The sequence below is a fragment of the Miniopterus schreibersii genome (genome assembly GCF_964146895.1).
Source record: "Miniopterus schreibersii genome assembly, chromosome: 18".
Taxonomy (NCBI): Eukaryota; Metazoa; Chordata; class Mammalia; order Chiroptera; family Miniopteridae; genus Miniopterus; species Miniopterus schreibersii.
The window spans coordinates 25,823,189-25,937,883 of record NC_138121.1 but is presented as its reverse complement, the minus strand read 5'-3'; the positions used below and the strand labels follow the sequence as shown (position 1 = coordinate 25,937,883).

At 43.7% G+C, this 114,695-nt stretch overlaps 2 protein-coding genes and 1 pseudogene across 3 annotated transcripts; 1 reads left to right on the top strand and 2 right to left on the bottom strand.

The window, feature by feature from the left end:
• Positions 1-3,943: 3,943 nt before the first annotated feature.
• On the bottom strand, positions 3,944-65,306 carry USP10 (ubiquitin specific peptidase 10). The gene is made up of 14 exons (XM_081117844.1): positions 65,176-65,306; positions 42,087-42,155; positions 34,136-34,196; positions 29,093-30,130; positions 19,981-20,072; positions 19,341-19,450; positions 18,870-18,925; positions 18,538-18,641; positions 17,498-17,597; positions 16,366-16,543; positions 13,547-13,712; positions 10,248-10,392; positions 8,389-8,454; positions 3,944-4,965 (listed from the first exon to the last, which is right to left on the bottom strand). The coding sequence occupies exons 1-14, from the start codon at positions 65,194-65,196 to the stop codon at positions 4,778-4,780; spliced, it is 2,394 nt and encodes a 797-aa protein (XP_080973970.1). The 5' UTR covers positions 65,197-65,306; the 3' UTR covers positions 3,944-4,777.
• On the top strand, positions 43,626-43,996 carry LOC308547965 (large ribosomal subunit protein eL31 pseudogene; annotated as a pseudogene). The gene has a single exon. The product of its transcript is annotated as a large ribosomal subunit protein eL31 pseudogene (transcript).
• A 14,139-nt stretch (positions 65,307-79,445) lies between the features above and the next one.
• On the bottom strand, positions 79,446-94,657 carry KLHL36 (kelch like family member 36). Its single transcript, XM_081120138.1, has 5 exons — positions 94,348-94,657; positions 92,263-92,341; positions 87,267-88,340; positions 85,601-85,758; positions 79,446-84,796 (listed from the first exon to the last, which is right to left on the bottom strand). The coding sequence occupies exons 2-5, from the start codon at positions 92,323-92,325 to the stop codon at positions 84,241-84,243; spliced, it is 1,851 nt and encodes a 616-aa protein (XP_080976264.1). The 5' UTR covers positions 92,326-92,341; positions 94,348-94,657; the 3' UTR covers positions 79,446-84,240.
• Positions 94,658-114,695: the final 20,038 nt, after the last annotated feature.

Here is a 114,695-nt window from a genome sequence, read left to right as displayed (position 1 = left end):
TGGAGCAGCAATAAATAAGTGGTTGCCTGTGCAAAGACAGACACACTTATCAACAGCGCCAAGAGTCCAGAGCTGGGCCCCCCTGATGAAATGGAATGAATGAGAATGAAGAGTCACTTCTCAGATCAGGAAGTAAACCCACATCTTACACAAGACATTTCCAATCATTTTTTAAAAACATAGCCATGATTTTTTTTTTTTCTTAAATCACACAGAGAATCGCAAGATACTCAGAAAGCGTGTGAAGAGCTTTGCTTTCTTTGAAGGACAGGTGGGAAGCCCAAGGTCAGGTTCACCAAACCCAACAACCCCTTGATCCTAGGGCCACCAACACTTTGAAAACCATGCAGATGACCGACAACATAAAACCTACAATCCAGATGGGTTTAGCTGTTAAATAAACACCAAAACATGCCTATTTTAAAAGAAGACAAAATGGAAACTTAAGGTTGAGGTTTATCCGGTCCCCAAATACACAAAAAGTCTACCCAGGAGCTCTTCAGATGCACACACACACACACACACACCTTTTATAGGTTTGACCAGGTAGAATAAATGAAGCTACCTTAGCATTTCACTTGATAGAAAACAAACCGTACTTTCCCAATAAATGATACATAAGACTAAGAGCAAACACTCAAGTAGGAGTCTATTACAGAATGGAGTTTATAAAAAATAAAAATATCTTAAGATGATATCAGTGTGAAATCCGAGTCAAAACAAAATACTTCACTCATAGACAGCAGCCAGGACTGGGTCATTTCCTTTAATGCAAATACGGTGATTTAAAAGCTTACTTCCAGTCGTTTCCGAGGAAAGAGCACTTGACAAAATGCTGAGCAAATCTGTACTTAGCAAATGATCCCTGATTATGATCAGTGTACAGTGGGAGACACGACCAAATGTGAGAAACGAAATGCAAGTACTACTAAAAAAGAAACTTACAATTTAAATCCCATTAAAGGAACCCACACTTGCTAACTAAAACAACATGTCCTTTCTTGTGGAGGGAAAGCAGTGAGGAAAGATCAGAAAAGGGGACCAAGCATTTGTTCACTGGTTCATTTGTCCATTCCTTAAAAGAACAAACATTATCACAAGGTGAAGCCAGGCTATGAAGTGAATTTCATTTTTTGAGCAAATAAATTTTTCTCCAAAAGATAGATGGGAATGGTCAGACCAGAAGATGAACAACACTTAAAAAAAAAAGTCCTTGATGATCTGCTTGACTGGATTTAAAGGAAAAGCACAACATCGCATGTGGAGTTGGCTGCTAATGTATGGCCTTGCCAGACAGGAACTATTTTTAAACCACTCAGATTTTGTCTAATGTGTTGTAAGTCCACTGACCCTCACTGGTACAGTCAACTAGGTCGTTTTCTTTGTTGAGCGAGAGAAGTGTTAGAAAAGCCTCGGGTCTTCTGTGTCCCCTGATGGATGTAGCCATACTGGAACAACCAGTGATCACTGATTCATGCAAGTTAGCAGACAGCTGCTGCTACAATAACCAAACTCACTGGTTTATTCAGTTAGTTCAAAGCAACTGACTTTGACCTCAATCTGTTTTCTAAGCAGTTGGCCTGGTCAAGTACAAGCAGCCTATGAGAGCCTAGGAAATTTCCACTAAGGAAAAGACATAAAATGGTGCACTTGCTAATTACCAAGTTCCATACATTAGATCACGACCAAATTCCATACATTAGATCCATACACTGAGAAACAAAAGCACAATGCTGCTCTGAGCCACTCGAGCAGCTGAACTACAGTTATTCAAATAGGGCAATGAAATGACTGCCATTTTAAATTCTGAATGGAACCCCGATGGCTCATGTACTTTCTTGGGTATTGGGCAAACAATATACCGACCAGATAAACCTCATTACACTCTCCCCTGTAAGAAAATTTCCCAGTCTTATAATAATTGACAAAAACATATATTTTTTTTAAATCTTCCTATAATATACTTCTGACAATAACTCAGCATTCATATTAGTCTAAGAGCCATCTATTGGCATATCAAATGCTAATGAAGGAAAATCACTATATTTATATCCCCAACCAAGGTTAAAGGGCAAAATTCTAATTATAAACGACATAAAGTCAGAGAAATAGGGTTTTTTTTTACACACAAAAAAACCACTGCAGCACAAACTACTACACATTGAGTTCAAAATCTCAAGAACGGATAACATGGATAAGCCCACAGTTCATGTGTTCATGTGGGACCCCAGAAAATGCTGGATTTACTAGGATGATCTGATTCCCTGCCCAACTATTCACTCCAGGGACCAGATGCAGACAATTCTTAATTCCAAGATGGCATCTCCTTGCTATATATCTTGTCCCTTCCTGAGTTATGCTCTTCTGTCTGCAGCTGGGTATGCTGATTGGCTTAAGCAAAACTGGGAAGCTGTATCTGTCTAAACAAATTGGAGTTGTGAGGTGGTATGGGGTTTTAGAGGCTCTCTCTCCAACAAAGCCAGCTTTCACCTCTCAAACCCACCACTCACACGCAGGGTAACAGTGGAGCCCTTTGCTGGTCACCACATGGCTGAGTTTAAAAGTCCAGGTGTACCACCGGGGATCAGTATCACTACATGCTACTACATCACTACATGTTGACCAAGACACTTGAATGTCCCACTGGACTTAGTTCATTTCTACCACTTTTGAAAGAGACTTGAGATCTTTCAAAGGAAGTTTCTCAATATCTCAGTCTTTTCCAACATATTTTGGCCTTGACAAAATATACACCTTGGCAATTTAAAAATTATGTAGACACCCCTGAATATGTTTGAGGGAAAAGTTCTCATCTAAATACATAGGATGTGTTTTAAGATTTGGAAGCAGGTTGGTGTACCAACAGCAGCATTCTTTGTCTGGCCTCTTGTTCAATCCCTATGAAAGGCATTCCGATCAGAGGGCCTTGTTCCTGAGAGGGGTCAATCTGACTCACAGGGGACACTCTAATAACTTTAAATAATAAACAGCCCCTTTGTCGTGCTGGGTGAGAATGACCAGCACCAGTGATGGAGGCTGAGTGCATGCTCAGGACAGATAAGCCATTCCCAAAGGAGGAGACATTATCTGGCTCACAGTATGACAACCCTGAACTCAACGAAGTGCTTCACACGGGATTTTATTTCATCTTCAGTGGGTTTACTGCTGATGTGGGTGGCTTTCCCCAGAGTGAATTTGGCTTCCAAACACCATGTCTTCCATAAGAACTGTACGTCATTTTAATGAGAAGCTAATTGTGATGTGACTTGTAAGTCGGCCAAGTGAATCAGTGAACAGGGTTACAAAAGGGTGAGCTGGCTATGTGGCCAGTGGTAGAACTGTTCATTTAAAAGTAAGCTCTGAACATGCGAGGGGCCCCGGCGATGGCTGGGAACACCAGATGGCACGAGGAAGAGCTCGGGAAACAGGCTCAGACCATGTACAACCACTTCCTCTGGAGATTCAAGAATGTTCCTATGAACTGTTTGCATGGTACCGAAAGCTGGGACACCAGTGGCACAAGAGCTACTGGGGGTGGCCCGACCCGAGTTATCTGCCGTCTCTCTTCTCCACCTCTTCTGTCTAGGAAGGCTTCCTTTCCACAACCCAGGGGTGGCGTCTGGTGCTGCTAAGATGCCCAAATGGCACACAATTAGAAGATGCTAAGCCACCATCTAAACCCACCACTTTGGTCATGCTGAAAATGCTGGGGGGGGGCGGGGGGGGCGCAGTAGAAACAATGGAGGGAGACTTCACCTCCCCTCTCCTGTTATTTGAAGCCTCAAATAAACCCATTTACCCAAATCACTAGTTATAACTATAGAAATATGAAACATGTAAACCTGAGTCTCAGTTCAGATTCACAAACACATCAGGCTGATCAAAGAGCCTGAATCCCAGTCACTGGAAAAGGTACTCAGTCAAAGGAACACCAAGCACAATGTTAAACCAACCTTGTGATTTTTATTCATGGGCGACAACTTTATATCCTAGGTATCACTAAACTGTGTACAATTAGAGACGCAGCATTATAGAAGAGCAGGCAGCAGAATTAAAAAGAGCAGACTTAAGATCAATCTTCATTATTTTGCCCATATTTCATTGTGTGTACACAGAAGCATGAATGCAACTTGAAATCTTTTAATGGCAATAAAGTTACAATCACCCATCTATGTGACTAAGACCTTAACTCCAAGTATTTGATCTGTAATGTGTACGTAAGCAGTTTCTCATCGCACAATTATTAAAATGTATTTTTTTTCCTATTAGGAACCAGCAACTTATTTTTTGTGTTTATTTTTCTTTGAAGAACTATTTCTTCTCTGATAACTGGCTCATTTTTATCGTTTATCAAAAACTAAAGGGTGGGGGAGGAAAGTGTGATGGATTAAAAAATTCATTTTTTAAGGAAAGATAAAGTTCATTTTCACAAATTTACAAGTGTTGTTGCTGGTGCAGAATTAATTCTAGTAAGCAATCAGACTGGGACTCAAAATGCAAGTTCTCCTTCTTACTCAGGAATCAGCATTATTTCAGAATTATGGATTTTTTGGTGTATTTTCTTAAATCAAGCGACAGTCTTTTTCAACCAAATGATTTTGATTTGGAAGTTAGAAGACAACGTAAACTATGTTGCACACAAACCCCAGGCATCTCCTTTTCATTCTAGCCCATTTTTGCAAAGGGAGAAAGAGGTTCTCTCTAAAGAGCCACTAAAGAGAGGAGGGAAGTCAGTGAGAGTTGGTGTTCTACAAGCAGGTGTTGGGCGTACAGGCGGTTACAGCAGGTCCACTCGGCGGTAATAGAGGAGGTAGGCTGTGCGGTCTGCAGTGGGCTTCACCACCTGGTACTGGTTAATCACCTTGACCATCTGGTCATCGATGCGCAGCCAGCCGTTCAGACCAATCTGGAAGACGTCTGTAGTGTAATGACCACCTGTCGCACTGCTGCCATGATGGTAGACCACTGGAAGAGAGGGCCCGGTAGGGGACCCAGTGAGACAAGCACTGCACACCAACAGCTTAAAAGCACCCACCTGACTACCTCCAAAAATCTTTCTTGTGAAACACCATACCAAAATAGGTGGGAGAGAGAAATGGAATTACACAAAGCAACTTATTCAAACACAAAAACCTTAAACAATTTACAATAAAAAGTTATACATCTACATCTTAATAACATATTTTAAATGTTCAATACATCACAAACAATAAGACAAATGTTGATTAAATAGGGTTGTTCCCTTTGTCAGCCCTTTAGGCAAGGGTTATCAACCATTAAATACTTAATACTTTAGAGAGTACACTGAAAATCAGAACATGAAAGATACCCCTAACAGAGCCAACAGCAGTATAAACTAATCAACATCTGAAAATACACCCAGAGACCCACCAATGTTCACGCCTTTGATCTAGCCAAGTCCACTTCGAGATTGTTCCAAAGAGATTATCTGAATCTTAGACAAAGATTTTGTAACAGTGAAAAAGTAGAAAAACCTAACTACCCACTAGAAGGGATGATTAGTGAATTATATTACAATAAGATGCCTTTTTGTAGAATTGTGATGTAAGAATATGCTATATCACACGAAAAATGAGAATCTTAAGCTTTCTGTGAATTGTCTTCTAAATGACTCACAGCACCCGCCTCAGGAGAGACGCTGGGGCTGTTAGCCAGGCTGGCTGAGTGTGTAGCTGGCACTAGTCATTATTTTTTTGTTCTATTAAAAAAGTTTCCAACTTTTCTACAACAATGTTTTAACAGAAAACAACACACCTGTCATTTACTTTTTAAAAATTCTATAATTCAATGAAAAAGCCTTAGTCAAAGGCCTAAAACAAATATAACTATTGAAAGATGCAATGAATATATTGAAGACAGTGAAAGGATGCATCCCTCCCCTTCTATGAAGAGGAGGGGCTGAGGGGTGGCCCAGCCAACAGCAGACATGAGCCTGGGTGAGGGAAACCATCTCTAGTGAAATTCTGGAGAAGCGAGGTATGCTGTGCACTACCAGCAGCTGCATAAAAGACAGTAACTTGGAGAGGCATAATGCTTAGACAATGGGCAATTTCAGCAATAAATGAGCCCGGATGTCACTAGGATCTAGCAATAGCTGTCACTTCTAGGAAGGTCCAAATCTACTTCAGGGAAGTGACCTCGGCTGGTTAGGGGATGGTGCTCATGGCTTCTGTCACTGAACAGATTCCTGGGCTCTGCACGAAGAAGCTCTATGCTGAGGGCTCAGAGGACACTATGGTCCTAGCCCTGGCAGCCACATAATAAATATAACTGCTCACATGGGACAGCAAAACTGTAGGACAATCAGGTGGGAAACCAACGACAGGACCATCACAAGGTCACAGCTTAGTCACGCACTGCAGGTTATAGCGACTGAGAGGCTGCCACAGGGTAGGGAAGATACTTTGACCCCAAATCTACTTTGGGGTGCTCGCCCTGGATTTTCACCTCCAAGACCTAACTGACTTGGGTAAGAGCTTATCTAAAGTGACCAAGTCAGCAGGATTTAAAGGACCTGCGGGTTTAACTAATTTATAACTCACTTCCACTCTAAAAGAGAACAGCACTCTACATGTATTTAGGTTTCTTAAGCAGCACCCCTGGTAACTAATGTGGAAATATGTCACAGACAACTGGCAAGCCCACCTGATAGGAACAAAACTGAGAATGAGAGCATTTTTACTCAGTGACTTTATTTCTGATATCAGAAGACTCAAGATGAGGATGTGATTCCGGCCATGGCAGGGGGGTGGAGCATGCACTATCACTGGGGCCCCTTGACCGAGAGACAGGAATTCCTAAACCTGGGCCTTGATCATCAGCCGTCCCGTGCAAGGGCCCCAAAGGGACAGAGCTGCAGGGAGATGGTAAAGAAATACTTCATCACCCACTAGGACCTCAGTGCCAAACTCCAGGGAGACAGGCTGGGCCCTGGGGACTCCTCTGGTCACGGAGGAGGCTGCAGAGGCTGAGTGCCAACTGAGGCCTCAGGGCCTCTATCCCAAGGCAGGGCAGGTGCCTACTGCCACCTTGTCTGGGTCCCAGCAGGCTGGGGAGGAGCATGATCAGCTGCCTTGGGGAAGAAAAGAAAGTCAAAAGGAAGAGTGCCTGGTGGGGAGAAAGAGCCGGTTGGGCAAACACCTGCTAAAGGCAGAGACCTCACCAATGAGACAGGACCAACCCAACGTCCTAAAACCCTGGGAGTGGGCTGCTGGCAGAGGAGACTGAAGCCCTTCTCTGCAGGTCACAATGGTGAATGATCCTCTTGGGTAACAGTTTCATTTTATTCTTTTATAAAATGAGGATACTACCACTTACCTGTCAGGACAGTTGTAAAGAATGAGAGACATAAGTAGTATCTAATGGAAAGGTTAATACACATGTAAGAATGAGGCAGTGTCATTTTAAATTACAAACAGGCTCACCAAAGGCAACACAAAAGGAGGGATGACAGAGAAGCTAGAAAACTCTAATAAAAAGAGCCAGAAAGACAAACACAATTGTTGCAAACGACAACTATCAAAAGAGATATAACGCCTCCAAGGAGTAAGAGACTCAGGCTATAAAAGAAAAAGAATGGAAGGCCTAGAAGATAAGCTGGCATCGCAAGAAGCTCCAGGCCCCCAGTTCTGGGACAGGGCTGTGCCAGCACCTCCCTACCTAACCCCTGAGGGGCATTCCTGTGACTGACTGAAGGCCGTGTGAGCTCGAGCCACCTGACAGCGCTATGCAGAAGACAGTATGGTGGAACGCCAGTGCGGGACTCCTAGCCTCGCTGGGTGACTGCATGGCACAGCCACTCTAAGCACCATGTACCACAACTGCAGCAAGAAAAGGTCACATTCTCAAAGCACCAGCCTGGCAGCCTAGACCTACTCCTGTCTCAGAGAAAGAAATGATCACGTCAAACAAGGTCTTATGTTGGGCTCAGCTTAGAGCCAAGAGGGTATTCTTTCAAATTCCAGGCACCAAATTTCAGGTAAAACACATACTTTCAAATGATCTCCTGACTTAAAAAGTCCATAATGCCCAGCTGGTGTGACTCAGTGGTTGAGCATCGACCTATGATTCAGGAGATCAAGGTTCAATCCCTGGTCAGGGCACATGCCCAGGCTGTGGGCTTTCTCCCCAGTGGGAGGCGCGCAGGAGGCAGCCGATCAATGACTCTCATCATTGATGTTTCTATCTCTCTCCATCTCTCTCCTTTCCTCCCTCTAAAAATCAATTAAAAAAACAAAAAAGTCCACAGTGATGATACCAATAGTGACATATACTCTCTATGTTAAATGGTATTATGGCAAGATTGTGCCTGGGTAGAAACCCTTTTATCATTGCATTAATAGGGAAATAGTGTACAAACTTACTTACCTGCAAATAGTCTATAGGTTCTGTGGCATTTAAAATTCTTATTTTTAACTCCTGGAGACAGCAGTTCTGAAAAACAAAATATCAACAGCTCCAATCTATAAATGCACTTACAGAAAGGCTCAGCATAACAGAAGCAAAAGGATAACAACAGTCTCCAGTCACGTAAACCACCTGGTGGGCCAGGGAAACAAAACTCCATCCCTTTATTTGCATACAAAATGACCCATGACGAAAATTAGCTGTGCAGTGCAGTAAAAGACATAACCAGCAACCAATCCATTAAAGAAATATGAGCAACATACTGTATCTATTAAGCTCATGCTAGAAACCCCTTAAAAGTAAATGTTCTTAAAAATGGGGGAAAAGCTACCCACCTAAAGGTGAAACAAAACAAAACAGTCCTGGAATGGGAGTCAGACCACAAAGCTTCAATTATGCAGCAGTGAAATGATTTCCCACAGAGGTACTAGCTACCAGCAGATGCAGGCAAGAGCCCTCCTGTCCTTAATGAACATGGTTTCCTTTTGCAGAAGTGCCACTCAGATGCCAGGATGCGTTCACCTGGAGACTACTGGTTCCTTCTCCACTCCTCACCTCTGTCATTTCTCCTTCTAGAAAGCATCTGAGGTGGCAGCCGATATAAAAACATGTGTAACAAGAAAAGCTATGCAAATGAAATCAGTGTAGGAAACCACACAAGTCAGTCCATCTGATGGTTAATTTGGGGGTGAGGGAAGATGCAAGAGTAGGTCAAAGGACGCCTGTTGGACTGTTCGTGTGCTGTTACCTGAAAGCCATGCAAAATGGGATGGATAACCCAGTATGTGATTCTCAGCTGGTGTTTCTTCCCTGTTCTAGCCCTCAGATGGGATCACAAAAACATGCTGCCCATGAATGAAGTAGCTAACTGTGAGGAATGAAGGACCATAAACTGGCACAGAGTCCAACCTATCAGCCGCAGGTGGTAAAATCCTGAGAATGGGGCTGTAGAGCCAGAGTCTGACTCTTAAGCAGAAGGAAATGAAACATCCCTGGGGTGTAGGAGAAACCAATCATAAACATAAGGCAGCCACCCACCAGCTCCTCAGTCACAAAAGGCAAGGAGTGTGAGTGTCGAACTGTGGGGAGGAAAGGAGGGAGGGAAGAGGAAGGTGGGAGGGACCCAGGGGCTTTACAAGACCCAGAGACGCCATCCCACGGCCTCTTTCCTGTTTTCCAGACACCTTGATATTTTGAGAACCACCTCTAACTTGTTATGCTCCCAATCAAGCTTCAGTATCACACAATACATTTTCCACAAATTCTGAAGCTTTCTTTGAAAGCTTCCTTCAAGTTGTACTTATAGCAAGACAACTTGAACTTGGTGCTTTCACCAGAACGAGCCGCTGCTGAGCCCAGGTTACCTGATGGAGACTTGTCACTGACACACAAACCTAACACCCATGTTACTGCAACAAGGTCAGAGAACCCCCCAATGGCCTATGGGAAACATTCCCCCAATTCACTAGAAGTCCATTTAACCAGGCTGGTGCACACAACTGTTAATATGTAGTATAAGAAAAATTACTTTGTACCACTAATCTGTAAATTGTTTATAGAAAAATGATACTTGTTTTGATGGGGAAAAAACCTATTTTTCTAATCTAGTAAAATTATACGGTTTATTTTTGCCTTTATTTTTATAAAGTCATTTAATCAGAAGTTTAATACAAAGGTCTATTAGAAGTCAAGAAATTTAAAACAAAAAGTCACGAAAAAACTCCTTCATCTTGACATTCTACAGAAATGCTAATGAGTCAAGCTCATTGGTTTCCAGGTGTACTGTCACCGTAAACGCTTTTGCCTTACATATTTCTTACCTTTACTAATTTCCAAGTCCACAGGATATTCAATATTTTTGATAAGCTTCTGACATCCGCCAGTCTTCTCGTAAACAAATCGTTTCAGGTGCAGCACGAGGACAGGAGGAAGCTTCTCCAGAGTCACCCTTCGACTGATCTCGACCTGGGACACAAAGCACACCAGGCGCAGTGGCGTCTGACTTCAGGCAGCAGAGGCTATGCCATCTTCCACTCAGAGACCGCTGAGAACTGATACCTTAAAGTACATGGCGGTGCTGCTCAACCTCTCCGGAGTTGTGAGATCTTTTCAACACCTTATAAAGCTACTGACACTCTTCTTAGACAAATGCATATATCTCTGTAAACCCAACTGCAGAGGATCCCTTGAGTCCCTGAGCCCATCTATAAGAACCACTGCTCTGTGGCACCAATGACAAAGTGGCAATAACTATCTAAGAGTTAACTTAGTAGTAGTACCTTGTGTTGTGTATTTGTTAGCTTGTTTTTTAACAACTCTCACAGTACTGATAAACTGAGGCTGATGTGTTTCCAGAATTAGATGCTTTAAATAATCCTAAACTACGTATTCTAACCATTAATTTAATATGCCCTTTCACAGGTCTAATGAATACTTTTTATTAAAATGCAAATTCATAAAAATAATACTTAATTCCTTTATTGTTCTCTGTACTTACAAATTCTTTGATGCTTCCTGTCTTTACATGGAGAATACTTTGGGTAGAAATATTTGTCAAAGTAATAGTCTAAAAGATAGCAGGATATATACAATGCTGAGAAAGTTTTCAGAGAACTATATATGTATCTGGCTAAAGGTACCTGAAGGGCCAGACTTTTGGGAAGCAAGCTCAATGGTTATCACTTCTTGGGTTTATTAAATACATTTATAAACCCCTCCATGCTTGTCTGCCCACCTAGACTAAGATCCTAGGTGTGAAAACCATCCTAAAACCCTCGGTATGCCCATCGTGTCTTTGTATTCTAGTGTCTCTGTATCTAACGAGAATCTGTGAATGAATGAAAAGTGTGACTACAGCTCAGCAGTTAAAACCAGGGATGATGACTTTGGTTTCCTCACTTGTGAATCAAGAGAGTTGGACTGAAGTATCTCTAGGATGCTTCCCAGTGTAGTGACCTATGATTCTGACCTCAAACCTCAAGCAGTTCACCAGGTGGCTAATCTGAAATTCTTTTTTTTTTTAAATATATCTTTATTGATTTCAGAGAGAGGAAAGGAGAGGGAGAGAGAGAGAGACAGAAACATCAATGATGAGAGAGTCATTGATAGAGCCCGCAACCCGGGCATGTGCCCTGACCAGGAATCGAACCTGATTGCCTGGATCCTAGGTCGACGCTCAACCGCTGAGCCACACCCGGCCAGGCAGAAATTCTTAAATGTGTTTTAGGTGTCCAGACAAATTGAGGCACACTTTCATATCACTCAACAAAAGCAGACCTTTTCTATATAGCAAATATTTTGTACAACCATGTTTTCCCATGGACCACCATTCTCTGATCCCACAGAAAAAAAAGACGTTTGACCGAAAAATGTAATAAATTAAACTTAGTATTTTAAAAAGTAAATTTAAAAAACCACACTCTAGAAAATGTGTTATTTGCTCTTTACAGATATCACAAACTGTCCAAAATGTTCCTTCCTCAAATCTCTGCTTTTCTGAGTGTTCTCACTCTTATCTGACAACCACACACCATACCCATGGAGCTAGAACAGTTAGAATTGTTCTTTTTCATCTTCAAGGCTCTGCCAAAACGCCATTCTTTCTTGAATCCTTCCTCTAAACCTGCTGCCTAGAATAAATCATCTTTCCTTACCACTCTCTGAAAACAGGCCAACAATTACCTCTATCTCAATCCGCACCTCCCACTCCATCCCCTCCACAACTCCAAGATGATGAGATGATGACAGACACATCACAAAGGGGCTTTCCCAGTAGCCCAGGGAAAGCCTCGGCAGCTGGACAAGTAGGCAGACCCACAAAGCTGGCTCAAAAAAGAGAGCAGGAAGAGTGTCCCGGTGGCCAGGACAGTGAGTCCACCTCTGGAGTCAGAGCTGCCACAGAATGAGCTGTGGACAGTCCCCACACCAAGTTCAAACCCTGCCACAGAAACCAACCTCCCTGAAACAAGTATCCACTATCTTTCTCTTCCATTAAATCCTACCACTGGAATCTTCTTAAGTTTATTCACAAAGCCAACTGCCAAGATTCTGTCACTGGCTCCTACCATTTTTATCTTTTAAACAAAACTGCCCATGAGAAGTGATCAGAAAATATGGTGGAAGATTAGGCATAATTTCTGCAAATCCCCCAAGAGGCTGGTTTGACCAATCCAAAGGAGGAGACCCCAGATGAAATGGAGACCCCAGAGGAACAAGCCCTACTTTTGTTTTTCACTCAAGGCATGAGTCACAAGGCAAGGATATGGCCCCCTCAGCCGGGCAAGGAGCTGACAGGTTTTCTACGCTGGGACGTCATTCATCACCTTGCAGCCATTACACACTATTATTTAAATCAAGCGTCATAGGGATACTATACACTGTTCAAAAAAGCACTGCCCATAACTAGCCTGCATTCATCTCCCAACACGTTTATGAATTCACTGCCACAATCTAGGATATATAATGGAGAAGAGAGTCTCAACTGTAGGGTTGGCAACAGGCATAAACTGGCACATCAGGACAGCCAGGAACTAATAGGTTCTCAAAGAGCAGAATCTTACCCATCTCTCCAGACTGAGCTGACAAGTACACCACATTAGCTATAATCTGCTTCTCGACTCCTGAAGACTGAAAGACTTTTATCTTTTCCAGATCAAATCAAAGAGCAACAGGCACTAGAACAATTACTTCCTATATTTCAATGCCCTTAAAGATATACAATCAAATGCAGAACAGATGTGCTATGAATCTTTTATGTCCTGACTAATCTCATGAAATTGTGCTATGATATCAGGAATGTAAACAAGCTATTCAGCCTCTGATAGGGATGTACTGATTTTGTGGTATGGTGATTAGATTGCCAGAAAATTCAATATAGCTCGGGATAAATAATCTGCAAGACCATTACCTTGTGCTACATGATTCAGAGCTAAAGGAGACTGTTAGGATCATCTGTTTCAACCATTTCACCTGAAAATGTAGAAATTTTCAGTGCAAAAAAGTTAAGCAACTGATTTAAGAGGCAGAACTCAAATCCACTTGCCCTCATTCCTAATTCAGTATTCTTTCCACCACACTAGAGTGCCTCAGTAGAAAGGTTCAAGATCAACTGTGAATATACCTCTTGTTTGGTTTTTGTGGTATAACCTTGGACAGATTCTCTTGCCACCAAGCTTTCCAATGCATCCTGGACGGTACGTATCTTGTCAGACTGGATATCCAACTGCAACGTGAAAAATGGCTGCAAAGTGGCAGATTCTTTTGAACTCTGCTGGTAAACCACAGACCTAAGAATTGAAAACAAAAACAAAAAGTTTAAGAGACCACTCCTTCCTATTTTCTCTCAAGATTATCCAACAAGAGAAGAGGAATAAACACTGAACATAAGATTATTCAATATCACTTTCAGAAGACCAGAGAGAACAGAAAAGCCAAAAATATACTGAATTTAAAAATAATTCTATTGAATGCGACCTCCTAAGGATTTCTAGCAACTAAAACCAGCAGCTGATAATTTCCCAGTTCAAGTGCTCTGAAGAAAACATATTCCACCTTCAAATTCCTTCACCTCCACTCCACATTTTATTTAATGCACCAGTTAATAAATGTGACAATCTAGCCATGGTCCCAAAATGCTGACACATTTCATTTTCTCAAAGTATCACAGCCTGCTCTAATAAAAGAGAGGAAACCTCAAGGTAAACAGAATATTTTTAATGGCATTTTCCCCCTATAAAAATGACTTACAAAGAAGAGGAGCAGGGTGCGTATAATAAAAAACAAGTTAACATTCCAGGAAACAGGGCTACCTCCCTCGAGAAGAAGGCTGCCAATTCAATCTTGTTTTCTTAGCTGGTTTCTCATTTCATTTTTCTTCTTCTAAGTTTTTCTGAGTAAAAATTGTGTGTTCGGCCCATCTGTCACTTAGCCTCGGCAAGGAAACATTCCAAGAGTTCAACAAGGGATTCTATTTCTGCAGCCTGAGTGACCTAGTTTATAAACGGAATAAAACGGGTGTGGCTAGATATTCAGACTTCTTAAAGCAGATGCACGAAGAGCGAGCTAAAAGCTTTTCTGCTTAGGGTTTAACTTTCACGTGCTGCTTTCCCAGCACAGTCCAAGGAAGTATCTCTGTGCTCCGTTTGAGTGTGAAGACGTGAGCGTGACTACCACTCCCAGTTCCGAGGAGGAACAGTGGGAGAGCTGCTAACTGAAGTTGGTGAAGAAATCAAGCAGCGGCCCTCTTGGTCCAAAGGGCCTGGGTTTTATCACAAGCGTCCCAGGGGAAAAGGTGGGGAAGGGTTCTGGTCCTTCTGCAAAAACTGAAAAGCTACCAGAAGTGGGTGAATTTTAGAACAACTTTCAACTGGTCTGAATAAGGAATCATACTTAACGATGGCCGCTATGCAAAGAAGAGACATTCCCAAATTATAACAAACAATTCCTTATCTTTCCTTCACCGTTTTTCAAAAAGACTTATCACCAACCAATTTTAACACAAAGAGCCCACAGAGGCTGAGGCAAGGGACCATGGCAGAGCCATTCAAGCCAAGCTAGAAATGTCCCAAAGTGGATTCTGGTTTTTCCCAATGGTCATTCTCAGACAAATTTGGGACCTTTGGGTATGATGGCCCCCAGTGGCATTGTAATTCTGATACTGTTCCTGGGCAAAATACAGTGCTCTCTTTACATCTATTTGTTCTGTTTCCTCATCACCCCTCTCTCCCATCCCTACGTGAGCACCCCAAGAATGCTAACATCAGGCTGCTGGCCTAATAAAGAGCTCAGGGCACATTCGGCCTCCTCTCACTGCTGTTTACAAACCTGGATCCTTGCTTCCCTCTCCCAACATAGCCCAGCCCAAGAAGCCATATCTGGCAAAAACAAGTTACAGCAGCAGTGATCGGAGGCTGGGCATACCCCAGAGCACACCCTACCACAGGCTGACACAGAGAGGCTCCAGAATAGAAAGAGGCCCTGGAGTAACTTGCAGCGAAGGGCACAGAAACGACTTGTTCAAGGTCTCATGGCAGCACGACTAGCTTCTAAATCCAGCCCTATAGCATCACTGACTAGCTTGTGAGGAGTCAATGCAGATTTTCATCAGCCGGTTGAAAGGTATTCAAGCTAAGTTGTTTTAGAGCAGGGAGAGACTGAACTAACCCTCAGTGCCTTGAAAGGGTGTTATTTCTTGTGGATAAACAGCAGTTGGGACAATGAAAGGCTAAGAGTCTCACTAAACCACCACCCTGGTAGGTTCTGCTGAGAGGTCTTCAAGGAGGAAATGTGCTATAATGAGGTCCTTTCAGACTGGTGAGTAAATCTCCCTGTAGACGGTATGAGTCTTACTGAATTCCACATCACGGTAGTGCTGAATGGCTCTAATGTAAATAAATAAAAACCTTTTAGGAGGACTTGGTGAGTGCATGAAAAGCAGCTGGTTTAAGGAAACTGGGGCAGAGGAGGTGCCAGGTACTCCAGCCTAGGTCACATGTCCTCCCCATGTAGCAGTACCTCTCCATCATTCCCTTAATTTTCTAACTCCCTTGGTCCCAGTGCCTAAAATTCCTCCAATGAGATACATAATTTCTTCTCTTAACAAAACATGTATTTCCAGGAACTTGTCTTTTCCTTCCTACCTAGCTGTGAAGAGCTGGGCTGAGTGAATGTAGATGACGATGCAGGGGAGTGAGGAGCGCATGGGGGCACACAGGCCCCTGGGGTCCAGCGCCCTCTGCAGAAAGGCCATGATGGGTAGTGTGAAAGCAGTGGGGGCTGGCAAGAGAAGTATCAGAAGCCCAAGGGAAGAGAGGGCACAGAAGTGTAGAGGTAAACCATCGAGTCAAAATTTCTTAGGACAAGTCTTATACCTTCCGCCTTTAGCAAAACCTCAAAATCCTGAAAAAGGCAAAGACTAAATTATTCCAGAAAAGCATGAACCTGATGTGTCCACCAAAAATGCCAGTGATGGGGGTCTGCACGAAGTCTGCCTGGCGAGTGACTGACGTCTTATTTCTGGGGCCCACTTGCTCCCATTCGTCCTCACTTCCTTCGCCTGGTTCTTCCTGCTCTTCCTCATTCACTGAGTGGCTTTTGGGTCCATTGGAAATAGGAAGTTCTGAAAAGTAAACAGTGCTTAGGCTACTATTCACAATAAGAACAGCAAACAAATTAAAATAAAAGAAAGTTCTACATGCATCACCTACACAGCTTTGTCAACAAAATCAGGTGTGTTCTACATCAAGAACAAACACAACGTGCGTGACTCCTGGGCCCCTGCTCGCAAGAATTGCTATAGAAGACACTCTTGGGACAATCGGAGAAACCTGAGGACGGACTGGAACGCAGGTATTGCTGCACATTACAGCCAGTTCTCTTCACTTGATGAGGATGCTGGTCTGTAGAACACTCTCGTCCTCAGGAGTGTATGCTTTAGCACTTAGGGGTGACTAAACCTCTGTCTGCAACTTAATTTTGAATCAGTCCAGAAAAATGCATGTGGACATTCTGTACGTGTGCAGAGACAATGACAACACATAGCCATCGAAGAGCCCAGTGTCACACAGGTATCCACCAAACTATTTTCTTAGCTTTTCTGTTTGATCATTTTCCTAATTACAAGTTGAAGAAAAAGCCCGGCTAGTGTGGCTCAATGGATGACAGTTGACCCATGCACCAAGAGGTCGCCAGTTCGACTCCCAGGCAGGGCACATGCCAGGGTTGCAGGCTCAATCCCAGACAGGGGGCATGCAAGAGGCAGCCGATCGATGTTACTGTTTCTCCCTCAAGATATTTCTATCTCTCTCTCTTCTTCTCTCTCTAAAAATAAAAAAATAAGTATTTTTTTAAAAGTTGAAGGGAAAAAAAGCAGAGGTTCTGGATAAATTCTGATTTATCCAAATGTCACACGCTCAATGATATTTAGGTAATGTAAAAATAACTACAGTTATCCTAATGAGTAAATAAGTGATTTTGAGGGCAAATGAGGGGGGGGAAAGCATAGAACATTTATTTTAAAATAATTCTTAAGAAAATGTTCTAACATTTTTGTAGCAAATATATCATAACCTACTTTCATTATTTGGTGAGAGAAGTTTCTTTAGGTTCAACATTTCCTCATGAAGTCCATTTAGAATGAAGCCTAAGTATTCCTCAGCATCTTCTTGTCGACCCTGAAAAGGTCAAATACGATCACATTAATTTTAGCCAATCACTACCTAAGACCTGCCAGGAATGTAACACCTGCATATTCAAACTATGCCTACTCTTAAATTTTCAACACACTTTCATGTAAAGTATTTCCCCCAAAACATGTGAGTTTTTCTTTGGACAGCTGAGATGGGGGAAGCGTAGGATGGAGGAAAGGGGAGACAGATTAAACACTTATCTCTAAGTGACAGAACTAATGGGGATTTTTTTTATTGTGCTTTTCTGCATTTCTGGAATTTTCTATAATAAATATACCTTTATAAGAAAAAGGTTATTTAAATGCTGCTGTTTTGTTAAATGAACTAGAAGAACAAGAACTAGTTGTCCAGGGCTACCTCCCTGCACAAGCCCAAGAATCTCCTCAACATTGGGAGTTGTGAAATGAGCAGCTCCAAATGTCTCCTCTGGGTCAAGGACCTGAGGAGCTGCTAAAGCACGTGAGTACAAAGAAAACGGAAACTTCTGAATGCTGCCACTATTCCAGGCCCACAGCCCACTTGACCTGAACGGCAGGGCAGTGCAGGGGTGGAGGAGCTGACGCTAAAGCTGTGCTCGGCCATTTATTAGCTGTGTGACCTTGAGCAATGACTTCACTTTCCTCAAATGTAACAAGGAGAGAATAATGGTACTTTACTCACAGGGTTAAGTTAATATATGAAAGAACTTACAACTGTACTTGGTGCACAGTAAGTGATACGTGAGTTGGCTCTGATTATGATAATTATCACCATCCACTTTAAATTTATCCAAGCAATTGACTCTATAACAAGTCTAAATCTACTAAACACACCCACCAATCACAGCACTTAAAGCAGAGGGCAAGCACTGAATAAGCAACAGTTAAGGCACAAAATGGAGTAAAAGGCAACACTATATACTGGCTACATTAGAGAAGTCCCAGACCTTTTCAGACAGGCTCGACTTAATGACTGTCAGAAGTCTATAAATATATGTGGGTTCAAAGGCAGCTCCGGGGCGGATATCCCTCACGATTTTATCCCCAAGAGCTGCAACAGAAGCAGAACATCAATTTTCATAACAAAAAGTCTTAAAATGAAGAAAAGCAAAATCATCAAAACTCCCTCCCATGTCCACTCAATGTTGAAAATAGCACAGGTATAGTAACCTATATTTAAAGACATTCTCTTTCCAACAAGACTGAATTGATCAAATTCAGTCATCTGACTTCACAACTCCCAATATGCAATGACATCAGAAGAGCTCATTTTACTCACCTTGTCTGGGTTTTGGAGGTACTGGCATATTAGTAAACTCATTCATTAGCCGAACACTAAACATGGGGGAAAAGATATTTAGTAGTACATTATTTTACAAGAAATGCTTTTAACTAAAAGCCTTAATGGCTAAGTAGAATTAATTAGTATGAAGACAGCAAATTTTAGGCAACCAATGCTATAATAGCTAGTGAATTCTTAAATCTTTTCTATACAAGTTTTTGGTACATATTAAGCAATAAACTGGTAAACACTAAAATTTATTTCACTGAATCTAAAGAAAACAGATAAACAATGCTCCAATTCCATTTCTGGTTAATTTCCACATAAAATCATGAATACTAAATTTAAAAAAATAGAATTATAGGATTCATTTGCAAGAAATCAAGAACTCTGCTAAACTATTTGAATTCTAATTATCAGAGGGGGGAAAACCCACTGCCTCAACACATTTTTAAGCACCTTACTTACAAGCTGTCTATCATGGGTGTTGACGTACAGGGTCTTTGCACTTTTGAATACAGAGGAATGAACTTCATCAGGTGATACATCGGAGGGCAAGCAACCAGTGCCTGCAGTGTCTAAATATTGGGAGTAAGGAAGTGTAAAGGAAATGAAACAGACATACCAAATTTCCAAAAGGCACATCAAGTTTTAGGACATATAAAACTAAATAAGCCAAGGATGCTGAACAACTTAGATATGTAAACAAAAAAGGGAATAAACCAAGTCATAGTGAGATTAACTGCCTAACTGCCACTTAGGGGTTTACTCCGCAATCAGCAGTTTATATACAAGAACTTGATTCAACCAAGAAAAATCAATGAAAACAAAATTTCCAGTTGTAAGTGGTCACCCTGCCCTATGACTTGGAACCACTCTACTGAGAATAAAACTTGCCTAATTCTGTCTTTACCAGGTCAACAAATCTTTTTGCGGGGATGAGGAAAAACACTGTTTATAAGCAAGGGAGGTAGACTAAGTAAGGAACAAAGTTTCTGGATTCAAATTTTGGGTAGATGCCCCATGGAAGCTGAACTAAGTCAAATGCATTCGAGGAAGAGAAAACTGTAGTAAAGCCGGCCTTGGGGACAGCATCTGAGAAGGATACAGCATTAATGTAGCACCAGTTTCCTTTATTGATCAGTCCACGGGGTTGCAACGATACTGGTTTATGTATTAAGGTTACATTCTCCAGTAATTCTGAAAGAGTCAAGCAGTATATTTAAGGAGTTAATGACATCTAGTGAATAACACTATAATAAATTCTTATGCTCTACTCTGGAAGAGTATTCAAATAAACAATAAAGCTCACATCCAAAGAAAAGGTATATGGTATTAAAGGTTCATTCCATTCAACATTATGTACATTATTTAATGATTAAAATTTTTTAAAATTATTTTCCCCCAAACACCAACATTTATCTTCTTGTGGGAATATAACTACAGAGCATGAGAACTATTTTTATAAGCAACAAATGTCAGCATCAGAATGGACTTTCTAATACAGGCTTTCCCCCTAAGGACTGACAGCTAGGCATGCCTCGCTAACAGGGTGGTCCCTGATACCCTGGCTATAAGGGTATTTCCGCGCAGAGCCTAAGTCTCATTCATGTCTGAATCCCCAGCAACTACTCTGGAACACCACACATCACAGTGGGTGCTTGACTAGTGTTCAGTGAGTGACAATACTCCTTTTCTGGGGACCACTATCTTCTAACTAAACTGTATTTTTCATTAGAAGTTGAGTTTGGGGACTCTTTTGTACACTGGAATTCCCTTACTCCACTTAGAAATAAGCTTCCTATCCTCAGATTTCACCCTTGGACATCACTCTTCTTCATAGTCTTAAGATAGCTATAAATGCCATCCTTACAGAATGCTTTGATTTAAAAAATTAAATGTTTTAAATAATTTTTTTCAGAAATGCCGTTAATCAAACTTGTAACAGTGACAGCTACAATTTATGGACACCTTCTACACTTAGCAAGTGCTTTACAACTTACATACGTTAACTGGCTATACTTAATCCTTAGTAATCCAGGAGTACCACCACTATCTCTTTTCACTAATAAGGAAACTGAGGCTCAGAAAAGTTAACTAGTTGCCGGTGATGGCACAGAAGCAAGGGAACACAGTCAGCACCTGAAATGCACGGTCTGTGTGTGGCAGACCACACAGTCCCCCTTTACTTTTAAATTGTGCACTAGGAAAGAAGTACTAGGTGAGCAGACATCTGATGGTAGCATCCATCCAAGGCATCGCTCAAACAAAAGAAGCCTTTTCTAACTCACAGTTGGACTGGCAGGTCCCAGAATTAATTTACAAAATTCTACTGTCAACACACACACTCCCTCCTTCCAGTGAGAGTAAATGACCTCTTTCCTCTAACTGAGGAAGCACAGGGAATACTTTCCCCATTTATAAAAGTAAAATATTACAAGCTCAAGAGAACCCAATGGAATCTGTTCAATTAGACTAAGCTTATAAAACTCCTCTCACCTCTCTTACTACAGGGAACAGTGCTGGGCCTTCGATGAGTAACACATCAGTTACAGAACTGAACCACAAGCCTCCATGTGATAACACCCAGCACAGACAGTACTGGTCATGTGGCAGACACTGGGCTAGGAGCTTTATCTGTATTACTCATAATCATCCTAACAAGCCTATCAAACAAACACCAGTACCATTCCCATTTTACATGTGAGAAAACTGAAGTCCAGAGGGGTTAGGTAATTGGTGTAGGTCACATAAATGAGCTGACATGTGAACCTGGGTTTACCTGACTTCAGAGGCTAGGTTCTTTCTCCTCAGAAGACAACGGGTTCCACTTTAAAATCTTTTACTCTAAGATTTCAGATACTAACATTTCTCCACAGGTTTAAGATCATCTACTTACAACAGATTTTTACATGTCTTTGAGTCATATTATCACAACAGTCCATAATTTCCAATATGTGCCATGGAATGGCAATTATTTGATATAAACACTACAAAAAACCCTGCATTTTCAAATAAGCATCAATCTCAAACACCCAGCATGAGACCTGTAAATTTTTGCCATAGTATTTTTATATCTAGAACCAATTAATATTAAGTTTTCACAAAACTGTAAGACTCAGAATCAACTGCCTTCCTATCCCCAGGAACTCTATTAAATGACATGCTGCCATTTGCAGAGCCCTGTCCAGGCACCAGCTCCTGGAGGCATGGAGATGACTGCGAGGGGGCTCTGCTGCAAGAGGGCTTGCAGACAGTGAAGAAGGGACATCACAGGGCAGAGAAGCTGAAAAGGGGTCAGTGGAAGAGATGCTCAGCCCAATCCAAGGACTGGAGAAACCCTGAGGCAGCCAGAGGCCGATGACAACAAATGGCATTGATACCAGAAGAACGTCTCCAGCTGGGGTAGTGGTGCCTTCTACCCACAGAAATACAACAGGATGAGTGGGTTACTTTTTGTTTTGTGCTGTGATGAGATAATGAGTTTACTGTTTAGAGGCGCTGATAAGAGGTACCCAGATGACACCAGTAAATAGTATACTCATACTCACAGACCAGCAAGTAACATATCTATACTTAACATACACAGAGGCGCCTGCAGCTCGGGCTGGAAGTGTGTATCCTGACAACACATACAGCAAGAAAAGCACTGGGTCAGAAATGAAACCTTAAGCAGCACCATGTCTACGTGACACGTGAGAAGAACCTGTAACAGTGATCTAGGACGGGGGGTTTGAATTAATAGTGGGGGCAGAAGCAGGTTCAGGGTCTCAAGGGCATAGGAAGCAAAGTCTTCTAGGGTGGGGTTTGGGGTGAAGGTCCAAGGGGGAGGTGGGGAAGGGGCTTGTTGACATTAATTCCTGTTCAATACAGACACTGGAAGAATATGGAAAGAAAATGGCCGGGGACAGGCATACAAGATCTATCTGAAACTTCCCTTCCATGTCAACTGTTTTAATAGATTAATAAAAATTTTTAAAAAGATGGCATGTTTATAGGTCAAAAATACTTTAAATTCATATCTTGTTAAACAAAAAAAATCATTTACAAGGCTAACTCCACTCTCAAAAGGGAAGCATCAAGAACTAACTGCCCTAAGCTCCACTGAAAAATGCAGCTCCTCTCATGCTCTTAACTAAGCTGCACGCCCAGAATACTCTGCACACCTGGACGATGAAACAGTCAAACCCCATGGAATCAAGAGAATAGATACAACTTAAAATTGACTATTAGCTGACTTCTTTCCAACACCCAGCTGGGGAACAGCATGTGTTGGTTGGACAGAAACCCTTAGTTTCTACATCAACCCTTCCCTTGAATCGATGCCAGCTTCTGGCCATTACTGTTGGTTTGCATATTTTAAGGAGCGGGCAGGTAAAAAACCAGTTTCACTGTTGATCTTCCACAATATGAAGTTCAAGTCTCTTAGCATCACCTAGTGGTTTGTTCAATAATTGTACGTAACAGAACATTCCAAGTAGACACATATCTACAAAATTAAAAGGCAAAAACTCTGAAACATAATGCAGAACCAAAGGATTCATTAGTTAATGCACAAAACTAGCTTCTTTTCAAGCCTTTAACATTCTTTGAAAGAGCTTTTGGTACAATATTCATAAATGTAGATTAATAAGTCTTCAGAGACTTAGGAAATAGACACTGAAGAATCTAGAGTTCCTTAATGATTATGCTGTAATTCTAGAAAATTTTTCTCTACTGTGGCAAGTCTTCCGTAAGCTAAAAATACAGAATCATTCTGTTATTACTATCTCCCAAAGATCCTAAACACTACTCTGAAAGTTAAGACTAATGACTGTAACCAGTCTTCCCTGAAGGCATGTAAGAGTTGCACACTGTATCTCCATAGCAACAGACACCATCACTGGCTACCTTGTATTAGGGGTATATAGCTCCTTCCCTAGATAGGAAGCTTCTTATAGACAACACCTTCACACTGCTAACTACTCGGCTGAGTCTTCCCCATCCAGATAACAGGGCTTCATGGCCTGTCCTTAGCCTGATGGTGCCATCCCTATTAGTTACATCAAGTCTCCTCCTCGCCTCCTTTCTCCACAACCCTCTGCAAATGATTCCTTCTACTGATAAGAGCTGCCATCTATTCCCTTCCTGTCTTATTCATTAGACAACCCTCAAGGCAAGGCCAATCGTTACTCACTGACCTAGGGAGTGAATGGCATACTCTAAGTACATATTAGACAGTGACATGGGATGAATTAAACATCTGGAGACCAAAGTTGTTGATTATGGTAAATGACTGCATTACAATTTGACAGAAATGACCCAGGGAACTTAAAGGTCATTCTATCACTTGGTTCAGAAAGCCTCCAGGAGCACCCCTGGAAAAGCAGACAAGGGCAAGAGTCCAGGAAGACAAATCAGACATTTGGGTTCACGCCCTGGCTCTGCCACTTCATCCATTTTACACTCTGGAGCAGATGACTTCACTCCTTCCTCACCTGTAACAGAGACTACACCACAATCAGCTATGGGCAGGCTACTGTGTGATAATATAAAACACGTATAGAACACACCTAGCAGGGTTGTCAGCTCATTACAGACACTCCATAATCCTTATTAGAAAATAAAAGAGCTAATATTAATTTATGGATGAGTTTTAGAGAACCAACAATTTTCAGTACTCCAAGAAGAAATGTTAGCTTAAATTCCTTAAAATTAAGTTTTGTCAATATATATTAATAAAGTTCCATTTTAAAAGGGTTGAAAGATTGTAAAAAATTAAGATTAATGACCTAGGATTTTCTCTTAAAACCAAATATCCAAACAATTTAAAAATTCATTTTTGTAACATTGAGCCTTCCCCCCACCCAAACAATTTCAATAGCCCCAAACTGAGCCAGACACTAACTTCTGATGAAGTTCGTTGGTGCGCTTCTCCTCTTCTCCCTCCTAGTGAAATAGTACAGACGCAAAGACCACTCTAATTCCTGTAGTCACCCGTCACTATTATTGAATCCTGTTAAAATGAATGAATCCTATTGCTATAATTCAAGTCAATTATTCGTGACTTGCAGACAAACCAGCATGAAGACTGCTTTTAATTTTTTCACATAACTCTTGGCTCTATTTAAGTTCCTTTTAAAACAGTATCACCATTTCTATTACTATTTTATTCCTAGCCCAAAGTACAATAAGCAATATAATTATAAAAATGAAAAGAATCAAAACCAGAAAAGACAGTCATAAAGGAGAGAAAGCAGGGTTATTTCCTGAGGTTGAAACTGTAAATCTGACATGTGGTCCCAAGTCAGACCTGTTGGTAAGCTTTTTTTCCTTCTTTTAGGGCAAATAATCACAAGTGTACTATAATAACAAACTTTCTCCTCTTTTTCAATTCACCATTGTTGGTGTAACTTTACTACTCAGATCCATTCAGAGATGGCTTCCCTAATCCACCTTTCTCACAGGAGTTGGTGAGTCTCCCTAAAACAATGTTATTGGAATGGTACAAAATGCCAGAGTGGCTCCACATCACATAAATGAGAAACTGAAACTGATGCCTTCACTTTTGTAATAGCTCAAGCACTAAATGGCTGAATTAATGAAATCAACTTTATGAAACTGACATACAGAAAAATTGAGTGATTAATATTCTTTCTTGTATTTTAAGACATAAATAGTAGCTCACATGTTGCAATATACCAAATGAAATGATTTATAAACTCAGTGGCAATACTACCTGTATAAACTTTTAAGCCAACATAAGCTATGATTATTACTATACACATTTTACACATCAAATTTTGTTTCCCTAAAATTAGGATTTAGAGGTTATACTACCATTTAAAATCCATGAAAACACAAGGTGCAGAACTTTCACTGATTCAATAACTGGCCCATAACTGACATTTTGATATGCTGACTTGCTTTTCTATCACCTTCCTAATTGTCCAGAACATTCTCCAAGTGTTTTTGTTTTTCTCATTATATCACTTCGGAAGAAGATATGTTATCTTGGTTACCTCCTCATGTGGAGGACAGCAAAGTGACCCAAATGTACCACTATCCATTGATTACAGATCAGCTTATGTTTTATCAAGCAGAGGGATCTCAGTTTAGGTCTATAAAATAGAGACATATCATAAATATCAGTGAGGACATATGCATATCGAATCAGATATGGATTGAACTCTCAATCCACAAGGGTGGACTCCTGTCAACAGGTGCTATACCTCTTTTTAGCTTAGGGAGTGCTACATTATCGCTACTTTGGAGAACTTGAAGAGAAAATGCAAAATATTTGAGAAATCATTTTCCCAGGAAGAGGGAGGAGTATAAATATGATCTATAAACCACCAAAGCAAAGATCAGTAATAGGATAAATTTTTGGTTATGGACACAGAAATTCATTTTCCCAAGCAGATCCAACTTGTAATGATTTTGTTGCTCTCTCCATTACTGTGTTTCAGTTGCAGTGTTCTTCCCTTCCATCTCCTTCTTAAATAGGGTTTATATTTAAGTAACAGCCAATGGAACAAAATGATAACAAACAACCTACACTATGATGATGGCCCTGCCACCAAGACATTGAGAGCAGAACCCATTAATATAATGGATAAACAGTTTACGAGTAATCAAGAGGTGGTTGTATTTCACTTCGAAATGCCTTAAAGTAAGTGATTTTTGTATTTTTTTTAAAGTTCATCTGTCATCCTAATTAGTATTTCACTTGTGGTTATACAAAAATTAGCTGGCACTTTAAGCAGAGGCTTAATGACAGGGCTGAAGATCCAGAAATGTTAACATCCAAAATAAATGAACCTGAGATCCAAAACTGGCTGTAGATATTGACATTATTCTACAAATTCAAAAAACAGTTGACAATGTCTGAACTGCTCCCTTCTCCTTTTTCCCAAAAGCTAGTAAGTATAATGATAAACACAAAAATTACTCTCTCAGTAGAACCAGTAAGATGCTAAAATAGGGTAAATGCTATGATAACCAAAATCAACAGATCTTTTAATGGAGCTAGAATTTCAGTTAAGTGCTGCTTAAAATAAGTGAGCCTACGCTTAAAAGCATGTCCACTGACGGATAGTTCACGGTAGTGGATGTGACATAACAAATTAAATATATTTTTAAAATCATTTTTATAAAGTAAATCTCTAAGTAGGAGAATATGACAAAGGGGGAAAAAATTCCAAACAATAACTAGAATCTTCTGCCTTATCTTACAGAAACTAATATTGAAAACTGTCAGCAACCACATTCTATATTTCTAAGGTTCAATAAACAGGCTAAAAAAAATAAAGTATTTTAAAAGAAACCAAACTTTTGCTCAGATAATTAATTCATCTTTGTAACTGGCCTAATCAAAATAGGATTAAGAAAATAAACGTGGGAGCGGATGGGGGAATACAGTACATCAATTCAAAAATAATTACTTGGATTGTAGCAATGCTCTCCGCTAATACAAGTCACTAAGAACTCCTACATTCACAGTATTTTACAAAGCAGGTTAACATTAGATTTAGCAGGTTAATTAGACTTTAACATACAAAGAACAAAGCAAACTATGTATCAAACCACATTTAAGTCATATGACTAGAATGTTTTAAAACATTTAAAATGAAGCTTTTCTTTCTTATTGTAAATACTTAGAAAATTTCTTAGGATTGGGAGGTTCTCCTTTGTGAAGTAATTTTTAGGAACAAAAGTATAATTACCATGCCTTCAAGATTTTCAACTTAGAATGCACATTTTTAAAAGCATCCCACCATGCATTTCTCATTGTATGTTAAAATAACCTTTTAACTAAATGATCTATACAGAGACTTATACTGTCTTATCCTGACTGTAACAGCATTCCCTTGTAATGAACACATTCTAAAAGCTCTAATAAAAAAAATCACTCGATTGTTAAAAATAGGTATGAAGTCCAAAATGATGACTGGCTTATCAATTATCTTCTCTTTTTTTTTAATCTTCACCTGAGGATAGTTTTTCCATTGCTTTTCAGAGAGAGTGAAGGGGGGAGGGGGGAGAGAAATAGAAACATCGATGAGAGAGAGACACAACGATTGGCTGCCTCTTGATCATGTGCCAACCAGGGCTGGGCATTGGGCCTGCAACCAAGGTAAGTGCCCTTGGCCGCAACTGAACCCAGGGCCCTTCAGTCCACAGGCTGACGCTCTAACCATTGAACTAAACCGGCTAGGGCAATTATCTTCTCATTTTAAGAGAACTGCAGACACCAAGAGTATTCAAAATAATGTATTTTGTATAAATAAAATGCTCACTTAAAAAAAAAAAAAAAGTATTGCTTGCTATCATCTTACTGCCATCAAAAGACTGTTTTATATTTGATGGAATTCTGACCACTCACAAAAGGGTATACGTTTTACAGCTTGCTACTGCATTCCTCCTCCTCCTGGCAGTGCTGTCAGGTGCTTCAAAATGTACAATTAGAAAATATCACAGAAAACCTAAATAAGCTTATTTTATCTTGGCTAATGAGGTAAGAATCTGAAGAGTAGGCTACTAAACATGGTATGAAACATATATGCTCCTCTATATTTCTGACTTTATACTTTAACTTAAAAAACTGTAAAGTATGCAGCTTTATATTTTTATTGTGAATTGGTTCTACTTTTGAGCCATAGCACTTCAAAATAAAGCCTTAACTTTGAGTCAAACTGTTAATTTTTCTTTTCGTGTCAAGAGCTGACTTTGATGTGCTAAAACTAAGTGAAACCCATTTACTCAATCCAATAGGCATTAAAACGAAAAACCTCAAGTGCTTTTTTATATTTTAAAAAATACAGAAACAGTGCAAAGTGAGTCCAAATCAGGAATTATACCAAAGATGTACAATAGTTGTAACAGACAGCACAAGTCACAATGGAACAGAAGTACTGGATCAAAAGGCAAGAAATGGAAATGTCATTTGTCAACAGAAAAGGGCTGGTAAGAGACACAGACTTAGAGACAGAGGTTTTTCACTTAGCATAAAGGTATGACAACCCCCTCCCATGTTGCTTATATATTATTTTCCTTTTAGGTAACATGCAAGGCACAGGCATTCTTCAGAAATTCCTATTAACACATGGGTAACCTACTATTGCTCTGGGTAACCATCTATCACCACAGCTTATAAGCCCAGACTGTCTCAAACTTCTCACTCAACAGGTGATGAGATCTGCTCCCCTCTTCACTTTCGACCAGTATCTTTTGAACTATACCTGCGATCTTTATGGCTACAGGATCCTCTGAAACTGGAACAAGCCCTTCCTTGACTTCAGCCTGCTTTTCAGAGATCAGGGGAGATGTGGCAGGAGGGGAATACTTAGTTTCCACAGAAGCCACGGGCAAGGAGGAAGAGGGCTTAGAATCGTGAAAAAGACTGGCCCATGACTTAGGCTGACTGATGGGAGTGGTGCCCACCACAGAGGCCGGGGCATCTCCAGGAGGGGAAGTGCTCTCAGCCTTAGCTGGGTCCGAGTCCATGCTTTCCACAGTGTGCAACTCCACCCCGTTGGCAGCTGAGACCTCACCCAAGGATTCAAGTATTTGTCCATTAGCAACTCCAAGGTTTTCAGTAGTATCAGTCCCAATGTAAGAGTGAGCCACAGCTGTCCTCAACAGGCTGTCCCTGCCAGCCTCTGCAGGAAGGCAGGACTGTTCAAAGTCAGGCCCCTGGCAGCCCTCAGGTTGCCCTGCAGTCCTAGCATTGCTGTCCAGGGCTCTGGGGAAAGAACCACCAGGCGCAGCGTCACTAACGAAGTCCGTGGAGTCCTGAGGGCTACTACAAGTCCTGGGTGTCCCCAACAAGGGCATGTTGCCCATCAACTCTACATCCTCTGTGCCTATGCTGTTCAGGACTGCTGGATTGGCATGGCCATTGACCAGCGCTTCCGAAATACTACCCTCGCTGCCATCTTTCAAGTAACTGTAATATCCAGGTGGACGTTTTTTCTTCTTTTTACGCTCCCTTTGTCCAAGACCACCAGAGGCGCCATCATTTTCCAAAACTTCCACATCCGCATTGGAACTGCCATCCAGATCAAGGGCAGAGCCTGAGTACTGGCAGTCAATGGAGCTGTAGTTTGCTTCTTTATCTATGTCATCGGGGGTCTTTTTGGAAGTTGTGCAACTAAGAATAAATTCAGGGGCCTGAGGATTCAATGTGCTTGAAATACTGTAGTTGGGAGTTCTCTGCAAAGTGTCATTGGGTTCAATTACTTCATTAACACCAAACTCGATTCTCTGATATTCTTGTCCTATTTAGAAAGAAAACAGCCAGTAAACATCCCATTAGTTAAGAATACAGCTATACAAACTATAAAAGTATCAATAATTATTTTCTCTTTGAAAACTGAAACGCTATAGTCTTCTTCTAATTAACAAAGCTGACATTTTATTTCTCTGAATAATTAATTGGCTAAAATAACAACTATAAAATTATATTTAATTTGGGGATATGAAAAACAGCCTGCATGTACCTTCTACTTTTAGCGTCGCTAATGGAGACTTTCAGAAGGTAGAAATTAAAATAAAATTATAATATAAAGCAAATAATATTCTGCCTATCTAAAAACACCCCTCAATGAAATCTGACTTTACTAGTTTTCTTTATGCCTGAGAGCAACATATAAGCTTTTTAGACAATTAAAAGAAAATCACGCCCAGCCAGAATGGCTCAGATGGTTGAGTGTCGTTCTGTGCACAGAAAGGTTGCAAGTTCGATTCCCAGTCAGGGCACATACCTGGGTTGCAGGTTTGATCCCTGGGAAAGGTAACTGAGATGTTTCTCTTCCACATCGAAGGTGGCTTCACAACATCCCCCCCCATAAAGTCTAAGCATGCCCTCAGGTGAGGATTAAAAAAAATAAGTAAATAAAAGAAAATCATGACGACAAACTTAGAGACTTAAAATAATTGCTATAAATATATGGCTTCTACAGTTAGTATAATTTAGTAATTCAAAAAGTATAAACTACACCAAGAATTAAACCTCTATATAAAAGTATACTTCAGAAGCACTTTTTCAAATTATCCATCTCCTGATCTCCTCCACTGACAACCTTAACTGAAGTCTGAAAATAGCCTTGCATGAATGCACATTAATTTTCTATTAAATAAATTCATACTGGATTAGCTCCATCAGTGGTGAAGGTACCTCCAAAAATACCAAAAGATAAAGTCAGGCCATGAACTTTTAATAATCTCTTTGGAAGCCTTCAATACTTCCTTCCAGTTAACAACAATCTAGATATTCTAAGATATGTTTTTCATAGATCATACCTCTGAAATTAAGGTTGAGTTTCAGAATCAACTGTGTCTTTCAACAGACACCAAGCATCAATGTCAGCTTATAATTGATAAAATAAAGTTATAAATAAATTTTGAAGTTAAGAACACATGCCTTATAATTCATTTTTAGTGTATAACTGAAGACTTCTCCAAGTCTAGCATAAGAGGCCAATTTTTTTTCAAGGTATGTATTTCAAGGAAAAAAAATAATACCAAAAGAATTGTGTTCCATTACAGAGAATTAAATATATTTTACCTTGGAAGTCTTTTTATAGAAGGAAAAAGCCCCAAAGAGAAAGCTGTGTGCAAGTTAGTGAGGGGCAAGGGCCTATTCTGCTAATTCTTCATTTGTTTTAATAAAACACCCCTTCCTTGGGATTGGGAGGGGGGAGAACTGCACAACAACAAAAAGTTCCTGAAAAAAATTACACTTACAGCAAGTTTACATATAAAGCCACTAATATGACAATTTGAATCCTTTGGCCCCTGAGCACTGATTTTTTTGCTACCTTATTTTGAAAAGAATCACCAAAGAGCAGTTAATTTCTCTATTATACCTAAAAGTGAACTGCCCCTTTGCTTATAGGCATCACCTATTCTATGATGTTCAGATGGGACAATGATGCTACATGGACTAAAACTGACGTATGTAAAGAAGTGAAGAACACTCCCCTCATGGAGACTACACCTTTTGCAGACTGTGGTGTATATTGTGTCATGCATCTTGTACAAGATTTTGAGGATTTCCAATACACACGGTGCCTTCCAAATCTCAGTTCTTAATCTCATCACACCATAAAACATTCTAGAAAGTGATGTGACATTAATGGAACCATTACAATATGCTATGGCTATTATCAAAATATTTACCCAGTGTAGCATTTGATCATATCACTAAGAGGCAGATTCCTACCCAGGACAGTTCTTTCTTTTCTTTTTTTCCGATATGGAATTTCACAGGTGTAGAGAATTTAGAATATGACATAAAGGGCATATTCCTTCTTTTGTTAAATTTTTAATCCTCACCTGAGAATGTTTTAAAAATTGATTTTAGAGAGGAAGGGGGGGAACTGAGAAACACTGATTGGCTGCCTCCTGTACACACCCAATCCGGGATGGAACCCACAACCTAGGTATGTGCCCGGATCAGAAACTGAACTTGCAACCTTTTGGTGGGACGATGCTCCAACCAACTGAGCCACCCAGCCAGGGCAACAGTCCCTTTTCTTACTCAGGAACACTCAACATGGACACACATGTACACTGCACTGCAAGGCAGAGAGGTCAGCTTTACAAAGCCCAATTTGTCAGGCTGGAGGACTGGTGAAGTCCTGCAAACTCATTCTTTGAACAACCCAATCAATATAATGGGTACATGGGAACTCAATGCTCAGGTCAGGTAGGCCGTGGGTTTGTTGGAAGAAAGCAAGCCAATTCAAATATGACAATTACATCCTCACACAGTGTTTCTCAAAGTCTGCTCACTGCAGCACTCGTAGCGAAGTCTCCCATCTCTAGCCTATGCCACTGGGAAGATGGTGGGGCCACTAACTGAACTAGAAAGATAGGTGTAATATGAAAGGAAAAATAATGAAACATTTTAAAACACTGCGTAAACATCTGCAGTATGCTCACTATGTGCAAAGTACACAGACACAGAGAAATCTGACACAGATAAAAATGCTGCTCCAAAGGCTGGGCAGCAGGGCAAAGGCCTTTGAGTCCCTCCAGCTTCATTTATTTTATTCTCAACCTAAACCATCATTAGAACTGCTCTTTCCCTTATGATTTTCTATATCACGGTTTCTTATAAAACTGATAATTTTAGATATACTCACTTTCTGATTTTACTATAAAGAGTTTAGATAGTCTTTTCAAGGTTTATATTTAAACCTAAATTATAATTAAAACCCCTTTCACAGATCTGACCATGTTAACAAAACATGGAACCAAATCTCTGGCTCTCAAAGAAAAGGTCTAGCTTTCAGTTTCTCCAAGGCCAGCCAGGGCCTTTGACGTAACCCAAACTGAAAAATGGTCTAAACAAATTTGACCTGTACAGTGGCAGCCTGCTATTATTAACTAAAGGACCCTACTGTTATTTAAACACTGGGCACTTAATACAAAATCACTGCATCTCAACAAGTACCATCTCTAGGAATCAGCTCATTGTCTGCGACAGAGACCAAAAACAAGTAACAAACCAGGAGGCAAAGAGCCCTAGCCAGTTTGACTCAGTCGTTATAACATCAGCCCACGAACTAAATGGTCTCAGGTTTGATTCCCAGTCAAGGGCACGTACCTTGGTTACAGGTTTGATCCCCAGTCCCGGTCAGGGCACGTGCAGAAGGCAACCAATCAATGTGTATTTCTCACATTGATGTTTCTCTCTCTGTCTCTCCCCCTCCCACTCCCTCTTAAAAAAAAAAAAAAAAAATCAATGGAAAAATATCCTTGGGTAAGAATTAACAAAACAAAAGAAGTTACCTGAATTCCCAAAAGCATTCATGACAGATGGGGTCATAAATGTAAAACTGCAGGAACAAGAGATTCAAGCTGCCTCTGGGCGGTGCTAAGAACACACACTCAAGAGATTCACCAGCTTGGGCCCAGCAGCCTCTGTACCCAGACTGAAAGCCCGCTTCAGAACTCTGACAGAAAGGACTGGCTATGATGAACATACCTGTGCCAACGGGAACTGCTGAGGAAAAAATGGAACTGAACAACTAACTACTTCCTCAACTAAACCCTGAATGTCTGACACTATGAAGCAGAGTCAACTCTTTAATTCATTAGTCAAAGTGGTTCAGTGATTAAATCTACTACAGTTTACAGCCAAAACATCAAGCTGTAAGGAAATGTTTATTTAAAAAGTATGAATAAACAGGAAAACACTGTTTGCAGGTACCCTGCCCACCCAGCACATATGGCCAGAATCTACATCAGGGAAATAAAGGAGAGAACAAGCTTACCATCATGTAGATCATCGGCAGCCTGTGTGCCACACAGAACCGTTCCATTGTATGGAGGAAGCTGCATGGGGAATCAAAAACATTTTAAGTCAACAAAATGTTAAAACCCAACATGTGCTACTTCATTAAAGCAACACTTCATTAAAACTCTTTATCCATGTAACTTCTTCTCATGACATTGTTACCAACATAACACACATGGAGAGACAATAAAATTAAATCATCTTCATTTAAGAAAAAAATACCATAGGAATGCTTTTAATTATTTATTGTTATTAAGCAGGTCCAAAAATGAGGCAAAAAAATAAACTCCAAATGGCAAGTCAGCTGCAATAAAATGCTTATGATATATCCTTTCGTATCACAAGATGATAGTGACTGCCCATGAACACCACAGCCACCTGTCTTTGTTCACTGGTAAAGAAGGCTCTTAGTGACCATCTGCACTTCCTGTTCACTATCACTACATGTCAGCACGGCCAGGCCCATGGGCAGAGAGGGGAGAGAGCCCATTGGGAAAGAAAAGTCTGGGAATCGTGGCTCCCTTTTTAATACAGTGCTTTAAATAACCAAATTAACAGCCTGAAATCACATTCGTTGTTTGGAAGAGATCAAACAAACTGGCAAGTGTCTGACCTCTTTGTAAAAAGCAGAAAGGTATTATAAATACATCAGATTTTTCTGCTTCCTACCTATTCCATGATATCTAGGAGCTGGAAATGTTCTAAACGGGTATGTCTGAGATAAGGAAGTTTAGATGGGAAGGGAAGTAGACAAATAATTGTTACCTGAAGGGAGACCAAAAGAACACAAAACACAGGGTTTTTTTCAAACTCTGCTCACTGCAGCATTGGCCCCATGCCTGCGTGGGGTCCTGGAGGCACCCAGGTGATTCCTATGCCCATTACTGTTGAGAACTATTGCTTATGTGGCTTCCTCAGCTGATTTCTCCAGCTAACTCTTAGCAAGTCAATTCAATAATCAGATAAAAGCTTATCACTCCAAGTAACCAAGTAAGTTCTCTCCCCAGAGAATTAATGACAAATAAGAAGCTAAGAAAATGTGCTATTCAAAAGCAACTGACCGCTTTCAGGATTTGATAACTGCACATATTTCCGCCATGCGGGGGCACCCTACTATTCTTCACACTGACACAAAAGGAGAAAGTATTCTGTATTCAGAGAAGCACTACACTGGCTCTGCACCTTAAGTGCAAAGACCATTCATTCCACACACCATTCAAACACTTGCACCATGTGCTCCAGCATTTACCGCTCGCGCAAACATAGGGAGCAGAAAGGTGCATTTGAGAAAGGCACAAATCGGGGTCATGTTCCTCTGCAGTCACAAAAGAAGTTGAGCAGATTCCCATACACAGAATGCTTTCTCTTTTCCTATCAACAATACTGGGGTGCCCCCTGGTGACAGAAATTTATACAATTTTAAGTCACTAAAAGTTTTTCTTTTTCTTTTTTAGTCTCCCCATATTTTAAAATCTCATTCAGTGGCAGAAGCAGGATCCCGAAAGACACCACCCAGCAGACCCCAGAGCAATACTGCCATTTTCTATTAGTGTGTTTAAAACACTTATTTTGATATATATATACTTACCTGGTTAGAGTGTAACTGTGGGAATTACTGAATGCTGGAGTTAGTTCTGGCCCAGAAGAAGTGTGTGAGTGTGTGTGTGTTTCTTTTTTTACTCGAGAGGCACCTGGTACCTTTAATTCAACAAAACCTCCATCACTCATAAGCCCTTCAGTCTGTGGTAACTGGGTATAATAAATACACAGCAGAATAAATTGTAATTAAAGTTCCCTCTTTATACGACTACTTATAAGAGCACAAAATATAAAAACCAATGCAAGAGCATAAAATCTTTCACACAAAGGTAAACTGAGCAATGTAAAAAAAACAAAATCTAGTTACATTAGATACAGTCAAATCATCTTAGTCTGAAATAGTGCTAACAGTCTTGTGAAGACAAAACTTGGGACCTTTGGTAAGGTAATGTTTTAAAATCTTTTTGGTGCTCCCACCATTTGTTCTGCTAAAAGATCCTCACAAACCCTAAATATCTCCTCTGGAATCTCATTAAGACACCAAACCACTGAGAATAACTGTCTTAATTCTATCACACACACACACCACACACACATGGCATGTGCACCTGCAGCCTGCACTATCCTACCCTGAGCTTGTTATTCAGTAGCTGGTTGAGGTCTATGTGTTGCCTTCAATGATGAGAGTCTGGAAAGTTTCAAGAACAACTAGCATTCTCTCCCTATTTTGAACACCAATAACATGATTATGACTGGGGTTCAAAACATAGTTTTTCATAAGCTGACTGTATTTTTTTCAGTTGGAGAAATTCATTTTTAAGTTACCCTGGCTCCTAAAATGGAGCACAGCTTTAGAAAAGATATCAGTTACCTTTAAAAGTTTATATAGCCATGCCTCATTTTACTGCACTTCATTTTACATATGCTCTTCGCAGATATTGCAAAGAAAACACCTCAACATCAAGACAAGACCCTCCACCAGCAAAAAGATTATTACCCGCTGAAGTCTCTCAAATAATGGTTAGCAGTTTTTAGCAATAAAGTATTTTTAATTAAGGTATGTACTTTGTTTTTTTAGACAATATTACCACACACTTAACAGACTAGTGTAAACTTTTATATGCACTGGGAAACCAAAAAATTTGTGTGACTCACTTTTTACTATAATATTCACTTTGTTGCAATAGTCTGAAAGGGAACCTGCAATATCTCCAAGGTATGTCTTTAACATCACTCAGCTGAATTGTTTCTTCTGATTCTGTTAAACTACTGACCACCCTATTTTGCCAGAGGCAAGCTCTCAAACAAGAAAATACAGAGAGACAAAAAACTCTCAGCTAAGAGGAATGATGCTTTTGTGGAAAGAATGTTTTTATACTTGAACATTTATAGTTTTATAAATTGTTTATTTTTTATAAAATTGTTTTTATAGTCTACATTTCTCAAATTTGGTTTTTCACTTCTTGGCCCCAAGTAAAGGGGGAAAAAATGCTTCATCAAGGTCCTAATAGCCAAAAAAGTGTATGAGGAATAATTGGTCTGGATTCTAATTTATGCCACATGGTAGGAACAATGGAGGTAAGAGGTACAATTACTTTACCTACAAGATAAAAGGCCAAACAAACGATTATGCAAAAGTGAGATAGCATCACTCACACACCCACTGATCCAACCACACATCACCACATTCAACAGTCAATGTCCTATATTATTATATTACTATAATCCAAACCCCCGAATTGTAATAATTATATATGGAGGACAATAACTTGGCTCATTCAGGTTAATTAGCCTGTATTTCCCTTTTGTGGGTTACTGGGCCACATGTGATTTTGATAGACAACACTTGTCATACCCTACCCTCATATTCAATAAATGCTCAAAAGAAAAACCCCAAACAGGCCCAGACACACTAAGATTTCTGACTATAATTCATTTTGATGAGACACAGCCATTACTTCTGCAAATAAAAAGTCTGACAGTCCTTGCCAGTGTGGCTCAGTTGGCTGGGCACAGTACTGTGCACCAGGTTGCTAGTTTGATTCCCGGTCAAGGGCACATGCCCTGGTTGTGGGCTAAATACCTGGTAGGGGGTATGCAGGAGGCAGTCCTGCATTGATGTCCTGAATTGATGTTTCACTAACACATCGATGTTTCTCTCCCCCCCCATCCCTTCTCTAAAAATCAATAAACTATTTAAAAAAAAAGTCTGACATACCTTTACCATCAGAATCTTCATATCTACCAACATTTGTTACACACTAGGTATTACACCATATATTAATGACTTCCCAACTTTTCTGTGACGTAAATAAGCATTCTCCATTTTCAAATTTTTTTTTAAAAGGAACAATGAGCCCTGCCGGGTGTGGCTCAGTGGTTGAGCGTCGACCTGGGATCCAGACGATCGGGGTTCCATCCCCAGTCAGGGACATGCAGGAGGCAGCCAATCATTGATGCTTCTATCTCTTTCTCTCCCTCCCCTTTCCTCTCTCTGAAATCAATATATATTTTTTTTTTAAAAAAAGAGAAAAAGAAAAAAAGGAACAATGAGATGGAGGAAATTGCCCAAGACCACAGAGTCTGGTTGTGGGGGAAAGTGAGAAAGGAACTTAGCTCTTCAGACTTGAAGTATGCTACATTTTCCACTTTCATATCACCAGGAAAACCCAAGTTTTTATTCTGACACTAACTTGCAAACAGGCGCTCACAAACCTCACACATATGCACACACTTGAGAAAAGCTTTCATGAAGTACAGAAGTTGGACTTTATCATTTTTTAAAAATTTAATTGCAAAGAGCATTTTTAGATTGTGGTGTTCTGGCAAGTACCACCATATTTTACTGTGATTCAGACAGAAATTATTTAAAAGTTGAATTGCTGGCAGAGTATATAGAATAGAACCTCAATTAATACTAACGCTTGGGGAATATGGGATCCGATTATGTTTTTCCTAATGAACTCTTATCAGAAAACACATATTCAACCCTTAAATGCTACAGAATTCTAAAATGCATAGATACATTGTATTGCTTTAGGAAATATAACATAGAATTTAGCTTTCACTATATCGTGGCTCATATCCTTAGGTTCCTTAAAATCTTAACTGTCAACATCAATGACTACAAGAGATGGAGACAGCACTGAACTATATTGACTCATTTTCTAAAATGAAACCTGATATTTTATTTTCTTTCTTTTTTCTAAATTAAAAAGAATATGACTAACAAATCTTTCTTACATCTCTAAGCTTAAATAATGCTTTCAGTATGTTATCATTTAATCATACCTCCATAACTCTAAAAAAATTAAGGGCTCTAAAAGGCTAGTTAGGTTTCATTAAAAGTTATCAAAGGGGCCCTGGCCCAGTGTGGCTTAGTGGTTGGAGAGTCGGCCTGTGAATGGAAGGGTCTCAGGTTCGATTTCCAGTCAAGGGTATGTGCCTGGGTTGCAGGTTCCATCCCTGGCTCTTGTGGGAGGCAACCAATCGACGTGTCCCTCTCACATCGATGTTTCTTTCTTTCTCTTTCTCTCTCTCTCCCCCCATCTCCACCCCCTTCTCTTCCACTCTTCCTAAAAATCAATGGAAAAAATATCCTAGGGTGAGGATTAACAACAACAAAAGTTAAATAAGATTTTACTTGATATGCTGTATACTTACTTCTCCCTCAGTTTTCCTTTTCAATGCAATTTCAAAGGTTTTTATATTTAAAATATAAATCTGAAAAAAATGTTCCAGGTAAGTTTTTATTAAACTAAAACAAAAACCATTAATCACATAAAGAGTGAACATAAAAGGAGACCTGAATGGAGAAATATGCCACAATCATGTTTAGGAAAATTATCATAAAGATGTTAATTCTCCTACAAATTAATCCACAATTTTAATGCAATTCTAATTGAAATTTCAATAGGATTTTTCATGGAACTTTTGAGATGCTGATCATAAATCCCTAAGGAAGAGCTAACAATGAAGGAGAGCCAAAATAACTTGTAAGAAGGTGTGCGAGACCAATGATAAAGTTGCAGCAATTAAAACATATGATATTGATACGGAAATAAAGCAAAAGGCCCACAGAACAGGGGACCCAGAATCAACCAAGCATATATGGAGACGCGACCTGACACAGCAGTATCACACTTAAGGGCCAAGCTCTCAGTAATGGTGCTGGGACCACTTCTACTGCCATAGGGTTATTAGATCCCACCCCCACACACATACAAAAATCAATTCAATTTCAGTTGTATTACATACTAAAGTAAAAACAAAAACCTAAGGCTTTTAGAAGAAAACAAATGTCTTTATTACCTTAGGGAAGAAAAAATTTTCTTAAAGGTGTTTTTTAAAAACCAAACAGTCAATATATTTGACATTAAAGTGAAAAGGGTGTTTCCATTACCCAGCAAAAAAAAAAGTGCATCACATACGAAGTTTAAAAGCCCTCATGCTAGGAAGAGATACCTGTAATATGCAAAACCAAAGATTATTAATCCTGAAAGTCAGTAAGAAAAGACAAATCATTTGATAAAAAATATGGACAATGGATAGAGGTCGGGAAATTCACAGAAGTGGCAATATATATCGCCAACAGGCATGAAAATAATGAAAAAGTGCTCAACGGTTTGCAATCTGGGAAATGCAAATTAAAACTGACAATCTACTTATAACCCATTAACAAAAATTTTAAGTATGCCTATACTGAAAATTAGGCAAGATTTTGTTTTTTTTAATTTTCTTCTTTTTTAATCCTCACCCGAGGATATTTTTTTTAATTTTTTTAAATATATCTTTATTGATTTCAGAAAGAGGAAGGGAGAGGGAGAGGGAGAGATAGAAACATCAATGATGAGAGAGTCATTGATCGAGCCCTCAACCTGGGCATGTGCCCTGACCGGGAATTGAACTCTGATCGCCTGGATCCTAGGTGGACGATCAACCGCTGAGCCACGCCTGGCCGGGCAGTATTTTTTCTATTGTTCTTCGGAGGGGTGGGGGGGGTGAGAGAGACATATCAACTGATTGGGGGATCGAGGCTGCAACAGAGCCTACAACCAAGGTAAGTACCATTGGCAGAAATTGAACCTGGGACCCTTCAATCGGAGGGCCAGTGTTCTAACCACTGAGCCAAACCGGCTAGGGCAAGATTTTGTTTGTTTGTTTTTAAATGTCATAGGAGTCTCAAGCACTGCTGATGTTAAAACCAGTTAGCGCCCGGCTGGACGTGGCTCAGCGGTTGAGCGTGGACCTAGGATCCAGGCAATTGGGATTCGATTCCCGGTCAGGGCACATGCCCGGGTGGGTTGTGGGCTGAATCCCCAGTCAGGGGGGTACAGGAGGCAGCCGATCAATGACTCATCATTGATGTTTCTGTCTCCCTCTCTCCTTCTCCTTTCCTCTCTCTGAAATCAATAAAGATATATTTTTTTAAACAAAACACAACACTTAGAGAGCAGATAAGCATTCTCTAGTAAAACTAAAGGTGTTTATCCCTTGCATAACCCAGCAGTTTCATTCCTAGAATATATACCCTGGAGAAACCCAGATGAGCATGAGAAGACATGACATATATGTTTATTGCAACATTTTTGTAATAGTAAAAGAACTAAAGACTAAAATGGTCCTCAACAGGAAAAAGGGTAAACTGTGGTGTGTTTAATCAATGGTATTCAGCAATTAAAATCAAAGAACAAGAACAAAATATATCAGCATAGATAAACCTAAAGAACATTAGCTTAAAATAAACTATAAAATGATCAATATAGTATGAAATGTTTATGTGTCATTTCACATAAAATGATACAATGTACTATGTGTTAATATACACATGTAGTAAATGGTAAAAACCACAGTCATAAAACAATACTTACCAATTTCAGCAGAACTGTTATTTCTGGGAAAGGGGGAATGAGATGAAAGAGGGGTATAATGGAAGTTGCAACTGTATCTGTAATGTTTTGCTATTTATAAATATAGTTAAATGTTAGTATTAGTCAAATCTGGTTGGTGGGTTCAGGCATTTACCATATCAGTTTCTGCACTTTTCTGTACATTGGAATTCCTTATGAAAAAGCATAAATTAAAAAATCAAAACTAGCCCAGCCTGACGTGGCTCAGTGGTTGAGCATCGACCTAGGATCCAGGCGATCAGGGTTCGATTCCCGGTCAGGGCACATGCCCGGGTTGTGGGCTCGATCAATGACTCTCTCATCATTGATGTTTCTATCTCTCTCTCTCTCTCTCCCTCTCCTTTACTCTCTCTGAAATCAATAAAGATATCTTTTAAATAAATAAATAAATAATATTTTTTAAAAATAAAAAATCAAAACTAAAGCATAACCATTAACTATATCCACACATATACTCAATAAAACAAAGTTCTGTCTTACCTCAACTGAAGAGCGAGGAGTCACAAAGAACTGATTGAATTCATCAGGGCTAAAATCTCCAAAAATATACTGGAAAAAAAGAGAGAATCTTTGATCACATAAACTATACAAATTATATAGTTTCAGAAAAAAACACTATATATTAAAACAATCCTATGAAATATTTGAGCTAGAATCCCCAAGGTCCTTTCTCAATTAAACAAATCAAAGGTCTGTAAAGTGAGATTTCTAGGTGTCATATTTTCCCAATTACAAACAAGAAAATACTACTTAGCCTTTTCTACAAAACTGTCCAAGAACACTGAAATTGTTAAGCTTATTTTGAAACGGTCAATTTTGTACACCAAACTCATAAGCAGAGTCTTGTTTGCAGGAGAATTTTTTGATTCACAAACATTTCCAGTTGTTCCATTTACCTTTCTGCTGACTCATGTCACTACTTCCATTTCAGTTTTCTCTGCCATACATACTAAAGAAAAGCAGAAAATGTGGTTCAAACAGGAAGAGAGGAAAATCCAAACAAAAAAAAAGGGTAATACTAATGATCTTAATGAATTATCTTTAAAAATATGTATGTAATTTTTATCTTAAAACTGCACTGAGCCCTGGCTGGTATTGCTCAGTGGTTAGAGCGTAGGCCTGAGCACCGAAGGGTCACAGGTTCTATTTCCAGTCAAGGGCATATACCTGGGTTGCAGGTTCAACCCTGGCTTGGTCAGGGTGAGTTCCGGAGAAAAGCAATCGATATGTCTCTCTCACATAGATGCCCAACCCCTTTCTCCTTTTTCCTCCCTCCCCTCCACTCTCTCTAAAAATCAATGGAAAAAATATACTCAGGTGAGGATTAACAACAACAACAAAAGTGCACTGAAACCTGATGCACAAACATATTATTTGATAGACACAAACCTAGTTGTGAACTCCCACTGCACAGAATTCTGAATGTGAATTTCTGGAAAAACAAATGGTTAAACTGCATGGAAGCAAGTTTAACAAGTGCCTGGCAATTCTTATTCTCCCTGGAGCTTCAAGAAATAAGTCACTGACAAAAATCAATGTGACTAGATTTTTACAAAGAACAATCACTCACTAATCATTCATTCATTTAATTGATAACTATTTAGCACCTACTGAGTGCTATGTACCATGATCGGTACTGGGAATAAAAATGGTAAAACAGAATTGTGGTTCCTCTGCTATAATGGAGCTGACAGTCTAGTAACTTGCAGGGAAATTTACAAGCATGTGATTCAAAAATAACCAGTAACCAAATATTATGTGGACGGATGTTTACCCATTACTACTGTAAATGTGAATAAATAACAACTAACTCCCACAGCCAGTTGATAAGAATGCATTGATATTCTGGGGGAAACATTTCCGGATGGCTCTTTTGCAGTAGCTACTGAAATTGTAAATATATATTAAAAAACAAAAACGTCTTGATATAATTTACATTTACATGCAAAAGTCCACAAAGAAACTGTGCACTGGAAGTGATGCTGTGAAGCTTTTCCTTTCCAACCGAGGCCCAGCAGGATGGCTCCCACAAAGAGTGTCAAGAAGAAGGGCCGTTCTGCCATCAACGAGATAGTGACCAGAGAACATATCATCAACATTCACAAGTGCACCCAGGAAGTGAGTTTCAAGATGCATGACCCTTGGGCACTCAAACAGATCCAGAAGTTTGCCGTGTGAGAAATAGGAGCTCCAATGTGGGCATTGACACCGGGCTTAACAAAGCTGTCTAGGCCAAAGGAATAAGGAATGTCCCATACCATACCCAGGTGTGGCTGTCCAAAAAATGTAAATATAATGAAAATCCACCAAACAAGCTCTATACATTGGTTACCTACGTACCTGTCACCACTTTCAAAAATCTACAAACAGTTAATGTAGATGAGAGCTAACTGCTGATTGTCAAAAAGTCATATAACTGCCACACACACAAAAAAAAGTAATGGTGAAAATAAGCAGAGTCCCACAACAATTTAGAAATAATCTCCTGAAATACTTTCACTATGAGCTCTGAGAGCTCTGACATCTTCACCATTGGTGGAAAACTTATGTTACTTTCACTCAGGCACAATACCAAACAATGGAAGGGAAAGGTATGTTCGTGTGAAAACAAAGCAGTAGAAAGGTGGAGGTGAAATGTATATAAAGAAATGACACTGTTGACTTGACATTCCTTTTTTTTTAAAAAATATATCTTTATTGATTTCAAAGAGAGGAAAGGAGAAGGAGAGAGAGAGAAACATCAGTGATGAGAGTCATTGATCGGCTGCCTCCTGCACAACCTCCGACTGGGGATCGATCCCGCAACCTGGGCATGTGCTCTGGCTGGGAATCGAACCCCGATCGCCTGGATCCTAGGTCAACGGTCAACCACTGAGCCACTCCTGGCCAGGCTGACTGACATTCCTTTATGGTCCTACTGCAATCAGAGATCTTTAAGTCTAAATATAAACCTCAAAATTGACTCACGAGAAAATGAAAACACAAGCCACAGACTGGGAAAAAATATTCCTGACAATACCAAATGCTGATAAGGATGTGGAGCAACTGGAACTCTCTTAATGGCTGATACAGATGCAGAATGGTACAGTCGATTTGGAAAAGAGTTTGTCAGTTTCTTATAAAGTTACTTACTGTATGACCTCAGCACTCCTAGGATCTTACCCAAGAGAAATGAAGACCTAAGTCCACAAAACAAAACAAAACTGTATACTGATTACAGCAGCTCTATTCATAATCTCCAAAAACTGGAAACAACCCAAATGTCCATCAAAAGGTAGATGTGGTACACCTCTGCAATGAAATACTACTCAATGACTCAAAAGCTCATACTAAGTGAAAGAAGCCACACTTAAAAGGCTACATGTTGTATGACTGCACTTATATAACATTCTAGAGCAATAGAAAACAAACCAATGGTTGTCAAGGTCTGGGGAAGGACTGATTACAGAGAGGCACTAGGGAACTTTTTGGTTGATGAAAACATTCATCACAGGGGAAGCCTGTTGGAGAAAGTGACCTTAATTGCCAAGGAAACGCACACCTGGGTATTAAAATACTGATTTCAGTCCTCATATAGGAATAGACACCAGCCCAGCTGGTGTGGCTCAGTGGTCCAGTATCGACCCAGGAACCTGGAGGTCATGGTTCGATTCCCAGTCAGGGCATGTGCCCGAGTCATGGACTCCCTCCCCAGTGGTGGGCGTGCAGGAGGCAGCTGACTGATGATTCTCTCTCATCAATGATGTTTCTAGCTCTCTCCCTCTCCCTTCCTCTCTCTGAAATCAATAAAAACATATTATAAAAAAAGAAAAAATAGACACCAGAGACAAGTGAAGGAAAAATCAACAGCAATAGAGAATTAGTATTAAAAATGAAGGGGGTGGAGGGATGAGTAAATACAGCAACACAAGAAACAGAAGAGAACTTTTAAAAATTCTCATTTGTATCCTTAAAGAGATCCTGGCAGATAAAATAAGCACAGACTACCATGAGAAAGGACCTATTAGAAAATAAGAAGTGTTCACGGTAGTCAGAAAATTATCAAGTTTAAATTACTAAATTTAAAAACTCAACTAAGAATTACTAAACTAGAATCACACTGTTTTATTTAACATAAAGAGTAGAAATAGTCTGGTAAAAGATCTCCAGTTTATCTTCTCTCATGAATAAGAAACATGTGTACTTTAATTCAGGATGTGGGAAAGACATATAAGGGTGATAACCAAAATGTTCTACAAGATAGTAGGGTTATTTTCTTTAGGTAAATTTTCTTCCTGGAAAGACTGAAAATTAAACAAAAATGAAATGTTCATTTAAATCGTACTTCTAAGCACACTTTCTCATTCGAGTTCATATCCAGTCTAAAGTCTTTTAAAGAGATCTTAAAATTAAGAGAACTAAAATGCCAAACAGCTTTATACAATGTTGCCAGGAAAAAGGGAGAAGAGGAGGAAACAGCCTCCGGCACTAGCTGGCTGGGGGCAGCCTCACAGCCAACAGTCAGGATACTTAGAAAGGTTCCAGGGAAACTCCTTTCCTATTTTCAATTATACTATTTTTATTTGGTTCATTTTTAAAATATTATTTGAAAAAGTTTGCTACAGATTTTAAATGTACCTTTATTACAACTTCATGTCAATTAATTTCTCCACAGATACACAACTTCAATCTGATTAAAAATTCACTGGGGGAAAATGAGGACGCACTTTGTGTATGAGTAAGGAGAAACTTCCAAGATACTCTTAAATAAAGAAAACATTTTTGGGGTAAAAAAGAAAGGAAAATAGAAATAGCTATTTGTGTTTGCATGAAGAGATACTGGAAAGGGAACCACGAAGGGAATGTAACTGCTACCTATGCAGAGCTGCGGGGAAACCGAGCGAAGGCAATGAGGCAGGGAGGGAGAGTTCTTAGTGTGTATCGTCCAGAGTTTTTAGTTCTGAATCATATAAATACCTTATCTATTCAAAAAGTTAATTGTAAAAAGTCAATGTAAACAACAGAAATCATTGTACAACTATTCAAATATACCCATTTTGCAGAGAAGTTGTAAGTTTGCACCTGTGTTAACTTCAAAAGCTTCACTGACAAAAGATTAGGACTTGATGAAAAAATTTAATCCAAAGACACCATAAGCAACTGTTATCAACTAAGCAATGCTAAAATATCATTTAACACTTGACAAATGGCTAACCAGAGCCATTTTAAACTCCAAAGTAATTCCCTTTAACACTGGCTCACATATATCACAAAATAATTCCACCAAAATATACATGAATCACATCCTCTTGCCACATTCAGATTTCTTTTCAATCCCTAAAATGCGTTTCTGAAAGTGAGCAGTTCTTATCCTGCACCAATATAAAAGAGTCATTTCAATGTTATGATGAGACAACAGAGGGGATTGCTAAGAAGCTGGTACCAACAATTATTAGCATCTCTGTAAGGTGCTCACCACCCTGAGGAGTTTTGGTTAGAATTTCTATTTCCTGTAGAACGAGTTTATCCATATGTCCACTGAAGAAACTGGAGGGAGGGGTGTACTTGTAGTATTTTTATTTTTTGCAACTTTTGTATATTTGAAATTATTTCCAAATAATGAGGTTTTTGTTTAAAGCTAAAGCTGGTAACAGTTGAGGAAAACCTTTCTCTTTCTATGTAAGCATGAAACATTCTTCTTCCTCTAGAGCAGGGGTGGGGAACCTTTTTTATGACAAGGGCCATTTGGATATTTATAACATCATTTGAGGGCCATACGAAATTATCAACTTAAAAATTAGCCTGCTATATTTGGTCAAACATTTAATTAACTCACCCCTAATGTGATGACTAGAACTGCTTCTCTTTGATGAGGCGTTGGCGAGCATTCCCTACCCCTGCTCTGGAGAATTAATATATTTTAAAGTTGATTTTAGGGGAAAAATATTGTTTGGGTTAAAAATTTAAAGATAAAAATTATTCTGTGCCTGATTTCATAGGATTTGTAATCAGTGGGGAAGAAAATGCCACTGACCACATGAATTAGTGTGTCCTGTAAGAGCTGAGTGAGATAAAGCACAGGACAATTAAGTTTGCACAGGAGACTAACCAGTAGGAACAAGTAAGTGCATTTCCAAGCCCGGCGCACGGTGCAGCACATACAGATGCTCAATAAATGGGTACTGTGAGGATAAGACAAAGAAGTGCCTGACGCTCTGTCAGCCACACCACATTACTGAAATGTTCATGTTGTTGTGAATAACTCTACTCTTCTAGTAGCTCTATCGAATACCAAATACAGTAAATAAGGAAAACTGGAAACTGCCCTAGGTTTTAAGCAACCTCCACCAGTGGTAGATGAGTAATGGAGCCAAGAAAGCTACATCAAGTGCTCCTTTCCCAGCTGCTATGACACCCACAGGGAAGGCCTGCAGTCAGGGGGACACACCACAAGGCCTTCCAGCCTCTCCATTCCCCTTAAGGAAGTGAGCCTGGGAGGCAGAGCGGCTCTTCACCACTACCAGGAAAAAAGCTCAGTTACCCCTCATTTCCAACTGACCCCAGCTCAGGCTTTCAGAACTCCCGCTGTTCTCGTGTCTGATTATTTTCTAATCCTTTCTAGGGAGAACATGAAAAATATATGTACAAGAAATACTTCAGGAAAAAGGGGGCATGCCCACAACCTAGTAAGGATGGAAACAAGACACCTCACTGAAGCACAGCCCCTGGGAGTAGCTGAGCTGGGTTTCATCTTCTGGAGGAGATGGGAGGTCAACTTGTTAGAGGGCCTAGGTCTGTAAGCCCTGGGGAAAGGGCTGGACAAAGCTGGAAATACCAGTTTTGTGCTAAAGGAAAAGCAAAGATTTTCAGCCCAAGGAAGGTGAGGAGAAGGAGAGATGTTTCCCATTTCCCGGCATGTTCTCCACAGATCTAAGGGCCACAGGAAACACCACTTTCTGCAAAGCAGCAATGGAGGACAACCACTACAGCATGGCACCAGGGGGCGCTGGAGTACAGCATGCTGAGCCTTCAGTCAAGCTTCCAAAACTTCATCTCCAGAAGCATGAATTCATTTGTAGGGTGCCACCAAACCAATTGTTCTCTGCCTTCAAAAGGACTCATGGAAATAGATCAGCCTCTAAGGTAAAAAATAAGATACAAAGGCAGTGATCAATACACATGTGCTACATGTGCATTGTACTTCACGGGTTCCAAGGCAGCCGGACAACTACGACCCCACATTCAGGAACAATTCCCATGTACAGACCCAAAGTCAAGCCTCACAGGGTGAAATGACAGAATCAAGTCACAGTTAAAAAGAAACTGAGGAAAAATACAGTCTTCTCCTCCCTGGTTTCCTGACCCAAGGAAACTGAATTTTGGGTATGAGAAACGTTAAGGACTAAAAAACTGTTTTGAGTAATAAAAGCCTAATTTCATCTCTAAAACGAGGGGATGCTGGACTAGACAACATCCTAAGTTCTCACCAGTTCCAGGATCTCCTGGATCTAAACAAAGACTAAGAAACATGGGTTTGGAAATACTCTCCGACTAATACAGGTTACCACATGGACAGACCCTAAAAACATAATGCTGAGTGAAAGACGACAGACTCAAAGGGCTGCATGTTGTAGGATTCCATTCATATGAAACGTCCAGAAGAGGCAAAACTCTAGAGACAGAAAGTAGATTGTGGCTGCCAGGTGCTGGGGGGAGGGGAGAAACAGAGGAGGAGGTTCCACTAATAGGTATGGGGTTTTTGGAGTGAAATGTTCCAAAACAGACTGTGATGATAGTTGCACAACTCTGTGAATACACTACAGTAAAAACCACTGAAACGTACACTCATTTAAATGGATGAATTCTATGGTATGTGAATTATATCTCAATAAAATAAATGAAGTAAAAATATCAGGTCCGTACTTGCATAAAAATAAACATTTTAATTTCTTTACTAAAGTTTATTGATCACAATCCAGTACTTTATGGATGCTAACTGATATCTATGGAACAGTCACAGGGTGCTTTCAATTTTGGAAAGCGGTGTGGGTGATTTTGAGGACATCTGGAGATGACACTGTTTAAACAGTCAAAGCACAGCAGGAATTTCGTTGATTTAACAAGGTGTAGTTGGTACTATCCACAGCGACTGTGCTAGATTATGAGAATAAACTTTGAATTAGACAAACACAGGTTCAGGACATGGTGGCATTTAGTTTTGTAACAGTGCAAGTGGATTGCAAGTTGCAATGAGTGTTACAAATGGGGGGGGGAGAGAGATGAAAGAGAGAGACAGAGAAAGGCTTGTTCCTCAACTGTCTGGGTTGTAGCAGAATCAGCTTTACTTTCTTGGGACAGAAGGGTCCTGAAAAATGAATAAACTATGTAACAAACCACACCCACAGACAGCATCCCTTCTCCTTAGGATTCAACTGTCAAAGTACTGCAATTTAGTGTCTAGTTTCATACGGTTTGTGTATTTTATTCTGACTATTAGAGTCCTATCAAAAGATATCCTCTGACCTTTCAAAGCAGGATTTTCAATAGGTTGGCTTTATATACTTTAAGTACTTTCAAGGAGATTCTGAACTAAAACTTGTTTCAATGGACTGCATCTCCAAATTGGAAAATATGATTCATTTAATAGAAAGTCACTTTTACCAACTTTCCAGTCCCATGTCTACATTAGTTACATTACACAATGGCAGTTAAATTTTAACTTTGCTCTAAACTAGTACTAAACAGCAAGATTAATAGAGACAATCCTCATTATTCAATAACTTGCTATATGGAATTTTTATCACATGGAACAGCTGATAAATTAGGGAATGAATTCAGTGAATGTTATCTGGTATAGCCCTACTAGAAGTTCAAGATTCCACCTATTTTCACATCCATTACAAACACCGGGGAGGGGAGGGGAGGGGAGGGGAGGGGAGGGGAGGGGAGGGGAGGGGAGGGGAGGGGAGGGGAGGGGAGGGGAGGGGAGGGGAGGGGAGGGGAGGGGAGGGGAGGGGAGGGGAGGGGAGGGGAGGGGAGGGGAGGGGAGGGGAGGGGAGACTGTCAACACAAAAGAAACTGAAACAGTAGCTGACCCTTGAACAACACAGGTTTAAGTTGCACAGGTCTACTTACATTGATTTTTTATTTTCAATAAATACCTGTACTGTTTTTGATCTGTGGTTGGAAGTCCTCAGATGCAGAGGGCTGGCTGATGCTGAGAGACAACTTAAATTTTGGGGAGTCAAAAGTTAAATGCAAATTTTTGACTGTGGGAGTCAGGGTCTCTGACATCTGAGTTGTTCAAGGCTCATCAACCATAGTTCTATCTTTGCTGGGGCTGGGGATGAATGAGAGGACAGGTTGCAAGGGAGTCAGGGAAAACTTTGGAGAACTTTTGGGAGCAATGCAAATGGTAAAAATGGTTATCTTGACTGTGGAGGTAATTACACAAATACATATATTTGTTAAGATTCATCAAATGATATACTTTAAATGGGTGAAATTCATTGCACATATACTATTAGGCCTCTAAAAAAGGAACCAAGTTAAATTCATCTTTGTATCCCTAGCAGTTAATGCACTACTTGGCATATAGTATGTGCTTAAAATAGCTTTGTTGAACAAATAAATTCAGGAAAGAGAAAAGGGAAAAGCCACAAGTTCTAGGGATAAGGAATAATAACCTCTGCATACTCACAACAATAGCTCAAACACCAGTCATAAGTGGGCTGACAAAATTTTAACTTGACTGCTCGGACTGGTTTTTATTGTTTCTATCACCAGACGGTCCAACCAGGAGCACAATTTTCATTTTTAAATATAATCTTTAAATATAATTAAGATATAATATCTAATTTTTATTTTAAACATCATCAAAGCTTTAAAGAAAACTTTAAAAGAATACCCATTGTGACCTAGAGAAAAAGCATTCATAATTACCACGTGGTGTTCCAAACTAAAAAAAAAAAAAAAAATCAACTTTCAAAATTTGAAATCTAGAAGGGAAAAAAGGGGCAAAACAGACCATAGATGTGATCAGAAAGTATCAGGGCAGGTTAACTTTTTTAAAAATATATCTTTATTGATTTCAGAGAGAGGAAGGGAGAGGGAGAGAGATAGAAACATGAATGATGAGAGAGTCATTGATCGGCTGCCTCCTGCACGCCCCCTGCTGGGGATCGAGCCCACAACCCGGGCATGTGCCCTGACCGGGAATCGAACCAAGATCTCCTGGATCCTACCTAGGTCAATGCTCAACCGCTGAGCCACGCCTGGCCAGGTGAAGTCAACTTTTTAAAAATCCATTTTTATTCCCCATCACACTATCTTTGACCACCAAGGATAGTGTCACCTGTGCCCAATGTGAAGAGGGCATTCTCCTAGTCTTTCCTGTCTCCCCCTTTTTTGTTTAAATGTTTAAAAAACACACACACATTTCAGTCAATCTATTTGCAGTCAGATTCACTTTTTTGTCATAAACATGGACTCATTCCTGTGGACAAAAAATTATTTCCCTTTAAATTGACGCACAATAAAGGAAGGCTGACAATACCAAGTATTGATGAGGATGTGGAAGAAAGGGAACTCTAATGCACTGCTGGTACAGATGTAAAACAATACAGCTGACTTGGAAAAGCCTGGCAATTTCTTGTAAAATAAAACATACACTTACCATATGACCCAACAAGTCCACTTCTAGGTATCTTACCCACAAGAAATGAAAATATATGTCCACACAAAGATTTGTACATGAATGTGGTCAACAATTTCATTCACAGTAGTCAAATACTGGAACAACAAATGTCCATCAAGAGGTGAAGAGATAAACAAATTGTGATATACCCGTATAAAGGAATACTACTTGGCACTGAAAAGGAAGGAACTCTTACACACAACAAGGATCTCAAAAATATGATGCAGACAATAAGGAGTCAGATAGAAGAGTACACTCTGTATATTTCCACATAAACAAAATTCTAGAAAAGAGAAACTTAGCCTATAGTGGCAAAAAGCAGATCAGTAATTGCTTAGGTATAGGTGGGGATTCATGGCAAACGGGCATGAGGGAACTTTTTGGGCAACTGAAACATTCTATATCTTGAATGTAGTGGTAGTTACCCTGGTGTACACATTTGTCAAAACTCATCTGCAAACTTAAAATGAGTATACTTATTGTTAATTAAAGTATACCACAATACAGATGGTTTTTAATTCATGCACAAATTAATTAACCGATGCACGTCTACAAATGAGGATGAAGCTGTACTATAAAAATAGCTCTTGGAGCCAGGCCAGCGCAGTTGAGCGTCGACCTAGGATCCAGGTGGTCAAGGTTCAATTCTCGGTGGGGGAACATGACCGGGTTGCGGGCTCAATCCCTAATGGGGGGCGTGCAGGAGGCCCTTGATCAATGATCCTCTCTCATTATTGACATTTCTATCTCTCTCTCCCTTCCTCTCTGAAATCAATAAAAACATTAAAAAAAATAGCTCTTGAAGACCAAGGACCACAGTATTAATCTTTCATTTACATAAGTAGAATTCTTAAGAACTCTGCATGTGTAAACATCCACATTTTGGGGTTCCTTTGTTGTTGTTTTTTAAGATTTCATATTCTGCCCTGGAGGGTGTGTTCAGTGCTTAGAGCATCGGCCTGCACACTAAAGGGTTGCCACGTTCAATTCCCGGTGAAGGGCATGAACGTGGGTTGTAGGTTCGCTCCCTGTCCCCGGTGGGGCGCATGGGGGGAGGCAGCCAGCTGATGTGATTCTCTCTCAGGTCCACGTTTCTTTCCCTCCCTCCCTCCCTCCCTCCCTCCCACACTCTCTGAAATAGAAAAGATATCCTCATGAAACAAACAAAAAAGATTTCATGTTCCTTAGTCCAAACACTCTTACTAATGGTATACAACAAACACCACCTATACTACTGTGCATGATACTTGTATTTTGCTCCATGTTATCACTGTAAGGGGGCCTACCCTTATTCAAGCCTCTGTGCCACCATCACTCAGTTACCACTCAGATTGTTGGTGTCTGGCTCAGCCTTTATAACTAACTGCCTGAATCCCCGACCACCTACTCAAACCCCACACTACACACATAGACAACTACTGCTGACAACACTGAATCAAAACTCTAGCGTTTCATTAAACAGAGTGCTACACGGGCAAAAACTTGTAAGTGCATCTGCTCTACAGGATTTCTCACTTAATGAAATATGCTGGAACCCAACCAACAAAAGCTTGGCTACTAAAGCCACCTGCCAGAAAGGAAAGGGCATCACTAAATCAGAGCTTCCTACATAAATTATTTTCTTCTAATTTGCTGGCCATTGCCAATGGTCTCTTCAAATACCTTGGAAAATCTAGAGGTACTAGAAGTATTTATGTTAGCTGGTACATACACCCCTCTCTCCTTCCAATTTTAAGAAGGAAGTATAGAATGTTCCCCTTAGTGAGTTGCTTTGTTTGTTCATGAAAACCGAAGTTACTTAGAAGAATTGGTAGAAGCAATAAAAGCTGCAGAATTACTATCTGCCTAAAATAAAGAATGCAAAAGGGGTGCTGATAGCTAAGGATCTGCCACGTCATACTGAGGAAGCAGTGTTTTAAAGATTTTTTTGTTGATTTTTTACAGAGAGGAGAAGATAAAGAGACAGAGAGCCAAACATCGATTAGCTGCTTCCTGCATGCCCCCTTATCGATTCCTGTGCCCTGACCAGGAATCGAACCTGCAACCTTTTGGTGCACAGGACAACACCCAACCAACTGAGCCACACTGGCCAGGGCAGGAAGCAGTGTTTAAATTAACACTAATTACTTTTCTATATTACTTGGCAAAATATCTCCTGCTGTGCCTCAAAAATAATTAATGAACTAAAGATACTTATCTTTCAGTTTACTGTTGTGCTTTAATTCTAAGAATCAACTCTCAATCAGAAACTAAAAAAATGGATCCATACACCTGAAACTAATACAAAATAATATTGAATGTAACACATATGCAGTCCTGAACATACTGAATGACAACCAGGTGTTCTCTATTTCTTTCAACTGGTCCCTCTGTCAATTAACTTATCCATTCGACACACATTTAAGACAAGGTGCTGTGTTAGGCAGTGGGGGTGCTGGAGGAGAACCAGACCACATAATATTAAAAACAAAACAAAAACACCTTCCTGAGCCACTCAGATCACTCCCAGAGCCCCTGAACTCCTACTTCAGGGCACCAGCCAGAGCTCTAGGTAGGCAACCAACCATCTGTATGGTGTTACCCTTCACAAAGCAGGGCCATGTCTTCCTTCCACTACTCTGGGCACAGGGCCCATACAGGCCCAGCAAGTTGCAGGCCTCTTCAAATGGCCAACAAACCACAGGAGAAAAGATGGAGCACGGCCCTCAAAGCTCACCATGCACACCACATACATGGGATTTCTTTCATTTTTCATAGAGAAGTGATGAACTAATTAACAGAGCTAACTCAAATCTATCACCCAAGAAGAAATCGATGGCAAAGAAAACAAAATGACAATCAACTTTACTTTCTGTCCACCTTAAAAAAACAAAAAAACTCATTTGTTCAACATGTACCTTGGGGTGAGAGGCAAACTCTTTCCAAACCCAGCCCTGATAACTCTGTGCCCAGGTCTAGTCATTGCTAGAATACTGCTACAGTATCACTGCGTGTTAAATTCAAGTTACAGCCAGCTAAGCTTCCAGCCAAAACTGAAGAGCAAGCTTTTAAGATTTTTTTTTTAAAGCTATCTCATGTCTTTCTCACTAAATAGAACTCTAGTCACAGATGAAAAAGAAAGTTTATGCTCCTGACACTTAACTCGCACTGTGTAGTTGTTGTGGCATGGAAAAGCCAAGAGCTCGATAAGAATCAAGAGTAATTTTTTTTTTTGCACCAGCTTGTGAAAAACTGGAGGCAAAAATTTCTTAAGCTGATAAATCTATGATCAACAACCAAAAAAGCAGCAAGAACTTCTGATAGCAAATTGGCTGGCTGTGTGCGCACATCCCCAGAAAGATTTTGACCACAACCAGGCTTCAGTATGAATTAGAAGGTTCCTACTCTCTGGGACATCAGACGTTCATGGTTAAAATGAGCTGTGGTGGAGTGTGTGCCGCTCCCATACAGTCCATCAGGGCCCTGTGTCATGATATAGAGCACAGCAATCAGCAGCAGAACGTCTCATGGCTTTGGGGAGCATTTTCATACTTTCGTATTTTTTTGTAATTGTGTTTTACAACTTACAAACCCCAACACAGACCCCAGCATGCAGCAAGAGCTGAATAAATGTTTGATGAAAAGGAATTGACCAGTTAGTTAATAAACTTCAACAAAACTGAAATCTCATTGTAAAGACCCAATGTAGTGGATCTTCAAAACTCTCAGGTTTTTCAGCTGCTTCTGTTTCCACAATTCATTCCACTCAATGCTAAAATTAGATAATGTCACCTCTCAGAGTGGTACAATCTGTATTTTTGGTTGTTGTTCACACCTAACCTAGACTGGAGAAGTTAAAAAAATTCTGTCCAAAATATGATTTAGTTAATCTCATTCATGGGAAAGTGGTCAACAGATTAAATGGAAAAAGCTGTAAATAAAACCATATGGAGTCCCTGAAACGTGAGTGTGGGTGGATAGGATAACCTGCAGAAGTTGTCCAAAACACAGATTTGGGCCTGGTCACAGGGAGCCCTACTCAGTACGTCTCGATGACGATCACGGTGCCAGGTGATTCTCATGGGAGACCATGACCAAGGATCATAACTTAAACACTATTATATAAAATGATCCCAAATATCTAAAATTTACTACAGAAAGAAATGAAGGGAAGCATTTCAAAATACAGGGGTGAGCAAAAATAGGTTTACAGTTTTGTGTACATGAAACACAAAGTTTACTCTTGTATTATTTGTCTTATTATTACGGTGCCATTCTTCTGAGTTAATAAAACTATTGTAATAATCATAACCTGCATGTTTTTTTCCATACAAACTAAAAACCTACTTTTTTTCCCCACGCCTATTATTAACTAAGAGCAGTGGTGGGATATAATGGGTAATACATTTTTCATGTTTGCTTATTTTCTAGGAGCATTAAAAAAACACACCAAAGACTTGTTTTTAAAGGTGCCTCCCCAAACAAAATAAAGGGAATAATGTCCCCAAATGATCTTCCCTAAACACTCCATCCAGTTATCATGGATGACATTCAGGGACCATTTTCCTTGCATTAATCTGCCTCAAGTATTCCCAACAGAATGCCCTACATTTTCCCCCTTAAAGTTCTGGGGTTTAAGATGCTTGAGGTGCTGAGGTAAGCAAAGAGTACACGCCCAGTTCTTAAGCAGAGCCCAAAGAGTGATCTCCTTGACAGGCCACGATTCCCCTGTACAAGCATCTCAATCATCAATGCTAACACAGTGTGGTGCTACCCACTTCCTACAACCAGTGGTTTTATTCCTAAAACCTGTGGTTTCCCACAGACGCCCACCTGCTTACAAGATCAAATGCAGTCTTTGGCTTGGATCATCAAGGGCCTTTCACCTCTCCTCAGATTCCTGTTCCATCACTTCACCCTATACATCCATCAGCCACATGCTGCAGGCTTTGAGACTGTTCCTCTGCACGTTCTCTCTTACATGCCCTTGTCCTCATGCTTCTCTAAATGTCACCTTTCTAGAAGAAAGGTCTTCCCAGCTTCCCCTGACACTGTCACACTCTTCCTTTTTCAATCCATCTTACAGCTAATATCTCTTGGATTGTGCCATTTGTACCTACTACACCCTCCCTAGTCAAAAGTCCAACAACACTCCTACTGATGTCCTTATTGCCACTGTGACCCTGCTAGAGTCTATTCTACATAGGGCAGTCAGAATGTGAGCCCAAAATACAATCTGATTATGAGGTTCTGTGGTCACATGCTGTATCATGCCCTCCTCCACATTTTTCTCAGGATAGACAATAATTTCTAAGAAAGGGTACAAGGTTGGATAGACCCTGTCTATCTCCCATCTCCAGCACTGAGCTCAACACACACAGGCTTTCTCCGAGTTCCTTAAATGCTTCAAACTCCCTCCAGTCACAGGGCCACTGCACATGCCATTCCCACAGTCTCATGCTCTCAGCTAAGGCACCAATTCTGGGGGAACCTTTCCTTGACTTCCCCAGGTAATGCCAACAGACCACGTTCCCTTCCTTCCGGTCACGTTCCTCAGTCTGGAACAACACATGCATCGCTATGATTATCTGAGCAGTACTGTCTCCCTCAGTAGACAGCAAGCTCCCTGGTAAGGACAATGACTGTTTTTGCTTCTCACTCCGTCTTCAGTGCCTGGTACACAGGAGCCACTCAATAACTATTTGATGAATGAATGAATGTTCTTGACTACTGTTTACACCTTTGTTACAGGAATTACCACCCTAACACAGGATTCACCAAGTACCCTGTTTCTCTCTCTACTACTCGGTCAGCTTCTAAAGCACAGAATCTCTCCTTTCAGTTCTATATTGCTTAATGCCCGTCAAAAATCTGTGAACAATCACAAAGATATACAGTATACAGTCCTTCCTATGTGCTTTTGAATAAGGACCTGATGTCCTAAAAATTCATTCCAAATGAAACTGAATGCTACCCTTGGAAGACCTCATTTTGCATTTTATTAGTCAGAAGTGGATGGTTGAATACAGTCGTCTCTGGGGAGGTATGCCTGAGGTGGGGAGTGGGAAGAGAGCACATTCTTTTTTGCCACTGCAGTATTTTGATAAAAAACAAAGGAGGGGGGAGAAAACCTGATTTGGGAGAAGATATGAGAACACCCAGGTTAATTACCCAATTCCCCACTATTCACTCAGGCTGGTAACCTACCAATCTCTCCACCTAACAAAAGGTTTGTCCTCTCAGTAATATGTTCTAGTGCAGAGGTGACTGACATATGATCTGAATTTGAATCAGACCTCTTTTACAACAGAAAAACTGGAAAGCATGACTGGTAAAATTAAGGGGCTAAATGTCTTCAAAATATTGTTTCTTTTAAAGAAAAAAGTTTTTTGGACATTTTCGTACTCAGAAATTTCTACAGTACTTTCACAGTCCTCAGTATACTGGGTCCCAATGAGCCACTTTAAACTCCAGTATACCTGCTCCATTCCCAGGCAAAATTGGGTAAAAATAAGAAAACGTACTATATTTGAATAGATGCCTTCAGCAATTTTAAAAACAAGATTTGCTCCAAGAAGTTCAGCTCGATGACTATCTGGTTAGAATAGACTGTATTATGACACAATGGAACAACTACCCAAAAAATGCCCTAACAGAAAAAAAGCATAGAAATATGTATCAAACTGAAGATTAAGGATCTGAGAGGAAAAGACTTACTTATACTTTCTAATTTAAATACTTCTGCATTGTTTGCATGTTTTAGGAATAGCATGTCTTTATTTTGTATTTAAAAATAAGAACATATCTAAATGCACCCCATGCAATATTTAGTAATTAATAATTAATAATTAGTAACATTTTACATCTCTAAACATTTAAATCTTTATTTCATTCATTTGTCCATCATAAACTTTCATTGAGGAATTACTATGGGAAGTCATAACATGAAATGTTATCCTTTTATCAGTCTCTTCTAGAAAAGCAGTTTGGCAAAGTAAAAAAGGCAAAGAATTTTGAAGTCCAAACGCCTGCTTTTAAGGCCCTGATCACTCAAAAGCCGTGGGACTTGAAGTCACAACCTCTCTGAGTCTCACTTTACTTGTGTAAAATTGTAATAACAATATGTTACAGAGGTGCGGCAAGGGTCAAACCAGCCATGGCACTTTATAAACCATGCAGTTCATACATTGCACAACATTCTCCACATGTCAATTACTGCAAGGCTTAGTGTTTTATAATAAATATGTTCTTCTTTGTCCAATTATCAAATAAACCCAGAAGGCCTACCCCAGGTCTCAAATATACACATCTCGGCAGCCATTTAAAGGGAATTTCTACTTAGAATATCAAGAGAAGTATTTGTGTGTTTTTTACCACATTGGGCAAGCATCTCTCAAAACTCGAGAATTAAATTTCATTTTCAAATTCTCTTCTGTTCCCCCACATGTCCTATCAAAAGGAAAAAGATTGGTATTTTCAGAAAGAATAGGGGGAATATACATTTTAATGAGAAAAGATGAAAGTCTCTCAAGAGAGGCATTGCTTCCCTCCGCTACAGTTATACATTGTCTAAAACAAGAGAAACACAAAAGAAAAAGAACACTAGAAATCCTCTTGACGGTAATCAGAACACCAAATAAATTCACAAGTTAATTGGTCCTGACTAAATTTAAATGAATATAATAAAAATAAAAAAGCACTGCTTATATCCAGGGCAAAGGACACTATCACGTTTATGTGTAAACAATACAGAATGTAACACCTCGTCAGACGAAAGGCAAATCAAAATTTTCTATGCAGAATCATATATTCAATGTTCCTGGGTAGTTCTGGTGCACAAGGTCCATGGCTTGCAAAATGTAATTTACACTGATATCCAGCTTTACTCAATATATTAAAACACAAAAATGAATATTTTTGATATGTATTGACAATAATGGTAAACTTCTATTTTTGTCAACACTGAAGCGAGTAAGTTGAGAAAATGGTCCGAAAAGCCATCCCCACCACTTCCAGTGCAACCGCAGTGGATCTCAGCTAAGGGACTACAGCTGGGGTAGGGGTCAGGGGCTACACTACTCATGGGACCCCCTTCCTACCCCAGCCAGCAGTCCACAATAACAGGTGCAGTCTTAATGCGTGTTTTTTCCTACACTCAATCTCTTTACAGTAGGGCATACCCAATGCGTCTAACATTATTCGATTAACATTTAAACTTTTTTTTTTCACAGTACCTCCAATGAGACTGTAAGTTTGAAGCTACTGTGGTACTTTTTTGATACTTCTAAGACTACTTTGCCAGAAAAGAGCAAGGGCACACCAATTTGTCAGCATCCACTAAACACAGATAAAGGAGCATTTATTCATAAAAACAAATGGGGAAATAAAAATCCACCACCATCAGATATGGAGAGGAAGGCAGGGGCTAAAAGTAAATCTCAAGGCAGAATAGTGGGGACCCCATCCTGTCTATTAGGATGCACTTTCATTTCTAATGCACTAGTTGTAAGACACTTGAATGTCAGAGTGCAGGCTTAGGAGATGGCTCTCCAGCTTATGCCAGAAAAATAAATTGAGAATTGATCTGAAGAATGACAACCAATCAAGCTGCAGACAAAAACCATACAGGATGGGCCTAAGAATCACAAGAGTAGTCATCATGAGTGAACAGACATTTGGCAGGCGCTGGGCTAATACTCTACATGCATATTACCATCTAATGATTCTCAAGTAAGCCAGAAAGAAAAAGTCTAGGAATGCATGCTTTAATTCTCTGCATTACCTTTCTCTCTCAGTCCCAAGCCACACTTCTACCTCACTACCTCACCTACCCTATTCACAGGAGAGGCAACCACAGCATGGCATGTTTCACAACAGGACAGAATGGAGATAACTGGCTCACAGCCTGTGGTTTCTCAGGTCTTCCACTGAAAATGGGGTCATGGCTGAGGAGCTTTCAGATAGAAAGTAGCCAGCTCCTAAAAAGTCTACATTCTGAAGACTTCACATCTAGGTTTATGATAGATTCTACAATGTCTGATTCTTGAAACAAAGACCATGAACATACCTCCTGGGCTACCTTTATTATGCCTATACAAATTCTTAATCCAGCCTGTACAGACAGAAATGGTCACAGAAAGACTTTTGGGGAGATCCGTTCAATAAACAGGAAAATTGCTTAGCCCTTTATTATGCCTATACAAATTCTTAATCTAGCCTGTATGGACAGAAATGGTCATAGAAAGGCTTTTGGGGAGATCAGTTCAATAAACAGGAAAATTGCAGTCCAAGCACACGCAAGTCTTTGGAAAAGAACATCTACACTGCTGAAGTAGCACTAAAGGGACAAATGACAGTAATCCAATGGCCCAAGGCCAGTAAATTCCATTGAAAACAGATTTATCTGTTTTGTGCCACAGTGATGCTTGCATCTGTGGCAGTAAATAGAAATGTAACAGTCTAATTTCAAATTCAAAAGCAAACTCTTCCTATTTTTCATACTCAGTATATTATCAAGTAAGAAATGTCCTCAGCAACCACCTTTAATGTGTCACTTGAAAAACCAGATCCATTATTAGCAAGTACTTACATGTCTGAAATCTGTAAAAACACAAAAACAAACAAAAATAACCTTGATGTAACTAATTCAAGTAGATATAATACAACTTTTCTCAATTACTTGAACACTCTTTTCTGAGCAAAGCACAAAGTAAATGTGCCACTAGGCTTGGCATTAAATAATCATTAAGCTTTGTGATCATTTCCTCCTTTAAATTTTCCTATGTGAACACTATTAAATCATGTCAGTTCCACATGAAAAAAAAGCATTGGAATATATATCCTAACTTTTGCTCTGGAGAGGAATTTGGAGCGAGGCGGGTCTTCTTATTATTCACTATAATTTCAGTACACTGTGGTCCCAAAGAGATGGGCTCCAGAGCATGAGCGTGACGCCCTGGATACCACTGGTCTGTACTGCTGGTTTGTAAAAACCAATGAGGCAACAACCATCAACTCACAAACTTTAAATAGGATACTAGTCTTAGGACATGTCTGAATATTTTGCTGTCACTATGTAAAGGAAAAAAGGTATCTCCAACTCTCCTGCATTTAAATAACTTTATTTACTTCAGCTGCTCACTATGTGAGACTCCAATAAAAATGTCTCTTTCAAGAATTACTAATACAGCTGTCAGATACGAAGATATTCAACTATACAGTAACACTCTGCCATATGCTGAAAATAGGATCCAAAAAATTCCATAGTGTAAAATGTGGTGGCCCCACTATTTGGAGGTAATGAAAAGACTGAGTGGGCCTGCTGCAGAGGACCAGGACAGCAGCAGCCGTATGATATCTAATAGGGTGTAGGAAGCATTACCGTGGGGATGTCACTATAAACAACTTCAATGATCACAAAAATCTGTTCTGGTTTAAGGCAGAACTGGTCTGTTCAAATTAATTATCCCAAATAATTTAACCAGTTCCCTCTTGACAACAAATATTCATAAATTAGAGATGTACTTACATTTCAATTGTCAAAGTTCATCATTTGTACTTGTTAAAATATTGAAAGCTATTGGCATTAGAAATGTTTCCAAGTTTTGCATGGTTTCATGTCAATCCAGGAAACAGGACTCAATCAAAAGTATGGAAATAAGATATAATCTATACAAAGTTTTAAAACTGTAACCTTAATTCAATTTTAAAATAGGACCCTTACTGTTAATTTGTGGTTGTCATTCCCAATAGTAAGCAAGCAATATGCATATCACAGTGCTTAGCACAAGGTAAGTGTTCAATCAACATTTGTTGAATTAATGAATAAATGGTCTTTAAGTGTAAAAGGACCCTTAGGACAGCAGGTAACTGAGTAAAACAAATTTATTAAAATGCTCAACCTAACTCAAACAAGATCCAATAATTAAATCTCATCACATTCAACTTCATTACTTGTTTTCATTACTATACTTAAAAAAAGAGAAATCATACTATTTCCTTTGCTAAACTCTCCATGCTAGCACTTAATATCACTTAAACCTACTTTAAAAGAATAACCCCAAAGTGCTGCTAACATTTATGTTCAGCTAACTTTTGCCACTCCAATTTTAAAAAGATATATATAGGCCATATTGTTGTACAAAACATAAATACAGTACTAGAAGAATAAATGAAAATAAAATTATAATTAAGTTCACATATTATCACTGCTAATTAACATTTCAATAAATTTTACATTGTGATTGGTTCCTATAATAATGGAAGTGAACTGTCCCTAAACGTGCTTTTTTCATTTCAAAATCACTATGAATATTCTTTTTTTAAATTTTTTTTTAATTGATTTCAGAGAGAAGAAGAGAGGAGAGACAGAAAGAAACACTGATGAGAGAGAAACATCGATTGGATGCCTCCTGCACAGACCCCTCTGGGGATCAAGCCACAACCCCAGCATGTGCCCTGACCAGGAATCCAACCGGCTACATTTTGGTGCACAACGCCACCCAACCAACTGAGCCACACCAGCCGGGCACTATGAATATTCTATTAGACATCAGTTCACAATGACCCTTGTACCTGTCCATACTTATTTTAATAAGCTATTTACACGAATATTTTAAGTTGAGAAAAAAGCAAATACCAAATCTCTCAAAATCATTTAATTACACATTTGTAAAAATTATTCAACTACTAAGCCCCTTTTTGTGCAAAGAATGATACTAAGTGCTAAAAAGTATATGTACACGTGAACAAAAAGTTAAAAGGGGCAACTTCTAGTGCAAACTAAAGTACCAAAAATTTAACAAAATTGCAACTCCCTGTAAATATCTAATTTTTTAAAAAGGTTTTCACGTTTTAAAATCCACAACACGCATTAATTACAATTATTAAAATCGACTTCATTTCCAAAAAGGCAACAAAAACCAGTAACTTAATAAAGGGTTAGGATTCACCGGCCACCAGTTTGCCTAATAGCTACTTTGTTTCATTCCTCCATATTTAGTACAAAAGCACATTGAGATGGTATGTAAGAGCAGTAATTTCTAGGGATTAGATGTTAACAAATCAGCAGTCTACAGTAAGCTTGACAAATAATGCCCACATGCCGATTTTTATCCAAAGTGTTTGTAAGGAGTGGGTTTTTTATACGAACTCAACTCTACACATACATCTCCCTAAAATCGAAAGGTGCATTTTACTATCTTCCCTCTATGGGATTATTATAAACCTTTAGATACTGTTGTGACGGGGTGCGTTAGTGTCAGTCAGGCTGCGATGGATCTGTGCAAAAGGTGTCACTCAAATGCAAGTAAAAGTACGGTCCTGGTGACTTATTTTGAGTTTTCTTTGCGACAGTAACCTAAAGCTGCTCCTTAATGGCTTGAGTCTAAAAACCAGAAAACCAGCTAGCCCCCCGTGGTCAATTAAGCTGAGAAAGCAACCTCTGGAGGCATGGGGGTGGCGGGGCACCCCCAAATCTTGGTAGCTCGCTCCGGCAGAGAGGCTCCGGGAGGGCTACGATTGCTCAGCCGCCCCAGGGGCTTCCCGAAGCCCCCCGGCTGCCCCCCTGAGTGGCAAGGGCCCCATTTCCACGGTCGGCGCGGTCCAGCCAGGGAGGTTTAACCCCTTCGCGCCCCCCCACGCCCTCTTCGAGCGGGTCCCGGCGCCCCCTCTCCGCTGCTCCCTCGAGGGATCGGCGGGCTCCGGAGCGGGGCGGACCGCGGCTGCGGGCGGCCGAGGCGCGGAAACGGCGGGAGGCTCGGGGCCTAGTCCCGGGCAGCTTGTCCCGGCGCCCTCCCCCACTCCCACACGCCTCGCTCCGGGCCAGGGTGCGGGCGCCCGCCCGCCGCCCGCCCCGGTGCCCGCCCGCCCGACGCTCGGTGCCCCTTCCCGCCAAGGGCACGGGCTGGCAGCTACCTGTGGGCCGCGGAGGGCCATGGCGGCCCGTTTCAATGAGCCTCGTCGCTCGCCCGACTCCTCACGCTGCTTCCCCCGCCGCCGCCATCTTCTCGCCCGCACATACACACTCGCATCGGCCGCCGCGCCTGCGCACTGGCCGCGCACCGCGGGGCGCGGGGAGGCCGGGCGCGCCGGGCGCGCGCTGCGCCTGCGCGGCCGACAGGTGGGCGTGCGCGGCGGGAGCGGGCCCTGGGTGGACTCTGCTCCCGCGCCTCTCGGGTGGACGCGGGCCTGGCCCGAGCGGGCTGGGAGCCGCGGGAGCCCCGCTGCGGCGCCGGAAAGGGCAAGGGCGGGGGACGGGGGTGAAAACGGCCAAGCACCCCGCCGGTTCCGGCTTCTCACCTGGCGGGAGGCCGTCGGGAGGATGGGCGGGACTCGGGACGTCTGACTCCTGGAGCCACAGCCGGAGGTCCGCTCGGGGCCCCGAACCCCAGTCTCCCGAGGCCGGGATCTCCGAAGTGAGCGCGGAAGATCCGAGGAGTCCTCTGGTTTATGGAGATCCCATCTCCATCCATTCATTTCATTTATTCGCTTTTCATTCATTCCGCAAACACTGGCAGCCGACTCTGTGCCATGCCTTTGGCTAGGCAATGGGAGGGCATTGAAAAATCAAACGCAGGCACGCACCTGGGGCCTGGCAAAGGGGAAGCGCACTCAGCGTTACCTGTCACACCTGCTGTGAGCATCCAGACAGACCAGCTTTGGGGTCAATGGTTCCAGAAACAGCCCCCCCTTTCTGACGAGGCAGTTTACCATCTGGCTTGGCCCCCTTTCTAGCCGAGTAATTCCAGGCAAGCTACTTCTGCCCTAAGCCTTTGGTTTCCTCGCCTCTGAGTGAGGCTAATAAAATGCCCTAAGGTTTCTGTGAGGCTCAGTTAGGTGAGTGTGAGCCCACTGGCTAAGAGCCAGCCTCGCTGAACATCAGCTACTGCGATTGTTACTCTGTTACTCGTAACCACGATCAGCAAACAGGCACAGAGCGCCCTGCTGTTGCCAGGCCCTGTGCTGAGCCGCAGAGACCAACAGATCTACTTCCACATCCCTTAAGACATGTAGCCTGGTCTTTTTTTTTAAATGGGATGCCATGAAAAAATATATCAGGGGAGAGGGTGTTCTAAAATGAAAGAACTAAAAAGATATCATCAAATAAAATGTGTCAGCCCGGGCCTGGTAGCCCAGTTGGTTAGAGCATTGTCCTGATATGCCAAGATTGTGGATTCGATCCCCCGTCGGGGCATATACATGAATCGAATACATAAATGAGTGGAACAGCAAATCGATGGATGTTTCTCTCTCTCTCAAATCATTTTTTTTTTTTAAATCGAATATAATGCGTGAATCTTGAATGGACCCTGGTGTGGGTTTTTTAGCTAATAAATATTTTTTTGACAATTGTAGAAACTTTAGTATGGTTTGGATACAGATGATTTTAGTGAATTATTGGTAGGTAACTTTCATAGTGTAATAATGATATTGTGCTTACGTGAGAGAATGTTCATATTTTTGGGCTATGCATCTAAAGAACGGTGGGGAGAGGAACTGGGGAGGGGGATGGGACGGGGTGGAATGGGTCATTGGGGAGAAAAAGGGACATCTGTAATATTTTAAACAAAAACAAACAAAAAAAGAATATATGGGTGAATGTCATAATGCCTATGAGTTATTGTTTTTAATGGTTCAACCAAAAAAATCATGTAAACACAAACAGAGAGAGAAAGCAAATAATGCAAAATGTTAACAATTGTTGGATCTAAGCGGTACTATCAACTTTACTGTGTGTTTGAAAATTTTATAACAAAAAGCTGGGGAGGCAGAATATAATATTGTATCCATGTTGTGGTTACAACCACAGAAACATTATGTCTGCACGTGGGTAAACACTGGAAGGGATCTGAAAGCCCATTGGTGACTTATGATGGTTGGTATCTGATTTTTGTCATAATGGTGCTTGAACAAAAAATATAAATTGTAATAAATAAGACATAGTTCTAACTTTTAAATCACTCACAGAGATATTAACACATGATTTCAATACAAGGGGATACATGCTTTTAAAAGGAAAATATGAACAAGCACTGTGGGCCCTGCAGTGCTTAGCAGGCCCTGGCACTTCCAATGGGTCTAGGGGCAGTGGAGGAACCCAGAGTCAAAAGAGGCGTGAATTAAAATCCTGACTCCCCCACTCATTGGCTGAGTGAACTTCAGCAGGTTACTTAACATTTCTGTGACTCCTTTGTGAAAGGAGCTATGGTAGACAGAACAATGGCACAGCACCAACCCCCTGCCCATCCCCAAAATGTTCACACCCTAATTCCTGGAACTTGTGAATATATTAACTGACCTGGCAGAAGGGACTTCGCAAGTGTGATTAAATTAAGCGTCTGGAGATGGGAAGATTATCTTGGATTCTCTGCGTAGGCTCCAGGTAAGCACAAGGTCCTTATAAGAGAGAGTCAATCAGACAAGAAGAAATGAAAACAGAAGCGGATGGGAGAGAGAGGAAAAGGGAAAGAGAGGAGGAGAGGGAAGGGGAGAGAAGGAGGGAGGGAGGGAGGGGGAGAGAGAGAGAGAAAGAGAGAGAGGAAAATGCTCTGATGCTGGCTTTGAAAATGGAAGGAGGGGCCATAATCCAAGGAATGCTGGCAGCCTCCAATAGCTAGAAAAGGCAATGAGACAGATTTTCTCCTCGAGTTTCCAAAAGGAACATAGTAAATCTTGGGGCCTACAGATCTGTAAAATAAATAATTTGTGTTGGTTTACACCAGGAACTTTGAGATCGTTGTTACAGCAGCCATAGAACATTAAATACAGGGGTTAATACCACCTACTTTGCAAGCATGTTGCCAGGAGGAAATGGATTTATGGGTCTAGCACATGGAATATTGTGCCTGACACTTTTTCAACAAATGGTAAGAGAGTTTTTATTATAACTCAGGGAGGGTGTAACGTTTCCCCAAGGAGGTAACATTTGAGCTAAGTCTTTATGAGTATGTTTTTGTGAGAAGGGATCCATATTTTCCCATCTAAATTAATGGGTACATGGTCCCACAAGCAGGAGTTAATTCCTGGCCCCAAGAGGGCAGACTATTTCAATCAAGCCTGTCCTACCTGGAAAATTCTTTTCTGGAACTCTGATAGTATAGAGGAATACCACTAGTTTTGTGACTTTGGGCCACTGCCTAACCTCTCTGGACCTCAGTTTCCTCATCTATAAAATGGGAGAAATAATATCTGGCAGAGATGTAATGAAAATAAATATAATAACAAGAGAGCATACATAAATCAGCAAGCTGTGGAGCATATAGCAAGATCTCACTCAATGGTGGAAATTATCATGATTATTCACCGACTTTTTTGGAAGGAAGGTGATATTTCCACAGGAAGGGCTCGGTACTTTTGACAATATATATTGTCCATGATAAAATTCAAGCTTTCAGCCCTGGCCGGTGTGGCTCAGTTGGTTGGAGCGTCATCCTGAACACCAAAAGGTGGTGAGTTTGAGTCCTGGTCAGGGCACATACCCAGGTGGTGGGTTTGGTCCCTGTGCAGGAGGTAACCAGTCAATGTGTTGTTGTTTTCTCTCTCTCCCTTCCTGTCTCTAAAATCAGTTTTCAAAAAATTCAAGTTTCAAACAAAAATTAGAATTTAGGGAAACTCATCTCCACCATTGTGATTGGGGCAGCTTCCCAACACTTAAAACACTTTTCTGGTGAGATTCATGGTGATAGTAACAAAGGACATCTCTAAAAAATGATGATTAATGCATGTTTCAACATTTAGAAGATCTGCATAATTTAGTGAATAAATATTTTCTAAGTGACCCATGTAGGGTGTTATAAAATCTTGAATGAGTAAAAAAGGCATTCAAACTACAAGATAGACAAATGGATTTAGATTAAACAGGGTACAAAAAGTTCATTGATATGATTTTACATTCCACTTTGCAATTTTCCTTTGAAAAATGTGTCTTCTTTTGGCAGCAAAGGAAAATATCCACAATTATCTAAGAAGGCCATTCCTCTTGAGGAATACACTTTTTAGGAAAATATTTTTCCTTTTCCCAACTACGTTATCTGGGTGAGGCTGGGTTTCCTTCATCTATTTCAATCAAAACAACATATCGCAACAGACTGGATTCAGTAGCCAGTAGAAGAATCCAGCTGTTTTCCAGACATGCAAGAGCTTTACAAAAACAAAACAAAGCAAAAAACAAAAATCAAAAACAACCAAAAAAATGCCACTCTTCTCACCAAATTTTTTGTTTTGTTTTGGAAAACAGTTATTTTTCATTAAAAATGTTTTCTAATGTGTTGACATACAATGAGCTTATGATTAACAAACTGTCATGCATATTTTTTAAATGTCTCAGTTTTCCTTCCTAAATGGTAAATAGCAATAGATATCTCACAAAAACAAAAGCTTTTGGGGGTCAGTAATAATTCTGAAAAAAAGGAAAGAGACCCCAGACCAAGACGTTTGGAGTGACAGCTCTAAGGCAGCAGGCAGGCTCCCTCTCCACTCCGCAGGTGCCCTTCCATCCGCCTGGAAATTTCTGTCCCCTGCTCACTCAGGTCTCTGATGGACACCTCCTCTGGCAGGACTTCCTTGACCACTCTGTCTGTAACGGCTGCCCACCCCCTCCCCTCCTGTTCTCTGCTTTATTTTTCTCTGCAGAACGTATCACTAGCTGGCAGGCGATGGCATAGTTATCTTATGCGGGCATTGCCTGCCTCCTCCATGAAGCCAGGTACTTGGCTTTTTTCACTGATATTTTTCCAGCACCTTTGACAGGTCCAGACATTTGGCAGCTGCTCAGTGAATAGTTGTTGAATGAATGAATGAATGAATGACCTCACTGAATTCTCATGAAACCCAGTAAGGTGGAGACTATTGGCTTCCACATTGTAGGGCTGAAGACACTGAAAGAAGATCGCCTAAGTCATGCACGACTTGCTTAAAATCGCGCCTCTTATAAGCGAGGCGGACTGGGATTTTAAAAACGGGTTTGCCAAATGCAGAGTTGGGGTCTTACTTGGCAATTGAGTCAAACCAAGTACCATGAAAAGACATTTTTGAGACAATCTGGGAATGTAGGTAAAGCCTGGAGGATACCAAGGAGTTATTTACCAGTCAATGTGTTAGGTGTGCCAGGGGCACTGTGGTTATACTAGAAAATGCTGCTCCTTGTTTTAAGAGATGTGTGCTGAAATGCGTAAAGGCGAAATGCCTTGCTGTATGGGATTTGCTTTAAAATATTTGAGAAAAAAACAGAAAGGTAAAAAGAGCAGGGGAAGCAAATATGACAAGGTCTTGCCAACCGCTGAATCTGAGATGTGGGAGTGTCGGTTCGGGTCCTCTGAGAAGCAGTTCCTTCCCACCTGGGGGGGGAATCGGGAGGCAGCTGGTGGAGCCTTGAGAGTGGGGTGTAGGGCAAGGGGAAGGAAGGGGACTGGAGAGGAAGAGTCTTCAGATACAGGCCAGTCTTTAAAAGTTTCAGCATGGCCGTCCAGGAGCCTTTGAGCCAGATTTGCCCATCGGAGAAGCACCATGTGCCTCAGGAAAGATCCCGCCCAGCAGCTAGCCGTGTGAGTGCACCGTGGCTGCTGTAACAAATGACTGCAAACTGGGGGGCTGAAGACAACAGACTTTATTCTCTCACAGCGCTAGAGGCCAGGGGTCTGAAGTCAAGGTGTCAGCTCTTCTGGAAGCTCTGAGGGAGAACCTGCCCCATGCCCCTCTCCAGCTTCAGGTGTTGCCGGCAGTCCGTGGCATTTCTCAGCTGGTAGCTTCATCACTCTGCTCTATGCCTCCGTTGTCACATGGGCTTCTGTCCGGCGTGGCTCTGTCTCTGTGTCACGTCATGAAAACAACACGGAAGGTTTTTCATCCAGAGCCAAATCAAACCTCAGCTTGTCCACTGGAGCCCCTAATCATGGCTTGCTCTGCAGGGCATGCTATCTGAGATCTGTTTACTGATGAACATCAGCATCAAACCCAGCCCAGCAATCTGCGCCTGGGAGGGAAGGGAACAGACGGGGGGGGGGGGGGGGGGGGGGTGTGCAGGCCGCGGCCTCCCGTCCCACGCTCCCTGACATCCATGCCCTCACCGATGGCTCACCCTTTCGTTTCTTGTCATTCTCTTGCTCTCTCTCTCTTTTTTTTTTTTTTAATTTTTGGTGGCAGAACTCAATAGTTGGAGTCTCTTCTGAAGTAAAATATCTGTGTGGTGCAGTCCTCACTTACACACTGCACTTGCTGTCTCGTCGCTGCCCTCCCCTGGGTCCAGCACTGTCCCCACACAGCACACCAGCACGCAGACACCACCATCTAAAAGGACCTTGGCTGGGGGGAAAATTGCTAAAGAAAGGGAGTAAAGAAAGTGTAAGAGGTACCGTTGGTCTTTTTTAAAACATGTTTAAACATTTGTTTTTAAATTACGGTTGACATTCGGTATTATATTAGTTTCAGGTGCACAACATAGTGATTAGACATTTATATACATCACGCAAGGATCACCCCCATACGTCCAGTACCCATCTGACACCATACATAATTATTGCAATATTTTTTACGATATTCTCTATGCAGTACTTTACACTCTCATGTCTGTTTCTATAACTGGCAATTTGAGAAGCACCCTGGGTCTTGATTGCATTCTTAATTCTGACTCCAAGTCACTCTAAGACCCTCTAAGAATATTCACTGAGTTTCTGTCACTTGGTTCCTATACAGAGGGGAAAATCCACGGCGTCCTGCCCGCCTCATAGGGGAGATACCGAGCCCAGCTGGGATGGTGAATGTAACGGCGGTTTAAACCGCGCAAGTGATCCATTAGCTGCAATGCATTCACATTATTCGTGGGTTAAAGTGGCTGCATCTCTACTTAATGCCCTTTCATTTTTCTTGATCTAGTCACCCCTACAAACCCTTCCTTTTCCCATTCATCCAAGAAAGTCATATTTTTTCATTGATTTTCATTTAATGTACGTTTTTCTTTTCTGCCAGACAGCTCAGGGTGTGTGTGTGGGGGGCGGGGAACATTCTTTCCATCACTTTTAGCCTACAAAAAACAAGTATCTATGCTACTCTAAAGGTAGGATTGATTATTGTAACAAAAACCAAGAGATTTTGAAGAAAAAAAAGTAATCCATGACTCCAGCACAAACATGACTGTTTGAATGTCCCCCACCTAAGCTTGTTAATGTGGGTGCAGTTGGAATCTACAGAGTGGACTTTGGAGTCTGAGGGACGCCTGCTCGGTTCCCAGGTCCTGCACTCGGCAGCAGGTGGACCTGGGTGAGTCCAGGGCCGGAAGCCTCGGTTTCCTTGTTAACAGCCCCTCAGGGGCTCCCAGTGCCTTTGAGAGTCAGATGACTGTTGGGCAGACTTGAAGACAGTGCCATAGTAGTCTAACGTGACATTGAAGGCCATTTGGTGTCCCTATTTGGGATAATTACCTACACCGGCATGGAAACCGGTGGAGGTGACGTGGGAAGGTGGTGAGGCTGGAGGAGCCCAAGGAGACAGGAGGACGTTGCAGGTTAAGAGCCTGTTACTGAATCCCAAGCTGGAGACAATTTGCAGACTCCTGGATACACCCATACCTGAAACTAAAGAAAATTGATAGACTTCCCAGTGAAGCCATCCCGAAATAGGATGCTACAGAGGAGCTAGTCAGCAGGGGAGAGAAGGGAAAGAACTGATGTGAAAGGTGAGAGAGAGGCAATGTTAACCTAATGCCGTATTTCTGATGGGTTGGGTTGGGTAGGTGGGACAGTCCAGGAGGAGGTGTTCAGCTACGCGAAGACCCTCTTGGTGGCTCTCAACCTGATGACAGAAACACAAGCGAAGAGAATGGAGGTGCTTGTCTGAGGGCACCAAGCACAGGTCTTGTCTTTCTCTTCATTTCCATCAGCATCGCCTTGTGAACATCACAGAGGTCAAGAACACGTCTCTACCAGCACCGCTCCTTGCTTCAGAGTTAAATGCTCCTGGGCTTGAATTCTAGCTTTGCCCGCTCAGCCCGTGATTTCATTTTTCTCAGTCTTTTTCTTCGTCTGTAATCTTGTGACAAGGAGAGAAGCGTCTGGCGCAGCAGCGGGGGACACATATTGAGACATCAAATGCGAAGCGGTTTGCAGGATGCCTGGTACAGGGTGTTTCATGAGGGGTAAATGTGTTGATGATCATTCTGGGGCCTCCAAACAGACAAACAATTTTTGACCAGCTGGCTTGTGACACGGATTGTTTCATTCCAATTTAAGATGCTTTCTTTTAATGGAAGTTTAAAAAAAGTAATAAAAGTGTAATTACCATTTGATAGGTAATTACTATGCTGTGCGTGCTCTACAATTAAATAAAAGCGATCTGCATATAAGATGATGTTGCTTGCTGTTAGCACTATTGATACATTAGTTATACAATAATTTTGAATTTAACTTCATCGGCAGGTTCTGGGGATGGTAGCCTTCCAGGAGAGGGAGAGGGAGAGGGCTACCGCTATTAGTACTCATGATCTCAAACAAATTGGATGAAGTGTCAAAGACAGGAGACTGAGGCTCCATCCTACTTTCAAAAATCCAGTTTGTTTTATTGCTCTCCAATCATAAAGGTAATACAAGCTCAATGTGATAAAGCAAAGAAGAAAAAAGAAAAAACTCATTTCTCTTCATATTTTGTGCATAACCTCCAAGGCCATATATATATAACATAATGGTGAGAATTTCATTTAGTTCAGTGGTGCATATAAAACACCCAAGAAAGTGCCTGGCAATTAGTTACTACTCAGGAAATGAGAATGTTATTATTGTTATTATTATTATTATTAGATATCTGATTTTGTATTCTGGCTTTTCTTATAACATTAATGCAAGTATTTTTCCATTCTATTAAGAAGAAAAACTCAGTAACATTATTTTAAGTGACTGTGTAATATTCTGTCCTCTGTATGTTCCATGTATATAAATTGTTTCTAATTATTTATTCTTAAGAATATTAATGAACATCTTCATGCATAAGGTCTTCTCTGCATTTCAAGTTATCACATTGCATTAATCAGGATTTTCCAGATAAATAGGATATAAATATATAGAGATATGTAATGATTTATTATAAGAAATTGGCTCATGTGAATATGGAGGCTGAGAAGTCCCACTCTCTGCCATCTGCAAGCTAGAGACCCAGGAGAGCCCAGGGTATAAGTTCCAGTCCAAGCCTGAAGGCCTGAGACCAGGGGAGCCTATGGTGTAAGTGCCAGTCCAAGAGCAGACCAATGTGGCGAATATATATTCCGACTCTTTGGATGGAAAAGGCAAACTTATACCTGGAATATTATCAAGTCCAGTCAAGATAAATTGCTGAGCCTTCCAGGTAGAAGGGGTCTAAGGTAACCAAGTGGCAGGTGGGTCTTCTTGAGAGATGGTACCATATTGGGAGCTCAACACTGGTCTACGTCACTAGCATTGGCAGCAACTAAATGAGCCTGGGTGAGTGGAGCCCATGCACAGCCTCTGTCCCTGTCACCATGACTACTCTGTTCATGTGCCCATGTGCCAGCACTGGGGTAGCCAAGGACTGACTGGCTGGCATCTACTGGCAGTCATTCTGCTCACTCAGGTGCTCAATGCCTCTTGCATTGTGAATGCCCTCTAGTGAATATTACATGTGACATAAAGATCTACCCCCTCTGTGCCCACTTGTATACGCCTGCCCACGTGCCTCTTCTCCAGTCCTGTTTGTCCCCAGTCATCTTTTTCTTCCAGGTCTCTGAACCAGTCAAGCCAGTTGCCACTACCTATGAATCTATACACATTCTTATCTCAGCCTACTTTTCTTTCTCCGTAAAGTGGATGACCAGCTGTATCAGCCAAAGTCTGCCTCTTGGGAGGAGTTCCCCTGAATGTTGTCTTTCAGAGTCTGGCTCATGGTGAGTCCCTGGGTCTGTTCTCTTGTTCTCTTGTGGATGCCCTATTAGTCAGGGTTCTCTACAGAAACAGAATCAATAGGATGTGTGTGTGTGTGTGTGTGTGTGTGTGTGTGTGAGAGAGAGAGAGAGAGAGAGATTGATTTATTTTAAGGAATTGGCTCCTGTTATTATAAAGGCTGGCAAGCCCAAAATTTGCAGGGTGTGCCATTAGACTGGATGAGCCCATGTGGTTCAAGTCTGAAGGCCATTTGCTGGAGAATTCTCCCTTGCTCAGGGGAGTTTAGTCTTTGTTCTCTTAAGGCCTTCACCTGATTGGATGAGACCCACCCACATGTTAGAGAGCAATCTGCTTTACTCAAAATCCAACAATTTAAATGTTAATCTCATCCAAAAAACACTTTCACAGAAATGCCCAGGATAATGTTTGACCAAATGTCTGGGCACCGTGGCCCAACCAAGTTGACATATAAAATTTAACCATCACAAATACATTAACTAAATCAAGATTCTTGATCTGCAAATTTGAAAGCCAGACCTTAAAACATAGTAATCACATCAAGCCACTGTCCTCCATGGGGAACAGGTCCTAAAAAGTCAACTGACCATCTTTTTTGCTACCATCATGGCATCTTTCCCTGTGGGTGATGGGACAATGACTGAATCTTTGACCATCAGAGCTGATGGGACACAGAAATCTTTTAGCTTCTCATTCCCAAATGGTTTTGTGTCTCACACGGTCTCTGTAGTTATTAATAGAGGGAAAGGCAGAGAAGGACCGGAGGCAAACAAGCTTGGGAAATATAAATTTAAGCAAAGTTAGACAGGTACCTTTGCTGGGACTTTGAGAGGTTGTAATATACAAAGTGTACCCTGATGTAACTCTCCAGGAGGAGGACATCGCCTCTCGAGTTCCCCAAACCTTTCCAGAACTCCTTGAAGTAGCTGTTTAGGAGACAAAGGTTCCTCAGGTCACACTCTGAGGGACACCAACCGTCTCCAACCATCTCATTCCACAGATTAGGAAACAGACTTAAGATACGAGGTGCCTTGCCCAGGTAGCATGCAGCAGAGCCAAGGCCAACATCCAAGTCCCTGACCCACAGCCCGGGCTCTTTCCACATCACAGAAATGTGATCCGGCCCGCATTCTGGAAACAGGAGACGTTGAGTGAAGCCCTGGTGGAGGCCATTCGTTATGAACGCTGGATTGGAATCCAGGTCTCTTCATATCAGTCTGGAACCAAAAAGGACCACAGCTTCGGCGCACTTAGACGTTCGGAACTATGTATAGGAATTACATATTTTTAGCACTTTTAGATGACTGAAAGGGTGGGGCCGTGACTTCCAGGGGGGATGAGTCACTATTGTGGCTTGCCTGGCGAAATGATTCCATAGGGCAGAGAGTGAAGCTGTGGAGCCAGCGGACGCTGGAGACCATTCAAAGGGCTGGGTCACGCCTCAGGCCTTCCTGCCCTGTCAACAGGAAGCCCACAGACACGGTTCACTCTCTCCGGGAAGCAGCAGGTGTGTGCCCCTTGCAGAGATTTCCTCCAAGATCTTCTCTAGCCTTTTCCGGCTGGAAGCTCCAGCTCCCCCTAGACTGGGCTGTGCTTAGCCAGAGAGAAGCCTGTGGTTCAGGCTTTGGCCAGTGCAAACCCAGCACACCTGTGGGCAGTTTGGCAGAGACTCGGAGCCCAGGAAGGCCCATGGAGGGAGGAGGGAGGCAGCAGGACCCCCTGTTGAGCAGTGGTTCTCAATGGAGCATGCCTGAGGCTCCCCAGGAGGGCTTGTGAAAGCACACCTTGCTTGGGGATGATTCAGCAGACTCAGCAGATCTGGGGTGGGGCCTGCGAATCTGCATGTCGACCCAGTTCCCCGTGATGCTGACGTTGCTGGTTTCGGAACCACCTTTCGGGGACTGCTGCTCTGGAGCGCCCCTGGAGGATCCCCTGAGGTCCGCATGCACAGAATTGCTCCCGCAGCGGGCCCCAAATCAATGCCGTCTCTATTCTCACCCTTTGTCCCCAGTTTGAGAACACAAGTAGGGAGATCCTGGCTCTCAGCCTATAGCTATCTGGGAAACCAACACACAGAAATCAGAGAATGGGGTGAATTATTGCTGTAATATTTGAAACAGCTGTCAGGGTAGCTGAGCCTGCCCTGAACCACCGCTATGGCTGTGGCTGGAATCGGAGGAAGACAGTGGGGCTGTGTCAGACGCCAGAGACACCTGCTACACGTGGAGCTGGATTTTAACACAAGTCTGCCAGCTCAACCCCCTCTCAGTCAACTACTGGGAAATGGCCACCATTTAAAGTCCCCACCTGGGGTATTATGTCCCCAGAGGCCCCCCTAGGATGCAAATATGTGAGCTAAAGGGCTAGCTAGGGGAGTCCTTTACTTTCACTCAACCATCAGCTGAGATTGCTGTCCCCTAACTCGGACATGGCAGAGAGGCAGCAGGTATAAGACGTAAGTTTGCATGGGGCTTGGGTGTTCAGATTGGACTGAATCTCTCCTCTTCTGAGCCCCACACAGACAAGGTCCTCACTACATGTGGGCTGAGGTGGGGCGATTGTCTCAAGGACCTGCCCATATCCTTGAATTAAGACCAGCTCATACATCACCTTCTCCGTGGAGCTGGCCAACTTTATATTCAAGAAGGTGACACAGTCACTCGGCGCCTGCTCTGTGCCACACAGGCACTGCTGCAGATGCGGGGGGATACGGTGGTGACAAGGCACCAAGAGGCCTGCCTGCCCATGGGCTGACTCCTCGTGGGAGAAACACTCACGGACGCAGGGCAGGTAGGGGTAGGTGATACGAATGGGCTAAAACCCATTAAACTGTACACTCTAAATGGATAAATTTCACATATGTGAGTTGTGTCTCAACAAAGCTTTTTTAAAAAAAAAAAAAAAAAATCTCAGGGAGTGTGCATGGCAGGTGAGAGGAACAAAAGGCACTGGGCGAGCCCTAGCCGGTTTGCTCCGTGGGTGGAGTGTGGGACCGAGGACTGAAGGGTCTCAGGTTTGATTCCAGTCAAGGGCACCCCATGACTTCCCAGGTGGGTTAGAAAAGGCCATGTGGCTGCTGCTAATCACATTTGGGACACTCGCTCTGGGAGCAGGAGCATAAGACATTTGGGTAAGGCCATCGCCACATGAGAGAGACTCAAGGGGCCAGAGCAGGAGGGGAAGGGGAAGAGATTGGGGGGGGGGAGATTGTGAGGGAGAGAGAGGGATGATGGGGTCCTCGTCAGGCCCCATCTTCCAGGGGGCCTTCAGGAGCCACCAGCTGAGTGTACATGAGACCCAGGTGAGAGCTGAGCTGCTTAGCTGACCCAGTGAACCCTAATTTATCAATAAAAATGATTATGGTTTTAAGCCACTACTTGTGGATGACTTATTACTCGGCAATAGACAAAGCACCTTCTCATCAGCTTTTCCTCCTTCATTGTCTCTCTGGCTTCCTGGGGACCACCTCCCCAAAGAAACCACCTGCCTTCAAGTCCTTGTCTAGGATTCTGCATTCAAGGCCAGGACTGATTCTAGCACTGACCAGCTGGGGGGGTAAGGTCGTCGATCCAGCTTGGGTAAGATCACTAACCCAAGCCTTGGCTTCTTCATCCCGAAACGGGAAAAATATCTCTAATCTAAGATTCTTCTGGGGTTAAAATAGAAGAATCCCAGCGACTTTAGCATCTGGGGGCCAGTGTCCCGTTTGGGGCAGCTCATTGGCTCAGAGGCAAATTCTAATCCAGTTTCCAGGTGTGATGGGCACAGCAGGTATCTCGCACCATTCTCCCAATCGATGTTAAACTGCTGAAGGCGCCCAGTTGTGACTGAGCTTGTCTGCCGGCCTTGCAGAACCACAGCAAGGCAGGGGCACCATCATCTTCTTCCTGGGCCCTAAGGGAAATAAAGTGAGCTCTGTTCCTATAGAAATATTATTGTATCTTTCTGATAAAGGTAATAAATTGCTTGCCATAAACTATGTTTCCCTGGTTCCTAGTTTCCTTTTCTAGCCAAATTACCCCAAAAGACACACATTTAAGCAAATAGTTTCATTTCAGGTCACAGAACTTAGTGCTGCAATCAAGGATCTGAATGAAATTCCTGGCAAAATACAGTAATTGGAAGCACAATGAAAACCGAATCGAAATGTCCCAGCATCCCACAACACTAAAAGGCAGCCTGGTAATTTCCAAATTATATTTGGGCTCAACATGCAAGGGGTTCTTTTTTATTTGGGCAGAGAAAATAGGGCTGAAGAACATTATAATAACCACACAAGACTAGGAATGCAATTATAAAATAAGCCATACCCTAGCAGGCAAATCATTTTAATGTGTTTTGAAAATTGAATACTCTGCATGGATTTAAAGGGGGGAAAAAAATCAACATGCAGGAAATTAATTAAAAAGAAATAAGACACAGAAAAGCTTCAAGTGTCATAAAGTTACAAATACAAAAGCAGAAATTAAAGAACACACGATTACAGATTTTGATAACATTAGTAGCCAGAACATACCCAATGAATTACTTAATTGTCAAATATCTTACTAATTTTGACAGAAGGCTGGTGGTAATGATTAACTTCAATTGATTCCAAAGGACTTTACTTGTCCTTCAATTTCAAGGAAACCTGTAAAGATGGCTTCAAGTAACTTTGAAAGGGTGGAGTTCTTCTCAAAGAAAACTGACCTGCAAGGGTTTATCCCCATTGCCCTCCCCCTCCCCCACACCAAATTTGTACATTCATTCAACTCTTTTAACTAAGGCAACCAAAAACAATTTCTTGAGATCCCCAAAACATCCTCAGAAGCCACAAATTCTATCTGTTTTAAAACAAAAACCCACAAAGAAATTAACAACCTCCAATGCTGAGGGCAATAATTCTCTAAAGTGCAGGACAGCTCACTGTTACAGATTTCGTGGATTTCATGTTAAAATTTCTTTAAACGAATGGGTGGATAAGAGTGGATCAGGACCCCAGCCATGCCCTGGGTTGAGAAATAACCCGTATGAGAAAGGTGATCTATTGATCTGTCCTCAGGTATCTTTTCAACTCTGTGCACATTGCTGAGGTAGGAGCTTTGGAAGGAGTACGGGACATCTTAAGGGAGTGAGAGTGTCCTCTTGACAAATCAGTGCCCTCTTGCTCAGTTGGGGGCCTATGATGGTCATGGTCATACTCATTGGTCATGTGTGACCTTACAAAATTCAAGAGTTGTATCAGATCACAGCCACGAGGAGAGCAAGATCCAAGACAAAGCCACATGAGGCGGGCCATATCCTGGCACTGACCACAGGACATTTGCTATCTAGTGCAAGCTCAAGGGGGTGGGGATAGGGGATGAGGTGGAAAACTCTGGCAGGCAACCTACAAAACAGTTATTAGCAAATGGTATCAAAAAGTATCAAAACATTTCAAAAAACTTTAAAAACTGCCAGGCTTGGCAGACGCACTTGGCAGGATCTCCAGCTACCCGTGGAGCTGCCCTGTCCTCCAGAGGTTTGTCCTGGAGGCCAGGACACCGCCCCCGCCCCTCTGTAGACACTCAGAATCTGCAGACAGCGCGGATGGCCAGGCCACGGCTGGAACTGCCTCTCCAGGTTAGGGACCAGCGGTCTGAGATTCTAGCCCAAAATTCCAAGAGCTAAAAGGCCTGTGAGGGGCTGCTCAGGCTGGAGCTGGCCAAGCCACCTGCCATGGACGACCAGGGTAGAGAGAGGCTGAAAACTCTATCAGGGGGTGGGAGGGTGGTCCTCTCCCATCCCACATAGCTCAAATCACCAAAAGGTCGCTCACTCCCGGACTTGGAGCCAGGTACTTTTGAACCACAGGTCAACCCACCTGAACTCACAGAGTGAGACCCTGGACCTCAGGGGAGGGACTCCACCCACTTTTGGCATTTGGGTTTCCACCCAAAACAACACCCCTTAGGGTCGGCTTCTGGGGTTTCTATTAAGTCACCATGAGGTCAGGTCGCCTTATCAGTCAGGGGCAAGGGGAGGAACGTTCAGAATATAATACACGCATGAGGTTTGCTGCTCAGATCACGATCTCTAGGTCCTACATGGTAGTCTATCTAAAAGGGCAGACTGTTAAGAATACTGATGGAGACGCTCTCTGCACACCTTCAACAGCAGAACGACCCCCATAAGGAACAAGGATTTCTCCAGCTCTTCTAACCCCTTCCATTATTCTATTTATGTCTTAAGCAAACAGGGTTCCAACTTGGGTGATCAAACTCAAAGCCTACAACTAACATGGAGTTAAAACTCTAGTTCTTTAAAAGTGAGGAAAAAACAAACAAACCAAAACCTGAATAAGAACCCACCATGCTTATTTTAAAAGATCCAAACAAATGATCTAGATAGTCTCACAGTTCAGCTTGAAGCCTTGACAGTTTGATGACATTAACGGCAAATGCTGCTGGTTTTGTCTCAGGATGGCAGCCTGCAAGAATCTGGGCCTTTGTCACTTTGGTTTGAAACAACACCTTCGAGATTTTGCAGTTCAAATGGCCACCTGCCAAACTGAGTTCAAACCATTTCCTCCCATTCTTAGTTGGAATGCACAGCGGTGATGTCCATCTTTAAACATGGACAGCAGAAGTCAGCCACGGGCCCCGCCACTTTGCTCTCCCGTGATCAGGCTCGTGGGTCATGACGCTCTTTTCCACGGACCCCAATGAGCTTGGATAAGGGGGGCCACCACCAATTATTTGAAGTTGGTTCACAAGAGGAAACTTATCAAGTCAACCTTTAAAGAAATGTCCCCTCATCCTCAATATTAGCTTCTAAGCCTTGTAGATGACAAACTGACTTTAGTGGAAGGAGAGACAGCACAAAGTGTCAGGCGCAGGAGGGACATTGTAAGTAACCAAGGCACAAGTCAGAACAGGGGCCGGAGGCCCGCATCCTGGGTCACGTCCTGGCAGTCAAAAAATTAAACAGCTGGCTTAGGCTAAAAACTGATGGCTGTCCTCTCCCCAAGGTCGAAGTCATCAGTCTCCCCAAAGCACGAATAGTCTTTCTATGAGCTCTTCCCCATCTGCCCCTGGATCCTGGTTGACCACATTTGTTTATGACTTGGGCTGAGTAGGGGAGAACAGATCATAGATTCTGTGCCTTATAAAGGATCTTCAAGTAATGAACCCTTTCCTGGAAAAGGAAGGGGCTAAGCTACCCCAAAGTTGGGAGAAGTTCTGCAAAACATGTTTCATGGAGGGGATGAGACTGGTATGAGACAAAAAAGGGTTTCAGGCTCAGCGAAGGCTGGAAATGCTGGTTGATGGAAGGTTAATAGTTAATGCAGGACTTCTCAGAGCCTTTAATACATAGAAGGGTTTGTCAAGCCACAAGAAGAGTGTCGTTTTTTGGTTTGTTTGTATGCCTTGCAGAACTTCTCAACAGTCTGTAAGCCTCTAGGGACTCCCATACACAAGGAACTAGCTAACTATGCAGACTGCTTGCCCAACTAGCAACAGAGGGCAATGATTTGGGTAATGAAGCTTTAAACGCCCAGTCACTCTCAGTTCTCCTGGTTGCTATCAAAATCCTGGAAAACCTTGAAGCAAAGGAAGTGCAGCAAAGAGACAAAAATAAAATAAACAGATTCTTATTCTAGCATCAATGTTAACAATACACCTTGAAGTTTTCTCATCTCTGCAATCAGATCTCTGCCAAGGTATAGATCATGAATCCTCCTCTGGCTCGTGATTAAGTTCCTTTCCTCCCGTCATACTTTGCGTTACACAGCGTCCTGGGTGGTAGCCTCAAACTCTTCTCAAAGGCCACGCATACTCCTGATGTTCCCCTAACTGCAGAAATGGGTGCAGGGCAGTCACATGTCTCAAAAGGAGGTGCTGACTATTTTAATAGCTTATATAGACTGAAAGAGCTTAACCCCTGGGAGGAGCCTGGCCATTATTTCATCTAACCCTGTCACTTAACAAGTGAGGAAACAGCTCAAGACTTGTTAAAGAATTTGCCCAGCAACACAAAACTACTTAGCAGCAGATGGCTTTCACTCGAGTTGGGGAGCTGGCGAGACACTCAATCACCTTCTTAGAGATTAACTTATTCTTGTGTACAAGCTTCCAATGCTTCTAAGGAGCTGGAGTCAGAGAACAATGGCAAATTCTAGGGTACTACCTCTTCCTTTCCTGAGAAATAAATGTAGACTTGGGGGCTCAGTACATCAGAAACAGTAGGTGCCAGGAAAAAGGAAAAGTTAAAAAAAAAAAAAAGAGAGAGCAAATCACAGAAATGATGTTATAAAGAGCTTCAGGTCTTTTTTCGCCCTTCTTCCCTGATTACCTAAACCCTTTTAGAATTCAGGAAGATTACCAACCAGGAAAGCTGAGTATTCAAAAACAACAGTCACTTGATAAGAAAATCCCAAGGGGGACACCTCCCTGGTGAGAAGCCCCAGGTCTCACCTGCGGGCCTGCGAGCTGGCGAGCCTTGGTCACTCTCACCCTCTCGAGGTCCCTGTGTCCCCGCTTATGGAAACGAACGCACTTGACTTTAGCCAGTGATTCCCAAATGTGGCTGATGCTGTGATTCCAGGGGCTGGTTAAAATAGTTTCCAGCCACTCCCCTCACTACTCCTGGTAGTTTCAGATTCAATCATTCTGAGGTGGAGCCCAGGGATCTGTGTTTTTAAAAGCTCAGCCAGGTTTGGGGAGGCACGGACTAGAGGATCTGAAACGTCCCACCGAAGCCTCTGGTTTCACTACCAAAATTTCTACGTAACCCCTGCCCCAGCTACTCTCAGGGGGATGGCTGGGAGCGTCCCCAAAGGTTTGTAATGTGGGGAGAAGCCCTGCACAGACATAAGGGGATAGTTCCTGTCCAGGCCCAGGTTTAATTACTCAAGCAAGATAATATATAAAGTTACGTAGAATATTTAATCGGTTACGGTGATATTATAGAAATACTAAGAATCATAAAAGTAAAAAAAAAAAAAAAAAAAAGCTGCTAAGTGGTACACAATGGTTCCAGGGCTCTAATGAAGTCGCTTGCTGGTCTGCAGACACTCTGGGAGGTGGCGGCGGGGACGAGGCCCCAGGGGGCACGGGCCGGGTCACTGGCCCCGGTCCTGGTGCCTCTTGGCCTTGCCCTTCTTCTTCTTGTCCTCCAGCCGCGGCTTCAGGGCACAGACGCAGGCGGACACGCCGGCGATGGCCTTGGGCAGGTCAGTGCCCTTGCTCCACTTGTCCTTCTCGCGGTCGTACACCTGCACCGTCTTGGAGAAGGCCGTGCTCTCCCAGCTGTAGCCGCCCAGGATGTAGATGCGGCCCTCCCACACGGCCACGCCCGACTCGCTGTTGGCGTGCAGCAGCGGGGCCACCCGGGTCCACTGGTTGCACTGCGGGCTGTAGGCCTCGACGCCCAGCACGTCGAAGCGCTCCATGGACTCCACGCTGTCGTCGCTGCCCCCGATGGAGTAGATGCGGTCCTCCAGGCTGCACATGCTGTGCCAGCCCCGCGCTGTGGTCATGGGCCGGCGCTCCTCCCACACATCCGTCCGGTGGTCGTAGCACAGCAGGTTCTTGCGGTAGGGGCCGATCTGGTAGTCGTGGCCCCCCGAGATGTACACGAAGTCTTTGTAGATGGTGCCTGCGTGGCCATACGTGAACCTGGGCAGGGGTGGACAGAGAGACAGAGGGAGCTCAGTGCCGTCCTGGGCTGGGCCTCCAGGAGCTGAGGCCTCAGTCTTTTCCTCTGAAAAAATGGGCACAACCTGTCCTCGCAGGGGCTCGTGAGAATTTGAGGGGATAACGCAGGGAGCAAGCAGGCACCTGGCGAACACTTTATAGATGGCAGCTGTCACAGGGGGTGGCAAAGCAGGGCGGACAAACAGACAGCTTTGTAGTCAGACTGCCCGGGCAAGAATTTCCAACTCTGCCCCCTCTCCGTCTCCCCACCTGAGAAATGGGCATAATCAGAAGACAGCAACAACATGCTACTGAGGCACACATATGTACCTGATCAAATCATACAGCAAACAGGGGATGAGACAGAGTACAATTCCAACCGTAAGATGGTCTGGGAAAGTCAAGACTACAGAGACTGCAACATGCCGGTGGCTGCCGGCGGTGCGGAGGAAGTGGGGAGGGATGAGGCATGGAGCACAAGGAACCTTCGGGCAGGGAAACAATTCCGTATGGCTCTGTAACGGTGGATACCTATCCACTGAAGCTCAGGAAGGGAACAGACTCAGAAACGGAGGGGTGCTTGTCTTAACGGCAGAGCTGACATGCACGTGGTCGGCCTAGAACAGGAGCCCTGACTCGCCGCCACCATGCCCTCCACCCCTCTTGGTCTACCTCCCATTATTAATAAGCCAGGAGATTTTTTTCCTGGAATTAGAAGCCAAAAAATCCAGAAGGTGAGGTGGACTGAACTGTAACCCAAAAGGCCGCCACAAAACCTCCAATCACCTTGGCAAGCCGGCCACGTAGGACCAGGAGTCGGTCTTGGGACTGTAAGTCTCTACTGAAGAGAGAGCTCCATTTTCATTCCGGCCACCGACGGCCACCAGCATGTCTTCGATGGAGGCAAGGTAGAAATCCACACGGCGCTGGTTCATGGAGGCCACCTGCGGAGGCAAGACACCTGTACCTTCCCTTCCCCAAATCCTGGATAATGTCAATATCTAGCATCGCTTCCCAAAGGTGTTCCTATAGAACACTCAGCCCAGGAAGGTGAGGCAGTGGCCAAGTGAGTTTGGGGGAAGGGAATCAAACTTGGAAGAAAGAAGGGTTCTTTAGGAGGGACTTCTTGGAGTCCCCAAGGACCCCTGCGACATTGCGAGTCCCCAAGAGGGGACTGGAGAACACATCTCCCCAAACTTGTTTGGCCACGTGGCCAGCCTTGTGTACTTGAATGCTGCAGGATACACAGTTCATAATTGCTGATTTAGTGACTTCTTAAAATAAATACTCATCTTTCCTCTTGTCAACCCCATCGGATCGTTTTTTAATTAATGTTGATTGCCATGGTGTTAACAGGCAGAAAGTGGCGCTCGACAGGAAATTAAAAAGCAGAAGACCCAACTTTTTTTTTTTTCTTTAAATAATCCAAGCAGAACACACAGATCAACACAGTCCCGCAGGAGGCATACATTCAGGCTGCCACCGACACTAAGTTTTTGAGGACGGGCTCCAAAGTAGGGAGCCTCTTTCTAGTGGTATCACTTACACCTTGGTAGGTGGTTTCAGATTTTTGAGGGGGAAAAAATCAAAAGATCGTGAGAGTCCATTCTGAGTTTTGAGCTCAGAAAAACACCAAGTTAAGTAAAATCACTGAGGTATGAGTATAAAGACTGAGACTGGCTTTCATGGATGTGGTCTGGAGAGGTGTTCGTGGGAGAAAAGGAATACCTCTTCGCCTCTGCCAGGCACCTGTCAACCAACAGGAGCCACACAGAACCCCTGACCCTGGCAGGTCAATGCGCCCCCCCACCACCATTTCCAGAGGGAGAAACTGAAATTTGGAGAGGGCAAGGAACCAGTCCGAAATTCCCAGCTACAATGGGATGTGAACTCAGGTCTGACGCCAAGACCCATGCTCTTCCCAGAATCAGCCACCATACCTGCCAAAGATGTGAGCCTTCATGGCCCCCTTAAACCAGCTCCAGACCTTTCCAAAAGAGGAGCCTGGCTGAGACTCTGAGCCACGGGGAAGAATGTTTGAACTATGGGTCAAATCTCTAGACCAGCGATATCCAATGCGGTAGCCACCAGCCTCGTGTGGCCGTTTACATGCAAATGTAAATTAGAGTGAAAGCAAATGGAAAATTCAGTCCTTCGGTCCCACTGGCTACATTTCAAGAGCTGGTGGCCACTGCATGAGACGGCGCAGACGCAGAAGGTTTCTATCGGTGCCGAAAGTTCTAGGCTGACCCTGAAGGTCAGCCCTCGCTCCCCCCAGCCGGGGTGCAGGCAGAGGGGAGGGTGGGAACTCGGTGGCTCGTCACTTTATCCTTACACCTTGTTCAGAGGCAGGAACCGGTCAAGGCCAGAGAGAAGGGAGGGGGCAGTCAAGGTTAGGTTAGAGAGATCAAAAGTCCTCAAGAGTAAAGAAAGATTCTGGCTTTAATCTCACCTTGATCCACTGTTTACAGCGGGGGTCATACCTATAAAGAAGATTGGACGCCGCGTCCCCTCCATTGTCCCTCGAAAAGCTGCCGCCCGCGATGAAGATGAACCCCCCCAGCACAGCGACGCAGTGGTGGCTCCGTCGGGCCGGCAGGGGCGTCTCCTTGACCCACTGCTCGCTCTTGGCGTCCAGGTAGCAGGTGTCGTCGCTGAGCTCCAGACACCGCTCGGAGACCTCGCCACCCACGAACAGCAGGCGCTCCTCGTTGGTGCGCAGCGCCGTGCGCTTGGTCTGCATGACCGGCTGGGCCGCCAGGCTGTTGTGGTAGCGCACGGCCTCCTCGATGAAGCCCTCGCAGTTGGCCTCCCTGGGCAGCAGCGAGCACACGGCCGGCTTGACGCGGTGCAGCAGGTCGTTCTTGGGGATGAGCGGGAAGTGGATGTGCTCCAGCACCTGGTAGGCGTGGGCCTCGCGCTCCGGCTGCTGCGTCAGCCACTGCAGGGCGGCCTGCAGCAGGTCATGCTCACACTCCCGCTGCACCTCGCTGCTGCCCAGGTACACGCACAGCTTCTGCATGGAGATGTTCTGCAGGAAGTCGGGCGTGAAGGACAGGGTGCCGAAGCGGCTCAGGATGAAGCCGTCGATGAAGGCGTCCAGCCGCTTGAGGCTGTAGATGGAGGCCAGCTCCTGCAGGTACAAGTAGTTGTCCTCGCTCACCTCCTGCTCCAGGTACTCGCAGCAGAAATCCACCACAGTCCAGATCTGCAGCAGGTGGGCCGTCTCCAGGATGTAGTCGATGTTGCCGCCGTCCAGCGCCAGCTCCCCGCCGTACAGGAAGTCCACCACGGCCTTGAGGCCGATGTAGGAGGCACCGATCAGCTCCACCTCCTTCTGGAAGGCCTCGCGCATGCCCAGGGTGAACATGGAGTTGAAGTAGTCGCTGCACACGGCCAGCAGGTTGCGGTGGGCTGGCACACGCTGCTCGTCCGCCACCAGGACGATGTCACAGAAGAGGCCACGCAGGCGCTGCTCGTTCAGCCGCTGCAGCACTGTAGTCGAGTGCTCGGCCCAGCGGTACACCTGCGGGAGAGCACGTGTCAGGGCCCCGATTTTAAATACAGTGGAATGAAGGAGACTGGGAAACAAAATAGGGTGCATTGTTGGAAATAAGGGTGTGTGCGTGTGCGTGTGTGTGTGCATGTATTGGACATATCCTTCCTTCCTTCCTCTTTTTCTTTATAAATAAAATTCCTAAAAGTTTTTTTTTTTCTTCCCTCCCTCCCTCCCACCCTTCCCGTGGGTCATGAGTAAATGGGTTTGAAAAATGCCGTCCTGTCAGGATGGAGAAGTGGCTCCAGATACAGCCTCTAAAGTCAGACAGAATCAAGGTTCGCACCCAGCTCTGCCACTTCCCAGCTGCGTGATCCTGGCTGAGCCACGAGGAGGCTCTGAGCCTCCATTTCCTCATCTCACTGTGAGGATGTGGGTACTCACCATGCGGGGCCGGGGCGGGGTGGCAGTGGGGTGGGGGGGGGTACCGAGACGGTCATGGCAAAGAGCCTGCCCAAGGAGGGCTGTTGTGACTGTAAGGCCCCATGGAGACTCAGTGCCGAGGAAGGCTGCTTTCTGTGTCTTAGAAAGGCATGTGGGTTATGCTACAGAGACCCCCATTTCTAGTGATCCAAACTAAGGTGCTCTGGAGACCCTAATTCCAGAAACATGGCTTCACCAGCCATTGCTAGGGTAAAATGCAGAAACGCTCTTTTCCTGGGGGCTTATGTGTACCCAGCACTGTGCCGTGCATTTGACATATGCTCTCATTTGAGCATCACAAAAACGCTCCCAAGGAATGTCTACTATTATAATCTCCATTTTCCAGATGAGAAAAACTGAGGTCAGGATGACTAAGAAACTTGCCCCAAGCCCCACAGTGACTGCGGCAGGGCTTAGATTTGAACACAGGTCTGATTCCAGAGGCCAGGCCTGTAATCACCATGCTAGACTAGATTTAACAAATCAATTGATATGAATCAATTCCATAAACTCAGGCTGGCAGACATTTATTGAGCGCTATATGTCTGCCATGTGCTTTTGAAGATAAGATATGTCAGACCTAGACAATAGTTTCTAAATCCTTGGAGGGCTAATTATGCTTCAGGCTTTCAGGATACTGCATGCACACTCCTTTATTTCCTCACTATAAAAACAACAAGAAAATTCAATCTAGGGGAAAACAGGCCATTCAGAAATAACAACTAGGGAGCTGGTCGATTTGAGGACGATGGAGGAAAAGGGCTGGCTGGGCACTAAGCCCGAAAAAGGGAAATGGGGTAGAGAGGAAGGCGGACTGAGGGCTTAGTAGGTGTGAGCAGCTGTGTGACTGGCTTACAGGTCCCCGAATTCTTACAGGTTACTTGTCAACATGGGTCCTACAGCAGTGGGTTTCATTTCTCTTTCCCCTCCAAATCTGCTCCTTACTGCCTGCAACACATTTGTAATTGAGGTCCTTAATTTCCCTGTGGTTCTGCCTCGTCCGGCTAATTCCAACATCAATGGCTCCATCTACATTACAGGTGCGGACAAGGACCTTGCATTCCGATGAGGACCCCAGATAGGTACTGCCCCAAGTTTCCTTCCCATTGGAGTTTAGAGAGCTAGACTCGACTGCTCTTATATTACCGGGTGGTCCCTCCTAGGTCCCATACATGGATAGCTACGTCTATTCTGGTTGGTAGCAGAGGGAGCCGGGCTGGCCTGGTTTTGGCTTCTCATTAAGCGAGAACGGCCTGGGCACCAACACACACTGGCTTGGGGCTCCTCTCAGGTGTGGACTGAAGAAAGGAAATGAAAAGGCCCTGCAGCAGCAGGCGCTCTCATAACAGTAAAGGCTCGGAGTCCCGAGAGAAGCAACTGAAGGGCATCAGGTGGGCTGTTTGCCCGCCCTGAGCCCCTGGTTGTCCCTAAGCTGGTGGGGGTGCAGGGACTCCACACATGACCCCAGGCTGCTAAGTAGAAAGGGAAGCAGCCCCAAGGGGCGGGGATCGGGGAAAGCCCCGGATGACAGCTGCCAAGGGGAACCATCTGGTGCAGGGAGCAGGAGCAGGGGCAGGGAAAAGGGCAGTGCTGCTGCTAAAACTGGGTCTCCATGCTAAGTAGGCGCATTTAATTCTGTACCTGGTTATTTTAGTGTAGCTGCAGAGATGAGAACTTGCAAAAAAAACAGACAAGCATGATTCCCCAGTTTTAAAGAGACGTCCATAACAGAGGCGCAGCATGCCGTATTCATTCTGAAGCCCCGACTCCCCCAACATTCTGATGGCATCGACCCTGTTTACTCATTTGTTTCCTATGTCGCAAGTTAGAACAGATCAGTGAACAGTGGGAGTCACACAACAGGACACTCCACCGCACTGAGGAGCGACAATCTACCACCACACACAGCCACCTGGGTGAATCTCAGATGCACGATGCTCAGTGAAAGGAGCCAGGCACAACAAGAGCACCTACCCTCTGGTTCATTTACGTCAAGTTCAAGGGCAAGCAAACCTGCAGTGTCGGAAGTCAGGAGAGTGGCAATGTAGGGACTTGGAGGGGTTTGATAATTTCTTTTTTTTTTTTTTTAAATCTGGGTACAGGCCACGTGGGTCTGTTAACGTCTAGAGAAATCAAGGTACACTTATAGTTAGGAACATATATATAACCAACCAAGGGATAGAGGACCCTCCTCCTAAAAGCTTCGATTCAGAAAGAAACCAACTCAGAGTCTGGCTTCGAGGGACAAAGACTTACAGCGCTATCGAACTTAGAAAGCGACACTGTCTCCGCAGCCAAGCTCTGGAACAAAGCCCCTTTGAGACAGCAGTGAAACCTTCCTGGGTTTTCACAGTAGATAAAGCCGGGCTTGGCAGAGCCTTCTCAGTGAATGTAAAAGGAAATAGGAGACCGCTTCTCAGGAGAACCAACCTCTCCTGAAAGCTACACCCTGTTTTTGTTTTATGCGCATCTGTAGAACCTCTTCCTCTCATTTTTTCCTCAAATCTGTAGTATATGCACAACTCCCTTTATCTAATGTGGTCTTTCTCAATCTTTCTCAACATTTTTTCTAATAGCCCCCATGAAAATGTTACCACCACATGTATTCTGTTTGCCCATGCATGTGCTATATGCATAGCATAAAAAGAGTAAAATTCTCTCCATACCCCAAAAACCAATTCTGCCGCCTTGGGGAAAATATCGGCCTCACTGAAAATGATGATCTAAGGTAACCATAAACTGTGATCTCCAAAAAGGGCCACTTCTAAAGAAAAGGGGGTGTTATTGATACGTATAAGGAAGCAGGTATAAGAGGGGACTGTCCTGAAAATCGGTCCCCCAATCCTTACTTATAGCAGCTGTGAGGACAAGGGCTGCTGCTCCCAGGCCCTCAAGGAGTTTGATGAAGGTATAGATTTCCAGGTCCAGCTCTCAGAGTTTAATTGAGCAGGTCTGAGGCGGGGCTAGATATGCATCTAATGAGACACCCTCACCTTCTCCCAGGGTGATTTTGATACATCCAGTGTGACAGAGGTTGGTGACCCAGCCCTGGGAAGCCATCCTCACTCACTCCTCGGGCCCCAGAAAGTCACGATGGGGGAAGACCCTGGGCCCTTCACATCCAGGTACGCAGCATGCTGACCCCACTATAAGGTCAGCGCTGGCTTCTCAATGGACTTGTCCTTGGAGTTTTTGAGCCCCCAAGTGGGGAATGGCAATCCCATGGCTTTTATCCTGTCCCACCCACCTCAGGGTTGTGGTGCAGAATAAATAAGCCGAGTTGTGTCTCTACCATCCCTCACCCTAACAGCTCTGATTTTACGATTCCTCCTCTCCTGGCCCGTGCTATCAGGAGATGAACACTACCACCAAGAACAGAACACCAGGCTGTACATTAAGAATGAGCTCATCAGAAAAACATCCCACTTCCCGGGCAATTTGCACAGGTGGTGAGCGACCATTCACAGACCTTTGAAGATTCGCTGATCTTGTAGGGTCGAGACACTCGCGTCTGCCGGCTTCCCTCCATCATAAAAGAGGTCACAGTCCTACAACAAGAACAGGACTTCTGAGCACACAGCGATAGTAATGACGCTAGTGCATTCATTAACGGCAGGCTCTCCTGGACGATGGCAATGACAACAAAGGTGACAGTCACACAGAGGACAGAAGGAGAGAAAGCGGTGTACTACAAAGAACTCCTGCTGCAAGGTGAAAAAAAATCAGGTTGTTAGAATCAGAGAGAACATTTAACAAGTGTTCCTTTGGCATCTAAAATCCGAGGACACCGTGTCTTTTAGCTAAAACACCTCCTACAAATACCTACCTTTCGAAGCTTGATCTCACGTAGGCCTTTGAGCTAGACTAAGGTTATAATGACAAGAGTTATCATTTCAGAGCCCAGACGATGACCCTGGAACCAAGATAAGGGCTTTATTTACATGTGCTGTCTAGTTTAACCCCCATAACTAGTTGGCCAGGCTGATGTCACTTATCCCATTTTACAGATGAGGATACTGAGTTAAAGGTCACAAAGGCAGTAAGTGGCTAAGAAGCAAACCTGTGCCCTTCATTGTGATGCTCTGCTGAATGTGACCCAGTCTTTGAGTGTCACGCTTCTAAAACATCATGATGAAGCTGAGGACGTGGTGCCGTGATGACTGCTACATATAAAGCATGTTCGAGCAACAGGTACTGGTTTAAGTGCTTTCCTCATTTAATCCCCACAACAACCCCATGAGGCCAGCACTATTATTATCCTCAGCTCATGGAGGAGGGAACTCATAGCAGTGAGGGGAAGTAACTAGACAGCGTCACACAGGAAGAAGCCGAAAGAGTTGAGATTCCAACTCGGAGCGGCTCCCCTGCACTTAACGTCCAGGCTATTCCACCTGGTCAAAAAAGAAAAAAGTCTGCAGGCAGGAAACCTGCTGGGGCCTTTGTCCTGCCTGGAACATTGAGGATAAACAAGTTAACCCTCTCCCTACATTATGGTCGTTTCTATGAAACGGGCCGGTTTACCAGGTAATGTTAAGGTTTCTTCAGCTGTGAAATGCCAAGCAATTCACTGACAGCACAGAGCCAGGCTTTGGGGGACCTGGGGGACGCGCAGAGGAAGGCCTGAGCCAGCACAAGCTGCATACTGGGAATGAGGGTTTAAGGAGGAATTTTCGTCCCTGCTGAGTTGAGAAGAGTCAATCTGTTACCTACTGAACAAAACAGTCTTTGCAAATAAAAAACAACGTAACAAGAAGTCAGCATTGTTTCAAGATAATCTAGGACACATGGGGGATGGAGGGGGGGGGGGGTTCCAGTATTCCCAAGGGAGGAATAACTTCGGGCACAGTCCATGCTGTCCAGCTCCCTAGGGGAAGGAAGGGGACAACTATAGACTTCTCTGGACAAATTAGCAACTTTGTGACAATGGCCAGCTGTACACACCCCTATCCTTCCTGAAGCAACCTCAGCAGCTGGGGAGACTCAGAGAGGAAAAAGAAAACCATTGATGCAGTGCCTGCTGCACACCCCTGACCCCTTGTTTCACCTTCTCCCTCTGAGGCGGGTGGCACCATCCTTTCTGACACCTAGGCTCAGGCGGAGGAGGGGCTCGCCCAAGGTCACACCTCGGGAAGCTGCGGGTCCCCTCTCCCCCGCTCCAGGCGGCAACCCACGGTTCCGTTCGCCCGGAGTGCTCAACGCTTTCTTTTCTAGGCCAAGATTTCTAGAGAGAGTTTCCCCTTATGTAGGTCCCCTTTTGTCTCCAGGCAAGTGGTGTGGGGCCGCTTTCTACAAGTGGTGTGTGTCCCCTGCCTCCGTGCTTTCTGGAAGCAGACGGGGGGGTCAAGGCCACCTACGCGGACAGAGACGATCCCCAGTTATGCATAAAAGATCTTTTCGTAAACACGGGGACAGAGGCCACGTCCGGACGGGAGGGCCCCCCGGGAGCCTCTTCTCCAAGCTGCCGCCCCGCGTTTCCACCCTGAACCCGCTCGACCTCAGCGCCCGGGGAGACACGACGCCGTGGACATGGTCACGGCTGCCCGCCAGCACTCACCCGTCGCCGGCAGGGTCTCCGGGGACGCTGCTGTCGCTCGCTCGGACCCGGCACCCCCTGGCGGAACTGCCGGCACAACGGCCGCCCGGGCGGGCTCGAGCCGGCTGCGAGGCGGCGGCGGAGGCGGAGGCGGAGTCGGGACGCGACCCGGGCCGGCGCCCGCGGCGGGACGCGGGGACACTCACCTGGGTCGCGCGGGCCACCCGCGCAGGCCGCACCTGTCCTGCCTCCGGGGGCGGCGGCGCCCCTCCCCCGCGCCGCTGCACCCCTTCCCGGGGCACAAAGGGCCGCCGCGGGCGGGCCGGGCGGGGGCAGCGCTCGCCGGGGCTGGGGTCCTCCCCGGGCAGGCCCGCCCCCCGCCCCCTGACGGCGGCGGCGCCCGGCCGGTGCCGGGCCCGAGGCGGGCTGGCGGGGGGCCCCCTGGGGGCGCGCTACGGGCGGGGCGCGGAGACCCCCGGCGGCGAGGCCGGGCGGGCGGGGCGGCGGGGCGCGGGCGCCGGAGCCCCGGGGCCGGCCCGGTGCGTAGCCATGGCTCCGCCAGGAAGTGCGAGGCCGAGGGCGGAGGCGCGCGCGGCCAATGGCGGCGGCCGGGAGGAGGTGGGCTCAGGCGGCGCCGAGGCGGGGCCTGCGCCCGGGGCGGGCGGCGCGCGCGGGGCGGCGGGGCGGCGGGGCGGCGGGGCGGCGGGGCGGCGGGGCTGCGGGGCTGCGCGGCCGCGCCCCCGCCCGGCCCGCGGAACCCGGACCGCTACAGTCCCGCCGCGCGACATGCTTTTCTCAGTGTCACCCACCGTGCCAGGCGCGGGGACACGGCGTGGACGGGACCGGCAAGGTCCGGGCCCGGGGAACGGAGGTGCCCAGGAGCTGAGAGCCGGAGGGGCGTCGCGGTGGCATCTTCTCGCTCTCACCTCATTTTCAGCCTTCGCTGGAAAGTCCCCTGCGGCCGCCCTAGGGGGAAGCCTTCCCTGACCCTTGATCTAGTCCCACCCTCTCTCTTCACCCTGCTCCCATCCCAGCCTTACACCTCACTTTAGCTCCTACCATCTGCTAATATTCTAAATCGTTTTCTTTTTCATTGGCTTGCTGTCTCTCCCCCCCCCCCCCCGTAGAAACCCTGCAGGGCAGGGCCTCGGGCTGAGCCCCCGGGGCTGGCACACTGTGCGCGCTCGGTGAAGATTTGTGGAATGAATGACTCTAACCATCACCGATCAGCCCGTCCATTGTGAAACGTCTCCTGCTACAGCATAGATGAACCTTGAAACATTATGCTTCATGAAAGAAGCCAGATACAAAAGGACACATTGTATGATCCCATGTGCATGAACGGTCCCCAACAGGCAAATCCATAGGCAGAAAGTAGATTAGTGGTTGCCAGGGGCTGCGGGGGAGGGGAAAATGGGTGTACGTGGCTGTTAAAGAATAAGGGATTTCTTTTGGGGGGGTGATGGAAATGTTCTGAAATTAGTATTTATTGATGATCACACAACTCTGTGAATATACTAAAAGCCACTGACTTGTACAATTTAAAAGGGTGCATGTTATAGTGACTTACATCTCAGTAAAGCTGTAACAAAACCAAAAGCAAACGAAAAACTTCTCTCTCTTCCTGTTTTTCTATTCCCCGTCTTCTCCTGAAAGGATCTAGAGTATCTTTCAGGGCCCCATAAAGCATGACTAGATGCAGCTACTGAAGATGTGTCAGAAAAGAAGAAGAAATAAACAGGAGTCAGCATGACCAGGCACATCCTCAAAGCCTTTCTTTGTTTCTTCTGTTCTAGACGCGACACTCAACTTGGCCCATTCCATCCCAAGGTACTTTGTAGCCCCTCAGCAGGCTGGGCCTGGCTCTATCCCCGCCTTCTCCACAGAGCCTCTCAATAGAGGCTGCCTTCTGGGTTGGGCGTGTGGGTGGATCTCAGTCGCCTCTGATGCAAAGTAAGGGTGCAACAAGGATTTGTGCATCAGTGGGAGGATTCTGTGTCTCTAGGCTACAGAGGGGCAGATTGGCACAGGTTAAGTTCCATCACTTTCTTCTGTGTGAGTTTTGCCTCCTAGCCTTAGTGTCCTCATCTGTGAATGGGGTCAGCAAGACAGAGAAAGCCTGCTCTGGTCTCCTTGGCCTTCCCATTCCTAGTTCAGTCCATTGCCCATCCACAGCCTGTATCTCTCTGAAAAGTGTTACATTTATGGAATATTTATTTATTTATTTATTTTTACTTTTGATGACTGGAATTTGTATTAAATATCATTAATTTGTTCAGAAACAAAAGTATAGGCTGAATGTGTGTGTATATGTATATATATATGTATATACACATTAGTTAAAGGGAGTGAGGGTAAAACTAGCCCTAGAATCACCTAGAGAATCTTTTAAATGGTGTTGTCGCTGCCTGGATCACTGTCCCCTCTCTCTCTCCCCTTTTCCATGTTTGCCCTTCAATACTTTATTCAAGCACCGTCTGTACTCTGAAGCCTTACTTGCCCATCTTTGACCCATCCTTGACCCCTCTCCACCCCAAACAAAGCAAATCCCACATCTTGCTCTATGCCTGTATCTTGACACACACATATCTCCACTATTACACAAATTCATGTGCTCTTTCATTTATTAATTCATTCAACAGACTTTTCGGGAATTCCTGCTAGGTGTGAGGCACTTCGGTAGGTGCCAGGGATAGAAAGAAGACACTTTCAGGGATCTTAGGGAAGGAGGCAAATTATGGTTGGTCCTATGTTAGAGTTATATTCAGAGTGCTGTGGGTGGGATGTATTCTTTTTCAGTTATAGTTAAAGATTCTCCAGCAATAGATAAATATGGATATAGATAAAGTATATATATACACACACACCCATATATATGGATCGCTCTGTGTATATAGACATACCTATCTATCTAGAGAGATTTCGTTATATTTTAAGAGCCCATAGCTTGGCATTGATGTCTCTCTCTCTCAGATAATTGGGTTCTTTATGAATGAGAAGATGTACAACTTTGGGAAGAAGCCTGCAGTAAGGGCCTGGACAACCTCAGGAATCCACACGTGACCCTGACCTGAAAACATGCAGACTTGGCCAACCTGGCTTCATCCTTTCTTCCCCAACACGACTTAGGGAACCAGCCTTTCACTCTTTTCTTTAATTAGCATTTTCTCTCAAAGTGGAAAAGTAATGCATGCTTAACTTGGCAAACACAGAGAAGTCCAAGAGGAAGAGTAAACCACCCACTTTTGCATCATCCAGAAATAATAATTGTCAATATTGTTGTCTCTTCTTATTTTCCCCTTGTATACTATAACAACATCTACAATAACAAGACTTACATACAGCTCACCACATGCTGGACTGCTCAAAGCTCCCTGCACTTTAACTCATTTAATCTCCCTCCTCCACCCTTTGAGGGAGGTACTATGACTTTCCCTGTTTACAGATGTGGGAACTGAGGTCCAGAGAAATTAAACGACTTGGCCAAGGTCGCAGCCCTTATAAGGAGCAGAGCTGGGCTTTGAACCCAGGCAGTTGGCTCCACAGTCTGCCAGCCTAACCTTGCTCTCTGCACTGTCATGCCTCAGTGCAATGATAAAAGGGATGCATGCTCCATGCTGAGAACTTGCAAAGCAGGCATGTTCGGAAAAAACACACCCACCCGAGGAGAACAGCTGCCAGTATTTAAGTGTAAATCAGCCCAGTATTTTCCCCAGGCATATATTCTCCACGTAACTATGACAATGAAGTCATGCTGTGCAGGCCTTTTGGTAACTGCTTTTTTCCCCCTTTTGCAAATATCATGAGTTTTTCTCTTGTCAATAAGTTCTAGCCTACAATACGATGGTAATGGTGCATCTGATCCCTGGATTTGGGTCATGCATCCATCCTCCCGCGTTGTTGGGCATCTGGCTGGCTTCATACTATAAATAATGCCAGGTGAACAGTCTTACACTCACGCCTCTGCACACATGTCCAATGGCCAAGTGGAGTTGCTGGGTCAGAGGAATACATATTTGTAAGGCTTTGACCTCCCCTCTGCCAAAGACTCAACTAGTAGTTACCCCCTGACAGTGACTTAGCATCCTGTCATTGCTGAGAGTCAGGTAGCATCATATGAAACCAGGGCCCAGCTACATAATTTACAGGGCCCATAAAAAATGAAAACAGGGGTCTCCTTGTTCACAAAGCAGGAAAAAAGCTTTTTCTCTTCTTCGGCAATCTCTCTCTCAGCCTGTCATGGTGCGTTTTATTTGCTGCTTCATGCCGGGCTCCCATGGGCACAGGGACTTGTGGGACTCAGGCAGACTCTCATAGGCACCTGGGGCCCCACCCTATGATTTGGTGGGCTGGACGCAGAGGCCCAGCCCCAAGCCTTCCTGTACCTGCATCCATGCCCCCTCTGGGTGACAGTGACCACTGGACTGGGGCAAAGGCGCCAGTAGCCAAGAACCATTCTGGGGAGGCAGGGGGGTGAGGAGAGGTGGGATCCCATATGAACTGAGGCTCCCAGCCCCTAGTACATGCTCTATTGTCCCACTGGGCTTCACTTACACAGCACAAATTCAAAAGATAGGATCGTTAAGGATTTTAAATCAATAGTCACAGAACAGTAAACCCCAAGTGTGGGGCCTTTCTGAGTGTGGGACCCTGTGTGACTGTGCCCTTAGATGGTATGATTAGAACTGTCACCAAAGAGGAACATGAGAGGTTCATGTTATTTCCATTCTCAATACTTCAGTTCAAAAACAAATGTCACACCCTTGTAAAGAAGCATGACATCTGGACACACAGAACGGCACAAGAAAGAGGGGAGGGGAGGTGGGCCAGGCAAGCTAGGCCAAGGTTAATAGTGGGTAATGCATAGGCCACATGCAAATTCTCTCTGTGGAATCCTCACCATAACCTAATGGGTCCATGCTATTATTCCCATTTTACAGATGAGGAAACTGAGGTTTTGAACGATCGGATGGTGCATCTAATACCACACAGCTTGCAAGTGCAGCAACCAGCATGAGGAACCCAGGCCATTGTATGCCAGCACCCCAACAGCCAGTTAACTAGCATGCTGGAGGGTTCACTGAAGGGCCTGCAAGCTGCTTTCCTTTCAGGCCATCAAATTGGCTCCGACCTGCCTGGTGCCCAGGAGGTGGCAGCTGGCCATCGAGTTGCCTAGGAAGTGGCAGCTGGTACTAAGGTGGCAAGGAGAGATGTCAGCGAGCTGCCAGCCAGGCTCCCGTGACTGACAGAGGCGGGATCATGAGAACTGCTACTTGCAGCTGCACCCTTCCCTCCCCCAGGGAGTTTCCAGGATCCTGGAGGAGGGAGGGAGGGAGGAGGAGGTGGGGCCTGTTCTTTAAACACTGTTCTTCTCACCAAACGTTGTCCTTGGCCCAGCTTCCCTCCCAAAGGCTGAGTAATCTAGAAAAATTGCAGCATAGCAAAAAAACAAAACAAAAAAAAATCCCACAAAAACTGAGCAGGCCTCGGGGCCAACCCGTATAACGTCCGTAAGCGGAATTCTTGGCCCGCTCACTCCTTTAAGTTTGTAACTGTTTAGACCAGACGACAAGAAGCAACAGATGCCCAGGGAGTAGCAGACCAGACAATGGACAGAGCCACAGTGGGAGTCGGGGCCCCAGTCCTTGGGTCCCTAATCTCAAATGAAAGAACAAACGCCTCCCTCAGTTGGCACTTGCTGATTTCCTCCCTCTTCCTCCCCAATACTTAACTTCCCAGCCCCGGCTGGGTTTGGGCCCCGGCCTGGCAATTCCCCAGCTGTATGAACTAGACCGACTAACTACATAGCTCTGTTGTGCCTCAGTTTTCCCGTTTCCAAATGGGGTGGCACTTGTTCCTCTCTCACGGTGTTGATGGAGAGTTAAATGACTTAATGCACGATGACATTTCCCACAGTGCCTGCCTGGTACACAAAGCTCACTAAATATGAACTCAGTACGAACTCAGTGCTGATGCTGCCTGACACTCTTCCAAATTAAAGAGCCACCGGTGGCCCGGCCGGGCGTGGCTCAGCGGCTGAGCGTCGACCTAGGATCCAGGCGATCGGGGTTCGATTCCTGGTCAAGGCACATGCCTGGGTTGTGGGCTCGATCAATGACTCTCATCATTGATGTTTCTATCTCTCTCTCTCCCTCTCCTTTCCTCTCTCTGAAATCAATAAAGATATAGTTTAAAAAAAAAAAAGATTAAAGAGCCACCGGTGTAAGCCTTTGCTTCCTGTTACAATAGAAATCGTTTGGAAATGGACACTTTGCTATTCGTCATTTTACATCTTGGCGTTCATCAGCATCAGGAGCATGATCTTTCTCCAGATCATGTTGTGACTGGAGGGAAAGGAAGGTAGCAGCCCCCGGGGAGGCTCAGAGAAGGAGAGAGGGGAAGCAGGCACCAGGTGTAGTATGTACCGGAGGCTCTCCATACGGCATGGCTTGACCTGGAGCTGCCTCCGTCTTAGAACCTGTTGGGTCAGAACTGCTCGTCCCTTATAGCTGAGGTCCCTAAGTTGGCATCGCCTGACTCTTCCATGGCATGCCAGGCCAGCCACGTGCTTTCTCCTCTTGCCAACTGTTAAAGTGAAGTGCTTGGGGTTTCAAGGTTGCAGATTTGGCAGGGGTCCAAGGCCAGCAGGTAAACCTGTCCTCCTCTGGAACCTTCCAATCTCTCATGTGTAAAACTAGATGAGATGGATAAAAGCCTTCCCAGAATTGTTGTGGTTGGGAGAGCACTAATGCAATTGCTTATAGAGTCATGCACTGGATACGCCCCCTGCCCTCCCCGATGGAATTATCACGTAAAATCTCTTTTCGGAGAACCTGGGCTGCGTATTCTCTGAATCCCACATATAGTAGTCAAGCCCTCAGGCTCTAGAACTGTGCTTTGCTAAATAGTCAGCTCCAGCAATGGGGCCTTTTCCATTCCAATGAGTTAAGATGACCTAAAGTTAAAAATTGAGCTTTTCAGTCACCCAAACCACATTTCAAGTCCTCAATAGCCACATGTGCTAGTGCCTGCCATATTGGACCTCAGAGGTTATAGGCCATTTCCATCCTTGTAGAAAGTTCTAGAGGAGACGCTGTCCTAGAGCAGCACTTACTAGCTGCATGACCTTGAGTAAGATACTTACCTCTTTGGGCCTCAGTTTTCTCATCTGCAAAATGGGAATTAACCTATTCAATAGCAAATACTTAATTGAGTACCTGCCCTATGTCAGGTACTCTTGGGTTCTGGGGCTATGGCACTAAATAACACAGATAAACAAAATCATGGCCCCCATGGAGCTGACCTTCTAAAGGAGGGACAAAAACGGCACTTATCTCCTAGAATTAGTTTGAGAATTAAATGAAATAGAGCAGGAAAAAGCATTTAACATGGTGCCTAGTGCAATGTAAGTGCTTAATAGGTGTTAGCTGCTATTATTACTAGTAATGTGCCCAGCCCCGTTCTCCCATAGCCCTGCTACCTGGCATAGGAAACACATAATAATCATGCTCCCACTTCCAATCCTGTATCCATGGCAGACATAGCTAATCGATTACAGCACACTTTCCCACAGAGCCCAGAAGTACCTGTGAGATTCTAGGAACAGAGCAACAGGCAGCACTCTCAGACACTTCCTTCCAGAACTCACAATCATCCTCTTCCACATTACCTTTGAGTTTCCCCTACGAACTGCCTGGCGCCCGCACTCCTGGATGCGGGGACCCCTTGGTCCTGTGAAGTTCAGACTCCAGGCCCAGGTCTGCCCCTCCTTAGGGAAAAGAGCAAGTGCCTGGTCAGTACCTTGTCCGTTGAGCTGCTGGTCCTGCTCTGACCTCGTGCGAGTAACTGGCTTCTTGCTTCCCTGCCTCCTGGAGTGGGGTCTGGTCGTGTTCTCACCAGGGCTCCTGGAGTCTCAAATCCTGTCCCTCTTCTTTATTCAAGAAAAATGAATTGTTTCGAAGCTGGGCAAACAAGTTCTGGCCAAAAAGGGCGGAGTGAAACCTGGCCCCACATCTGAAGTGGGAGAGACAGACACGTGAACACGCAATTGCAATACGGTGAGATAAGGGGGAGGGGGGAGGGGGGAGGCTGGCCCTTGGCTGTGGGGACCCAGGGGAGGAAGGAACACTGGGTCCCTGGGAATCTGCTTCACGGAGGGGGTGCTCATGCTGGGCACCTTCTCTACCCTTGGCAGCCAGACCCTTTGAACTGCCCATCCTTTCCCTTCTTTCCCCCACTTCAGGGATTGACTTGAATGGCAGAGCTGTCCTCTCTCTGGATCTTGCATCCTTTTGGTTTTTGGTCACATTCATTCAGTGCAGTGTTCGGTAATGACACATGGTGTAAATGGTCTGAGTTCAACACTTGTTTCTGCCATGTACTGGCTGTGTGACCTTAGGCAAATTACCTAGCCTCTCTGTGCCTTGCTTTCCTCCTCTGTGAAATGTGGTTTACAATAGAGCCTACCCCCCAAGGGCTGCAGGGAGGATTTGGTGAGTGATTGCACGGAGAGGGTTAGCATGGTGCCTGGGGCGCTGTAGTAAGTGCCTGATACTGGCTCACTGCCACTGTCAGTCACGCACTCATCTCCAGTTTCCCAGAGATTTAGAATTCTCTTTTACTCTATTGCCATGGTAAATTCTAGGAACTGAATTTTTTTTTACAAACACGAAACTTTCCTGGCACCTGTGGGATAAGGCTTATCTGCTCATGACATATAACTATCGGGGCAGTGTTTGAGCTGCGTTTGAGAGGATAAGTGGGAGATCAGCAGGCAGATGAGAGACGGTGAAGCAGCAGCTTGAGCCCAGGAAGAGCTCAGACTGGCTGGGACATGGGGCGCTGCAGGGAACAGTGGGAAATGGGGTCCACAAGGGAGATGGTAGGCTCCAGGAGGACAGAAACCCTTCAGCACTGAGCTGGGCTTCTGGTACAGGGTAGCTTTCTCTTAAATTCCACAAGTGCACCGTGAACTTTGGGATGGCAAAGCTCATTTATTCCAATTCCTTGTGGCACTCAGTATTTAAAGTATTCGTTGCCTGTATCAAAGTTTCAGCGGCTTTGTGGCTTCTTTTTCCTGTAACCTGCAATCCACAAGCTTTCAAAGCCCCGCCCAGATTCCCCCCTTTGGGAATGTGGGCACCTCCTACCCTAGGTTGCCTGAAAGGTTTCAGCCCCTTCCTGTTGAGGGCAGCCAAGAGCTGACCAATACCCGGGTATCAAGGTCTGGCTCCCTTGCCTCAAGGTCAAGGGGACAATTTTGTGGCTCTCTTCACACTCCAGGGCTCCTTCTGGGATTAAGCTAAGATCACCCTGAGCCATGTTTTCTCCTGCCCGGTTTGTCTCCTGAGAGCTCTCCTCCATAAAGGCCTGCCAGTGAATTCAGGTCTCAGGGGCTGCTTCTCAGAACACCTGACCGAAGACACCACAGATGAGCAAGTGAATGAAGGGGCAGAGCTGTGGGTGATAAATCTTGTGTTTGTCCTTTCCAATCCTCCTGCCCCTTCCCCCAACCTGGGTTCCCCCAGAAATGGACCCTGAGGCTAGGATTCAAGGTAAAGTAGTTAATTTGGAGAGTGCAGGACACACTGCCTGGAAGGAGAATAGCAAAGGGAAGTGTTCCTAACAGCACAGGTGAAGCCAGCCCGCGTCTGAGAGTGGCTGGAGCTTTACGCACAGGGAACTCTGGGAAGCACACCCCAGAGCCTTGACAGGGTACATGTATATCCTTCTGGCTGACAGCTGCTCACACAGTTAATCAGCTCGCACTTCCTGCCTGCTGGGCCGGCAGGCAGAGCATGTTCTGTGCATCTAGGATAAAGCCCTTAACCCAGAGCCACAGATACGGGCGGCCGAACAAGTAAGCCTGGGGAGTATGGATGGAACACCAATGGCATACGCCGCACCTTCCCTTAGGGAGCTATTCCTCCCCAAAGTCCTTTCCAAAAGCGTCTATTGAAGCTGCCCATCTGAGGACCCCGCAGGCCCCATCCACAAGTGTGGGCACAGGACCCATTGTCTAGCCAATCATAGTAGCCGATTCCTTGGCTGCAGTGATTGGCTCCAGGCGTGGACCTGTTATTCAAGCAGGGCCAATCAGAATCATTCCCTGGGATTTTTATACAGTTGCTGGGAGAGAGAAGTTCTCTCTCTTTCTTTGCATGGAAGTAGCTCATCTGCAATGGAAGCGAATGTGGCCAACGTGCAGACAAACAGAACCGAGAGAGACAGAGGGAAATGATGACAATGATGATGCTGAACCCCTGGTCCCATTGTACCTCGAATTCACATGTGCTAGTAAATTCCCCCAGACTATTGGCTTAAGCTGGTATGATATCTTTTTCTCTCACTTGCGACAAGTGAGTCCTAGCTAATGCAGAGTCTATTCATATTTCAATCCCTCAGACTCAGAAGTGGCAGCATTTCAGGGATGAAGACATATTTGTTGACCAAGAATCTTGCTTGGATTATGAGTCTGAGTACTCGAGGCCAGGCCATTCCCATGCTGTTGGTTCCCAGAAGGCTAAGCTCAACTGGAAAACTTCATGTTTTTCTTTTCCAAGTTACATAATACATATGATTCCAGAAAGTAGGAATGCAGGATGGGAGTATGAAAGAGGGACTCAGAGGTTGCCGGGCCAGGGATATACCAAGTTGTCCAAAGCTGGGGTGACTGTGTAGTTGATCCCATGGGACCTCCTGAGGAACTCAAGAAATTAATCTCAAAACTGTCTACGCAGGAGATGAAAGAGGACCCATTTGTTTAATCATTTCCTGCACCCCCCCCCCCCCCCCACTGGTCAACGGTAGCCCATGGGAGTTAACCCCACTGCCAAGTTCTGGGTTGTGCATGGGTGAGTCCCCAGGAGGCTCTGTGGCACTACATGCCATGGTATCTGAGAAGCCCAGGGGCCAAAGACGAGGTGTACGTGGTCCTGGCTGGGGGTACCCCTAATTTTGCTTTTGAACAAAATAGCTGAGGCCTGTGCAGAATTTCTAGCTGTGCAGTAACAGGGGTAAAAGGTGGGGAGAGAGGATCTGCAAGGTGTACACTTTACCAAATGACCATTTGTCATCGAACAGCTTGAAAAGCACAGTCCACCGTGACCAGGACTTTCTTGAATCAGGATGAGAACGGGAGAGTCGTCTCTGTCACACCTTGTTGAACTTCAATTCTTGCAAAGTCCCTTTCTGGTATAGGTGTACCTTTCGAGAAGTCAAGAGGTTTGCAAGCCTGAGTCTGCCTATCAGTTCCCTGCCCCTGCCCACTCCCTCTGACACCCTTGGTGGGCTGGCTCCAATACTGCCCTTGTTGGCATGTCTTCACCCTGCCACTTCCTCTTGAATCAGTCTCAGAGAATTCTCAACCTTGTAAAGGAAAATTGAATTCTGGCCTTATCAACTGCACCACCCATTGGCAAGCAGGGAGGGCTCATTACTCCCCGTTTACTTGCTCCCCAGGTCTGTTATCTACCTGCGCTGTGTCCTGGAAGTCTGGCTTCGATGGTCGGCATCACCTGGGCTCCCTCCCTTCTGACTGACTGTTGGGTTCAGTCAGGAGATTAGAAGGTGGGAGGAGAGAGGTTGGGGCATTTCTTCCCCCGCACACTCCCTGCTTTGGGCTGAGGTTCTGTCAGTGGCTGCTTCTTTCCACGGACACTTCTCCTGCCAGGAGATCCTGTTAAAGCGAAATTATTCTGACACTTGTTTAAGGTGCAAGATAAACTTTATTTAAGACTATTGCAATAGGGGAGAGAATCTGATCTTACCTCTGAATATAGCAGAGACAGTTGGGTCAGTGGATGGAAAAGCACGAAGAGGCTACATCAAGGGTAGGGAGATCCTTGCTAAACTGATTTAAGAGGATTCTTGCTAAAGACAGGCCAAAGGTATCAAGGGTAGGGGGATTTTCTCTAAACTTACTTAGCATGATTCTTTGCTAAAACTTGTCTCAGCAGGCCAAAGACAGGATTGGGCCAAGATAGAGGCCTCATCGAGAAGAGGGCTGAGAGGAGCCTGCCCAAAGTTCAGTTAAGCAGGAGTCTGCAACCCCTCCCTTGTCCATGGCTCCAGCCCCCCAGGCTCCGGTAACACTCTTTCCTGCCTCTGCATCTTTAGGCCTAGGGCGATGTCAGCTCCATTCTTGCTAGCCCCTGGGTGCTTCGATAGGCTTTGAAGGATCTTCTAACTTGGTTCTCTAAATAGTCCCTTATTTAAATTCTCTTCAGAATCCCATCTGATGTGACTTCTGTTTGCTCACAGCACTCTGGCTCCCTACACTGGGAAAATTTGCCTTTCCATCCATTTATCTGTCATTTACCAAAATGGCTTTTAGTTGTATGCTTTCTACCTCATACTATTAATATGGAGAACCTGAACTTCTGGTCTAAGGGGAAGATAAATCTGAACCCACAGCATTACATAGTAGGAAGCACCTGAGGATCTAAAATCAGGAGTCCTGGGCTTGTGGCCTGTCTCCATTACTTGCCGTGTGTGTGACAATGGACAAATGGCTGAATCTCAGTCTCTCCATCAATAAAATGGGCACAATAACACTGACCCTGCCAATCAGCCTGCAGCAAGCACGGTGTGTAGTATTGTGAGATCAGGGAAGGAATATTTATTGAATGAGAGAATGAGTGGGTGACCAAACAAAATGAGCTAATGCAAAAAAAGCCACCTCTAACTTCTAATATCTGATAAAATTTAAATTTTTAAACAAGTTTTTTGAGATGCTCTCTTGACCGACTTCCACTTAATTGACTCACTAGATTAACACGCATGTTCCATTTCTTCTGTGAAACACACTAGCAGGCTGAACTCTCCACCAATATACTTCCTCCCCTACCAGTTGGCCTACATGCTTATCTAGAGTCAGTTCTGTTTGCTCCCAAACTTGTTGGTGGCAGTTGTGTTTATTATTGTCATTGATTGAATTAAGTGTTACAGAAATCGTGAGAACAGGAGGGTAAAAAGTACTGTCTCTATGAAAATTAAGGTGAAACTCAGGAAGCCTTGAAGTGAGTGACTAGGAAATTGAAATTGAATTTGCTGCGGACGCTGGGGAAGACTAGGTAGAAAGGACTTGTGAGCCCTAGGTGGAGGGTATGACTCTGCAGACAGGTTCCTCGGAAATCATCTTTCGGTTCTCCAGCCACTGTAAAGAAGAGGAAATGGGACATGGAAGCAGGAGGGTTATAGATGAGAAGAAAGACACAGGCCTATTTCAGCCAGCCCGTGCCCGTAAAATGTACGCTCGTATGTGTTAGGCCAGGCAAATTACCTAGAGTATGGATGAAGCTAAGGTGACTCCCTGTGATAGCTGACCTCTGGATCCACAGTTAGCTGATTGACCCAAGTCCTGATTTTAGAGGATAGGAAAGCTTCCTCGTATTTCTGAAGTTCTCTGTCTCCTTTGTTTCTCTTCTCCCAGGTTCTCTTTTTCTCTGCTCCCCTCCCCTCCCCTGACCTTTTCTCTGTCTATTAAATGCCCAAATATGGAACTTATCTTTAAATTTATTTAATTTTAAATTCATTACATTTATTGAATTAAATAGAATATTCTCTGTTAATTAACTTAAAAGATTTCTTTACCCACTGCATGCTGATGTTATGGGTCACTTAAAGCCAGAGAGATGCTTACTTTCACAAATACTGCAGACAACTGTGGCTTTTTATTTGCATATTGTCCATATTAAGTTCTTTCTCTCTGTGGACCTATAATAGTTTCCCTTCTCCAGCACCAAATAAACATCTCGGAAAAAAATCTTACACAAACCTGAATGTATATTTTAAATGTTCTAGGGGAAATTACTGTTTAAAGGATTTCTATGGTAGATTTTTTTTTTCGTTGTTTATAGTAAAACCAAGAAGCAAGATTTTTATATATTGTGTTTGCTTAAAGTAAAGTCAGGCAGATCTACAAACACGTTCCTGTCTGTGAGGAATTTACAGCCTATTAAGGGGAAATAAGACAGAGTTTTTACAAAGCAAGTTGAAAAGGTTACCGGACGATACAAGATCCTCCGTTACTGAAACTTCTGTGACATGCCAAAAGTAGAAACTAGTTCAAAATAGCAACAGTCACTAGATCAAGAATTAACTCTCATGATTCCTTTGCTGTGACAGGGAACTCACTACCTCACAGAGGAGCCTATTGCATCTCCATTAGAAAGAACTTCTTTATGTTGATTCCAACTCTGTCTTCCTATAACTTGTTTTATTCTGCTCTCAGGGGGTTCATATAAGAGACTATCATGGGCTGCGAGAGAGCCCCTTCCAAATGGAGAGGCAGCCCGGCCAGTGTTGCTCGGTGGTTGAGCCTCGACCTATAAACTAGGAGGTCACTGTTCAATTCCCGGTCAGGGCACATGCCCGGGTTGCGGGCTCGATCCCCAGTAGGGGGCATGTAGGAGGCAGCTGATCAATGACTCTCTCTCATCGCTGATGTTTCTATTTCTCTCTTCCTTTCCCTTCCTCTCTCTGAAATCAATAAAAACATATTTTAAAAAACCAAACCAAAACAAAAAACAAAATGGAAAGACAGTTTTCAGGTCGTTTCTGAAGTTTCTCTCCTGCAGGGCAATAGTGCATCTGTGGCCTGTCATCCCCTCCCAGACTGAGCCCTGCCCTGGACTGACTGGGGCCTCCTTCAAGAGCGGCCGCCAGTCACCTCAGAACACAATTCTCAAAGTGTGGCCCGACCAGCTCAAGGCAGAGCGCTTTCCCCCCCTTATTTCTTCCCTAAGTTCTGGGCACTAGTGCTGCTCTGGAGCCTGTTAGATCTGCTTCTCCCTCTTGCCCTCCTCTGCTCTGAATTACTGTGGGGGATGAGTGGAATGAGGGGAGCCCCCCCCCACAAGCTGCATTTCCTGGGCTCCCTGGTCAATGGCTTCCTTTCACTGGATTTGACCAAAGGGAGACACGGGTGGGAGATTGGAGGTGGGAGGGAAGAAAAAGCTGGGGTAATCTACCGTTCTCTGAGCAAAACTCTAGCAGCCACACATCCCCTGTGCTGCAGCTTCCCCTGGGTGACCCCAGCCTCAGGACCCTAGTATCCCCTCCTCCTTCCTCTGTCCCTCCAGCCAGTCTCTGCTGTGGCTAACTTCTGGGTCCTTCACCAACCTGCTGAGCTTCTCAGCTTGCCCTCCCCAGTGCCGCCAATACCCTGCGTTCAATTCTTCCGGCTTATGTACTTACACAGCTTTGTTTTCCAGTGGACGCCAGTGCAGTGCGCTACTTCCAGTAAAGCTCTTTAAGGTTGCGTACAGATCCTGAGGGCTGGCACTGAAACACCAGCTGCTGTTATATTCTTTTACATGCATTTCCCACATGTGCTCCCACCATTGTAGCTATTTCATGGAAGAGGAAACTGAGGCTCAGGAAGGGTATGGCAGAGCCAGGATTTGGGTAAGCCGCTGTCCAAACCCATCACCATTAGACCGCACTGCCCTGCTCAGTGACTTGGAACCACATTGCCTTTACTCACCGGCAGCTAATGCTCCAGGTTACACTAGCCCTTCCAGCGTCTTCCAGCTGGATTTCTGGAACACAAGCGGAGTTCTCTCTGAAAGACTGCTAATTCCTGAGGCAGGCCATTCAGGAGCTCTGGTTTACGTTCCCTTAGTCAGTGGCTCAGCACCTTCATTTTCCAAACGTTCCTGGGAGCTTCTTTTCAGAGATTTGACAATTGGTGAGCTCTGCGCCGATTCTATAAATATCACTTTCTATAAATACTCATTTCGTGTAAGGCACCTGCTTCAGAGTGACAGCCACCTTGCTGAGAACAGCAAGTTTCAGGGATCTGTTTTATTCCCATCTCTAATTACCGCTGAGGTAAGATTTCTTTCTTTTTTTTTCTTTTAAATTTATAACCCCAAGGAAAATGTGGAAACCAGGACATTGACGTTAACGTTTCTGTGAGGTTTTTGCAATGAAAGAAATAAAGCCTATGGAAAAATGATGGTCTTAAAAATCCAGCATCGATTTTTCTGGTTGTCTCAGAGCACAGGTAACTGAGCTACCCTGGGTCAAGTGTCATGGTCTCCAAACTCTGCTTCTTGGTGGGGAGGCTCAGAGCCCTGAGGTCAGGCTGCCGGGGTTCAGATAGTATCTCTGCACCTTTCTAGCTGTGCAACCTTGGGAGACGGCTTCACCTCTGGGCGCCTCAGTTCCCTCATTTATGTCAAGGGGTTAGTGACAGTGTCTCCTTGGGTGGATATGAGAATGATCGGAGATAGTAGTAAAGCTCATAGCATGATACCAGGCACATAGAGTACAATACACAGGAAGACATCCCTGCTGCTAAAACTGCATAATCTAGTTACTATATAAGGTATATGACATGAATTACAATTACTGATAACATATAATATTATCATGCTTCCATATATATTAAATAACTTGCCCACCTGGCCAGGGGGTGGGGCTCAAAAGAGGCAATAATAGGAGAGAGCTCAGGTCCTCACACACACTGGTCTCTATCTATTGCTCATTTCCTGGGTCAATAGCAGATTTAAACATTTACATGTGGACTTCTCCCCGCCTCCCCACTTGTTGACCCCTCTCTTCTCCCCTGACTAATATTACAGGGGTGGTCCTAGCTTGTGTGATGCTGATCATTCCCCCTTTCCTGAGATATTGCCTTTTCCCTTTCTGGAAAGTCCAACTCAGTCTACTTTGTAGATTTCTTTTCCTTTAAGTGCTGGTGATCCTTGGGGCTACATCACAGACCGTCTCCTACCCAAGCATTTCCCTCGGCCATCAAACACCCCTGGCTCAATCACCACCCGTAGACCATGGCTTCTAGAAATGCATCTCGGACCCAGTCTCTGTCCTGCGGGTCTGCTGGACATCTTCACTCCGATGTCCCCTGAGCAGCTCAGATGCCACGGGTCCCAAACTGGACTCATCTCCAGGGGGGAGCAGGCCAGAGAGGATCATCCTAGTTAGAAAAAGTTTTCTTATAGGCTGCATCCTTGGCTCCTTTACAGTACCTGTCCGCCCCCTACAGGCAAGTGAGTTTGTGAGCCCCTTGGACAATAATAGGCCCAGTGCCAGAAATGAATGAATGAATGAATGAATGAATGAATGCATGCATAAGTTTATACCACTCCCCCAATCCTCAATATAGTACATAGCACAGTGTCAAATATTTCATTTCTTTTCTAGAGAAACAAATTGAATTAGACTACTTTTACATTGTGTGGATCGTAATCTAAACAAATATTTACACATAGTATTTATTTCTGATGTGCAGCTTATTTTTCTGCCTTAACTAGGCAAGTTGACTTCAGGGTTCTTAAAATCAGGGTTCTCTTTAAAGCCAACCCTTGACGTTTTCAGTCCAGCAGAGGGCGACAGCAACAACAAATAGAAGGGGAATAGAAGGGGAATTACAGGTGGAATACATTCAAGGTCTTCCTCTAGTAATGCTGAGGCTTGGAGTCAAATTCAGGATGGGGCCACTTTTTTTGCTTGTTATTTAATATTTTCAATAGATAAGGCATTTATATGGTTCAAAAAATAAAATAAAATAAAATAAAATAGTATGTGGTAAAAACAACCTCCCACCCCTCTCCCTGTGCCTGGCTTCCTACCTAAGCTCCCCCACAGGTACAACTGTTATTTTTCTCTTGTGTGTGCCTCCAGAGGTTTCTATGTACATGCAAACAAATATAAATATCTATTTACAACTCCCTCCACTTTATCCAAAAGGTAGCGACAACAAAAGGTGTTCTGAATATACTGTTCTGTACCTTGCTTTCCCTTGTAAGTGATGCACCTTGTAGAACATTTCATATTGGTACATAGAAGTTTCTCTCTCTCTCCATCATCATCTCTCTTACAGCTGCATAGTTCTCTCTGGCATACTTGTATCATTTGCTATTTACCCAGCCCCCTACCGATGGGCATTCAGGTTATTCCTAATCTTCTGCTACTAGAAATAAAGCTCATTGAATAACATTGAATATATTTTGCACACACACAAATGTATCTATAGCAGTGGTTGTCACCTAGGGGGGCCTTTAAAAATCCCAACACCCAGGCCACACCTCAGAACCTCTAAGAGTGGGACCACGGCATCGTCGTGATTCCAGTGTCCAGCCAGGGTTGGGCATCACTGACTCTTTAGGGGAAATTGATTGGTCAAGAGCGCAGAGATTGGTAAATCTGCTAGATCTTGCCAAATGATTTTCAGAGTGCTAACTTGCACTCCCACCTGCTATGTATAAGAGGGCCTGGCCTTCATAATCTCACCTACAAAGCAGGCTCATAACACTTTGATTTTTGCCAACTTGCTAATTTTTTTAAAGGTATCTCAGTCCTGCTTTAATTTGCATTTCTGTTATTAGGGGTTGAAAAACACATGAACATCTTTTCATATGTTTAAGAGTCATTTGATCTGTCTGGTTATATTCTGTGCCTATTTTTTTTTAATTTATTTTATTATTGAGAGTATTATATTCTTTTTCTTTAGGTTGGCTTCTGTATATGTCAGCAAGACTAATTCTTTGTGATTTGAGTTTCAAACACTTTTCACTGCTTTGTTTTTTGTTTTCACACTTTACACAGAGGTAATATGTTTTTTCTCTTGAAGAAGACTGATTTATTTATCTTAGTTTGGATCCTCACCTGAGGATATGTTTTTATCCATTTGAGAGAGGAAGAGAGAGAGAGCAACATTGATGTGAGAGAGAAACATCGATCGGTTGTCTCGCATATGAATCCTGACTGGGATTGAACCTGCGACCTAGGTATGTACCCTGACTGGGAATTGAACCCACAACCTTTCGTTGTATAGGACGACACTCCAACCACCTGAGTCACACCAGCCAGGCTTTTTAAATATTTGAATGTATCCATCTTTTGTTATGTCTCCTGAATGTTGATCATAGTTAGAAAGACTTTTCCCATTCCAGACTTATAATGGAAGCTTCCCTTGTTTCCCTCTGGAACTGTGTGGTTTCCATTATTTACATTTAAACTTTTGATACTTTTGAAATTTACCCTGATCAATGGCATGATGTATGTACGGATCCATCTTTGTTTTTCTTTCCAATGGCCAATTGTCCTACTACCTTGATCAGGGAGTAAGGTAGAAACTGCTTTGGGCTGTGTTAAATTGGAATTTTCTGTTTTGGTCTTTTTATTTATAGTGTGGGGTTCAGAACAAGTGTACCTCAAGATAAGTCTCTGTGGTGTGAAGATTGTTTTGAGTTAAAGGCTCAAGAAAAACTGTCCCTCGATTAACTACCTAGCAGAACTTGAATTAAGGGCTTTGACCATAATAAGCCATTATCAGAGATGACCTCATTTGGCCTATCTATAGGGCAGGACAAACTTCTACTTGCCAAGCATTTGCTTTTATCATCTTGCAATAATCCTTTGAAGCCCCCAGGGCACCTTACCTCATTCCTAGCCCAGAATGTCTTATATACCCAGTGTTCCCTTTCTCTCTGAATCTTGTGCCTATGGGGTCTGACTCTCTCATGTATGCAGGGTTCTCATGCATTTGTTTGTATTAAATTTGGTTATTTTCTCTCGCTAAACTGTCTGACGTCCATTTGATGATTAGAGCAGCCAGAAGAACCTTGAGGGCAGAGGAAAGTCTGCTCCTCCCCCACAAATAGCGATACCTGCTCCTACTTTCCTGGAAATGTGGTCTCATCTACCCACCGATCAATTAATTTATTTTTTGTTTGTCGCTGAGAACTGGACCTCATTCCTAACCCTTTGGGTTTCTATTTAGGTTTATTTTAATTACTTAACAGTGACGACCTTTTATGGAATAGCTAATAACATATTTGTTTATACATGTCATTTCAATGAAACCATAAAGAAACCTTACAGTGTCAGTGCTTGTATCATGCCATTCCAGTAAAGTAATCTCAGAGTTTCTGAGGCTTGCCCAAGGACCCAGGGCTAGAAAGTGACAGCGCTGGATGCAATTCCAGAGGCTGGTGCCCAGGGTCCGGCCCTTTTACCTGCCTGGACACTGTCCTTGGTCTTTGTGGAATGACTGGAGGAGGAAATGGGGAAGACAGAGTGAGTCAGCTCCTGCACTCCCAGGAACCCAGAAGGGGGAGATAGGACCTGAAGGCAAGAAACTAGCATACAAAGCGAACAGGGATCCCACCAGCGTTTTGCAAGCAGTCCACTTTCTATCGCCTCCTGCTTAACACGCCTAATTCCTTCCAATTCCTTCCCCACCTAGAAACCTCGGAGCCAAACCCGGGGTGGGGGTGGGGTGTCTCCTTTGGTTTGATACATGCAGTCACCCGCTGGGAGGTCCCCGCAGAGCTGTGGAGCTCTGCAGCTGGGAGGTGGTGGGGGGAGAGAGGGAGTGGGGGGGAGAGAGGGGGTGGGGG

Bases quoted from the DNA above. Each gene is read 5' to 3' on its own strand.
- USP10 (XM_081117844.1), bottom strand. From the start codon at position 65,196: ATGGCCCTCCGCGGCCCACAG. The intron at 18,642-18,869 runs GTGAGTAAAATG...CTTCTGTTGCAG, and splicing joins ACCTCCAAAACCCAGACAAG to CTCTTGGGGATAAAATCGTG. The intron at 13,713-16,365 runs GTTCATGCTTTT...TTCAATTCTTAG, and splicing joins ATTTTTGGTGGACACATCAG to GTCTGTGGTTTACCAGCAGA.
- KLHL36 (XM_081120138.1), bottom strand. From the start codon at position 92,325: ATGATGGAGGGAAGCCGGCAGACGCGAGTGTCTCGACCCTACAAGATC. The intron at 88,341-92,262 runs GTCTGTGAATGG...GCTCTCCCGCAG, and splicing joins AGATCAGCGAATCTTCAAAG to GTGTACCGCTGGGCCGAGCA. The intron at 85,759-87,266 runs GTGAGATTAAAG...TTGCCTCCGCAG, and splicing joins GCTGTAAACAGTGGATCAAG to GTGGCCTCCATGAACCAGCG.